Source organism: Oncorhynchus mykiss, chromosome 6 (genome assembly GCF_013265735.2).
Source record: "Oncorhynchus mykiss isolate Arlee chromosome 6, USDA_OmykA_1.1, whole genome shotgun sequence".
NCBI classification, from domain to species: domain Eukaryota; kingdom Metazoa; phylum Chordata; class Actinopteri; order Salmoniformes; family Salmonidae; genus Oncorhynchus; species Oncorhynchus mykiss.
This window is the reverse complement of record NC_048570.1, coordinates 6929503-7060922: the sequence shown is the minus strand read 5'-3', so window position 1 is coordinate 7060922 and position 131420 is coordinate 6929503. Positions and strand designations below refer to the sequence as shown.

At 42.7% G+C, this 131420-nt stretch overlaps 6 protein-coding genes and 1 long non-coding RNA gene across 8 annotated transcripts; 1 reads left to right on the top strand and 6 right to left on the bottom strand.

Annotated features, from left to right (window-relative positions):
• Positions 1-7210: 7210 nt before the first annotated feature.
• On the bottom strand, positions 7211-9493 carry LOC118964824 (trichohyalin-like). The gene is made up of 3 exons (XM_036979311.1): positions 8788-9493; positions 7658-8203; positions 7211-7504 (listed from the first exon to the last, which is right to left on the bottom strand). The coding sequence occupies exons 1-2, from the start codon at positions 9449-9451 to the stop codon at positions 7740-7742; spliced, it is 1128 nt and encodes a 375-aa protein (XP_036835206.1). The 5' UTR covers positions 9452-9493; the 3' UTR covers positions 7211-7504; positions 7658-7739.
• A 26146-nt stretch (positions 9494-35639) lies between these two features.
• LOC118964821 (golgin subfamily A member 6-like protein 6) lies at positions 35640-37923 on the bottom strand. The gene is made up of 3 exons (XM_036979307.1): positions 37218-37923; positions 36087-36633; positions 35640-35933 (listed from the first exon to the last, which is right to left on the bottom strand). Exons 1-3 carry the CDS (start codon positions 37879-37881, stop codon positions 35909-35911), a joined length of 1236 nt encoding a protein of 411 aa, XP_036835202.1. The 5' UTR covers positions 37882-37923; the 3' UTR covers positions 35640-35908.
• Positions 37924-64151: 26228 nt separating this feature from the next.
• LOC118964823 (golgin subfamily A member 6-like protein 6) lies at positions 64152-66435 on the bottom strand. The gene is made up of 3 exons (XM_036979310.1): positions 65730-66435; positions 64599-65145; positions 64152-64445 (listed from the first exon to the last, which is right to left on the bottom strand). The coding sequence occupies exons 1-3, from the start codon at positions 66391-66393 to the stop codon at positions 64421-64423; spliced, it is 1236 nt and encodes a 411-aa protein (XP_036835205.1). The 5' UTR covers positions 66394-66435; the 3' UTR covers positions 64152-64420.
• A 15410-nt stretch (positions 66436-81845) lies between these two features.
• Positions 81846-93378, top strand: LOC118964826. The gene is made up of 3 exons (XR_005051999.1): positions 81846-83252; positions 84651-84859; positions 93053-93378. It is a non-coding gene; the product is annotated as an uncharacterized LOC118964826 (long non-coding RNA).
• Positions 88345-95212, bottom strand: LOC110525083 (trichohyalin). 2 transcript variants are annotated; one of them, XM_036979304.1, is made up of 3 exons: positions 94163-95212; positions 93032-93578; positions 88345-88742 (listed from the first exon to the last, which is right to left on the bottom strand). In XM_036979304.1, the coding sequence occupies exons 1-3, from the start codon at positions 95169-95171 to the stop codon at positions 88541-88543; spliced, it is 1758 nt and encodes a 585-aa protein (XP_036835199.1). In that variant the 5' UTR covers positions 95172-95212; the 3' UTR covers positions 88345-88540. The 2 variants fall into 2 exon arrangements, with proteins under 2 accessions (XP_036835199.1, XP_036835200.1); XM_036979305.1 differs by lacking the exon at positions 88345-88742 and adding an exon at positions 92590-92878.
• Positions 95213-110673: 15461 nt separating this feature from the next.
• Positions 110674-112907, bottom strand: LOC118964794 (vicilin-like seed storage protein At2g18540). The gene is made up of 2 exons (XM_036979159.1): positions 111809-112907; positions 110674-111224 (listed from the first exon to the last, which is right to left on the bottom strand). Exons 1-2 carry the CDS (start codon positions 112815-112817, stop codon positions 110674-110676), a joined length of 1560 nt encoding a protein of 519 aa, XP_036835054.1. The 5' UTR covers positions 112818-112907.
• A 12444-nt stretch (positions 112908-125351) lies between these two features.
• Positions 125352-127309, bottom strand: LOC118964819 (trichohyalin-like). Its single transcript, XM_036979303.1, has 2 exons — positions 126596-127309; positions 125352-126011 (listed from the first exon to the last, which is right to left on the bottom strand). Exons 1-2 carry the CDS (start codon positions 127257-127259, stop codon positions 125461-125463), a joined length of 1215 nt encoding a protein of 404 aa, XP_036835198.1. The 5' UTR covers positions 127260-127309; the 3' UTR covers positions 125352-125460.
• Between the last annotated feature and the right edge of the window lie 4111 nt (positions 127310-131420).

The window sequence follows — 131420 nt, the reverse complement described above, 5'->3', positions numbered from 1 at the left end:
TATCACACTTAGAGTACTGTCCAGTTATATTGGTCAATCCCTGGTCCCATCACACTTAGAGTACTGTTCTGGTTCTATGGTCATCTGCAGCAAAGAAAGATTTAAAAAAAAGTTCAAATGGCTCAAAACAGGGCTGGTAGATTAGCTCTTCATTGCTCTAAACGGGCTGGTAGATCAGCTCTTCATTGCTCTAAACCAGGCTGGTATTTAGCTCTTCATTGCTCTAACCAGGGCTGGTAGATTAGCTCTTCATTGTTCTAACCAGGGCTGGTAGATTAGCTCTTCATTGCTCTAAACAGGGCTGGTAGATTAGCTCTTCATTGCTCTAACCAGGGCTGGTAGATTAGCTCTTCATTGCTCTAACCAGGGCTGGTAGATTAGCTCTTCATTGCTCTAACCAGGGCTGGTAGATTAGCTCTAAACAGGGCTGGTAGATTAGCTCTTCATTGCTCTAACCAGGGCTGGTAGATTCACTCTTCATTGCTCTAACCAGGGCTGGTAGATTAGCTCGTAATTGCTCTAACCAGGGCTGTTAGATTAGCTCTTCATTGCTCTAACCAGGGCTGGTAGATTAGCTCTAAACAGGGCTGGTAGATTAGCTCTTCATTGCTCTAACCAGGGCTGGTAGATTAGCTCTAAACAGGGCTGGTAGATTAGCTCTTCATTGCTCTAACCAGGGCTGGTAGATTAGCTCTAAACAGGGCTGGTAGATTAGCTCTTCATTGCTCTAACCAGGGCTGGTAGATTCACTCTTCATTGCTCTAACCAGGGCTGGTAGATTAGCTCGTAATTGCTCTAAACAGGGCTGTCAGATTAGCTCTTCATTGCTCTAAACAGGGCTGGTAGATTAGCTCTTCATTGCTCTAACCAGGGCTGGTAGATTCACTCTCCATTGCTCTAACCAGGCTGGTAGATTAGCTCTTCATTGCTCTAAACAGGGCTGGTAGATTAGCTCTTCATTGCTCTAAACAGGGCTGGTAGATTAGCTCTTCATTGCTCTAAACCGGGCTGGTAGATTAGCTCTTCATTGCTCTAAACAGGGCTGGTAGATTAGCTTTTCATTGCTCTAAACAGGGCTGGTAGATTAGCTCTTCATTGCTCTAAACAGGGCTGGTAGATTAGCTCTTTGCTCTAAACAGGGCTGGTAGATTAGCTCTTCATTGCTCTAAACAGGGCTGGTAGATTAGCTCTTCATTGCTCTAAACAGGGCTGGTAGATTAGCTCTTCATTGCTCTAAACAGGGCTGGTAGATTAGCTCTTCATTGCTCTAAACAGGGCTGGTAGATTAGCTCTTCATTGCTCTAAACAGGGCTGGTACATTAGCTCTCCATTGCTCTAACCAGGGCTGGTAGATTAGCTCTTCATTGCTCTAACCAGGGCTGGTAGATTCGCTCTTCATTGCTCTAACCAGGGCTGGTAGATTAGCTCGTCATTACCTCTAAACAGGGCTGGTAGATTAGCTCTTCATTGCTCTAACCAGGGCTGGTAGATTAGCTCTTCATTGCTCTAACCAGGGCTGGTAGATTAGCTCTTCATTGCTCTAAACAGGGCTGGTAGATTAGCTCTTCATTGTTCTAAACAGGGTTGGTAGATTAGCTCTTCATTGCAGGAACCAGGGCTGGTAGATTAGCTCTTCATTGCAGGAACCAGGGCTTGTAGATTAGCTCTTCATTGCTCTAACCAGGGCTGGTAGATTAGCTATTCATTACTCTAACCAGGGCTGGTAGATTAGCTCTTCATTGCTCTAACCAGGGCTGGTAGATTAGCTCTTCATTGCAGGAACCAGGGCTTGTAGATTAGCTCTTCATTGCTCTAACCAGGGCTGGTAGATTAGCTCTTCATTGCTCTAACCAGGGCTGGTAGATTAGCTCTTCATTGCTCTAACCAGGGCTGGTAGATTAGCTCTTCATTGCTCTAACCAGGGCTGGTAGATTAGTTCTTCATTGCTCTAACCAGGGCTGGTAGATTAGCTCTTCATTGCTCTAACCAGGGCTGGTAGATTAGCTCTTCATTGCTCTAAACAGGGCTGGTAGATTAGCTCTTCATTGTTCTAAACAGGGTTGGTAGATTAGCTCTTCATTGCAGGAACCAGGGCTGGTAGATTAGCTCTTCATTGCTCTAACCAGGGCTTGTAGATTAGCTCTTCATTGCTCTAACCAGGGCTGGTAGATTAGCTATTCATTACTCTAACCAGGGCTGGTAGATTAGCCCTTCATTGCTCTAACCAGGGCTGGTAGATTAGCTCTTCATTGCAGGAACCAGGGCTTGTAGATTAGCTCTTCATTGCTCTAACCAGGGCTGGTAGATTAGCTCTTCATTGCTCTAACCAGGGCTGGTAGATTAGCTCTTCATTGCTCTAACCAGGGCTGGTAGATTAGCTCTTCATTGCTCTGATCAGGGCTGGTAGATTAGCTCTTCATTGCTCCAACCGTATGAATATTATCCAAATGCATCAGAATCTCTCATGGCCTCACGTTGAAAACAAATTACTATCCAGTCTTCTGATTATTTAGAAATGTTATATATATTTTTCATTACGTATTTTTTTAGGCCAGTTAGTATATACTAGCAACACACATAACCACCAAACAGACAGGCAAATTCAGGGCAGCTAAAACAACCCAAGCCAAGGACAAATCGCCTTAAATCAACAGTTTTATAAAGAGCCATAGCTGAATGGAACTGTTTACCAATCCATATTTCTCAGGCAAAAAGTAAACACCCCTTCAAGATGAAAATAAAATAACATCTAATGCAATAGACCCTATGACTGGACAGGAAATAGAAAGCATCAACTGAATGTTACATGTGTTTCCTGTCAGGTGTTTTAATTGTCTGTACTGTCTACTTGTTGAATGTTTGAAGTCTTGATTTGTGAATGTTTGTAATGTCTTGTTAATTGGTGTTGGACCCCAGGAAGATCAGCTGGAGTTACGGCGTTACCTAATGGGGATCCTAATAAAAATGACAAAGGACATGTTATATTGCAGAGGAGTCAACTATACACATCTATTTTAGACCATAGACCTTGTTCCACCCTATAAAAGTATCTGAAGGAGAGCTGTGGCCTGGGTGACTAAGAAGTGGGGAGAGGAACCTCAAAAAGACAGAGAGAACATATCAGAGAGAGGCTGAGGAGGGCTATAAGATCATCAACAAAGGTAGGTCCTGTTTTCTCTCAGTTCATAACGTTTAATGACTCCAACCTAAGTGTATGTAAACTTGCGACTTCGACTGTATGTCCAGTCCTTTCTAGTGTGGCGGCAAATGAGTTGAACAGGAGAAGAGGATGAGGTTGGTGGTGGAGGAAGAGCAGTGGGGGTGGTGGGTAGAACAGCTGCAGTGACGTTGATTGGTTGATCTGGCTCATCACTTGTTGACTAAAAGAAAGAAAGATTTAGACATTTGTTGGACATTGCCATAGTTCAACAGCTGAAAAGCCTTCATTAACATACTCCCAGAGATAGAAAGACATCCAGTATTCACTGAATGAAGGAGCCTATTTACAATTTCATTCATCAATTAAATAAATGATACTATAGTACATTCAATGACGTTATTATAGTAGACTATAGGCTACTCCTGTATCTACCTTCTACAATACCGTCATCATTGAATGAAGCAGCATACCTATCCACATTTATAATGGTAGGTGTGGGGATGGTAGGTGTGATAGGTGTGGGGATAGTAGCGATGGTAGGTGTAATGGTAAGTGGAGTGTTGGTAGGTGTGGTTGATGGTAGGTGTGGTGATTGTAGGTGTGACGGTAGGTATGGTAGGTGTGATTATGGTAAGTGTAGTGATGGTAAGTGTAGTGATGATAAGTGTAGTGATGGTAGGTGTGGTTATGGTAGATGTGATGATGGTAGGTGTGGTTATGGTAGATGTGATGATGGTAGGTGTGGTGAAGTAATTATGGTATGGTTTTTGTGGTGATGGTAGGTGAGATAGGTGTGGTGATGGTAGGTGTATGGATGGTAGGTATGGTGGGTGTGGTGATGGTACGTGAGGTAGCTGTGGTTATGGTAGGTGTGGTGATAGTAGGTGTGATAGGTGTGGTGATGGTGGTTTGGTGAAGGTAGGCATGGTAGGTGTGTTAGGTTTTGTGATGTAGGTGTGAGAGACGTGGTGATGGTAGGTAAGTTTGGTAGGTTTGGTGATGATAGATATGGTAGGTATGGTGATTATAGGTGTGGTAGTTTGGTAGGTAGTTGTGGTAGGTAGGTTTGGTAGGTGTGGTGATGGTAGGTGTGGTAAGTTTGATGATAATAGATGTGATAGTTGTGGGTTGTAGGTGTGATAGTTGTGGTAGGTCGATGTGGTAGGTAGGTTTGGTAGTTGTGTTTGGTAGGTGTGGCAGTTTTGGTAGGTAGGTGTGTTAGTTGTGGTACATATATGTGGTGGTTGTGCTAGGTAGGTTTGGTGATGGTAGGTTTTGTAGTTGTGGTGATGATAGGTGTGGTAGTTGTGTTAGTTGTGGTAGGTTGGTGTGGTGGTTGTGGTGATTAGGGTTGGGTGGTATCCATATTTTCATATTGTCATACCATCCTTCTCTCATACCGGGGTTTAAAGTATTGCCAGCATAGCACATGAGGGGGTGCTAAAAACACAAGAAAAACCTATTGCACTCTATTTCCAGAATGCTAACAAATTAGCACAAACTGATAGCAAATTCACATAGACGCTGTTAGCTACATGCTAACAACTGAAAACGAACAAACTAATTGCAAAGCAGTGGAGGCTGCTGAGGGGAAGACAACTCATAATAATGTCTAGAATGAAGTCAATGGAGTGGTATCAAACACATGGAAACATCTTTGATGTGTTTGAACCCACTCCATTGACTCCATTCCAACCATTATTATGAGCCATCGTCTCCTCAGCAGCTTCCACTGTTGCAAAGAAAGGCAAATCCAGCTCCTACGAACAGTAGGTTAACTGCCGTGTTCAGGGGAGGAATGACAGATTTTTACCTTGTCAGCTCGGGGATTCTATCTAGCAACCTTTCGGTTACTGACCCAACACTCTAACCACTAGGATACCTGCAAATTATAGATAAAAAGTATTGGTGGTCATCAACCTTTCCAAATAAACACAAAAAGTTGGAAAATCGCAAATTCAACAATGAGTGGTTTGGAAGGAATCAGTGGCTAACTTCAAGCTTAACAAAGCAATCACTAGCCTGCTATTCAGCATGACTCCTGAGTGGTTGGAAGCTTCTCTATAAATGATGTAATATGCCTGGGAGTGTCACGTTCTGACCTTAGTTCCTTTATTATGTCTTTGTGTTAGTTTGGTCAGGGCGTGAGTTGGGGTGGGTAGTCTATGTTATTTTTTCTATGTAGTATTTATGTGTTTGGCCTGGTATGGTTCTCAATCAGAGACAGATGTCGTTTGTTGTCTCTGATTGAGAATCATACTTAGGTAGCCTGTTATTCCCATTTTAGAGGTGGGTGATTGTTTTCTGTCTCTGTGTCTTCACCAGACAGATCTGTTTTGTTTTCGTTCGTTGTCCTTGTTATTTTGTTTTTTGTGTTCAATGTTAATAAATGATCAACATGGACACGTATCACGCTGCATATTGGTCCGATCCTTCATACTCCTCGTCAGAGGAAGACGAATATCGTTACAGGGAGATATGTATACTGTATCTAAGAAAGTAATACTAAGTGTATGTTGTGTAGTAAGCTGTTAGTAGCCCATGTGCCTCACCCTAATAATGTTGTCCCTTTCCCCTCTCATAACTTAGCCTACTGCTCTGACTTGGTGGTGCACATGTAGACTATAGCCTGTTTAAGAGAAATGTAATCATTGAATATTGTACGAGCTTTCATTGTCTGCTTATATGCAGTTATGACTTGGTGTACAGGGAGAATACTGTAAGAATGGCCCATGTTCAAAATTCTGTCGCTGTACATTTCAAAAGTGCTGAACAAATGGTTATATTGACGACGTCCATCCTAGGTCTCTCATTGTCTTAATCTAAATTACAGATATCCTGTAGTCCACTCGTTGTCCCCTTGTGCCATAGTTTGTACTTCTCAATTGTCAGTAGAAACCACATTTGTTTAAGCAAGTCAGCCATATCAGCTATGTTTTTTAAAGGATTCTCTCCATGGTGCTGAAAAGATAGCTCTGCTATTGCGAAAGCTTTATGTCGACCCTAACAGTTTGTGGGCACCGTTTGTTAAATTTATAGTGCAATTAATGTATTGTTTAGTGTTGTGTTGTGTAGTGGCTTTGCTGGCATTCATCTAAAACATTTTGGGGAGTTTTCCCCACCAAGATGTACATGCTGCAATCACCACTGGGTGGGTGAATTATAACACACCAACCCTGTTACCTATAGATAGACAGTCTAGACATGTTTAAACTATTTACATGTGTTTGGTAAGCTTGCATTCCATTCCCCCTGTCACATGGGGATCTATGGTTGATTCTAGATGAAATAGTCAACTCTGTTACAGTCAACCCTGTCACTTTATTTGGCACTTAATAGACACTTACTATAGTATGTATTTGTTACTTTGAGATGGGAAAACATGTTTTATATTAAGTTGAACATGTGCTTTTTATGACAGAATGTTAGAAATAGGTGAAATATAAAGTTACACTCCCCAAAAGGTACTCAATTGGTGGAATGACCCGAGTACTGAACTGGAGGTGGGAGAGCTAACGATGCTTCTACTGTTGCTCTCTCCTCAGATTCTTAGAGAAGCTATTTCAATCTGATATTTCTCCTATGGTCTAAAATAGATGTGTATAGAGGACTCCTCTGTAATATAACATGTCACACATTGTATCAAACTGATGGAATGTTAGGTGTCTCATTGAAAGTCTAACATCTACCATGACTACTGGATGTTTCAATTCTAATAAATAACAAAACAATCCACACCGTAACAACAATATTGCTTTTTTAATAAATGCTTTTATTAAAGAGTAAAACTTTGCAAACAAAAATGACATCATCAAACATCACTGGCCTGACTTGAGAAGCTCTGCCCGGGGATGGAGCCAGCAACTTAGCTGCTACCGGTCCGGTCCAGGCTACCTGCAGACCTCCTCCCAGACCTCCTTTTCAGAACCTCCCCTTAACAGGAGAGGTGGTGGAAATGATCAGAGTTGCATTCAACTTGAATACAGATGAGAAACTCTGGTCTGTGGAGCCACTGGTCTGAGGGGAGGACTTCTGTTGAAACTATTTCCATTTTTGGGATATTTTCTAGGACTGTAGAGGTGGTAAGCAGAGATGAATTTAACTAGGATACAGATGAGAGTCTCTGTTCTTGGGAGGAGGGTCACTGACCTTCGATGGTTTGTTGCCTGATAAAGAGGATACTTGCTGGCTTGAGGAGACTATAATGTTTTGAGGAGGAAATGTGGCTCGATGACTTAAAGAGGAGGAGGAATTATTGGGCGACACTTTTAATTACCAACGTAACATTAGTGGAACTGTGGCTTCATCGAGTTCCAGCTCTAGGCAGACAGCACGTCAGGAAGGCTGTAAGACATCACAGAGACAGGTAAGTATCTATATATTTACATGTGTGTTGCATGTACACTAAACCCTCACATTTGGATAATGTCACTTTTTAAAGTGATGACATGTATATTAACAGTGTAAAACATGAATAGATGTTTAAACATTCTTTACCTCATCCTAATTTTCTTCCAGATGCTTGGCTTTTTCTTTGTCTTGGATATTCGCTCTGATGTTTCAGCCTCTTCTGGAGCTTCTAGCTGCTGGCTGTCTGGCCCCCCTGATGGTTCTCTGGCCCCTCCTGCTGGTTCTCTGAACTCCCCTCCTGGTTCTCTGCCCATGCCTGTTGCCTCCTTGGCCTTTCCTGGTGGCCATCAGCAGATCCAGTGGGCTCTTGGCTTACTTGTTGGCCATTGGCCCACCCGGGCAACTCCTGACCGTGGTTGTAATCGTGGCTGTGTTGGGTGGTTAGACACCGGGTGTTGATTTGAGCATCAGCCTCCAGATTCATCTGCTCCAGGTAGTTTTCCTTCATCCTCTCCCTCTCCTCCTTCAGTTGTTGATGAGTCTGTTTTTTAAGCAGGGACCGCTCTCTCCACTGCTTATTGAAATCCTCCATCTTCTTCCTTCTCTCCTCAGCCTTCAGCAGCTCCTTCCTCTTCTCCCTCTCTCTCTCTGCCCGGGTCATGGTGGATGTTAGCCTTGTGTGTCCAGGGATGGCTGGGAGGGGAGAAGAAGTAGAGTTCACATTCAACTTAGTGGATCTGGTATCAACTTAAATGTAATGGACACAGGGAATGAAGAATAGAAAACACAATTGGATCTCACTGATTATTTACTCTTTTCAGTTGAGCAAGGCATGGAATTTGTGAATTAAGTGCAATAATCCCCATCCCAAATTGACCTGGCCCTAAGTTGAACATGTGTCCAGAATGGCACCTATTCTTTGTATAGTGCCAGGGCTTATGTGATCGCTTAGGGCCCCATGGCCACTAGTAGCCCCCGGATCCCCCCAAAACACGTTTTTGTGTGTGTGTTTTTAGGAACTCTTTCTGGGTCTCTACTTAGTCTTGAGAGTTAGACTAGTAGATGACACAAGGTACCATTTAAAAACGTGGTTGTTATCAGCAGTATTTTTCTTGTTATGTCAGTCAGTCACTCAATGAGCCATGTCAGCTAACATATTCTTTGGACAGTAGTTTTATATTGAAACAATGATGCGACATGATGACTGGTGTGGAACTTATGTGTGTAGAGGAGACTAAAGAGGATGATGTCATAAGTAGAGGGAAAACAGGTCTTACCTATGTGGACGATCTTATGGCCCTCCTCAGCCTCTCTCTGATACGTTCTCTCTATCTTTCTGAGGTTCCTCTTCTCCCATTTTTTATTCACCCAGCCCACGGCTCTCCTTCGGATACTTTTATCGGGTGGGAGAATGTCCTCCTTGTCATCTTCTTTTTCCTCCTCCTCTAAGTCACCCCTCTTGTACTCAAGGATCTCCCTTCTTTCCTCTTCCACCATCTCCTCTCTTTTTTTTGCCTGTATTATTTTTTCTCTCTCTCTGATTAAAGATAAAAGGCATTTAATGGCTTTCTTTCTCTCCTCCTCTCTCTCTTCCTCTCTCTGCCTCTCCTCCTCTCTTAGTCTCAACATTTCTTTCTGTCTAGCAATTTCAATCTCTCGTTTTTTATCCTGCTCCTCTTGTTGTCTTGCCCTCTCCTGTTTTCTTTCCATCTCCAGCCGTCTTTCCTCCTTCTCCCTCCTGATTTGTTGTCCTCTTTCTATGTGTTCTCGCTCCCCCTTCAACACTTCTAACCTCCTCTCTTTACGCCTATTGAAGACTTCCCGTGCTTTTGCTTTAACATTAACTACTACATGTTTCTTCATGCTTACTTCCTTTCCTCTCTCTTCTCTTTCCCTGTACTCTTCCTCTGCTTCCTTAATCACTTCCTGCTTTTCTTCCATCTCTCTCTCCTGTTCTATCTCCAGTTCATTCTGTCCCTCAATTTCCCCCCCAAAAATTCTGCCCCTCCTTTCTGCTTCCTGCTTCCTCCCTTTCTCTCATAATCATCTTTTCTTTCTCCATCTCTTTCTGTTGCTGATCTTTTAATTCCATCTCTCTCTGATTGTCATTGTCTTTCTCCCTTTCTTTCTCCTTCTCCTTTTGTTTCTGTCTCTCCTCTTGTTGTTGTCGTCTGTGTATCTCTTCTATCTCTCTCTGTCTCTTGTTCTCCCTCTCTCTTCCCTCCTCCATGTCAATTTGCTTCTGTTTCCATATATTTTCTTCTTCTTGATCACTCTCAAACATGATCTTTCTCTCCTCTTGCTGTTGTCGTCTTTCTTTCTCTCCAATCTCTCTCTGTCTCTCTTTCTCTTCGATCGCTCTCTGTCTCTCTTCTTCTCTTTCTTCCTCTTCCATCTCTATTTGCTTCTGTTGACATCTTTCTTCTTCATTCTCTCTTTTGATCTCTCTCTGTCTCTCTTCTTCTCTTTCTTCCTCTTCCATCTCTATTTGCTTCTGTTTAAATAGTTGTTCTTCATTCTCTCTTTCAATCTCTTTCTGTCTCACTTCTCTTTCCATGTTTTTCTGTCTCTTCTCCATTCTCTTTCTTTTGATCTCTCTCTGTCTCTCTTTCTCCCTCTCTCGTTCTTCCTCTTCCATCTCTATTTGCTTCTGTTTACATCTTTCTTCTTCGTGCTCTCTTTCAATCTCTTTCTGTCTCTCTTCTTTTCTTTCGATATGTTTTTGTCTCTTTTCCATTATCTTTCTTTTGATCTCTCTCTGTCTCTTCTCCCTCTCTCGCTCTTCCTCTTCCATCTCTATTTGCTTCTGTTTACATCTTTCTTCTTCGTGCTCTCTTTCAATCTCTCTCTGTCTCTCTTCTTCTCTTTCTTTCTCTTCCATCTCTATTTTCTTCTGTTTACATCTTTCTTCTTCGTGCTCTCTTTCAATCTCTTTCTGTCTCTCTTCTTCTCTTTCGATATGTTTTTGTCTCTTTTCCATTATCTTTCTTTTGATCTCTCTCTGTCTCTCTTTCTCCCTCTCTCGTTCTTCCTCTTCCATCTCTATTTTCTTCTGTTTACATCTTTCTTCTTCATTCTCTCTTTCAATCTCTTTCTGTCTCTCTTCTTCTCTTTCGATATGTTTTTGTCTCTTTTCCATTATCTTTCTTTTGATCTGTCTCTGTCTCTCTTTCTCCCTCTCTCTTTCTTCCTCTTCCATCTCTATGTGCTTCTGTTTGCGTCTCTCCTCTTCTTCTTCTCTCTCCATCTCCTTCTTCTTCTCATCTTCTTCTTGTCTCTGTTTTGGTATTTTCTCCATTCTCTTTCTTTCTACCTCTTTCTGTTTGTTGTGCTCACCCTCCATCTTCTCCTCCATGTCCATTTGGTTCTGTTTCCATTTATATTTGTCTGTTTCCATATTTTCTAATTCTATCTGCTGTTCCTTGATTTTCTTGAAGACTTCCTCCAATTCAGACGTATTTTTGTCATTGATGAGGGCTGTCTCCATCTCCATCTCTCTCTCCACTCTATTTTTCATCTCCTCTTCACTTCGTCTCCAATCATTTTCTCTCTCTCTGTCTCTATCAAATGGTCTCTCTGGTTCAGTCTCGTCTTTCAATCTAATCTCTTCTTTCAGTCTCTCAACCTCTCTCTCTAAGTCTCTCTCTCTCTCTAACCTTTTCGTTGACCAGTTTGACTTTCTCATTCTCTGCAATACGCATGTCTCTTTCTCTTTCAAATATGATTTCCTTCTCAATCTCTTTCAATCTCTCAATCTCTCGTTCTAACGCTTTTATCGTTTCTTCTGCCTGTTCCACTTTCTTCTTCATTTCTTGTTTTTCCAATTCTGCTTTTCTCTCACTTTCCATCTCCCTTTCTCTCTCTCTCTCTTTCCCTCTCTCTTCCTGTTTCAATAGGTTTGTTGTTCCAGGCCAGTCTTGGTCGCTGCTCCTCCATGACTTTCTGCCATAGCCTCAATCTCTCAATCTCTTGCTTCATTTTAAAAGGTTAAATTAGTGATAATCTATTACCAAGACATACTTTCAAAGGATTTGCAGAGAATGATACACAGAAATACAACCTAGAGCTAGGTAATTGAATCAAACACTGGACAACATCAATAGCAGGGTCATGTTGATCAATTCATCTGGACAATTCATTGTCAATTAATGTATTGACATGGTTTGAAAAATTATGAGACATTTTATGGAATCAATTATGTCCACAATGTGTACAAATACAAACACACAACCTTCTTGCCCATTCAGTTAGGGGTTTGAGAAATTCCTGTTACAATTTGTGTGATGTTACAACAATGTTGCCTCTGATGTTTATGCTTGTAGAAATTACTCCTACAAATGATGCTTCACTAATGCAACTATTTACAACCTGCACAGATACAGTTATCAACAACAACAACAGTAATGACGTTAATAAGGAAGTGGATATTCAACCGGCAGAAGAAAGGCATAGGGGTTGAGATAAATGAAGGTTAGGTTCAGGACCTAGGGTTGGGTTAAGGTAAAGGTTAGGTATAGTTTCAGTGAGGTTAAGGTAAGGGTTAAGGAAAGGAATAAAAGTTAACATTGGGTTAGCGTACCGCTGTCTGCCACTATTCATTTTCAGCTGGGTAAATATACACTGCCTTTTAATAATAACAATGACATGTCTTACGTGGGCCAGTTGTAGGTCCACCATCAGTAGATCCAGCAGTTGTTTGAGTCTGTGGATCTCCTGCAGTTTTCTCTGGTACTCCATTGCTTCTGTGGCTCTCTCTGCTCCCTCTGTCTCTCTGCTTCTCTCTGTCTCTCTGCTTCTCTCTGTCTCTCTGCCTCCCTCTGTCTCTCTGCTTCTCTCTCTCTGCCTCCCTCTGTCTCTCTGCTTCTCTCTGTCTCTCTGCTTCTCTCTGTCTTTCTGCATCTCTCTGGCTCTCTGCCTCCCTCTGGCTCTCTGCCTCTCTCTGTCTCTCTGCTTCTCTCTGTCTCTCCGCCTCTCTCTCTCTCTCTGCATCTCTCTCTCTCTCTGCCTCTCTCTGGCTCTCTTCCTCCCTCTGACTCTCTGCCTCCCTCTGGCTCTCTGCCTCCCTCTGGCTCTCTGCCTCCCTCAGTCTCAGGATCTCAGCCTTCCACTCTTTCATGATACCCCTTTCTACTCTTCTTCTCCTCTTTTCGTCTTTTAAAAGGGCTCGGAGATGGTCTGTCTCAGACTCTAATTGTTCAATGATCTTGTCCTTCTCCGTTCCACCATTCCTCTTCTTCTTTTCCTCCTCCCAGAGGCACACTTGAAGTCTTCCCATCTCCTTCTTCTGATTTCGGATCGTTCGATCCTTCCCCCTCAACTCAAGCATGTGGGCTTCCTTCTCTGTACAGGTCTTCTTCTCTTCTCTCGGGAAGTGAACCTCCATCTCTGCCTGCTTGTAGCTGGGAGCAAAGGAATGTCAACACATTATTTAGGAAGTGAACTCAGACAATTTACTACAATATTAAAATAATAATTTAACTTCTGCTCAATTAATAATACTTTAATACTTTAATAATAATCAATTAATACTTTAATAACACAAATCACACAACTGTGACTTACAGTACGTGAATGTGATGAGTTGACTGTCCATGATGGCCAGAGGTGGGTAATGTGTCACTCTGGTCCAGGACGTTACGTACAGCTTGCAGACACTGAGCCTTCCTTCAGCAAGCCGCACATAATGCCCTGTACCAGAGCTAGGTTATGTGATGAATGACTTACAGACTGTTCCACATGATAGGAGGGGGTAAGAAGACAGTCCCAGTAGGAGACGGAGATCGTCCAGAAGAAGAAGAGGTGTCCATCTCGTCAGAGACTTCAGGAAAGGTCTACACGTTTTATTTCTGGAAAATAAAGAGATGCCTTCGTTCAGCAACAATGTGTGTTTCTATGTTTCTGTCACTAGATGGTGCCATTGTACACAACATTTACTCACCAGGTCAGTGAATTCAGAAACAGTCTTCAGAGTTGAGTCCTCAAGCTCTAGCCTACAACCCATCATGCATCAGCACAACTAATATAATAATATCTCATCACAGTACACCTGGATTGTGTTCACAAAGTGTTTCAGGGTAGGAGTGCTGATCTAGGATCAGGTTGCCTCCTGTCCATCAAAACGTATTCAGTTTAATTTAAAAGACCAAACTGATTATTGATCAGCACTCCTTCTATGAGACTTTGTGAATATGAGCCTATGTGAAAGAACCTTTCTGGCATATGCTGGCTAGACAGTACACAGACAATTCAGATAGTCCGACAGACAGACAGAAGAGTAGATACAGATGGAGTGATTGATAGCAACAGAAATAACGAAGCGGATGGTTAATGTATTGTAAACTTTTGTAAATATTTGACTCACCTCAAATCACACGTGTCAAACCTCAGTTTTAGTGTTGAACCGAATAATATCCTCGGCATTAACTTTCTCTGGTCTGGAGCTGTATTGTTGCGTCATTTGGAACGCTTGAGCGTCATAATCCGTTCACCGCGCCTGCTTGATTGACAGCTAGGGGTTCTCCTGCGCATCAGTGTCCAAAAGTCGATAATGTTTAGCTACTCATAATTGATCAAGTCATTAATAACTATTTTCACTTGACTTTTATTTCGTGTATTTTTGCCAAAGGTTATTTGGAATTCTATGTTGTGTGATTTGTCTTTGTATGGGCCTAAAGTTCAATGAAATACAAACAGCAACCATAGCCTACAAACATTTCCCACACAAATACAAATGTGGGTGTTTAGTGAGAATACAAAATAATAACATTACAGCCATAACTGTACAAACAAACATACAATCACAACTCTCTCCCCACTATTTATTGTTTCTGCAGTGAGGATTCACCCCCTTTAGATAATGATGTTGTAATTTATCTACAGAAAAACGTTGTTCTGATCTCAACAAGCAGTAGTAGCAGTTTGCAAATCATAGAGACAGAGGAATGGCTCTTTCACCGATGCAATTCGGTTCCCGAGGTTCAACAAAAAGAACCGTTCAAAAAGAGCCGTTCGTTCGTGAACGACACATCACCACACTGTAGTTCTCCACCATTTCGTATCGTGAGCTGGAGGAGCGTTCGTCCAACTTCTCATCCAAATAAATGGCAGAGGCGCATCATCCATCCGCTGAACTCCCAAGGGACTGGGAGGATAGTTCACGATGCAACAAGCGTTTGGGGAGGACATTCATTGTAACGCAATGACTGTTTTTAAATTATTGAGGGACTCTTGCTCCAGGGGAAATCTCAGCAGCGATGTCTCTGCTGTGCGTCAGAGGTGGGATCTTTTCCTTCTTCACTATGCTTATTATACTGTACATATCGGTCACATTAATGACATTGCACTCAGGAAAGTTGTCTGTAGGCTATTGGGGAGATGCGCATAGCCCGTTGAGTTGTCACGTTCCAGTCCAAACATGACCTGGGATGTGAGAAGGGAGCTATTCTATAACACATGTAGATGACATGTTGTCTTTATATGTAGATTATATTTTGGTTTTATATTTCATATTTGATTGATGATTAGGCCTATGACTTTTGATTCCACTTTGGCAACCTTGCACCATATTGTCCTCTCTTGCTATATCTTAAACTTTATGCCCTTGTGCAGATCTTCTCTCTAAACAATATTCATTATAGTTTGAATGAGTTGAGTAAACTTCACTGTTGTTAGCTTCTCAGTCTGTACTGTACTGTCCCTGGAAGACTCTCCACATAGTTCACCTAGATCCAGTCCACTTTGTACCACTGGTCAACTAATCATCCAAACCTCTGATTAGTGAATCAGGTGTGCTGGTGGTGGAATACATGATATGAACTGGTTAGGGGACAGGTTTGAGAAGGGAAAGACTAAATGGACTTTTCTGACCAACATCCCATTGACAGCCCATCTGGCCAAAACTTAAAAAGGACTCTAACCTTAACCCTAACATTAACCAAACCCTTAAGCCTTAAAGGTAGTCTCATCAGTCATCAGACTGTAGTTTCTCCCTGTATGTCCAGTAAACCTCCTCTCATCATGGGTGTGATTCAGACTGTAGTTTCTCCCTGTGTGTCCAGTAAACCTCCTCTCATCATGGGTGTGATTCAGACTGTAGTTTCTCCCTGTGTGTCCAGTAAACCTCCTCTCATCATGGGTGTGATTCAGACTGTAGTTTCTCCCTGTGTGTCCAGTAAACCTCCTCTCATCATGGGTGGGATTCAGGCTGAAGCTGGAGAGGCCAGTAGCAACCACCCTGACCACTTTATTACTAGTTGGGGCTGGATAGTATCTCTAGAGTTACAGTAAGGCATTTCCATGTAAAATGAATGTCTATTAGGTATTGGTTGTGAAATTGTTAGATATTACTTGTTAGATATTGCTGTACTTTCAGAACTAGAAGCACAAGCATTTCGCTACAGTCGCAATAACATTTGCTAACCATGTGTTGTGAAGAGTAAAATTTGATTTGATTTGAGCACCAACGCATCGTTCATAGGAGCATGTGTAATTGGGTGTCAAATGAAATCTAAGAGTGTATATTTTTGGTAAATGTAATTCTAGATACATTTTTCAACCAGTGAAGGCTTTGATTTCTGGGTCAACAGATGGAAAAGGGATCTTAGAAAACATCACCAGAAAAAGTCTAAAAAGGTCCAATATCCAATATCAGAACTACATAAAAACAGAATCATGTTGACATAAAGACCCCTGACTACTAATATCAACACTTACATTTGGTTTTGGAGAAATCATTAACCTTCTTTAAGTTTCAGAAATATTACCTTGTGCCTTGTAATTCCGTTACCAAAAACCCACATAACTTCAAGATATTTTCACATTTGTCATTGTGAGGAGGGGGATAATGAAAGTTCACAGAAGTAATGGTGGGGCTAACAATTAGTTCTAGTGATTTTTCTGATGTATATTTTTTGGGTGAATTATTAAGTGATTAAAATTCGTAATTCCGTTACCAAAATGCTAGTGGAATTACCAAGAAATCTGTAACCGAATTACTGCAACTGAATTGGCTGATATGGGAAATCATAATAGTCACAAACCACAATTGGGTCACCTGGTACGGTCCTCCTTTCCACTGGCATATTGTTCAGCTCATAACAGTTTTCTTTCTCTTCTCTGGTGGTCAAATCAAGAGTGTTAAAACATTCTGTCTGGACAATCTCTCTCTGCATGCTGAGAGTGTTTGGTGCATGCTGGGAATTGTATGAGTGAGTGTTGTGTAGAGTTACATATCCTGCTTTTTCTTTTACATTTATTTTTCTTGGTGGTGTCTTTTTTCTCTTCCTATGCATCATTGAGGTTATCAGTATTTTTATTTAGTTGTTGTGGTAGAATTAAGTACATTGTTTTTCGTGTTGAAATTGGCTTTGGCGGGGGTGGCGACCCACATGGGGATGCCGTCCCTGTCACTTCAGCACGGCTTCAGGTGTGTTACTGAAGCTACTGTCACTGTGGAGGAGATTCTGGTCGCCGTAGGAGAGAAGTTGTGGGATATGTAGAATGGTTGTTGCTTATGATCGTATGGTTGAGCATGGCGTACTTCTTAAAGAAGAGAGTCTTGTAGATCGTATGGTTGAGCATGGCGTACTTCTTAAAGAAGAGTGTCTTGTAGATCGTATGGTTGAGCATGGCATACTTCTTAAAGAAGAGTGTTTGTAGATCGTATGGTTGAGCATGGCGTACTTCTTAAAGAAGAGAGTCTTGTAGATCGTATGGTTGAGCATGGCGTACTTCTTAAAGAAGAGTGTCTTGTAGATCGTATGGTTGAGCATGGCGTACTTCTTAAAGAAGAGTGTCTTGTAGATCGTATGGTTGAGCATGGCATACTTCTTAAAGAAGAGTGTTGTAGATCGTATGGTTGAGCATGGTGTACTTCTTAAAGAAGAGAGTCTTGTAGATCGTATGGTTGAGCATGGCGTACTTCTTAACCTTTCTGGTCTCCCCATCCCGGATCCGGGATCGTGAATACAGACTCAAGCTCATTACCATAACGCAACGTTAACTATTCATGAAAATCGCAAATGAAATGAAATAAATATGCTAGCTCTCAAGCTTAGCCTTTTGTTAACAACACTGTCATCTCAGATTTTCAAAATATGCTTCTCAACCATTGCAAAACAAGCATTTGTGTAACAGTATTGATGCCTAACGTAGCATTTAGCATTAGCATTCAGCTGGCAACATTTACACAAAAAAACAGAAAAGCATTCAAATAAAATCATTTACCTTTGAAGAACTTCAGATGTTTTCAATGAGGAGACTCTCAGATAGCAAATGTTCAGTTTTTCCTGAAAGATTATTTGTTTAGGACAAATCGCTCCGTTTTCTGCGTCACGTTTAGCTATGAAAAAACCCCTGTATCCAGGATTGTGTAAATCTATCAGCAAGCTCATTAGCATAACACAACGTTAACTATTCATGAAAATCGCAAATGAAATGAAATAAATATGCCATCTCTCAAGCTTAGCCTTTTGTAAACAACACTGTCATCTCAGATTTTCAAAATATGCTTCTCAACCATAGGAAAACAATCATTTGTGTAAAGCTAGTAGCTAGCTAGCGTTAGCATTTAGCGTTAGCATTTAGCGTTAGCATTTAGCGTTAGCATTAGCGTTAGCATCCAGCACGCAACATTTCAACAAAAACATAAAAGCCTTCAAATAAAATCATTTACCTTTGAAGAACTTCTGATGTTTTCAATGAGGATACTCTCAGTTAGATAGCAGATGCTCAGTTTTTCCAAAAAGATTCTTTGTGTATTAGAAATAGCTCCGTTTTATACATCACATTTGGCTACCAAAAAAAATCAGAAAATTCAGTCCTCAAAACGCGAACTTTTTTCCAAATTAACTCCATAATATCGACTGAAAACATGGCAAACGTTGTTTAGAATCAATCATCAAGGTGTTTTTCACATATCTCTTCATTGATACATCGTTCTTGGACACATGGTTTCTCCCCTATATCAAATGGAAAGGTACGAGCAGCTGGCAATTGCGCACCGAATTCCACGCAGGACACCAGGCGGACACTTGGAAAATGTAGTCTCTTATGGTCAATCTTCCAATGATATGCCTACAAATACGTCACAATGCTGCTAAGACCTTGGGCGAACGACAGAAAGTGTAGGCTCATTCCTTGCGCAATCACAGCCATATAAGGAGACAATGGAAAACAGAGCTTCAGAAATTCTGCTAATTCCTGGTTGATGCATCATCTTGGTTTCGCCTGTAGAATGAGTTCTGGGGCACTTACAGACAAAATCTTTGCAGATTCTGAAACTGAAAGAATATGCATAGTCGAGCATCTTTTCGTGACAAAATATCGCGCTTAAAACGGGAACGTTTTTTATCCAAAAATGAAATAGCGCCCCTAGAGATCTAACAGGTTAAAGAAGAGTGTCTTGTAGATCGTATGGTTGAGCATGGTGTACTTCTTAAAGAAGAGAGTCTTGTAGATCGTATGGTTGAGCATGGTGTACTTCTTAAAGAAGAGAGTCTTGTAGATCGTATGGTTGAGCATGGCGTACTTCTTAAAGGAATGTTTATTCAAGTTACGCCGCTTTTCTCTCCGTCAACAAGGGTAACGATTTCGAATGTACCGCCGTTTATACCCAATGAGCTGTTGGAGCGCGAGTTATTGCGGTTTGGGAAGTTCTCAAGTTCAATTAAGATTGTCCAGTTGGGTTTCAATCACCCGGCATTGAAACAGGTTAGGTCGTTTCAAACACCCGGAGTTGAAACAGGTTAGGTCGTTTCATCACCCGGCGTTGAAACAGGTTAGGTCGTTTCATCACCCGGCGTTGAAACAGGTTAGGTCATTTCATCACCCGGCGTTGAAACAGGTTAGGTCGTTTCATCACCCGGCGTTGAAACAGGTTAGGTCGTTTCAAACACCCGGCGTTGAAACAGGTTAGGTCGTTTCAAACACCCGGCGTTGAAACAGGTTAGGTCGTTTCAAACACCTGGCGTTGAAACAGGTTAGGTCGTTTCATCACCCGGCGTTGAAACAGGTTAGGTCGTTTCAAACACCCGGCGTTGAAACAGGTTAGGTCGTTTCAAACACCCGGAGTTAAAACAGGTTAGGTCGTTTCAAACACCCGGCGTTGAAACAGGTTAGGTCGTTTCAAACACCCGGCGTTGAAACAGGTTAGGTCGTTTCATCACCCGGCGTTGAAACAGGTTAGGTCGTTTCAAACACCCGGTGTTGAAACAGGTTAGGTCGTTTCATCACCCGGCGTTGAAACAGGTTAGGTCGTTTCAAACACCCGGAGTTGAAACAGGTTAGGTCGTTTCAAACACCCGGCGTTGAAACAGGTTAGGTCGTTTCAAACACCCGGCGTTGAAACAGGTTAGGTCGTTTCATCACCCGGCGTTGAAACAGGTTAGGTCGTTTCAAACACCTGGCGTTGAAACAGGTTAGGTCGTTTCATCACCCGGCGTTGAAACAGGTTAGGTCGTTTCAAACACCCGGCGTTGAAACAGGTTAGGTCGTTTCAAACACCCGGAGTTAAAACAGGTTAGGTCGTTTCAAACACCCGGCGTTGAAACAGGTTAGGTCGTTTCAAACACCCGGCGTTGAAACAGGTTAGGTCGTTTCATCACCCGGCGTTGAAACAGGTTAGGTCGTTTCAAACACCCGGCGTTGAAACAGGTTAGGTCGTTTCATCACCCGGCGTTGAAACAGGTTAGGTCGTTTCAAACACCCGGAGTTGAAACAGGTTAGGTCGTTTCAAACACCCGGAGTTGAAACAGGTTAGGTTGTTTCAAACACCCGGAGTTGAAACAGGTTAGGTCGTTTCGGCGACAGGTGTTTATGTTTTTGGACTCACCGGAGCAGACTTTGGAGTTATCGTTTAAGTCAAGTATGACAATAGACTGTATATGGCTTATGCTAGTACGGGTAGTCAACTGTGTTTTGAGTGTGGTGATGTTGGCCATAAGCGACATGCTTGCCCGAAAAGGGAGAAGGCAGAGGGAGGGGCGCAGGTGGTCCTCGTAAGGACTGGGCCCACTGATGTAGGGAGAGATGGGCCGACAGCGGTAGAACAGCCACAAGCACCTGTTGCTGAGGAACAAGTTGTCCGTGTTGAGGGCACGGAGTTGCAACTTGTACCAGAGGAGAATGTTATGCAGCAGAAAAATATTGTTGTAGAAGGTAAGGATGGATCTGAACAGCCATTTCCTCAGACTGGTGAGGAGGTGCCCAGTACGAGTGCTGGGGTACAGGAGGGGGTTCATGTGGAGCTAATCTCCCAGGTAGTGTAGGAGATGCCTGGTACGAGTGATGGGGTTCAGGTGGGGCTAGTCTCCCAGGTAGTGGAGGAGAAGCCTGGTACAGGTGATGGGGTTCAGGTGGGGCTAGTCTCCCAGGTAGTGGAGGAGATGCCTGGTACGAGTGATGGGGTTCAGGAGGGGGTTCATGTGGAGCTAATCTCCCAGGTAGTGTAGGAGATGCCTGGTACGAGTGATGGGGTTCAGGTGGGGCTAGTCTCCCAGGTAGTGAAGAAGATGCCTGGTACGAGTGATGGGGTGCAAGTGGGGGGTGTTGAGAGGGATGTGGTAGAAGGGATTCAGGGGTCTGTGGCCTCAGTTGAGGAGGATCAGGAGAAGGATATGGATATCTTCCACAAGGACTATGCAACAGCCCAGCTACATTCATGAGGATGATGTTGAGCATTTTCTGGGATCAAAATTATTCTAGCCTTCTATACTACCTGGACGATGTGCTGATTTTTGCCCCGACTGAAAAACTTGGATTGCAACACTTGGAGTCAGTTTATGAGCGTCTCAAGGCCCATCATCTGAAATTGTCTCCAATGAAATGCCATTTCATGAAGAGGTCAGTGCGGTTCTTGGGCATGTCATCAGTGAAGGAGGTGTGGCCACAGACCCAGAAAAAGTGAAGGCTGTTGCAGGGATGACAGAGAAGGCTCTCATGGAGGATAAAACGGACTTGCCCTCCCAGGGCAAGATTATGTCCTTTCTTGGAATGATAGGCTATTACCAGCATTTCATTGAGGGGTGCTCCACCATCGCTAAGCCGCTGCATGGGCTGACAACTGGGACGAAGGCACCACGCCATGGGAAAAGCAAGAGGAAAAGAGGAATACATAGGAAACTCACAGCAGCAGACTGGACTGGTGAGTGCAAACAGGCCTTTAGTCAGTTGAAACAAGCTCTCCTCAATCAGGTCACGCTAGCCCACCCTGATTTTAGTAGAACTTTCTTGCTGTCTGTAGACGCATCTAGTAATGGATTAGGTGCTGTCCTCTCCCAGGTGCCAGAGGATGGGTCTGCAGCCAGACCCGTAGCATTTGCTAGCAAATCATTTACTTATGCACAGTCAAAGTATCCTACCCATAGGTTAGAGTTTTTTGCTTTACGCTGAGCCATCTGTGAAAAGTTTAGTCATTGGCTAAGGGGCAAGCCTTTTACTGTATGGACAGACAACAACCCATTAACGTACATCCTGTCCTAGCCCAAATTGGATGCCTGTGAACAGAGATGGGTTGCTAAACTCGCTCCATTCGAGTTTGACATCAAGTACATCCCCGGTCCCAAAAATGTAATTGCTGATGCACTCAGTAGACAGCCATTTGTGCAGCCGAGCGCTCTCCACCGCATCACAAGGGTTCCATACAAGGCCTTGCTGGAAGAAGGTGCAGGAGTACTTGCTGAGAAGGTGCAAGATGTGTTCCGCTGGTCGAACCACCCATTCGACCTCGAAAGCTGCTCACCGTCAATTGAGGCAGATGTCTGTGAAATTGTCATGGACTGCCAAACTACCTCCTATCCTTCTCCCGGTTCTCTGTCAAAGGAAGCGGTGTCAGCAGTCCTGAGGTCGCAAGAGGAGGCTGGTCTACAGAACTGTGCTCTGCTACTGCCTCAGCTCCCTCAGTCACTGGTGCCATCTGAGATGTCAGATGTGAGAGTGCTATCCCGTGATGACCTGATATCAAAGCAGCGCCAGGATGACGCTCACGCCAGAGTTGTCTTCTACGTGGACACTGGCCGTAGACCTTCTAGGAGGGAATGTGGCCATGAACCACTTGAGGCTCTGCGGATTCTGAAGACCTGGGAGAAGCTCACTCTGAAAATGGGTGTACTATATCACGTTACCAAACGTTTTCTGTCAAAGAAGAAGACGTACCAGTATGTAGTACCCACCTCAATGAGGGCGACAGTTTTGAAGGGTGTCCACAATGAAGCCGGTCATCAGGGGCAACAGCGGACGTTGTACTTGACGAGACAGAGGTTCTTCTGGCATGGTCTGGAGTCGGATGTGAGAGAGTATGTCAAGACCTGCAAGTGGTGTGTGTTCAGTAAGGCCCCCGAGCCAGAGGCCAGAGCTCCACTGGAGAACATCATCACGACTGATCCCCTCGAGTTGGTGTGTGTGGACTTCTGATCTGCGGAAGACTCCAACAACAAGTCCTTGGATGTTCTGGTCGTCACTGATCATATTACTAAGATGGCCCATGCCTTCTTGTGTCCGAACCAATCAGCTAAAGCGGTGGCCCTTCAGCTGTGGAACAACATCTTCTGTGTGTATGGTTTACCTCGTCATATCCACTCTGACCAAGGGGAAAACTTTGAAAGTAAATTGATTGCTGAGTTGTTGAGTGCTGCAGGAGTCCAGAAGTCCACACACCTCCCTACCAGCCGATGGGAAATGGGGGAGTCGAAAGGTTCAGTAGAACGCTGGGGAACATGATCAGGGCTTTACCTACGAGAGCGAAGCACAGGTGGCCCCAGAAGCTGAAGTCGTTGACCTTCGCCTACAACTGTACAGTCCATGAAACCATGGGCCACGCCCCTTTCCAGTTGATGTTTGGGAGAACCCCACGTCTGCCTGTGGACATGATGTTTGGTACTGTGCTGCAAGACTCAGAGGTTGTAGACTATGACGAGTACATCAAGTCCCTGACGAGAGACCTGAGGGAGGCCATGGAGACGGTACAGGTGTCGACAACCAAACAGCTGAAGAGGCATGCAGGCCTCTACAACAGGGAGATCAGAGGAGCTCCAGTGGAGGTTGGTGATCGGGCGCGGCTGGCGAATAAAGGTGAACGTGGAAAGAGGAATCTGGCGGATCGTTGGGAGAACAACCTCTATATTGTTACGGAGAAGAATAGTGACATCCACAGAACATCCATCAGAACTCACCACAGGGGGCCACTGGTGGCACAAGCATGTCAAAGCTAACCTTTGGAGAAGAAATGTCCGAACCCTCTGAAGAAGAAAGGCATTCTGAAGATGCCTCTGGTAGCACAAGCTCCAGCAACAGTCACAGAACCCTTGACCTTGACTATCCACCGACTGTGGACAGTGACCCACCAGTGGGGGTTGTAGGTGAACAGGTTAAACGTAATGATAACTCTGTTAGGTCTGTCAGGTCAGGGGCTGGTCGGGTTAGGAAACACCCAGTAAGACTCATGGAGACTATGCAGACACAGAGGGTTTTTCATACAGAATTCATTAGAATACCTTTCTGGGATGTGCTTTGGTATATGATTGCTGTATATAAGTGGGTTAGCTAGCATGCACCGATGTAATGGTCACATAAGCCCACTGCTAACACAGTTGTTTTCATGCTACAGATTTTACCATTGACAGCCATCAACATCATTAGGCCCTTCACAACTAACCTGCTGTTTCCTATTGAACAACAGATAATAATGCTCAACTGGGACCACTGGCTGGGGTGATTTATTAGGACAAAACACAACGCAAGGAGAGAACGATTAACATCTGTTACACTAACAACAGTGTAGTTAACTCAACTCATTCAAACTATCATGACTATTGTTTAGAGAGAAGATCATAGAAGATCAGGCATAAAGTTTAAGATATAGCAAGAGAGGACAATATGGTGCAAGGTAGCCAAAGTGGAATCAAAAGTCATAGGCCTAATCATCAATCAAATATGAAATATAAAACCAAAATATAATCTACATATAAATGTAGTAGAGTTGAAAAGGTTATTCCATCAAACTTCTAATGATTAGAATAGTACACAAGGCAGAACAGAACAGCCAGGTTGGGGGTCAGTGGCCCAAGCCCGCGAACAGGAATATTCCAAGTTCAGACAGAAGGGGGGGAGTCAGATCGTTATGATCGCCAGGAAATTTACTTTTGGTGTCTATTTTTAATTGTTGCGCTACTGGTGCTGCCTGTTGATGTTAGGTAGGGAACTACAGTAGCTGAATGATGTTAACATCATCTTAAATGTATTTTATTTCATCTGAGTGCTTGCGTCACATACTAACACCCTGGTACAACCCGTAGCTCCCGTTCTCCTCAGTCTGAGTAAAACACTGAGAGAAAGGTATGTGTTGCAGATTACTCCTTTGTAGAAGTCCATAACGTGAAATAAATAAAACATCCCGATGTTAATGCTGTAGATATTGTTATAAGGGAGTGTGAGACTATTGAAACATGTAACTTTCAGAGTTTTATTGTTATTAAGATAGTTTACAGAGTGCTAAAAGTGCTGCTGTTGCTAGCTAGCATGCCTTTCTGTGATGCAGACGGTTAGCTGCCCACTGGTGCTGGCTTTGCATTATGGGAGATGTAGTTTTGTCCGGTCTGAATGGGATAGAGGCGATTTCACGTTGTAACTTGTTTGTGTTGCAGTGTTTTTGTACATGAGTTGTTGTATTTTGGTACTGTCAACACTGAAAGCACCTAGCAATGTATTGGGGATGTGAGACAGGATATGTGTTTTACCTTTCTTCATGCTCGAAAGGGGTATAATGAAAGAGTGGAAGGCTGAGTCAGAGAGCCAGAGGGAGGCAGAGTGCCACAGAGGGAGGCAGAGTGCCACAGAGGGAGGCAGAGTGCCACAGAGGGAGTCAGAGTGCCACAGAGGGAGTCAGAGTGCCACAGAGGGAGTCAGAGTGCCACAGAGGGAGTCAGAGTGCCAGAGAGGGAGTCAGAGTGCCAGAGAGAAGCAGAGCGAGCCACAGAAGCAATGGAGCACCAGAGAAAACTGCAGGAGATCCACAGACTCAAACAACTGCTGGATCTACTGATGGTGGACCTACAACTGGCCCACATAAGACATGTCATTGTTATTATTAAAAGGCAGTGTATATTTACCCAGCTGAAAATGAATAGTGGCAGACAGCGGTACGCTAACCCAATGTTAACTTTTATTCCTTTCCTTAACCCTTACCTTAACCTCACTGAAACTATACCTAACCTTTACCTTAACCCAACTCTAGGTCCTGAACCTAACCTTCATTTATCTCAACCCCTATGCCTTTCTTCTGCCGGTTGAATATCCACTTCCTTATTAACGTCATTACTGTTGTTGTTGTTGTTGTTGATAACTGTATCTGTGCAGGTTGTAAATAGTTGCATTAGTGAAGCATCATCTGTAGGAGTAATTTCTACAAGCATAAACATCAGAGGCAACATTGTTGTAACATCACACAAATTGTAACAGGAATTTCTCAAACCCCTAACTGAATGGGCAAGAAGGTTGTGTGTTTGTATTTGTACACATTGTGGACATAATTGATTCCGTAAAATGTCTCATATTTGCATTGGGAATTTCATTTAGCTTCAATCAGAGAGAGAGAGAAGATAATAGAGGCAACGAAAAGAGAGGAGATGGCAGAAGAGGAAAGAAGGGAGATCCTTGAGAAGAGGGGTGAGTTAGAGAACACTGAAGAGGAGGAGGAGAAGGACGATGACAAGGAGGACATCCTCCCACCTGATAAAAGTATCTGAAGGAGAGCCGTGGGCTGGGTAAATAAGAAGTGGGAGAAGAGGAACCTCAGAAAGATAGAGAACCTGTCAGAGAGAAGCTGAGGAGGGCTATAAGATCGTCCACATAGGTAAGACCTGTTTTCCCTCTGCTTATGACATCATCCTCTGTAGTCTCCTCTACACACATACGTTCCACACCAGTCATCATGTTGCATCATTGTTTCAATATAAAACTACTGTCCAAAATGGTCAAGCTGATCTGGTATCAACTTAAATGTAATGTACACAGGGAATTTAGAATGGAAAACTGGATCTCAATGACCCTGGTCTAAAGTAGTGCATCATAGCCTTTTGAGGCCCTAAGAAACATTTTGTTCAGGTTTTTGACTACATTTCCTCCCAAACTAATTTACTTCAATTCTACACATTTTCCCATGGGGTGGAGAGAAGAATTAGCAGTTTTTAACCTAATTTCCTTCAATTCTACACATTTTGCCATGGGGTGGAGAGAAAATGTTGGCAGTTTGAATCTAACACCGAAACGCGTCCGCATGCGCCATCGTGCGCATATTGATTTTGTCCACCCACACCAAACGCAATCACGACACGCAGGTCGAAAACTATTAAACATTTTTGGCAAATTAGCTAGCTAACTTGCAGTTGCTAGCTAATTTGTCCAGGGATATAAACGTAGAGTTGTTATTTTACCTGAAATGGTCCTCTTCTCTGAAAATGAATCCCTATGTAATGGTCAACTGAATCGTTTCTTCTTTGGACTTTATATGGCGATTGGCGTCTAACTTTCATAATAAGGTGTATTACCACAACCGACCGACTTCAGTTCATCTTTCAATCACCCACGTGGGTATAACCAATGAGGAGATGGGAGAGGCAGGACTTGCATCGCGTTCGCCGTCACAAATAGAAGCAACTTCTATTTTCGTGCTTGGAAACGCACATGCGAACAGTGTGGATGCAATGACTGAATAACATGTATGTGTACATTTATTTTGCAATGCTCGCGCACGCATTGTGTCCGGTTTGGGTAGCGTGTCATTTTACACATTTTGCCATGACGCTAAGATGCTATCTGAATGAGAGTGACTAACAAGATCAATGGAAGCCCATTGCAGGTCAAGGCCCCTGGGCACGTGCCCTGCGTGCCTTGTGTGCCTAGTCTGTAATTCCACCCCAAAAGTTTTTTTGGGGGGGGGTCAGGGGGCCCCAAGTTGCCATGAAGCCCTAAGCTATCGCATATGCCTAGGGCCGGCCCTGACACTATACAAAGAATAGGTGCCATTTGGGACTCATGTTAAACTTTGGGTCAGATCAATTCTGGAAGGGGCTTATTGCACTTTATTGACAAATTCCATGCCTTGCTCAACTGTAAAAGAAGGGGGGGGGGAGTAAAGAATCATTGAGATCCAACTGGGTTCTCTATTCCTAATTCCCTGTGTCCATTACATTTAAGTTGACACCAGATCCACTAAGTTGAATGTGAACTCTACTTTTTCTCCTCTCCCAGTCATCCCTGGACCCATAAGGCTAACCATGACCCAGGCAGAGAGAGAGAGGAAGGAGCTCCTGAAGACTGAGGAGAGAAGGAATAAGATGGAGGATTGCAGTGGAGAGAGCAGTCCCTGCTTAATAAACGGACTCATCAGAAACTTAAAGAGGAGAGGGAGAGGATGAAGGAACAGTACCTAAATAAACAAGCAAGAGATTTAAGATGGGGTAAAGAATGTATTTATGTTTTACACTGTTATATATATGTTATATAGCATTCCTGCTGTCTGTTGAGAGCTGGAACTCGACCAAGCCACAGTACCACTGAGGACCACTTCTCTACTCAATCTTTACTAATGATTTACCTTCAGTAATGAACAAAGCAAGAGTGGTCATGTATGCTGATGATTCTGCAATGTATAGTGCAGCATCAGAATGTAATGAGCTAACAAATGTACTGAGCAGTGTCCGGTTATATGGTCAATCCCTGGTCCTATCACACTTAGAGTACTGTCCGGTTATATGGTCAATCCCTGGTCCTATCACACTTAGAGTACTGTCCAGTTATATGGTCAATCCCTGGTCCTATCACACTTAGAGTACTGTCCAGTTATATGGTCAATCCCTGGTCCTATCACACTTAGAGTACTGTCCAGTTATATGGTCAATCCCTGGTCCTATCACACTTAGAGTACTGTCCAGTTATATGGTCAATCCCTGGTCCCATCACACTTAGAGTACTGTCTGGTTCTATGGTCATCTGCAGCAAAGAAAGATGTAAAAAAAAAGTTCAAAATGGCTCAAAACAGGGCTGGTAGATTAGCTCTTCATTGCTCTAAACAGGGCTGGTAGATCAGCTCTTCATTGCTCTAACCAGGGCTGGTAGATTAGCTCTTCATTGCTCTAACCAGGGCTGGTAGATTAGCTCTTCATTGTTCTAACCAGGGCTGGTAGATTAGCTCTTCATTGCTCTAAACAGGGCTGGTAGATTAGCTCTTCATTGCTCTAACCAGGGCTGGTAGATTAGCTCTTCATTGCTCTAACCAGGGCTGGTAGATTAGCTCTTCATTGCTCTAACCAGGGCTGGTAGATTAGCTCTAAACAGGGCTGGTAGATTAGCTCTTCATTGCTCTAACCAGGGCTGGTAGATTCACTCTTCATTGCTCTAACCAGGGCTGGTAGATTAGCTCGTAATTGCTCTAACCAGGGCTGTTAGATTAGCTCTTCATTGCTCTAACCAGGGCTGGTAGATTAGCTCTAAACAGGGCTGGTAGATTAGCTCTTCATTGCTCTAACCAGGGCTGGTAGATTAGCTCTAAACAGGGCTGGTAGATTAGCTCTTCATTGCTCTAACCAGGGCTGGTAGATTAGCTCTAAACAGGGCTGGTAGATTAGCTCTTCATTGCTCTAACCAGGGCTGGTAGATTCACTCTTCATTGCTCTAACCAGGGCTGGTAGATTAGCTCGTAATTGCTCTAAACAGGGCTGTCAGATTAGCTCTTCATTGCTCTAAACAGGGCTGGTAGATTAGCTCTTCATTGCTCTAACCAGGGCTGGTAGATTCACTCTCCATTGCTCTAACCAGGGCTGGTAGATTAGCTCTTCATTGCTCTAAACAGGGCTGGTAGATTAGCTCTTCATTGCTCTAAACAGGGCTGGTAGATTAGCTCTTCATTGCTCTAAACCGGGCTGGTAGATTAGCTCTTCATTGCTCTAAACAGGGCTGGTAGATTAGCTTTTCATTGCTCTAAACAGGGCTGGTAGATTAGCTCTTCATTGCTCTAAACAGGGCTGGTAGATTAGCTCTTTGCTCTAAACAGGGCTGGTAGATTAGCTCTTCATTGCTCTAAACAGGGCTGGTAGATTAGCTCTTCATTGCTCTAAACAGGGCTGGTAGATTAGCTCTTCATTGCTCTAAACAGGGCTGGTAGATTAGCTCTTCATTGCTCTAAACAGGGCTGGTAGATTAGCTCTTCATTGCTCTAAACAGGGCTGGTACATTAGCTCTCCATTGCTCTAACCAGGGCTGGTAGATTAGCTCTTCATTGCTCTAACCAGGGCTGGTAGATTCGCTCTTCATTGCTCTAACCAGGGCTGGTAGATTAGCTCGTCATTACCTCTAAACAGGGCTGGTAGATTAGCTCTTCATTGCTCTAACCAGGGCTGGTAGATTAGCTCTTCATTGCTCTAACCAGGGCTGGTAGATTAGCTCTTCATTGCTCTAAACAGGGCTGGTAGATTAGCTCTTCATTGTTCTAAACAGGGTTGGTAGATTAGCTCTTCATTGCAGGAACCAGGGCTGGTAGATTAGCTCTTCATTGCAGGAACCAGGGCTTGTAGATTAGCTCTTCATTGCTCTAACCAGGGCTGGTAGATTAGCTATTCATTACTCTAACCAGGGCTGGTAGATTAGCTCTTCATTGCTCTAACCAGGGCTGGTAGATTAGCTCTTCATTGCAGGAACCAGGGCTTGTAGATTAGCTCTTCATTGCTCTAACCAGGGCTGGTAGATTAGCTCTTCATTGCTCTAACCAGGGCTGGTAGATTAGCTCTTCATTGCTCTAACCAGGGCTGGTAGATTAGCTCTTCATTGCTCTAACCAGGGCTGGTAGATTAGTTCTTCATTGCTCTAACCAGGGCTGGTAGATTAGCTCTTCATTGCTCTAACCAGGGCTGGTAGATTAGCTCTTCATTGCTCTAAACAGGGCTGGTAGATTAGCTCTTCATTGTTCTAAACAGGGTTGGTAGATTAGCTCTTCATTGCAGGAACCAGGGCTGGTAGATTAGCTCTTCATTGCTCTAACCAGGGCTTGTAGATTAGCTCTTCATTGCTCTAACCAGGGCTGGTAGATTAGCTATTCATTACTCTAACCAGGGCTGGTAGATTAGCCCTTCATTGCTCTAACCAGGGCTGGTAGATTAGCTCTTCATTGCAGGAACCAGGGCTTGTAGATTAGCTCTTCATTGCTCTAACCAGGGCTGGTAGATTAGCTCTTCATTGCTCTAACCAGGGCTGGTAGATTAGCTCTTCATTGCTCTAACCAGGGCTGGTAGATTAGCTCTTCATTGCTCTGATCAGGGCTGGTAGATTAGCTCTTCATTGCTCCAACCGTATGAATATTATCCAAATGCATCAGAATCTCTCATGGCCTCACGTTGAAAACAAATTACTATCCAGTCTTCTGATTATTTTAGAAATGTTATATATATTTTTCATTACGTATTTTTTTAGGCCAGTTAGTATATACTAGCAACACACATAACCACCAAACCAGACAGGCAAATTCAGGGCAGCTAAAACAACCCAAGCCAAGGACAAATCGCCTTAAATCAACAGTTTTATAAAGAGCCATAGCTGAATGGAACTGTTTACCAATCCATATTTCTCAGGCAAAAAGTAAACACCCCTTCAAGATGAAAATAAAATAACATCTAATGCAATAGACCCTATGACTGGACAGGAAATAGAAAGCATCAACTGAATGTTACATGTGTTTCCTGTCAGGTGTTTTAATTGTCTGTACTGTCTACTTGTTGAATGTTTGAAGTCTTGATTTGTGAATGTTTGTAATGTCTTGTTAATTGGTGTTGGACCCCAGGAAGATCAGCTGGAGTTACGGCGTTACCTAATGGGGATCCTAATAAAAATGACAAAGGACATGTTATATTGCAGAGGAGTCAACTATACACATCTATTTTAGACCATAGACCTTGTTCCACCCTATAAAAGTATCTGAAGGAGAGCTGTGGCCTGGGTGACTAAGAAGTGGGAGAAGAGGAACCTCAAAAAGACAGAGAGAACATATCAGAGAGAGGCTGAGGAGGGCTATAAGATCATCAACAAAGGTAGGTCCTGTTTTCTCTCAGTTCATAACGTTTAATGACTCCAACCTAAGTGTATGTAAACTTGCGACTTCGACTGTATGTCCAGTCCTTTCTAGTGTGGCGGCAAATGAGTTGAACAGGAGAAGAGGATGAGGTTGGTGGTGGAGGAAGAGCAGTGGGGGTGGTGGGTAGAACAGCTGCAGTGACGTTGATTGGTTGATCTGGCTCATCACTTGTTGACTAAAAGAAAGAAAGATTTAGACATTTGTTGGACATTGCCATAGTTCAACAGCTGAAAAGCCTTCATTAACATACTCCCAGAGATAGAAAGACATCCAGTATTCACTGAATGAAGGAGCCTATTTACAATTTCATTCATCAATTAAATAAATGATACTATAGTACATTCAATGACGTTATTATAGTAGACTATAGGCTACTCCTGTATCTACCTTCTACAATACCGTCATCATTGAATGAAGCAGCATACCTATCCACATTTATAATGGTAGGTGTGGGGATGGTAGGTGTGATAGGTGTGGGGATAGTAGCGATGGTAGGTGTAATGGTAAGTGGAGTGTTGGTAGGTGTGGTTGATGGTAGGTGTGGTGATTGTAGGTGTGACGGTAGGTATGGTAGGTGTGATTATGGTAAGTGTAGTGATGGTAAGTGTAGTGATGATAAGTGTAGTGATGGTAGGTGTGGTTATGGTAGATGTGATGATGGTAGGTGTGGTTATGGTAGATGTGATGATGGTAGGTGTGGTGAAGTAATTATGGTATGGTTTTTGTGGTGATGGTAGGTGAGATAGGTGTGGTGATGGTAGGTGTATGGATGGTAGGTATGGTGGGTGTGGTGATGGTACGTGAGGTAGCTGTGGTTATGGTAGGTGTGGTGATAGTAGGTGTGATAGGTGTGGTGATGGATGGTTTGGTGAAGGTAGGCATGGTAGGTGTGTTAGGTTTTGTGATGTAGGTGTGAGAGACGTGGTGATGGTAGGTAAGTTTGGTAGGTTTGGTGATGATAGATATGGTAGGTATGGTGATTATAGGTGTGGTAGTTTGGGTAGGTAGTTGTGGTAGGTAGGTTTGGTAGGTGTGGTGATGGTAGGTGTGGTAAGTTTGATGATAATAGATGTGATAGTTGTGGTATAGGTGGATTGTAGGTGTGATAGTTGTGGTAGGTCGATGTGGTAGGTAGGTTTGGTAGTTGTGTTTGGTAGGTGTGGCAGTTTTGGTAGGTAGGTGTGTTAGTTGTGGTACATATATGTGGTGGTTGTGCTAGGTAGGTTTGGTGATGGTAGGTTTTGTAGTTGTGGTGATGATAGGTGTGGTAGTTGTGTTAGTTGTGGTAGGTTGGTGTGGTGGTTGTGGTGATTAGGGTTGGGTGGTATCCATATTTTCATATTGTCATACCATCCTTCTCTCATACCGGGGTTTAAAGTATTGCCAGCATAGCACATGAGGGGGTGCTAAAAACACAAGAAAAACCTATTGCACTCTATTTCCAGAATGCTAACAAATTAGCACAAACTGATAGCAAATTCACATAGACGCTGTTAGCTACATGCTAACAACTGAAAACGAACAAACTAATTGCAAAGCAGTGGAGGCTGCTGAGGGGAAGACAACTCATAATAATGTCTAGAATGAAGTCAATGGAGTGGTATCAAACACATGGAAACATCTTTGATGTGTTTGAACCCACTCCATTGACTCCATTCCAACCATTATTATGAGCCATCGTCTCCTCAGCAGCTTCCACTGTTGCAAAGAAAGGCAAATCCAGCTCCTACGAACAGTAGGTTAACTGCCGTGTTCAGGGGAGGAATGACAGATTTTTACCTTGTCAGCTCGGGGATTCTATCTAGCAACCTTTCGGTTACTGACCCAACACTCTAACCACTAGGATACCTGCAAATTATAGATAAAAAGTATTGGTGGTCATCAACCTTTCCAAATAAACACAAAAAGTTGGAAAATCGCAAATTCAACAATGAGTGGTTTGGAAGGAATCAGTGGCTAACTTCAAGCTTAACAAAGCAATCACTAGCCTGCTATTCAGCATGACTCCTGAGTGGTTGGAAGCTTCTCTATAAATGATGTAATATGCCTGGGAGTGTCACGTTCTGACCTTAGTTCCTTTATTATGTCTTTGTGTTAGTTTGGTCAGGGCGTGAGTTGGGGTGGGTAGTCTATGTTATTTTTTCTATGTAGTATTTATGTGTTTGGCCTGGTATGGTTCTCAATCAGAGACAGATGTCGTTTGTTGTCTCTGATTGAGAATCATACTTAGGTAGCCTGTTATTCCCATTTTAGAGGTGGGTGATTGTTTTCTGTCTCTGTGTCTTCACCAGACAGATCTGTTTTGTTTTCGTTCGTTGTCCTTGTTATTTTGTTTTTTGTGTTCAATGTTAATAAATGATCAACATGGACACGTATCACGCTGCATATTGGTCCGATCCTTCATACTCCTCGTCAGAGGAAGACGAATATCGTTACAGGGAGATATGTATACTGTATCTAAGAAAGTAATACTAAGTGTATGTTGTGTAGTAAGCTGTTAGTAGCCCATGTGCCTCACCCTAATAATGTTGTCCCTTTCCCCTCTCATAACTTAGCCTACTGCTCTGACTTGGTGGTGCACATGTAGACTATAGCCTGTTTAAGAGAAATGTAATCATTGAATATTGTACGAGCTTTCATTGTCTGCTTATATGCAGTTATGACTTGGTGTACAGGGAGAATACTGTAAGAATGGCCCATGTTCAAAATTCTGTCGCTGTACATTTCAAAAGTGCTGAACAAATGGTTATATTGACGACGTCCATCCTAGGTCTCTCATTGTCTTAATCTAAATTACAGATATCCTGTAGTCCACTCGTTGTCCCCTTGTGCCATAGTTTGTACTTCTCAATTGTCAGTAGAAACCACATTTGTTTAAGCAAGTCAGCCATATCAGCTATGTTTTTTAAAGGATTCTCTCCATGGTGCTGAAAAGATAGCTCTGCTATTGCGAAAGCTTTATGTCGACCCTAACAGTTTGTGGGCACCGTTTGTTAAATTTATAGTGCAATTAATGTATTGTTTAGTGTTGTGTTGTGTAGTGGCTTTGCTGGCATTCATCTAAAACATTTTGGGGGAGTTTTCCCCACCAAGATGTACATGCTGCAATCACCACTGGGTGGGTGAATTATAACACACCAACCCTGTTACCTATAGATAGACAGTCTAGACATGTTTAAACTATTTACATGTGTTTGGTAAGCTTGCATTCCATTCCCCCTGTCACATGGGGATCTATGGTTGATTCTAGATGAAATAGTCAACTCTGTTACAGTCAACCCTGTCACTTTATTTGGCACTTAATAGACACTTACTATAGTATGTATTTGTTACTTTGAGATGGGAAAACATGTTTTATATTAAGTTGAACATGTGCTTTTTATGACAGAATGTTAGAAATAGGTGAAATATAAAGTTACACTCCCCAAAAGGTACTCAATTGGTGGAATGACCCGAGTACTGAACTGGAGGTGGGAGAGCTAACGATGCTTCTACTGTTGCTCTCTCCTCAGATTCTTAGAGAAGCTATTTCAATCTGATATTTCTCCTATGGTCTAAAATAGATGTGTATAGAGGACTCCTCTGTAATATAACATGTCACACATTGTATCAAACTGATGGAATGTTAGGTGTCTCATTGAAAGTCTAACATCTACCATGACTACTGGATGTTTCAATTCTAATAAATAACAAAACAATCCACACCGTAACAACAATATTGCTTTTTTAATAAATGCTTTTATTAAAGAGTAAAACTTTGCAAACAAAAATGACATCATCAAACATCACTGGCCTGACTTGAGAAGCTCTGCCCGGGGATGGAGCCAGCAACTTAGCTGCTACCGGTCCGGTCCAGGCTACCTGCAGACCTCCTCCCAGACCTCCTTTTCAGAACCTCCCCTTAACAGGAGAGGTGGTGGAAATGATCAGAGTTGCATTCAACTTGAATACAGATGAGAAACTCTGGTCTGTGGAGCCACTGGTCTGAGGGGAGGACTTCTGTTGAAACTATTTCCATTTTTGGGATATTTTCTAGGACTGTAGAGGTGGTAAGCAGAGATGAATTTAACTAGGATACAGATGAGAGTCTCTGTTCTTGGGAGGAGGGTCACTGACCTTCGATGGTTTGTTGCCTGATAAAGAGGATACTTGCTGGCTTGAGGAGACTATAATGTTTTGAGGAGGAAATGTGGCTCGATGACTTAAAGAGGAGGAGGAATTATTGGGCGACACTTTTAATTACCAACGTAACATTAGTGGAACTGTGGCTTCATCGAGTTCCAGCTCTAGGCAGACAGCACGTCAGGAAGGCTGTAAGACATCACAGAGACAGGTAAGTATCTATATATTTACATGTGTGTTGCATGTACACTAAACCCTCACATTTGGATAATGTCACTTTTTAAAGTGATGACATGTATATTAACAGTGTAAAACATGAATAGATGTTTAAACATTCTTTACCTCATCCTAATTTTCTTCCAGATGCTTGGCTTTTTCTTTGTCTTGGATATTCGCTCTGATGTTTCAGCCTCTTCTGGAGCTTCTAGCTGCTGGCTGTCTGGCCCCCCCTGATGGTTCTCTGGCCCCTCCTGCTGGTTCTCTGAACTCCCCTCCTGGTTCTCTGCCCATGCCTGTTGCCTCCTTGGCCTTTCCTGGTGGCCATCAGCAGATCCAGTGGGCTCTTGGCTTACTTGTTGGCCATTGGCCCACCCGGGCAACTCCTGACCGTGGTTGTAATCGTGGCTGTGTTGGGTGGTTAGACACCGGGTGTTGATTTGAGCATCAGCCTCCAGATTCATCTGCTCCAGGTAGTTTTCCTTCATCCTCTCCCTCTCCTCCTTCAGTTGTTGATGAGTCTGTTTTTTAAGCAGGGACCGCTCTCTCCACTGCTTATTGAAATCCTCCATCTTCTTCCTTCTCTCCTCAGCCTTCAGCAGCTCCTTCCTCTTCTCCCTCTCTCTCTCTGCCCGGGTCATGGTGGATGTTAGCCTTGTGTGTCCAGGGATGGCTGGGAGGGGAGAAGAAGTAGAGTTCACATTCAACTTAGTGGATCTGGTATCAACTTAAATGTAATGGACACAGGGAATGAAGAATAGAAAACACAATTGGATCTCACTGATTATTTACTCTTTTCAGTTGAGCAAGGCATGGAATTTGTGAATTAAGTGCAATAATCCCCATCCCAAATTGACCTGGCCCTAAGTTGAACATGTGTCCAGAATGGCACCTATTCTTTGTATAGTGCCAGGGCTTATGTGATCGCTTAGGGCCCCATGGCCACTAGTAGCCCCCGGATCCCCCCAAAACACGTTTTTGTGTGTGTGTTTTTAGGAACTCTTTCTGGGTCTCTACTTAGTCTTGAGAGTTAGACTAGTAGATGACACAAGGTACCATTTAAAAACGTGGTTGTTATCAGCAGTATTTTTCTTGTTATGTCAGTCAGTCACTCAATGAGCCATGTCAGCTAACATATTCTTTGGACAGTAGTTTTATATTGAAACAATGATGCGACATGATGACTGGTGTGGAACTTATGTGTGTAGAGGAGACTAAAGAGGATGATGTCATAAGTAGAGGGAAAACAGGTCTTACCTATGTGGACGATCTTATGGCCCTCCTCAGCCTCTCTCTGATACGTTCTCTCTATCTTTCTGAGGTTCCTCTTCTCCCATTTTTTATTCACCCAGCCCACGGCTCTCCTTCGGATACTTTTATCGGGTGGGAGAATGTCCTCCTTGTCATCTTCTTTTTCCTCCTCCTCTAAGTCACCCCTCTTGTACTCAAGGATCTCCCTTCTTTCCTCTTCCACCATCTCCTCTCTTTTTTTTGCCTGTATTATTTTTTCTCTCTCTCTGATTAAAGATAAAAGGCATTTAATGGCTTTCTTTCTCTCCTCCTCTCTCTCTTCCTCTCTCTGCCTCTCCTCCTCTCTTAGTCTCAACATTTCTTTCTGTCTAGCAATTTCAATCTCTCGTTTTTTATCCTGCTCCTCTTGTTGTCTTGCCCTCTCCTGTTTTCTTTCCATCTCCAGCCGTCTTTCCTCCTTCTCCCTCCTGATTTGTTGTCCTCTTTCTATGTGTTCTCGCTCCCCCTTCAACACTTCTAACCTCCTCTCTTTACGCCTATTGAAGACTTCCCGTGCTTTTGCTTTAACATTAACTACTACATGTTTCTTCATGCTTACTTCCTTTCCTCTCTCTTCTCTTTCCCTGTACTCTTCCTCTGCTTCCTTAATCACTTCCTGCTTTTCTTCCATCTCTCTCTCCTGTTCTATCTCCAGTTCATTCTGTCCCTCAATTTCCCCCCCAAAAAATTCTGCCCCTCCTTTCTGCTTCCTGCTTCCTCCCTTTCTCTCATAATCATCTTTTCTTTCTCCATCTCTTTCTGTTGCTGATCTTTTAATTCCATCTCTCTCTGATTGTCATTGTCTTTCTCCCTTTCTTTCTCCTTCTCCTTTTGTTTCTGTCTCTCCTCTTGTTGTTGTCGTCTGTGTATCTCTTCTATCTCTCTCTGTCTCTTGTTCTCCCTCTCTCTTCCCTCCTCCATGTCAATTTGCTTCTGTTTCCATATATTTTCTTCTTCTTGATCACTCTCAAACATGATCTTTCTCTCCTCTTGCTGTTGTCGTCTTTCTTTCTCTCCAATCTCTCTCTGTCTCTCTTTCTCTTCGATCGCTCTCTGTCTCTCTTCTTCTCTTTCTTCCTCTTCCATCTCTATTTGCTTCTGTTGACATCTTTCTTCTTCATTCTCTCTTTTGATCTCTCTCTGTCTCTCTTCTTCTCTTTCTTCCTCTTCCATCTCTATTTGCTTCTGTTTAAATAGTTGTTCTTCATTCTCTCTTTCAATCTCTTTCTGTCTCACTTCTCTTTCCATGTTTTTCTGTCTCTTCTCCATTCTCTTTCTTTTGATCTCTCTCTGTCTCTCTTTCTCCCTCTCTCGTTCTTCCTCTTCCATCTCTATTTGCTTCTGTTTACATCTTTCTTCTTCGTGCTCTCTTTCAATCTCTTTCTGTCTCTCTTCTTTTCTTTCGATATGTTTTTGTCTCTTTTCCATTATCTTTCTTTTGATCTCTCTCTGTCTCTTCTCCCTCTCTCGCTCTTCCTCTTCCATCTCTATTTGCTTCTGTTTACATCTTTCTTCTTCGTGCTCTCTTTCAATCTCTCTCTGTCTCTCTTCTTCTCTTTCTTTCTCTTCCATCTCTATTTTCTTCTGTTTACATCTTTCTTCTTCGTGCTCTCTTTCAATCTCTTTCTGTCTCTCTTCTTCTCTTTCGATATGTTTTTGTCTCTTTTCCATTATCTTTCTTTTGATCTCTCTCTGTCTCTCTTTCTCCCTCTCTCGTTCTTCCTCTTCCATCTCTATTTTCTTCTGTTTACATCTTTCTTCTTCATTCTCTCTTTCAATCTCTTTCTGTCTCTCTTCTTCTCTTTCGATATGTTTTTGTCTCTTTTCCATTATCTTTCTTTTGATCTGTCTCTGTCTCTCTTTCTCCCTCTCTCTTTCTTCCTCTTCCATCTCTATGTGCTTCTGTTTGCGTCTCTCCTCTTCTTCTTCTCTCTCCATCTCCTTCTTCTTCTCATCTTCTTCTTGTCTCTGTTTTGGTATTTTCTCCATTCTCTTTCTTTCTACCTCTTTCTGTTTGTTGTGCTCACCCTCCATCTTCTCCTCCATGTCCATTTGGTTCTGTTTCCATTTATATTTGTCTGTTTCCATATTTTCTAATTCTATCTGCTGTTCCTTGATTTTCTTGAAGACTTCCTCCAATTCAGACGTATTTTTGTCATTGATGAGGGCTGTCTCCATCTCCATCTCTCTCTCCACTCTATTTTTCATCTCCTCTTCACTTCGTCTCCAATCATTTTCTCTCTCTCTGTCTCTATCAAATGGTCTCTCTGGTTCAGTCTCGTCTTTCAATCTAATCTCTTCTTTCAGTCTCTCAACCTCTCTCTCTAACTCTTTTACCTTTTCGTTGACCAGTTTGACTTTCTCATTCTCTGCAATACGCATGTCTCTTTCTCTTTCAAATATGATTTCCTTCTCAATCTCTTTCAATCTCTCAATCTCTCGTTCTAACGCTTTTATCGTTTCTTCTGCCTGTTCCACTTTCTTCTTCATTTCTTGTTTTTCCAATTCTGCTTTTCTCTCACTTTCCATCTCCCTTTCTCTCTCTTTTTCCCTCTCTCTTTCCCTCTCTCTTCCTGTTTCAATAGGTTTGTTGTTCCAGGCCAGTCTTGGTCGCTGCTCCTCCATGACTTTCTGCCATAGCCTCAATCTCTCAATCTCTTGCTTCATTTTAAAAGGTTAAATTAGTGATAATCTATTACCAAGACATACTTTCAAAGGATTTGCAGAGAATGATACACAGAAATACAACCTAGAGCTAGGTAATTGAATCAAACACTGGACAACATCAATAGCAGGGTCATGTTGATCAATTCATCTGGACAATTCATTGTCAATTAATGTATTGACATGGTTTGAAAAAATTATGAGACATTTTATGGAATCAATTATGTCCACAATGTGTACAAATACAAACACACAACCTTCTTGCCCATTCAGTTAGGGGTTTGAGAAATTCCTGTTACAATTTGTGTGATGTTACAACAATGTTGCCTCTGATGTTTATGCTTGTAGAAATTACTCCTACAAATGATGCTTCACTAATGCAACTATTTACAACCTGCACAGATACAGTTATCAACAACAACAACAGTAATGACGTTAATAAGGAAGTGGATATTCAACCGGCAGAAGAAAGGCATAGGGGTTGAGATAAATGAAGGTTAGGTTCAGGACCTAGGGTTGGGTTAAGGTAAAGGTTAGGTATAGTTTCAGTGAGGTTAAGGTAAGGGTTAAGGAAAGGAATAAAAGTTAACATTGGGTTAGCGTACCGCTGTCTGCCACTATTCATTTTCAGCTGGGTAAATATACACTGCCTTTTAATAATAACAATGACATGTCTTACGTGGGCCAGTTGTAGGTCCACCATCAGTAGATCCAGCAGTTGTTTGAGTCTGTGGATCTCCTGCAGTTTTCTCTGGTACTCCATTGCTTCTGTGGCTCTCTCTGCTTCCCTCTGTCTCTCTGCTTCTCTCTGTCTCTCTGCTTCTCTCTGTCTCTCTGCCTCCCTCTGTCTCTCTGCTTCCCTCTCTCTCTCTGCCTCCCTCTGTCTCTCTGCTTCTCTCTGTCTCTCTGCTTCTCTCTGTCTTTCTGCATCTCTCTGGCTCTCTGCCTCCCTCTGGCTCTCTGCCTCTCTCTGTCTCTCTGCTTCTCTCTGTCTCTCCGCCTCTCTCTCTCTCTCTGCATCTCTCTCTCTCTCTGCCTCTCTCTGGCTCTCTTCCTCCCTCTGACTCTCTGCCTCCCTCTGGCTCTCTGCCTCCCTCTGGCTCTCTGCCTCCCTCAGTCTCAGGATCTCAGCCTTCCACTCTTTCATGATACCCCTTTCTACTCTTCTTCTCCTCTTTTCGTCTTTTAAAAGGGCTCGGAGATGGTCTGTCTCAGACTCTAATTGTTCAATGATCTTGTCCTTCTCCGTTCCACCATTCCTCTTCTTCTTTTCCTCCTCCCAGAGGCACACTTGAAGTCTTCCCATCTCCTTCTTCTGATTTCGGATCGTTCGATCCTTCCCCCTCAACTCAAGCATGTGGGCTTCCTTCTCTGTACAGGTCTTCTTCTCTTCTCTCGGGAAGTGAACCTCCATCTCTGCCTGCTTGTAGCTGGGAGCAAAGGAATGTCAACACATTATTTAGGAAGTGAACTCAGACAATTTACTACAATATTAAAATAATAATTTAACTTCTGCTCAATTAATAATACTTTAATACTTTAATAATAATCAATTAATACTTTAATAACACAAATCACACAACTGTGACTTACAGTACGTGAATGTGATGAGTTGACTGTCCATGATGGCCAGAGGTGGGTAATGTGTCACTCTGGTCCAGGACGTTACGTACAGCTTGCAGACACTGAGCCTTCCTTCAGCAAGCCGCACATAATGCCCTGTACCAGAGCTAGGTTATGTGATGAATGACTTACAGACTGTTCCACATGATAGGAGGGGGTAAGAAGACAGTCCCAGTAGGAGACGGAGATCGTCCAGAAGAAGAAGAGGTGTCCATCTCGTCAGAGACTTCAGGAAAGGTCTACACGTTTTATTTCTGGAAAATAAAGAGATGCCTTCGTTCAGCAACAATGTGTGTTTCTATGTTTCTGTCACTAGATGGTGCCATTGTACACAACATTTACTCACCAGGTCAGTGAATTCAGAAACAGTCTTCAGAGTTGAGTCCTCAAGCTCTAGCCTACAACCCATCATGCATCAGCACAACTAATATAATAATATCTCATCACAGTACACCTGGATTGTGTTCACAAAGTGTTTCAGGGTAGGAGTGCTGATCTAGGATCAGGTTGCCTCCTGTCCATCAAAACGTATTCAGTTTAATTTAAAAGACCAAACTGATTATTGATCAGCACTCCTTCTATGAGACTTTGTGAATATGAGCCTATGTGAAAGAACCTTTCTGGCATATGCTGGCTAGACAGTACACAGACAATTCAGATAGTCCGACAGACAGACAGAAGAGTAGATACAGATGGAGTGATTGATAGCAACAGAAATAACGAAGCGGATGGTTAATGTATTGTAAACTTTTGTAAATATTTGACTCACCTCAAATCACACGTGTCAAACCTCAGTTTTAGTGTTGAACCGAATAATATCCTCGGCATTAACTTTCTCTGGTCTGGAGCTGTATTGTTGCGTCATTTGGAACGCTTGAGCGTCATAATCCGTTCACCGCGCCTGCTTGATTGACAGCTAGGGGTTCTCCTGCGCATCAGTGTCCAAAAGTCGATAATGTTTAGCTACTCATAATTGATCAAGTCATTAATAACTATTTTCACTTGACTTTTATTTCGTGTATTTTTGCCAAAGGTTATTTGGAATTCTATGTTGTGTGATTTGTCTTTGTATGGGCCTAAAGTTCAATGAAATACAAACAGCAACCATAGCCTACAAACATTTCCCACACAAATACAAATGTGGGTGTTTAGTGAGAATACAAAATAATAACATTACAGCCATAACTGTACAAACAAACATACAATCACAACTCTCTCCCCACTATTTATTGTTTCTGCAGTGAGGATTCACCCCCTTTAGATAATGATGTTGTAATTTATCTACAGAAAAACGTTGTTCTGATCTCAACAAGCAGTAGTAGCAGTTTGCAAATCATAGAGACAGAGGAATGGCTCTTTCACCGATGCAATTCGGTTCCCGAGGTTCAACAAAAAGAACCGTTCAAAAAGAGCCGTTCGTTCGTGAACGACACATCACCACACTGTAGTTCTCCACCATTTCGTATCGTGAGCTGGAGGAGCGTTCGTCCAACTTCTCATCCAAATAAATGGCAGAGGCGCATCATCCATCCGCTGAACTCCCAAGGGACTGGGAGGATAGTTCACGATGCAACAAGCGTTTGGGGAGGACATTCATTGTAACGCAATGACTGTTTTTAAATTATTGAGGGACTCTTGCTCCAGGGGAAATCTCAGCAGCGATGTCTCTGCTGTGCGTCAGAGGTGGGATCTTTTCCTTCTTCACTATGCTTATTATACTGTACATATCGGTCACATTAATGACATTGCACTCAGGAAAGTTGTCTGTAGGCTATTGGGGAGATGCGCATAGCCCGTTGAGTTGTCACGTTCCAGTCCAAACATGACCTGGGATGTGAGAAGGGAGCTATTCTATAACACATGTAGATGACATGTTGTCTTTATATGTAGATTATATTTTGGTTTTATATTTCATATTTGATTGATGATTAGGCCTATGACTTTTGATTCCACTTTGGCAACCTTGCACCATATTGTCCTCTCTTGCTATATCTTAAACTTTATGCCCTTGTGCAGATCTTCTCTCTAAACAATATTCATTATAGTTTGAATGAGTTGAGTAAACTTCACTGTTGTTAGCTTCTCAGTCTGTACTGTACTGTCCCTGGAAGACTCTCCACATAGTTCACCTAGATCCAGTCCACTTTGTACCACTGGTCAACTAATCATCCAAACCTCTGATTAGTGAATCAGGTGTGCTGGTGGTGGAATACATGATATGAACTGGTTAGGGGACAGGTTTGAGAAGGGAAAGACTAAATGGACTTTTCTGACCAACATCCCATTGACAGCCCATCTGGCCAAAACTTAAAAAGGACTCTAACCTTAACCCTAACATTAACCAAACCCTTAAGCCTTAAAGGTAGTCTCATCAGTCATCAGACTGTAGTTTCTCCCTGTATGTCCAGTAAACCTCCTCTCATCATGGGTGTGATTCAGACTGTAGTTTCTCCCTGTGTGTCCAGTAAACCTCCTCTCATCATGGGTGTGATTCAGACTGTAGTTTCTCCCTGTGTGTCCAGTAAACCTCCTCTCATCATGGGTGTGATTCAGACTGTAGTTTCTCCCTGTGTGTCCAGTAAACCTCCTCTCATCATGGGTGGGATTCAGGCTGAAGCTGGAGAGGCCAGTAGCAACCACCCTGACCACTTTATTACTAGTTGGGGCTGGATAGTATCTCTAGAGTTACAGTAAGGCATTTCCATGTAAAATGAATGTCTATTAGGTATTGGTTGTGAAATTGTTAGATATTACTTGTTAGATATTGCTGTACTTTCAGAACTAGAAGCACAAGCATTTCGCTACAGTCGCAATAACATTTGCTAACCATGTGTTGTGAAGAGTAAAATTTGATTTGATTTGAGCACCAACGCATCGTTCATAGGAGCATGTGTAATTGGGTGTCAAATGAAATCTAAGAGTGTATATTTTTGGTAAATGTAATTCTAGATACATTTTTCAACCAGTGAAGGCTTTGATTTCTGGGTCAACAGATGGAAAAGGGATCTTAGAAAACATCACCAGAAAAAGTCTAAAAAGGTCCAATATCCAATATCAGAACTACATAAAAACAGAATCATGTTGACATAAAGACCCCTGACTACTAATATCAACACTTACATTTGGTTTTGGAGAAATCATTAACCTTCTTTAAGTTTCAGAAATATTACCTTGTGCCTTGTAATTCCGTTACCAAAAACCCACATAACTTCAAGATATTTTCACATTTGTCATTGTGAGGAGGGGGATAATGAAAGTTCACAGAAGTAATGGTGGGGCTAACAATTAGTTCTAGTGATTTTTCTGATGTATATTTTTTGGGTGAATTATTAAGTGATTAAAATTCGTAATTCCGTTACCAAAATGCTAGTGGAATTACCAAGAAATCTGTAACCGAATTACTGCAACTGAATTGGCTGATATGGGAAATCATAATAGTCACAAACCACAATTGGGTCACCTGGTACGGTCCTCCTTTCCACTGGCATATTGTTCAGCTCATAACAGTTTTCTTTCTTTTCTCTGGTGGTCAAATCAAGAGTGTTAAAACATTCTGTCTGGACAATCTCTCTCTGCATGCTGAGAGTGTTTGGTGCATGCTGGGAATTGTATGAGTGAGTGTTGTGTAGAGTTACATATCCTGCTTTTTCTTTTACATTTATTTTTCTTGGTGGTGTCTTTTTTCTCTTCCTATGCATCATTGAGGTTATCAGTATTTTTATTTAGTTGTTGTGGTAGAATTAAGTACATTGTTTTTCGTGTTGAAATTGGCTTTGGCGGGGGTGGCGACCCACATGGGGATGCCGTCCCTGTCACTTCAGCACGGCTTCAGGTGTGTTACTGAAGCTACTGTCACTGTGGAGGAGATTCTGGTCGCCGTAGGAGAGAAGGTGGGATATGAGAATGTTGCTTATGCGTCACGGATGAATAAACGGGTGGTGGTTTTGCTTAAAGAAGAGAGTCTTGTAGATCGTATGGTTGAGCATGGTGTACTTCTTAAAGAAGAGCGTCTTGTTGATCGTATGGTTGAGCATGGCGTACTTCTTAAAGAAGAGAGTCTTGTAGATCGTATGGTTGAGCATGGCGTACTTCTTAAAGAAGAGTGTCTTGTAGATCGTATGGTTGAGCATGGCATACTTCTTAAAGAAGAGTGTTTGTAGATCGTATGGTTGAGCATGGCGTACTTCTTAAAGAAGAGAGTCTTGTAGATCGTATGGTTGAGCATGGCGTACTTCTTAAAGAAGAGTGTCTTGTAGATCGTATGGTTGAGCATGGCGTACTTCTTAAAGAAGAGTGTCTTGTAGATCGTATGGTTGAGCATGGCATACTTCTTAAAGAAGAGTGTTTGTAGATCGTATGGTTGAGCATGGTGTACTTCTTAAAGAAGAGAGTCTTGTAGATCGTATGGTTGAGCATGGCGTACTTCTTAACCTTTCTGGTCTCCCCATCCCGGATCCGGGATCGTGAATACAGACTCAAGCTCATTACCATAACGCAACGTTAACTATTCATGAAAATCGCAAATGAAATGAAATAAATATGCTAGCTCTCAAGCTTAGCCTTTTGTTAACAACACTGTCATCTCAGATTTTCAAAATATGCTTCTCAACCATTGCAAAACAAGCATTTGTGTAACAGTATTGATGCCTAACGTAGCATTTAGCATTAGCATTCAGCTGGCAACATTTACACAAAAAAACAGAAAAGCATTCAAATAAAATCATTTACCTTTGAAGAACTTCAGATGTTTTCAATGAGGAGACTCTCAGATAGCAAATGTTCAGTTTTTCCTGAAAGATTATTTGTTTAGGACAAATCGCTCCGTTTTCTGCGTCACGTTTAGCTATGAAAAAACCCCTGTATCCAGGATTGTGTAAATCTATCAGCAAGCTCATTAGCATAACACAACGTTAACTATTCATGAAAATCGCAAATGAAATGAAATAAATATGCCATCTCTCAAGCTTAGCCTTTTGTAAACAACACTGTCATCTCAGATTTTCAAAATATGCTTCTCAACCATAGGAAAACAATCATTTGTGTAAAAGTAGCTAGCTAGCGTTAGCATTTAGCGTTAGCATTTAGCGTTAGCATTTAGCGTTAGCATTTAGCGTTAGCATTAGCGTTAGCATCCAGCACGCAACATTTCAACAAAAACATAAAAGCCTTCAAATAAAATCATTTACCTTTGAAGAACTTCTGATGTTTTCAATGAGGATACTCTCAGTTAGATAGCAGATGCTCAGTTTTTCCAAAAAGATTCTTTGTGTATTAGAAATAGCTCCGTTTTATACATCACATTTGGCTACCAAAAAAAATCAGAAAATTCAGTCCTCAAAACGCGAACTTTTTTCCAAATTAACTCCATAATATCGACTGAAAACATGGCAAACGTTGTTTAGAATCAATCATCAAGGTGTTTTTCACATATCTCTTCATTGATACATCGTTCTTGGACACATGGTTTCTCCCCTATATCAAATGGAAAGGTACGAGCAGCTGGCAATTGCGCACCGAATTCCACGCAGGACACCAGGCGGACACTTGGAAAATGTAGTCTCTTATGGTCAATCTTCCAATGATATGCCTACAAATACGTCACAATGCTGCTAAGACCTTGGGCGAACGACAGAAAGTGTAGGCTCATTCCTTGCGCAATCACAGCCATATAAGGAGACAATGGAAAACAGAGCTTCAGAAATTCTGCTAATTCCTGGTTGATGCATCATCTTGGTTTCGCCTGTAGAATGAGTTCTGGGGCACTTACAGACAAAATCTTTGCAGATTCTGAAACTGAAAGAATATGCATAGTCGAGCATCTTTTCGTGACAAAATATCGCGCTTAAAACGGGAACGTTTTTTATCCAAAAATGAAATAGCGCCCCTAGAGATCTAACAGGTTAAAGAAGAGTGTCTTGTAGATCGTATGGTTGAGCATGGTGTACTTCTTAAAGAAGAGAGTCTTGTAGATCGTATGGTTGAGCATGGTGTACTTCTTAAAGAAGAGAGTCTTGTAGATCGTATGGTTGAGCATGGCGTACTTCTTAAAGGAATGTTTATTCAAGTTACGCCGCTTTTCTCTCCGTCAACAAGGGTAACGATTTCGAATGTACCGCCGTTTATACCCAATGAGCTGTTGGAGCGCGAGTTATTGCGGTTTGGGAAGTTCTCAAGTTCAATTAAGATTGTCCAGTTGGGTTTCAATCACCCGGCATTGAAACAGGTTAGGTCGTTTCAAACACCCGGAGTTGAAACAGGTTAGGTCGTTTCATCACCCGGCGTTGAAACAGGTTAGGTCGTTTCATCACCCGGCGTTGAAACAGGTTAGGTCATTTCATCACCCGGCGTTGAAACAGGTTAGGTCGTTTCATCACCCGGCGTTGAAACAGGTTAGGTCGTTTCAAACACCCGGCGTTGAAACAGGTTAGGTCGTTTCAAACACCCGGCGTTGAAACAGGTTAGGTCGTTTCAAACACCTGGCGTTGAAACAGGTTAGGTCGTTTCATCACCCGGCGTTGAAACAGGTTAGGTCGTTTCAAACACCCGGCGTTGAAACAGGTTAGGTCGTTTCAAACACCCGGAGTTAAAACAGGTTAGGTCGTTTCAAACACCCGGCGTTGAAACAGGTTAGGTCGTTTCAAACACCCGGCGTTGAAACAGGTTAGGTCGTTTCATCACCCGGCGTTGAAACAGGTTAGGTCGTTTCAAACACCCGGTGTTGAAACAGGTTAGGTCGTTTCATCACCCGGCGTTGAAACAGGTTAGGTCGTTTCAAACACCCGGAGTTGAAACAGGTTAGGTCGTTTCAAACACCCGGCGTTGAAACAGGTTAGGTCGTTTCAAACACCCGGCGTTGAAACAGGTTAGGTCGTTTCATCACCCGGCGTTGAAACAGGTTAGGTCGTTTCAAACACCTGGCGTTGAAACAGGTTAGGTCGTTTCATCACCCGGCGTTGAAACAGGTTAGGTCGTTTCAAACACCCGGCGTTGAAACAGGTTAGGTCGTTTCAAACACCCGGAGTTAAAACAGGTTAGGTCGTTTCAAACACCCGGCGTTGAAACAGGTTAGGTCGTTTCAAACACCCGGCGTTGAAACAGGTTAGGTCGTTTCATCACCCGGCGTTGAAACAGGTTAGGTCGTTTCAAACACCCGGCGTTGAAACAGGTTAGGTCGTTTCATCACCCGGCGTTGAAACAGGTTAGGTCGTTTCAAACACCCGGAGTTGAAACAGGTTAGGTCGTTTCAAACACCCGGAGTTGAAACAGGTTAGGTTGTTTCAAACACCCGGAGTTGAAACAGGTTAGGTCGTTTCGGCGACAGGTGTTTATGTTTTTGGACTCACCGGAGCAGACTTTGGAGTTATCGTTTAAGTCAAGTATGACAATAGACTGTATATGGCTTATGCTAGTACGGGTAGTCAACTGTGTTTTGAGTGTGGTGATGTTGGCCATAAGCGACATGCTTGCCCGAAAAGGGAGAAGGCAGAGGGAGGGGCGCAGGTGGTCCTCGTAAGGACTGGGCCCACTGATGTAGGGAGAGATGGGCCGACAGCGGTAGAACAGCCACAAGCACCTGTTGCTGAGGAACAAGTTGTCCGTGTTGAGGGCACGGAGTTGCAACTTGTACCAGAGGAGAATGTTATGCAGCAGAAAAATATTGTTGTAGAAGGTAAGGATGGATCTGAACAGCCATTTCCTCAGACTGGTGAGGAGGTGCCCAGTACGAGTGCTGGGGTACAGGAGGGGGTTCATGTGGAGCTAATCTCCCAGGTAGTGTAGGAGATGCCTGGTACGAGTGATGGGGTTCAGGTGGGGCTAGTCTCCCAGGTAGTGGAGGAGAAGCCTGGTACAGGTGATGGGGTTCAGGTGGGGCTAGTCTCCCAGGTAGTGGAGGAGATGCCTGGTACGAGTGATGGGGTTCAGGAGGGGGTTCATGTGGAGCTAATCTCCCAGGTAGTGTAGGAGATGCCTGGTACGAGTGATGGGGTTCAGGTGGGGCTAGTCTCCCAGGTAGTGAAGAAGATGCCTGGTACGAGTGATGGGGTGCAAGTGGGGGGTGTTGAGAGGGATGTGGTAGAAGGGATTCAGGGGTCTGTGGCCTCAGTTGAGGAGGATCAGGAGAAGGATATGGATATCTTCCACAAGGACTATGCAACAGCCCAGCTACATTCATGAGGATGATGTTGAGCATTTTCTGGGATCAAAATTATTCTAGCCTTCTATACTACCTGGACGATGTGCTGATTTTTGCCCCGACTGAAAAACTTGGATTGCAACACTTGGAGTCAGTTTATGAGCGTCTCAAGGCCCATCATCTGAAATTGTCTCCAATGAAATGCCATTTCATGAAGAGGTCAGTGCGGTTCTTGGGGCATGTCATCAGTGAAGGAGGTGTGGCCACAGACCCAGAAAAAGTGAAGGCTGTTGCAGGGATGACAGAGAAGGCTCTCATGGAGGATAAAACGGACTTGCCCTCCCAGGGCAAGATTATGTCCTTTCTTGGAATGATAGGCTATTACCAGCATTTCATTGAGGGGTGCTCCACCATCGCTAAGCCGCTGCATGGGCTGACAACTGGGACGAAGGCACCACGCCATGGGAAAAGCAAGAGGAAAAGAGGAATACATAGGAAACTCACAGCAGCAGACTGGACTGGTGAGTGCAAACAGGCCTTTAGTCAGTTGAAACAAGCTCTCCTCAATCAGGTCACGCTAGCCCACCCTGATTTTAGTAGAACTTTCTTGCTGTCTGTAGACGCATCTAGTAATGGATTAGGTGCTGTCCTCTCCCAGGTGCCAGAGGATGGGTCTGCAGCCAGACCCGTAGCATTTGCTAGCAAATCATTTACTTATGCACAGTCAAAGTATCCTACCCATAGGTTAGAGTTTTTTGCTTTACGCTGAGCCATCTGTGAAAAGTTTAGTCATTGGCTAAGGGGCAAGCCTTTTACTGTATGGACAGACAACAACCCATTAACGTACATCCTGTCCTAGCCCAAATTGGATGCCTGTGAACAGAGATGGGTTGCTAAACTCGCTCCATTCGAGTTTGACATCAAGTACATCCCCGGTCCCAAAAATGTAATTGCTGATGCACTCAGTAGACAGCCATTTGTGCAGCCGAGCGCTCTCCACCGCATCACAAGGGTTCCATACAAGGCCTTGCTGGAAGAAGGTGCAGGAGTACTTGCTGAGAAGGTGCAAGATGTGTTCCGCTGGTCGAACCACCCATTCGACCTCGAAAGCTGCTCACCGTCAATTGAGGCAGATGTCTGTGAAATTGTCATGGACTGCCAAACTACCTCCTATCCTTCTCCCGGTTCTCTGTCAAAGGAAGCGGTGTCAGCAGTCCTGAGGTCGCAAGAGGAGGCTGGTCTACAGAACTGTGCTCTGCTACTGCCTCAGCTCCCTCAGTCACTGGTGCCATCTGAGATGTCAGATGTGAGAGTGCTATCCCGTGATGACCTGATATCAAAGCAGCGCCAGGATGACGCTCACGCCAGAGTTGTCTTCTACGTGGACACTGGCCGTAGACCTTCTAGGAGGGAATGTGGCCATGAACCACTTGAGGCTCTGCGGATTCTGAAGACCTGGGAGAAGCTCACTCTGAAAATGGGTGTACTATATCACGTTACCAAACGTTTTCTGTCAAAGAAGAAGACGTACCAGTATGTAGTACCCACCTCAATGAGGGCGACAGTTTTGAAGGGTGTCCACAATGAAGCCGGTCATCAGGGGCAACAGCGGACGTTGTACTTGACGAGACAGAGGTTCTTCTGGCATGGTCTGGAGTCGGATGTGAGAGAGTATGTCAAGACCTGCAAGTGGTGTGTGTTCAGTAAGGCCCCCGAGCCAGAGGCCAGAGCTCCACTGGAGAACATCATCACGACTGATCCCCTCGAGTTGGTGTGTGTGGACTTCTGATCTGCGGAAGACTCCAACAACAAGTCCTTGGATGTTCTGGTCGTCACTGATCATATTACTAAGATGGCCCATGCCTTCTTGTGTCCGAACCAATCAGCTAAAGCGGTGGCCCTTCAGCTGTGGAACAACATCTTCTGTGTGTATGGTTTACCTCGTCATATCCACTCTGACCAAGGGGAAAACTTTGAAAGTAAATTGATTGCTGAGTTGTTGAGTGCTGCAGGAGTCCAGAAGTCCACACACCTCCCTACCAGCCGATGGGAAATGGGGGAGTCGAAAGGTTCAGTAGAACGCTGGGGAACATGATCAGGGCTTTACCTACGAGAGCGAAGCACAGGTGGCCCCAGAAGCTGAAGTCGTTGACCTTCGCCTACAACTGTACAGTCCATGAAACCATGGGCCACGCCCCTTTCCAGTTGATGTTTGGGAGAACCCCACGTCTGCCTGTGGACATGATGTTTGGTACTGTGCTGCAAGACTCAGAGGTTGTAGACTATGACGAGTACATCAAGTCCCTGACGAGAGACCTGAGGGAGGCCATGGAGACGGTACAGGTGTCGACAACCAAACAGCTGAAGAGGCATGCAGGCCTCTACAACAGGGAGATCAGAGGAGCTCCAGTGGAGGTTGGTGATCGGGCGCGGCTGGCGAATAAAGGTGAACGTGGAAAGAGGAATCTGGCGGATCGTTGGGAGAACAACCTCTATATTGTTACGGAGAAGAATAGTGACATCCACAGAACATCCATCAGAACTCACCACAGGGGGCCACTGGTGGCACAAGCATGTCAAAGCTAACCTTTGGAGAAGAAATGTCCGAACCCTCTGAAGAAGAAAGGCATTCTGAAGATGCCTCTGGTAGCACAAGCTCCAGCAACAGTCACAGAACCCTTGACCTTGACTATCCACCGACTGTGGACAGTGACCCACCAGTGGGGGTTGTAGGTGAACAGGTTAAACGTAATGATAACTCTGTTAGGTCTGTCAGGTCAGGGGCTGGTCGGGTTAGGAAACACCCAGTAAGACTCATGGAGACTATGCAGACACAGAGGGTTTTTCATACAGAATTCATTAGAATACCTTTCTGGGATGTGCTTTGGTATATGATTGCTGTATATAAGTGGGTTAGCTAGCATGCACCGATGTAATGGTCACATAAGCCCACTGCTAACACAGTTGTTTTCATGCTACAGATTTTACCATTGACAGCCATCAACATCATTAGGCCCTTCACAACTAACCTGCTGTTTCCTATTGAACAACAGATAATAATGCTCAACTGGGACCACTGGCTGGGGTGATTTATTAGGACAAAACACAACGCAAGGAGAGAACGATTAACATCTGTTACACTAACAACAGTGTAGTTAACTCAACTCATTCAAACTATCATGACTATTGTTTAGAGAGAAGATCATAGAAGATCAGGCATAAAGTTTAAGATATAGCAAGAGAGGACAATATGGTGCAAGGTAGCCAAAGTGGAATCAAAAGTCATAGGCCTAATCATCAATCAAATTGAAATATAAAACCAAAATATAATCTACATATAAATGTAGTAGAGTTGAAAAGGTTATTCCATCAAACTTCTAATGATTAGAATAGTACACAAGGCAGAAACAGAACAGCCAGGGTTGGGGTCAAGTGGCCCAAGCCCGCGAACAGGAATATTCCAAGTTCAGACAGAAGGGGGGGAGTCAGATCGTTATGATCGCCAGGAAATTTTACTTTTGGTGTCTATTTTTAATTGTTGCGCTACTGGTGCTGCCTGTTGATGTTAGGTAGGGAACTACAGTAGCTGAATGATGTTAACATCATCTTAAATGTATTTTATTTCATCTGAGTGCTTGCGTCACATACTAACACCCTGGTACAACCCGTAGCTCCCGTTCTCCTCAGTCTGAGTAAAACACTGAGAGAAAGGTATGTGTTTGCAGATTACTCCTTTGTAGAAGTCCATAACGTGAAATAAATAAAACATCCCGATGTTAATGCTGTAGATATTGTTATAAGGGAGTGTGAGACTATTGAAACATGTAACTTTCAGAGTTTATTGTTATTAAGATAGTTTACAGAGTGCTAAAAGTGCTGCTGTTGCTAGCTAGCATGCCTTTCTGTGATGCAGACGGTTAGCTGCCCACTGGTGCTGGCTTTGCATTATGGGCAGATGTAGTTTTGGTCCGGTCTGAATGGGATAGAGGCGATTTCACGTTGTAACTTGTTTGTGTTGCAGTGTTTTTGTACATGAGTTGTTGTATTTTGGTACTGTCAACACTGAAAGCACCTAGCAATGTATTGGGGATGTGAGACAGGATATGTGTTTTACCTTTCTTCATGCTCGAAAGGGGTATAATGAAAGAGTGGAAGGCTGAGTCAGAGAGCCAGAGGGAGGCAGAGTGCCACAGAGGAGGCAGAGTGCCACAGAGGGAGGCAGAGTGCCACAGAGGGAGCAGAGTGCCACAGAGGAGTCAGAGTGCCACAGAGGGAGTCAGAGTGCCCACAGAGGGAGTCAGAGTGCCAGAGAGGGAGTCAGAGTGCCAGAGAGAAGCAGAGCGAGCCACAGAAGCAATGGAGCACCAGAGAAAACTGCAGGAGATCCACAGACTCAAACAACTGCTGGATCTACTGATGGTGGACCTACAACTGGCCCACATAAGACATGTCATTGTTATATTAAAAGGCAGTGTATATTTACCCAGCTGAAAAATGAATAGTGGCAGACAGCGGTACGCTAACCCAATGTTAACTTTTATTCCTTTCCTTAACCCTTACCTTAACCTCACTGAAAACTATACCTAACATTTACCTTAACCCAACTCTAGGTCCTGAAACCTAACCTTCATTTATCTCAACCCCTATGCCTTTCTTCTGCCGGTTGAATATCCACTTCCTTATTAACGTCATTACTGTTGTTGTTGTTGTTGTTGATAACTGTATCTGTGCAGGTTGTAAATAGTTGCATTAGTGAAGCATCATCTGTAGGAGTAATTTCTACAAGCATAAACATCAGAGGCAACATTTGTTGTAACATCACACAAATTGTAACAGGAATTCTCAAACCCCTAACTGAATGGGCAGAAGGTTGTGTGTTTGTATTTGTACACATTGTGGACATAATTGATTCCGTAAAATGTCTCATATTTGCATTGGAATTTCATTTAGCTTCAATCAGAGAGAGAGAGAAGATATAGAGGCAACGAAAAGAGAGGAGATGGCAGAAGAGGAAAGAAGGGAGATCCTTGAGAAGAGGGGTGAGTTAGAGAACACTGAAGAGGAGGAGGAGAAGGACGATGACAAGGAGGACATCCTCCCACCTGATAAAAGTATCTGAAGGAGAGCCGTGGGCTGGGTAAATAAGAAGTGGGAGAAGAGGAACCTCAGAAAGATAGAGAACCTGTCAGAGAGAAGCTGAGGGAGGGCTATAAGATCGTCCACATAGGTAAGACCTGTTTTCCCTCTGCTTATGACATCATCCTCTGTAGTCTCCTCTACACACATACGTTCCACACCAGTCATCATGTTGCATCATTGTTTCAATATAAACTACTGTCCAAAATGGTCAAGCTGATCTGGTATCAACTTAAATGTAATGTACACCAGGGAATTTAGAATGGAAAAACTGGATCTCAATGACCCTGGCTAAAGTAGTGCATCATAGCCTTTTGAGGCCCATAAGAAACATTTTGTTCAGGTTTTTGACTACATTTCCTCCCAAACTAATTTACTTTCAATTCTACACATTTTTCCCATGGGGTGGAGAGAAGATTAGCAGTTTTTAACCTAATTTCCTTCAATTCTACACATTTTGCCATGGGGTGGAGAGAAAATGTTGGCAGTTTGAATCTAACACCGAAACGCGTCCGCATGCGCCATCGTGCGCATATTGATTTTGTCCACCCACACCAAACGCAATCACGACACGCAGGTCGAAAACTATTAAACATTTTTGGGCAAATTAGCTAGCTAACTTGCAGTTGCTAGCTAATTTGTCCAGGGATATAAACGTAGAGTTGTTATTTTACCTGAAATGGTCCTCATCTTCTCTGAAAATGAATCCCTATGTAATGGGTCAACTGAATCGTTTCTTCTTTGGACTTATATGGCGATTGGCGTCTAACTTTCATAATAAGGTGTATTACCACAACCGACCGACTTCAGTTCATCTTTCAATCACCCACGTGGGTATAACCAATGAGGAGATGGGAGAGGCAGGACTTTGCATCGCGTTCGCCGTCACAATAGAAGCAACTTCTATTTTCGTGCTTGGAAACGCACATGCGAACAGTGTGGGATGCAATGACTGAATAACATGTATGTGTACATTTATTTTGCAATGCTCGCGCACGCATTGTGTCCGGTTTGGGTAGCGTGTCATTTTACACATTTTGCCATGACGCTAAGATGGCTATCTGAATGAGAGTGACTAACAAGATCAATGGAAGCCCATTGCAGGTCAAGGCCCTGGGCACGTGCCCTGCGTGCCTTGTGTGCCTAGTCTGTAATTCCACCCCAAAAGTTTTTTGGGGGGGGGTCAGGGGGCCCCAAGTTGCCATGAAGCCCTAAGCTATCGCATATGCCTAGGGCCGGCCCTGACACTATACAAAGAATAGGTGCCTTTGGGACTCATGTTAAACTTTGGGTCAGATCAATTCTGGAAGGGGCTTATTGCACTTTATTGACAAATTCCATGCCTTGCTCAACTGTAAAAGAAGGGGGGGGGGGGAGTAAAGAATCATTGAGATCCAACTGGGTTCTCTATTCCTAATTCACTGTGTCCATTACATTTAAGTTGACACCAGATCCACTAAGTTTGAATGTGAACTCTACTTTTCTCCTCTCCCAGTCATCCCTGGACCCATAAGGCTAACCATGACCCAGGCAGAGAGAGAGAGGAAGGAGCTCCTGAAGACTGAGGAGAGAAGGAATAAGATGGAGGATTGCAGTGGAGAGAGCAGTCCCTGCTTAATAAACGGACTCATCAGAAACTTAAAGAGGAGAGGGAGAGGATGAAGGAACAGTACCTAAATAAACAAGCAAGAGATTTAAGATGGGGTAAAGAATGTATTTATGTTTACACTGTTATATATATGTTATATAGCATTCCTGCTGTCTGTTGAGAGCTGGAACTCGACCAAGCCACAGTACCACTGAGGACCACTTCTCTACTCAATCTTTACTAATGATTTACCTTCAGTAATGAACAAAGCAAGAGTGGTCATGTATGCTGATGATTCTGCAATGTATAGTGCAGCATCAGAATGTAATGAGCTAACAAATGTACTGAGCAGTGTCCGGTTATATGGTCAATCCCTGGTCCTATCACACTTAGAGTACTGTCCAGTTATATGGTCAATCCCTGGTCCTATCACACTTAGAGTACTGTCCAGTTATATGGTCAATCCCTGGTCCTATCACACTTAGAGTACTGTCCAGTTATATGGTCAATCCCTGGTCCTATCACACTTAGAGTACTGTCCAGTTATATGGTCAATCCCTGGTCCCATCACACTTAGAGTACTGTCTGGTTCTATGGTCATCTGCAGCAAAGAAAGATGTAAAAAAAAAGTTCAAAATGGCTCAAAAACAGGGCTGGTGATTAGCTCTTCCTTGCTCTAACAGGCTGTAGATCAGCTCTTCAATTGCTCTAACCATGGCTGGTTAGATTAGCTCTTCATTGCTCTAACCAGGGCTGGTAGATTAGCTCTTCATTGTTCTAACCAGGGCTGGTAGATTAGCTCTTCATTGCTCTAAACAGGGCTGGTAGATTAGCTCTTAATTGCTCTAACCAGGGCTGTAGATTAGCTCTCATTGCTCTAACCAGGGCTGGTAGATTAGCTCTTCATTGCTCTAACCAGGGCTGGTAGATTAGCTCTAAACAGGGCTGGTAGATTAGCTCTTCAGTGCTCTAACCAGGGCTGGTAGATTCACTCTTCATTGCTCTAACCAGGGCTGGTAGATTAGCTCGTAATTGCTCTAAACCAGGGCTGTTAGATAGCTCTTCATTGCTCTAACCAGGGCGGTAGATTAGCTCTAAACAGGGCTGGTAGATTAGCTCTTCATTGCTCTAACCAGGGGCGGTAGATTAGCTCTAACCAGGGCGGGAGATTAGCTCTTCAGTGCTCTAACCAGGGCTGGTAGATTAGATCTCTAAACAGGGCTGGTAGATTAGCTCTTCATTGCTCTAACCAGGGCTGGTAGATTCACTCTTCATTGCTCTAACCGAGCTGGGTAGATTAGCTCGTAATTGCTTAAAACAGGGCTGTCAGATTAGTCTCTTCATTGCTCTAAACAGGGCTGGTAGATTAGCTCTTCATTGCTCTAACCAGGGCTGGTAGATTCACTCTCCATTGCTCTAACCAGGCTGGTAGTTAGCTCTTCATTGCTCTAACAGGGCTGGTAGATTAGCTCTTCATTGCTCTAAACAGGGCTGTAGATTAGCTCTTCATTGCTCTAAACCGGGCTGGTAGATTAGCTCTTCATTGCTCTAAACAGGGCTGGTAGATTAGCTTTTCATTGCTCTAAACAGGGCTGGTAGATTAGCTCTTCATTGCTCTAAACAGGGCTGGTAGATTAGCTCTTTGCTCTAAACAGGGCTGGTAGATTAGCTCTTCATTGCTCTAAACAGGGCTGGTAGATTAGCTCTTCATTGCTCTAAACAGGGCTGGTAGATTAGCTCTTCATTGCTCTAAACAGGGCTGGTAGATTAGCTCTTCATTGCTCTAAACAGGGCTGGTAGATTAGCTCTTCATTGCTCTAAACAGGGCTGGTACATTAGCTCTCCATTGCTCTAACCAGGGCTGGTAGATTAGCTCTTCATTGCTCTAACCAGGGCTGGTAGATTCGCTCTTCATTGCTCTAACCAGGGCTGGTAGATTAGCTCGTCATTACCTCTAAACAGGGCTGGTAGATTAGCTCTTCATTGCTCTAACCAGGGCTGGTAGATTAGCTCTTCATTGCTCTAACCAGGGCTGGTAGATTAGCTCTTCATTGCTCTAAACAGGGCTGGTAGATTAGCTCTTCATTGTTCTAAACAGGGTTGGTAGATTAGCTCTTCATTGCAGGAACCAGGGCTGGTAGATTAGCTCTTCATTGCAGGAACCAGGGCTTGTAGATTAGCTCTTCATTGCTCTAACCAGGGCTGGTAGATTAGCTATTCATTACTCTAACCAGGGCTGGTAGATTAGCTCTTCATTGCTCTAACCAGGGCTGGTAGATTAGCTCTTCATTGCAGGAACCAGGGCTTGTAGATTAGCTCTTCATTTGCTCTAACCAGGCTGGTAGATTAGCTCTTCATTGCTCTAACCAGGGCTGGTGAGATTAAGCTCTTCATTGCTCTACCAGGGGCTGGTAGATTAGCTCTTCATTGCTCTAACCAGGGCTTGGTAGATGAGTTCTTCATTGCTCTAACCAGGGCTGGTAGATTAGCTCTTCATTGCTCTAACCAGGGCTGGTAGATTAGCTCTTCATTGCTCTAAACAGGGCTGGTAGATTAGCTCTTCATTGTCTAAACAGGGTTGGTAGATTAGCTCTTCATTGCAGGGAACCAGGGCTGGTAGATTAGCTCTTCATTGCTCTAACCAGGGCTTGTAGATTAGCTCTTCATTGCTCTAACCAGGGCTGGTAGATTAGCTATTCATTACTCTAACCAGGGCTGGTAGATTAGCCCTTCATTTGCTCTAACCCAGGGCTGGTAGATTAGCTCTTCATTGCAGGAACCAGGGCTTGTAGATTAGCTCTTCATTGCTCTAACCAGGGCTGGTAGATTAGCTCTTCATTGCTCTAACCAGAGGCTGGTAGATTTAGCTCTTCATTGCTCTAACCAGGGCTGGTAGATTAGCTCTTCATTGCTCTGATCAGGGCTGGTAGATTAGCTCTTCATTGCTCCAACCGTATGAATATTATCCAAATGCATCAGAATCTCTCATGGCCTCACGTTTGAAAACAATTACTATCCCAGTCTTCTGATTATTTTAGAAATGTTATATATATTTTTCATTACCGTATTTTTTTAGGCCAGTTAGTATATACTAGCAACACACATAACCACCAAACCAGACAGGCAAATTCAGGGCAGCTAAAACAACCCAAGCCAAGGACAAATCGCCTTAAATCAACAGTTTTATAAAGAGCCATAGCTGAATGGAACTGTTTACCAAGCCATATTTCTCAGGCAAAAAGTAAACACCCCTTCAAGAAGAAAATAAAATAACATCTAATGCAATAGACCCTATGACTGGACAGGAAATAGAAAGCATCAACTGAATGTTACATGTGTTTCCTGTCAGGTGTTTTTAATTGTCTGTACTGTCTACTTGTTGAATGTTTGAAGTCTTGATTTGTGAATGTTTGTAATGTCTTGTTAATTGGTGTTGGACCCCAGGAAGATCAGCTGGAGTTACGGCGTTACCTAATGGGGATCCTAATAAAAATGACAAAGGACATGTTATATTGCAGAGGAGTCAACTATACACATCTATTTTAGACCATAGACCTTGTTCCACCCTATAAAAGTATCTGAGGAGAGCTGTGAGCCTGGGTGACTAAGAAGTGGGAGAAGAGGAACCTCAAAAGACAGAGAGAACATATCAGAGAGAGGCTGAGGAGGGCTATAAGATCATCAACAAAGGTAGGTCCTGTTTTCTCTCAGTTCATAACGTTTAATGACTCCAACCTAAGTGTATGTAAACTTGCGACTTCGACTGTATGTCCAGTCCTTTCTAGTGTGGCGGCAAATGAGTTGAACAGGAGAAGAGGATGAGGTTGGTGGTGGAGGAAGAGCAGTGGGGGTGGTGGGTAGAACAGCTGCAGTGACGTTGATTGGTTGATCTGGCTCATCACTTGTTGACCTAAAAGAAAGAAAGATTTAGACATTTGTTGGACATTGCCATAGTTCAACAGCTGAAAAGCCTTCATTAACATACTCCCAGAGATAGAAAGACATCCAGTATTCACTGAATGAAGGAGCCTATTTACAATTTCATTCATCAATTAAATAATGATACTATAGTACATCAATGACGTTATTATAGTAGACTATAGGCTACTCCTGTATCTACCTTCTACAATACCGTCATCATTGAATGAAGCAGCATACCTATCCACATTATAATGGTAGGTGTGGGGATGGTAGTGTGATAGGTGTGGGGATAGTAGCGATGGTAGGTGTAATTGGTAAGTGAGTGTTGGTAGGTGTGGTTGATGGTAGGTGGTGGTGATTGTAGGTGTGACGGTAGGTATGGTAGTGTGATTATGGTAAGTGTAGTGATGGTAAGTGTAGTGATGATAAGTGTAGTGATGGTAGGTGTGGTTATGGTAGATGTGATGATGGTAGGTGTGGTTATGGTAGATGTGATGATGGTAGTGTGGTGAAGTAATTATGGTATGGTTTTTGTGGTGATGGTAGGTGAGATAGGTGTGGTGATGGTAGGTGTATGGATGGTAGGTATGGTGGGTGTGGTGATGGTACGTGAGGTAGCTGTGGTTATGGTAGGTGTGGTGATAGTACGGTGTGATAGGTGTGGTGATGGATGGTTTGGTGAAGGTAGGCATGGTAGGTGTGTTAGGTTTTGTGATGTAGGTGTGAGAGACGTGGTGATGGTAGGTAAGTTTGGTAGGTTTGGTGATGATAGATATGGTAGGTATGGTGATTATAGGTGTGGTAGTTTGGGTAGGTAGTTGTGGTAGGTAGGTTTGGTAGGTGTGGTGATGGTAGGTGTGGTAAGTTTGATGATAATAGATGTGATAGTTGTGGTATAGGTGGATTGTAGGTGTGATAGTTGTGGTAGGTCGATGTGGTAGGTAGGTTTGGTAGTTGTGTTTGGTAGGTGTGGCAGTTTTGGTAGGTAGGTGTGTTAGTTGTGGTACATATATGTGGTGGTTGTGCTAGGTAGGTTGGTGATGGTAGGTTTTGTAGTTGTGGTGATGATAGGTGTGGTAGTTGTGTTAGTTGTGGTAGGTTGGTGTGGTGGTTGTGGTGATTAGGGTTGGGTGGTATCCATATTTTCATATTGTCATACCAATCCTTCTCTCATACCGGGGTTTAAAGTATTGCCAGCATAGCACATGAGGGGGTGCTAAAAACACAAGAAAAACCCTATTGCACTCTATTTCCAGAATGCTAACAAATTAGCACAAACTGATAGCAAATTCACATAGACGCTGTTAGCTACATGCTAACAACTGAAAACGAACAAACTAATTGCAAAGCAGTGGAGGCTGCTGAGGGGAAGACAACTCATAATAATGTCTAGAATGAAGTCAATGGAGTGGTATCAAACACATGGAAACATCTTTGATGTGTTTGAACCCACTCCATTGACTCCATTCCAACCATTATTATGAGCCATCGTCTCCTCAGCAGCTTCCACTGTTGCAAAGAAAGGCAAATCCAGCTCCTACGAACAGTAGGTTAACTGCCGTGTTCAGGGGAGGAATGGACAGATTTTTACCTTGTCAGCTCGGGGATTCTATCTAGCAACCTTTCGGTTACTGACCCAACACTCTAACCACTAGGATACCTGCAAATTATAGATAAAAAGTATTGGTGGTCATCAACCTTTCCAAATAAACACAAAAAGTTGGAAAATCGCAAATTCAACCAATGAGTGGTTTGGAAGGAATCAGTGGCTAACTTCAAGCTTAACAAAGCAATCACTAGCCTGCTATTCAGCATGACTCCTGAGTGGTTGGAAGCTTCTCTATAAATGATGTAATATGCCTGGGAGTGTCACGTTCTGACCTTAGTTCCTTTATTATGTCTTTGTGTTAGTTTGGTCAGGGCGTGAGTTGGGGTGGGTAGTCTATGTTATTTTTTTCTATGTAGTATTTATGTGTTTGGCCTGGTATGGTTCTCAATCAGAGACAGATGTCGTTTGTTGTCTCTGATTGAGAATCATACTTAGGTAGCCTGTTATTCCCATTTTAGAGGTGGGTGATTGTTTTCTGTCTCTGTGTCTTCACCAGACAGGATCTGTTTTGTTTTCGTTCGTTGTCCTTGTTATTTTGTTTTTTGTGTTCAATGTTAATAAATGATCAACATGGGACACGTATCACGCTGCATATTGGTCCGATCCTTCATACTCCTCGTCAGAGGAAGACGAATATCGTTACAGGGAGATATGTATACTGTATCTAAGAAAGTAATACTAAGTGTATGTTGTGTAGTAAGCTGTTAGTAGCCCATGTGCCTCACCCTAATAATGTTGTCCCTTTCCCCTCTCATAACTTAGCCTACTGCTCTGACTTGGTGGTGCACATGTAGACTATAGCCTGTTTAAGAGAAATGTAATCATTGAATATTGTACGAGCTTTCATTGTCTGCTTATATGCAGTTATGACTTGGTGTACAGGGAGAATACTGTAAGAATGGCCCATGTTCAAAATTCTGTCGCTGTACATTTCAAAAGTGCTGAACAAATGGTTATATTGACGACGTCCATCCTAGGTCTCTCATTGTCTTAATCTAAATTACAGATATCCTGTAGTCCACTCGTTGTCCCCTTGTGCCATAGTTTGTACTTCTCAATTGTCAGTAGAAACCACATTTGTTTAAGCAAGTCAGCCATATCAGCTATGTTTTTTAAAGGATTCTCTCCATGGTGCTGAAAAGATAGCTCTGCTATTGCGAAGCTTTATGTCGACCCTAACAGTTTGTGGGCAACCGTTTGTTTAAATTTATAGTGCAATTAATGTATTGTTTAGTGTTGTGTTGTGTAGTGGCTTTGCTGGCATTCATCTAAAACATTTTGGGGGAGTTTTCCCCACCAAGATGTACATGCTGCAATCACCACTGGGTGGGTGAATTATAACACACCAACCCTGTTACCTATAGATAGACAGTCTAGACATGTTTAAACTATTTACATGTGTTTGGTAAGCTTGCATTCCATTCCCCCTGTCACATGGGGATCTATGGTTGATTCTAGATGAAATAGTCAACTCTGTTACAGTCAACCCTGTCACTTTATTTGGCACTTAATAGACACTTACTATAGTATGTATTTGTTACTTTGAGATGGGAAAACATGTTTTATATTAAGTTGAACATGTGCTTTTTATGACGGAATGTTAGAAATAGGTGAAATATAAAGTTACACTCCCCAAAAGGTACTCAATTGGTGGAATGACCCGAGTACTGAACTGGAGGTGGGAGAGCTAACGATGCTTCTACTGTTGCTCTCTCCTCAGATTCTTAGAGAAGCTATTTCAATCTGATATTTCTCCTATGGTCTAAAATAGATGTGTATAGAGGACTCCTCTGTAATATAACATGTCACACATTGTATCAAACTGATGGAATGTTAGGTGTCTCATTGAAAGTCTAACATCTACCATGACTACTGGATGTTTCAATTCTAATAAATAACAAAACAATCCACACCGTAACAACAATATTGCTTTTTTAATAAATGCTTTTATTAAAGAGTAAAACTTTGCAAACAAAAATGACATCATCAAACATCACTGGCCTGACTTGAGCAGCTCTGCCCGGGGATGGAGCCAGCAACTTAGCTGCTACCGGTCCGGTCCAGGCTACCTGCAGACCTCCTCCCAGACCTCCTTTTCAGAACCTCCCCTTAACAGGAGAGGTGGTGGAAATGATCAGAGTTGCATTCAACTTTGAATACAGATGAGAAACTCTGGTCTGTGGAGCCACTGGTCTGAGGGGAGGACTTCTGTTGAAACTATTTCCATTTTTGGGATATTTTCTAGGACTGTAGAGGTGGTAAGCAGAGATGAATTTAACTAGGATACAGATGAGAGTCTCTGTTCTTGGGAGGAGGGTCACTGACCTTCGATGGTTTGTTGCCTGATAAAGAGGATACTTGCTGGCTTGAGGAGACTATAATGTTTTGAGGAGGAAATGTGGCTCGATGACTTAAAGAGGAGGAGGAATTATTGGGCGACACTTTTAATTACCAACGTAACATTAGTGGAACTGTGGCTTCATCGAGTTCCAGCTCTAGGCAGACAGCACGTCAGGAAGGCTGTAAGACATCACAGAGACAGGTAAGTATCTATATATTTACATGTGTGTTGCATGTACACTAAACCCTCACATTTGGATAATGTCACTTTTTAAAGTGATGACATGTATATTAACAGTGTAAAACATGAATAGATGTTTAAACATTCTTTACCTCATCCTAATTTTCTTCCAGATGCTTGGCTTTTTCTTTGTCTTGGATATTCGCTCTGATGTTTCAGCCTCTTCTGGAGCTTCTAGCTGCTGGCTGTCTGGCCCCCCCTGATGGTTCTCTGGCCCCTCCTGCTGGTTCTCTGAACTCCCCTCCTGGTTCTCTGCCCATGCCTGTTGCCTCCTTGGCCTTTCCTGGTGGCCATCAGCAGATCCAGTGGGCTCTTGGCTTACTTGTTGGCCATTGGCCCACCCGGGCAACTCCTGACCGTGGTTGTAATCGTGGCTGTGTTGGGTGGTTAGACACCGGGTGTTGATTTGAGCATCAGCCTCCAGATTCATCTGCTCCAGGTAGTTTTCCTTCATCCTCTCCCTCTCCTCCTTCAGTTGTTGATGAGTCTGTTTTTTAAGCAGGGACCGCTCTCTCCACTGCTTATTGAAATCCTCCATCTTCTTCCTTCTCTCCTCAGCCTTCAGCAGCTCCTTCCTCTTCTCCCTCTCTCTCTCTGCCCGGGTCATGGTGGATGTTAGCCTTGTGTGTCCAGGGATGGCTGGGAGGGGAGAAGAAGTAGAGTTCACATTCAACTTAGTGGATCTGGTATCAACTTAAATGTAATGGACACAGGGAATGAAGAATAGAAAACACAATTGGATCTCACTGATTATTTACTCTTTTCAGTTGAGCAAGGCATGGAATTTGTGAATTAAGTGCAATAATCCCCATCCCAAATTGACCTGGCCCTAAGTTGAACATGTGTCCAGAATGGCACCTATTCTTTGTATAGTGCCAGGGCTTATGTGATCGCTTAGGGCCCCATGGCCACTAGTAGCCCCCGGATCCCCCCAAAACACGTTTTTGTGTGTGTGTTTTTAGGAACTCTTTCTGGGTCTCTACTTAGTCTTGAGAGTTAGACTAGTAGATGACACAAGGTACCATTTAAAAACGTGGTTGTTATCAGCAGTATTTTTCTTGTTATGTCAGTCAGTCACTCAATGAGCCATGTCAGCTAACATATTCTTTGGACAGTAGTTTTATATTGAAACAATGATGCGACATGATGACTGGTGTGGAACTTATGTGTGTAGAGGAGACTAAAGAGGATAATGTCATAAGTAGAGGGAAAACAGGTCTTACCTATGTGGACGATCTTATGGCCCTCCTCAGCCTCTCTCTGATACGTTCTCTCTATCTTTCTGAGGTTCCTCTTCTCCCATTTTTTATTCACCCAGCCCACGGCTCTCCTTCGGATACTTTTATCGGGTGGGAGAATGTCCTCCTTGTCATCTTCTTTTTCCTCCTCCTCTAAGTCACCCCTCTTGTACTCAAGGATCTCCCTTCTTTCCTCTTCCACCATCTCCTCTCTTTTTTTTGCCTGTATTATTTTTTCTCTCTCTCTGATTAAAGATAAAAGGCATTTAATGGCTTTCTTTCTCTCCTCCTCTCTCTCTTCCTCTCTCTGCCTCTCCTCCTCTCTTAGTCTCAACATTTCTTTCTGTCTAGCAATTTCAATCTCTCGTTTTTTATCCTGCTCCTCTTGTTGTCTTGCCCTCTCCTGTTTTCTTTCCATCTCCAGCCGTCTTTCCTCCTTCTCCCTCCTGATTTGTTGTCCTCTTTCTATGTGTTCTCGCTCCCCCTTCAACACTTCTAACCTCCTCTCTTTACGCCTATTGAAGACTTCCCGTGCTTTTGCTTTAACATTAACTACTACATGTTTCTTCATGCTTACTTCCTTTCCTCTCTCTTCTCTTTCCCTGTACTCTTCCTCTGCTTCCTTAATCACTTCCTGCTTTTCTTCCATCTCTCTCTCCTGTTCTATCTCCAGTTCATTCTGTCCCTCAATTTCCCCCCCCAAAAAATTCTGCCCCTCCTTTCTGCTTCCTGCTTCCTCCCTTTCTCTCATAATCATCTTTTCTTTCTCCATCTCTTTCTGTTGCTGATCTTTTAATTCCATCTCTCTCTGATTGTCATTGTCTTTCTCCCTTTCTTTCTCCTTCTCCTTTTGTTTCTGTCTCTCCTCTTGTTGTTGTCGTCTGTGTATCTCTTCTATCTCTCTCTGTCTCTTGTTCTCCCTCTCTCTTCCCTCCTCCATGTCAATTTGCTTCTGTTTCCATATATTTTCTTCTTCTTGATCACTCTCAAACATGATCTTTCTCTCCTCTTGCTGTTGTCGTCTTTCTTTCTCTCCAATCTCTCTCTGTCTCTCTTTCTCTTCGATCGCTCTCTGTCTCTCTTCTTCTCTTTCTTCCTCTTCCATCTCTATTTGCTTCTGTTGACATCTTTCTTCTTCATTCTCTCTTTTGATCTCTCTCTGTCTCTCTTCTTCTCTTTCTTCCTCTTCCATCTCTATTTGCTTCTGTTTAAATAGTTGTTCTTCATTCTCTCTTTCAATCTCTTTCTGTCTCACTTCTCTTTCCATGTTTTTCTGTCTCTTCTCCATTCTCTTTCTTTTGATCTCTCTCTGTCTCTCTTTCTCCCTCTCTCGTTCTTCCTCTTCCATCTCTATTTGCTTCTGTTTACATCTTTCTTCTTCGTGCTCTCTTTCAATCTCTTTCTGTCTCTCTTCTTTTCTTTCGATATGTTTTTGTCTCTTTTCCATTATCTTTCTTTTGATCTCTCTCTGTCTCTTCTCCCTCTCTCGTTCTTCCTCTTCCATCTCTATTTGCTTCTGTTTACATCTTTCTTCTTCGTGCTCTCTTTCAATCTCTCTCTGTCTCTCTTCTTCTCTTTCTTTCTCTTCCATCTCTATTTTCTTCTGTTTACATCTTTCTTCTTCATTCTCTCTTTCAATCTCTTTCTGTCTCTCTTCTTCTCTTTCGATATGTTTTTGTCTCTTTTCCATTATCTTTCTTTTGATCTGTCTCTGTCTCTCTTTCTCCCTCTCTCTTTCTTCCTCTTCCATCTCTATGTGCTTCTGTTTGCGTCTCTCCTCTTCTTCTTCTCTCTCCATCTCCTTCTTCTTCTCATCTTCTTCTTGTCTCTGTTTTGGTATTTTCTCCATTCTCTTTCTTTCTACCTCTTTCTGTTTGTTGTGCTCACCCTCCATCTTCTCCTCCATGTCCATTTGGTTCTGTTTCCATTTATATTTGTCTGTTTCCATATTTTCTAATTCTATCTGCTGTTCCTTGATTTTCTTGAAGACTTCCTCCAATTCAGACGTATTTTTGTCATTGATGAGGGCTGTCTCCATCTCCATCTCTCTCTCCACTCTATTTTTCATCTCCTCTTCACTTCGTCTCCAATCATTTTCTCTCTCTCTGTCTCTATCAAATGGTCTCTCTGGTTCAGTCTCGTCTTTCAATCTAATCTCTTCTTTCAGTCTCTCAACCTCTCTCTCTCTAACTCTTTTACCTTTTCGTTGACCAGTTTGACTTTCTCATTCTCTGCAATACGCATGTCTCTTTCTCTTTCAAATATGATTTCCTTCTCAATCTCTTTCAATCTCTCAATCTCTCGTTCTAACGCTTTTATCGTTTCTTCTGCCTGTTCCACTTTCTTCTTCATTTCTTGTTTTTCCAATTCTGCTTTTCTCTCACTTTCCATTTCCCTTTCTCTCTCTTTTTCCCTCTCTCTTTCCCTCTCTCTTCCTGTTTCAATAGGTTTGTTGTTCCAGGCCAGTCTTGGTCGCTGCTCCTCCATGACTTTCTGCCATAGCCTCAATCTCTCAATCTCTTGCTTCATTTTAAAAGGTTAAATTAGTGATAATCTATTACCAAGACATACTTTCAAAGGATTTGCAGAGAATGATACACAGAAATACAACCTAGAGCTAGGTAATTGAATCAAACACTGGACAACATCAATAGCAGGGTCATGTTGATCAATTCATCTGGACAATTCATTGTCAATTAATGTATTGACATGGTTTGAAGAAATTATGAGACATTTTATGGAATCAATTATGTCCACAATGTGTACAAATACAAACACACAACCTTCTTGCCCATTCAGTTAGGGGTTTGAGAAATTCCTGTTACAATTTGTGTGATGTTACAACAATGTTGCCTCTGATGTTTATGCTTGTAGAAATTACTCCTACAAATGATGCTTCACTAATGCAACTATTTACAACCTGCACAGATACAGTTATCAACAACAACAACAGTAATGACGTTAATAAGGAAGTGGATATTCAACCGGCAGAAGAAAGGCATAGGGGTTGAGATAAATGAAGGTTAGGTTCAGGACCTAGGGTTGGGTTAAGGTAAAGGTTAGGTATAGTTTCAGTGAGGTTAAGGTAAGGGTTAAGGAAAGGAATAAAAGTTAACATTGGGTTAGCGTACCGCTGTCTGCCACTATTCATTTTCAGCTGGGTAAATATACACTGCCTTTTAATAATAACAATGACATGTCTTACGTGGGCCAGTTGTAGGTCCACCATCAGTAGATCCAGCAGTTGTTTGAGTCTGTGGATCTCCTGCAGTTTTCTCTGGTACTCCATTGCTTCTGTGGCTCTCTCTGCTTCCCTCTGTCTCTCTGCTTCTCTCTGTCTCTCTGCTTCTCTCTGTCTCTCTGCCTCCCTCTGTCTCTCTGCTTCCCTCTCTCTCTCTGCCTCCCTCTGTCTCTCTGCTTCTCTCTGTCTCTCTGCTTCTCTCTGTCTTTCTGCATCTCTCTGGCTCTCTGCCTCCCTCTGGCTCTCTGCCTCTCTCTGTCTCTCTGCTTCTCTCTGTCTCTCCGCCTCTCTCTCTCTCTCTGCATCTCTCTCTCTCTCTGCCTCTCTCTGGCTCTCTTCCTCCCTCTGGCTCTCTGCCTCCCTCTGGCTCTCTGCCTCCCTCTGGCTCTCTGCCTCCCTCAGTCTCAGGATCCCAGCCTTCCACTCTTTCATGATACCCCTTTCTACTCTTCTTCTCCTCTTTTCGTCTTTTAAAAGGGCTCGGAGATGGTCTGTCTCAGACTCTAATTGTTCAATGATCTTGTCCTTCTCTGTTCCACCATTCCTCTTCTTCTTTTCCTCCTCCCAGAGGCACACTTGAAGTCTTCCCATCTCCTTCTTCTGATTTCGGATCGTTCGATCCTTCCCCATCAACTCAAGCATGTGGGCTTCCTTCTCTGTACAGGTCTTCTTCTCTTCTCTCGGGAAGTAAACCTCCATCTCTGCCTGCTTGTAGCTGGGAGCAAAGGAATGTCAACACATTATTTAGGAAGTGAACTCAGACAATTTACTACAATATTAAAATAATAATTTAACTTCTGCTCAATTAATAATACTTTAATACTTTAATAATAATCAATTAATACTTTAATAACACAAATCACACAACTGTGACTTACAGTACGTGAATGTGATGAGTTGACTGTCCATGATGGCCAGAGGTGGGTAATGTGTCACTCTGGTCCAGGACGTTACGTACAGCTTGCAGACACTGAGCCTTCCTTCAGCAAGCCGCACATAATGCCCTGTACCAGAGCTAGGTTATGTGATGAATGACTTACAGACTGTTCCACATGATAGGAGGGGGTAAGAAGACAGTCCCAGTAGGAGACGGAGATCGTCCAGAAGAAGAAGAGGTGTCCATCTCGTCAGAGACTTCAGGAAAGGTCTACACGTTTTATTTCTGGAAAATAAAGAGATGCCTTCGTTCAGCAACAATGTGTGTTTCTATGTTTCTGTCACTAGATGGTGCCATTGTACACAACATTTACTCACCAGGTCAGTGAATTCAGAAACAGTCTTCAGAGTTGAGTCCTCAAGCTCTAGCCTACAACCCATCATGCATCAGCACAACTAATATAATAATATCTCATCACAGTACACCTGGATTGTGTTCACAAAGTGTTTCAGGGTAGGAGTGCTGATCTAGGATCAGGTTGCCTCCTGTCCATCAAAACGTATTCAGTTTAATTTAAAAGACCAAACTGATTATTGATCAGCACTCCTTCTATGAGACTTTGTGAATATGAGCCTATGTGAAAGAACCTTTCTGGCATATGCTGGCTAGACAGTACACAGACAATTCAGATAGTCCGACAGACAGACAGAAGAGTAGATACAGATGGAGTGATTGATAGCAACAGAAATAACGAAGCGGATGGTTAATGTATTGTAAACTTTTGTAAATATTTGACTCACCTCAAATCACACGTGTCAAACCTCAGTTTTAGTGTTGAACCGAATAATATCCTCGGCATTAACTTTCTCTGGTCTGGAGCTGTATTGTTGCGTCATTTGGAACGCTTGAGCGTCATAATCCGTTCACCGCGCCTGCTTGATTGACAGCTAGGGGTTCTCCTGCGCATCAGTGTCCAAAAGTCGATAATGTTTAGCTACTCATAATTGATCAAGTCATTAATAACTATTTTCACTTGACTTTTATTTCGTGTATTTTTGCCAAAGGTTATTTGGAATTCTATGTTGTGTGATTTGTCTTTGTATGGGCCTAAAGTTCAATGAAATACAAACAGCAACCATAGCCTACAAACATTTCCCACACAAATACAAATGTGGGTGTTTAGTGAGAATACAAAATAATAACATTACAGCCATAACTGTACAAACAAACATACAATCACAACTCTCTCCCCACTATTTATTGTTTCTGCAGTGAGGATTCACCCCCTTTAGATAATGATGTTGTAATTTATCTACAGAAAAACGTTGTTCTGATCTCAACAAGCAGTAGTAGCAGTTTGCAAATCATAGAGACAGAGGAATGGCTCTTTCACCGATGCAATTCGGTTCCCGAGGTTCAACAAAAAGAACCGTTCAAAAAGAGCCGTTCGTTCGTGAACGACACATCACCACACTGTAGTTCTCCACCATTTCGTATCGTGAGCTGGAGGAGCGTTCGTCCAACTTCTCATCCAAATAAATGGCAGAGGCGCATCATCCATCCGCTGAACTCCCAAGGGACTGGGAGGATAGTTCACGATGCAACAAGCGTTTGGGGAGGACATTCATTGTAACGCAATGACTGTTTTTAAATTATTGAGGGACTCTTGCTCCAGGGGAAATCTCAGCAGCGATGTCTCTGCTGTGCGTCAGAGGTGGGATCTTTTCCTTCTTCACTATGCTTATTATACTGTACATATCGGTCACATTAATGACATTGCACTCAGGAAAGTTGTCTGTAGGCTATTGGGGAGATGCGCATAGCCCGTTGAGTTGTCACGTTCCAGTCCAAACATGACCTGGGATGTGAGAAGGGAGCTATTCTATAACACATGTAGATGACATGTTGTCTTTATATGTAGATTATATTTTGGTTTTATATTTCATATTTGATTGATGATTAGGCCTATGACTTTTGATTCCACTTTGGCAACCTTGCACCATATTGTCCTCTCTTGCTATATCTTAAACTTTATGCCCTTGTGCAGATCTTCTCTCTAAACAATATTCATTATAGTTTGAATGAGTTGAGTAAACTTCACTGTTGTTAGCTTCTCAGTCTGTACTGTACTGTCCCTGGAAGACTCTCCACATAGTTCACCTAGATCCAGTCCACTTTGTACCACTGGTCAACTAATCATCCAAACCTCTGATTAGTGAATCAGGTGTGCTGGTGGTGGAATACATGATATGAACTGGTTAGGGGACAGGTTTGAGAAGGGAAAGACTAAATGGACTTTTCTGACCAACATCCCATTGACAGCCCATCTGGCCAAAACTTAAAAAGGACTCTAACCTTAACCCTAACATTAACCAAACCCTTAAGCCTTAAAGGTAGTCTCATCAGTCATCAGACTGTAGTTTCTCCCTGTATGTCCAGTAAATCTCCTCTCATCATGGGTGTGATTCAGACTGTAGTTTCTCCCTGTGTGTCCAGTAAACCTCCTCTCATCATGGGTGTGATTCAGACTGTAGTTTCTCCCTGTGTGTCCAGTAAACCTCCTCTCATCATGGGTGTGATTCAGACTGTAGTTTCTCCCTGTGTGTCCAGTAAACCTCCTCTCATCATGGGTGGGATTCAGGCTGAAGCTGGAGAGGCCAGTAGCAACCACCCTGACCACTTTATTACTAGTTGGGGCTGGATAGTATCTCTAGAGTTACAGTAAGGCATTTCCATGTAAAATGAATGTCTATTAGGTATTGGTTGTGAAATTGTTAGATATTACTTGTTAGATATTGCTGTACTTTCAGAACTAGAAGCACAAGCATTTCGCTACAGTCGCAATAACATTTGCTAACCATGTGTTGTGAAGAGTAAAATTTGATTTGATTTGAGCACCAACGCATCGTTCATAGGAGCATGTGTAATTGGGTGTCAAATGAAATCTAAGAGTGTATATTTTTGGTAAATGTAATTCTAGATACATTTTTCAACCAGTGAAGGCTTTGATTTCTGGGTCAACAGATGGAAAAGGGATCTTAGAAAACATCACCAGAAAAAGTCTAAAAAGGTCCAATATCCAATATCAGAACTACATAAAAACAGAATCATGTTGACATAAAGACCCCTGACTACTAATATCAACACTTACATTTGGTTTTGGAGAAATCATTAACCTTCTTTAAGTTTCAGAAATATTACCTTGTGCCTTGTAATTCCGTTACCAAAAACCCACATAACTTCAAGATATTTTCACATTTGTCATTGTGAGGAGGGGGATAATGAAAGTTCACAGAAGTAATGGTGGGGCTAACAATTAGTTCTAGTGATTTTTCTGATGTATATTTTTTGGGTGAATTATTAAGTGATTAAAATTCGTAATTCCGTTACCAAAATGCTAGTGGAATTACCAAGAAATCTGTAACCGAATTACTGCAACTGAATTGGCTGATATGGGAAATCATAATAGTCACAAACCACAATTGGGTCACCTGGTACGGTCCTCCTTTCCACTGGCATATTGTTCAGCTCATAACAGTTTTCTTTCTCTTCTCTGGTGGTCAAATCAAGAGTGTTAAAACATTCTGTCTGGACAATCTCTCTCTGCATGCTGAGAGTGTTTGGTGCATGCTGGGAATTGTATGAGTGAGTGTTGTGTAGAGTTACATATCCTGCTTTTTCTTTTACATTTATTTTTCTTGGTGGTGTCTTTTTTCTCTTCCTATGCATCATTGAGGTTATCAGTATTTTTATTTAGTTGTTGTGGTAGAATTAAGTACATTGTTTTTCGTGTTGAAATTGGCTTTGGCGGGGGTGGCGACCCACATGGGGATGCCGTCCCTGTCACTTCAGCACGGCTTCAGGTGTGTTACTGAAGCTACTGTCACTGTGGAGGAGATTCTGGTCGCCGTAGGAGAGAAGGTGGGATATGAGAATGTTGCTTATGCGTCACGGATGAATAAACGGGTGGTGGTTTTGCTTAAAGAAGAGAGTCTTGTAGATCGTATGGTTGAGCATGGTGTACTTCTTAAAGAAGAGCGTCTTGTTGATCGTATGGTTGAGCATGGCGTACTTCTTAAAGAAGAGAGTCTTGTAGATCGTATGGTTGAGCATGGCGTACTTCTTAAAGAAGAGTGTCTTGTAGATCGTATGGTTGAGCATGGCATACTTCTTAAAGAAGAGTGTTTGTAGATCGTATGGTTGAGCATGGCGTACTTCTTAAAGAAGAGAGTCTTGTAGATCGTATGGTTGAGCATGGCGTACTTCTTAAAGAAGAGTGTCTTGTAGATCGTATGGTTGAGCATGGCGTACTTCTTAAAGAAGAGTGTCTTGTAGATCGTATGGTTGAGCATGGCATACTTCTTAAAGAAGAGTGTTTGTAGATCGTATGGTTGAGCATGGTGTACTTCTTAAAGAAGAGAGTCTTGTAGATCGTATGGTTGAGCATGGCGTACTTCTTAACCTTTCTGGTCTCCCCATCCCGGATCCGGGATCGTGAATACAGACTCAAGCTCATTACCATAACGCAACGTTAACTATTCATGAAAATCGCAAATGAAATGAAATAAATATGCTAGCTCTCAAGCTTAGCCTTTTGTTAACAACACTGTCATCTCAGATTTTCAAAATATGCTTCTCAACCATTGCAAAACAAGCATTTGTGTAACAGTATTGATGCCTAACGTAGCATTTAGCATTAGCATTCAGCTGGCAACATTTACACAAAAAAACAGAAAAGCATTCAAATAAAATCATTTACCTTTGAAGAACTTCAGATGTTTTCAATGAGGAGACTCTCAGATAGCAAATGTTCAGTTTTTCCTGAAAGATTATTTGTTTAGGACAAATCGCTCCGTTTTCTGCGTCACGTTTAGCTATGAAAAAACCCCTGTATCCAGGATTGTGTAAATCTATCAGCAAGCTCATTAGCATAACACAACGTTAACTATTCATGAAAATCGCAAATGAAATGAAATAAATATGCCATCTCTCAAGCTTAGCCTTTTGTAAACAACACTGTCATCTCAGATTTTCAAAATATGCTTCTCAACCATAGGAAAACAATCATTTGTGTAAAAGTAGCTAGCTAGCGTTAGCATTTAGCGTTAGCATTTAGCGTTAGCATTTAGCGTTAGCATTTAGCGTTAGCATTAGCGTTAGCATCCAGCACGCAACATTTCAACAAAAACATAAAAGCCTTCAAATAAAATCATTTACCTTTGAAGAACTTCTGATGTTTTCAATGAGGATACTCTCAGTTAGATAGCAGATGCTCAGTTTTTCCAAAAAGATTCTTTGTGTATTAGAAATAGCTCCGTTTTATACATCACATTTGGCTACCAAAAAAAATCAGAAAATTCAGTCCTCAAAACGCGAACTTTTTTCCAAATTAACTCCATAATATCGACTGAAAACATGGCAAACGTTGTTTAGAATCAATCATCAAGGTGTTTTTCACATATCTCTTCATTGATACATCGTTCTTGGACACATGGTTTCTCCCCTATATCAAATGGAAAGGTACGAGCAGCTGGCAATTGCGCACCGAATTCCACGCAGGACACCAGGCGGACACTTGGAAAATGTAGTCTCTTATGGTCAATCTTCCAATGATATGCCTACAAATACGTCACAATGCTGCTAAGACCTTGGGCGAACGACAGAAAGTGTAGGCTCATTCCTTGCGCAATCACAGCCATATAAGGAGACAATGGAAAACAGAGCTTCAGAAATTCTGCTAATTCCTGGTTGATGCATCATCTTGGTTTCGCCTGTAGAATGAGTTCTGGGGCACTTACAGACAAAATCTTTGCAGATTCTGAAACTGAAAGAATATGCATAGTCGAGCATCTTTTCGTGACAAAATATCGCGCTTAAAACGGGAACGTTTTTTATCCAAAAATGAAATAGCGCCCCTAGAGATCTAACAGGTTAAAGAAGAGTGTCTTGTAGATCGTATGGTTGAGCATGGTGTACTTCTCAAAGAAGAGAGTCTTGTAGATCGTATGGTTGAGCATGGTGTACTTCTTAAAGAAGAGAGTCTTGTAGATCGTATGGTTGAGCATGGCGTACTTCTTAAAGGAATGTTTATTCAAGTTACGCCGCTTTTCTCTCCGTCAACAAGGGTAACGATTTCGAATGTACCGCCGTTTATACCCAATGAGCTGTTGGAGCGCGAGTTATTGCGGTTTGGGAAGTTCTCAAGTTCAATTAAGATTGTCCAGTTGGGTTTCAATCACCCGGCATTGAAACAGGTTAGGTCGTTTCAAACACCCGGAGTTGAAACAGGTTAGGTCGTTTCATCACCCGGCGTTGAAACAGGTTAGGTCGTTTCATCACCCGGCGTTGAAACAGGTTAGGTCATTTCATCACCCGGCGTTGAAACAGGTTAGGTCGTTTCATCACCCGGCGTTGAAACAGGTTAGGTCGTTTCAAACACCCGGCGTTGAAACAGGTTAGGTCGTTTCAAACACCCGGCGTTGAAACAGGTTAGGTCGTTTCAAACACCTGGCGTTGAAACAGGTTAGGTCGTTTCATCACCCGGCGTTGAAACAGGTTAGGTCGTTTCAAACACCCGGCGTTGAAACAGGTTAGGTCGTTTCAAACACCCGGAGTTAAAACAGGTTAGGTCGTTTCAAACACCCGGCGTTGAAACAGGTTAGGTCGTTTCAAACACCCGGCGTTGAAACAGGTTAGGTCGTTTCATCACCCGGCGTTGAAACAGGTTAGGTCGTTTCAAACACCCGGTGTTGAAACAGGTTAGGTCGTTTCATCACCCGGCGTTGAAACAGGTTAGGTCGTTTCAAACACCCGGAGTTGAAACAGGTTAGGTCGTTTCAAACACCCGGCGTTGAAACAGGTTAGGTCGTTTCAAACACCCGGCGTTGAAACAGGTTAGGTCGTTTCATCACCCGGCGTTGAAACAGGTTAGGTCGTTTCAAACACCTGGCGTTGAAACAGGTTAGGTCGTTTCATCACCCGGCGTTGAAACAGGTTAGGTCGTTTCAAACACCCGGCGTTGAAACAGGTTAGGTCGTTTCAAACACCCGGAGTTAAAACAGGTTAGGTCGTTTCAAACACCCGGCGTTGAAACAGGTTAGGTCGTTTCAAACACCCGGCGTTGAAACAGGTTAGGTCGTTTCATCACCCGGCGTTGAAACAGGTTAGGTCGTTTCAAACACCCGGCGTTGAAACAGGTTAGGTCGTTTCATCACCCGGCGTTGAAACAGGTTAGGTCGTTTCAAACACCCGGAGTTGAAACAGGTTAGGTCGTTTCAAACACCCGGAGTTGAAACAGGTTAGGTTGTTTCAAACACCCGGAGTTGAAACAGGTTAGGTCGTTTCGGCGACAGGTGTTTATGTTTTTGGACTCACCGGAGCAGACTTTGGAGTTATCGTTTAAGTCAAGTATGACAATAGACTGTATATGGCTTATGCTAGTACGGGTAGTCAACTGTGTTTTGAGTGTGGTGATGTTGGCCATAAGCGACATGCTTGCCCGGAAAGGGAGAAGGCAGAGGGAGGGGCGCAGGTGGTCCTCGTAAGGACTGGGCCCACTGATGTAGGGAGAGATGGGCCGACAGCGGTAGAACAGCCACAAGCACCTGTTGCTGAGGAACAAGTTGTCCGTGTTGAGGGCACGGAGTTGCAACTTGTACCAGAGGAGAATGTTATGCAGCAGAAAAATATTGTTGTAGAAGGTAAGGATGGATCTGAACAGCCATTTCCTCAGACTGGTGAGGAGGTGCCCAGTACGAGTGCTGGGGTACAGGAGGGGGTTCATGTGGAGCTAATCTCCCAGGTAGTGTAGGAGATGCCTGGTACGAGTGATGGGGTTCAGGTGGGGCTAGTCTCCCAGGTAGTGGAGGAGAAGCCTGGTACAGGTGATGGGGTTCAGGTGGGGCTAGTCTCCCAGGTAGTGGAGGAGATGCCTGGTACGAGTGATGGGGTTCAGGAGGGGGTTCATGTGGAGCTAATCTCCCAGGTAGTGTAGGAGATGCCTGGTACGAGTGATGGGGTTCAGGTGGGGCTAGTCTCCCAGGTAGTGAAGAAGATGCCTGGTACGAGTGATGGGGTGCAAGTGGGGGGTGTTGAGAGGGATGTGGTAGAAGGGATTCAGGGGTCTGTGGCCTCAGTTGAGGAGGATCAGGAGAAGGATATGGATATCTTCCACAAGGACTATGCAACAGCCCAGCTACATTCATGAGGATGATGTTGAGCATTTTCTGGGATCAAAATTATTCTAGCCTTCTATACTACCTGGACGATGTGCTGATTTTTGCCCCGACTGAAAAACTTGGATTGCAACACTTGGAGTCAGTTTATGAGCGTCTCAAGGCCCATCATCTGAAATTGTCTCCAATGAAATGCCATTTCATGAAGAGGTCAGTGCGGTTCTTGGGGCATGTCATCAGTGAAGGAGGTGTGGCCACAGACCCAGAAAAAGTGAAGGCTGTTGCAGGGATGACAGAGAAGGCTCTCATGGAGGATAAAACGGACTTGCCCTCCCAGGGCAAGATTATGTCCTTTCTTGGAATGATAGGCTATTACCAGCATTTCATTGAGGGGTGCTCCACCATCGCTAAGCCGCTGCATGGGCTGACAACTGGGACGAAGGCACCACGCCATGGGAAAAGCAAGAGGAAAAGAGGAATACATAGGAAACTCACAGCAGCAGACTGGACTGGTGAGTGCAAACAGGCCTTTAGTCAGTTGAAACAAGCTCTCCTCAATCAGGTCACGCTAGCCCACCCTGATTTTAGTAGAACTTTCTTGCTGTCTGTAGACGCATCTAGTAATGGATTAGGTGCTGTCCTCTCCCAGGTGCCAGAGGATGGGTCTGCAGCCAGACCCGTAGCATTTGCTAGCAAATCATTTACTTATGCACAGTCAAAGTATCCTACCCATAGGTTAGAGTTTTTTGCTTTACGCTGAGCCATCTGTGAAAAGTTTAGTCATTGGCTAAGGGGCAAGCCTTTTACTGTATGGACAGACAACAACCCATTAACGTACATCCTGTCCTAGCCCAAATTGGATGCCTGTGAACAGAGATGGGTTGCTAAACTCGCTCCATTCGAGTTTGACATCAAGTACATCCCCGGTCCCAAAAATGTAATTGCTGATGCACTCAGTAGACAGCCATTTGTGCAGCCGAGCGCTCTCCACCGCATCACAAGGGTTCCATACAAGGCCTTGCTGGAAGAAGGTGCAGGAGTACTTGCTGAGAAGGTGCAAGATGTGTTCCGCTGGTCGAACCACCCATTCGACCTCGAAAGCTGCTCACCGTCAATTGAGGCAGATGTCTGTGAAATTGTCATGGACTGCCAAACTACCTCCTATCCTTCTCCCGGTTCTCTGTCAAAGGAAGCGGTGTCAGCAGTCCTGAGGTCGCAAGAGGAGGCTGGTCTACAGAACTGTGCTCTGCTACTGCCTCAGCTCCCTCAGTCACTGGTGCCATCTGAGATGTCAGATGTGAGAGTGCTATCCCGTGATGACCTGATATCAAAGCAGCGCCAGGATGACGCTCACGCCAGAGTTGTCTTCTACGTGGACACTGGCCGTAGACCTTCTAGGAGGGAATGTGGCCATGAACCACTTGAGGCTCTGCGGATTCTGAAGACCTGGGAGAAGCTCACTCTGAAAATGGGTGTACTATATCACGTTACCAAACGTTTTCTGTCAAAGAAGAAGACGTACCAGTATGTAGTACCCACCTCAATGAGGGCGACAGTTTTGAAGGGTGTCCACAATGAAGCCGGTCATCAGGGGCAACAGCGGACGTTGTACTTGACGAGACAGAGGTTCTTCTGGCATGGTCTGGAGTCGGATGTGAGAGAGTATGTCAAGACCTGCAAGTGGTGTGTGTTCAGTAAGGCCCCCGAGCCAGAGGCCAGAGCTCCACTGGAGAACATCATCACGACTGATCCCCTCGAGTTGGTGTGTGTGGACTTCTGATCTGCGGAAGACTCCAACAACAAGTCCTTGGATGTTCTGGTCGTCACTGATCATATTACTAAGATGGCCCATGCCTTCTTGTGTCCGAACCAATCAGCTAAAGCGGTGGCCCTTCAGCTGTGGAACAACATCTTCTGTGTGTATGGTTTACCTCGTCATATCCACTCTGACCAAGGGGAAAACTTTGAAAGTAAATTGATTGCTGAGTTGTTGAGTGCTGCAGGAGTCCAGAAGTCCACACACCTCCCTACCAGCCGATGGGAAATGGGGGAGTCGAAAGGTTCAGTAGAACGCTGGGGAACATGATCAGGGCTTTACCTACGAGAGCGAAGCACAGGTGGCCCCAGAAGCTGAAGTCGTTGACCTTCGCCTACAACTGTACAGTCCATGAAACCATGGGCCACGCCCCTTTCCAGTTGATGTTTGGGAGAACCCCACGTCTGCCTGTGGACATGATGTTTGGTACTGTGCTGCAAGACTCAGAGGTTGTAGACTATGACGAGTACATCAAGTCCCTGACGAGAGACCTGAGGGAGGCCATGGAGACGGTACAGGTGTCGACAACCAAACAGCTGAAGAGGCATGCAGGCCTCTACAACAGGGAGATCAGAGGAGCTCCAGTGGAGGTTGGTGATCGGGCGCGGCTGGCGAATAAAGGTGAACGTGGAAAGAGGAATCTGGCGGATCGTTGGGAGAACAACCTCTATATTGTTACGGAGAAGAATAGTGACATCCACAGAACATCCATCAGAACTCACCACAGGGGGCCACTGGTGGCACAAGCATGTCAAAGCTAACCTTTGGAGAAGAAATGTCCGAACCCTCTGAAGAAGAAAGGCATTCTGAAGATGCCTCTGGTAGCACAAGCTCCAGCAACAGTCACAGAACCCTTGACCTTGACTATCCACCGACTGTGGACAGTGACCCACCAGTGGGGGTTGTAGGTGAACAGGTTAAACGTAATGATAACTCTGTTAGGTCTGTCAGGTCAGGGGCTGGTCGGGTTAGGAAACACCCAGTAAGACTCATGGAGACTATGCAGACACAGAGGGTTTTTCATACAGAATTCATTAGAATACCTTTCTGGGATGTGCTTTGGTATATGATTGCTGTATATAAGTGGGTTAGCTAGCATGCACCGATGTAATGGTCACATAAGCCCACTGCTAACACAGTTGTTTTCATGCTACAGATTTTACCATTGACAGCCATCAACATCATTAGGCCCTTCACAACTAACCTGCTGTTTCCTATTGAACAACAGATAATAATGCTCAACTGGGACCACTGGCTGGGGTGATTTATTAGGACAAAACACAACGCAAGGAGAGAACGATTAACATCTGTTACACTAACAACAGTGTAGTTAACTCAACTCATTCAAACTATCATGACTATTGTTTAGAGAGAAGATCATAGAAGATCAGGCATAAAGTTTAAGATATAGCAAGAGAGGACAATATGGTGCAAGGTAGCCAAAGTGGAATCAAAAGTCATAGGCCTAATCATCAATCAAATATGAAATATAAAACCAAAATATAATCTACATATAAATGTAGTAGAGTTGAAAAGGTTATTCCATCAAACTTCTAATGATTAGAATAGTACACAAGGCAGAACAGAACAGCCAGGTTGGGGGTCAGTGGCCCAAGCCCGCGAACAGGAATATTCCAAGTTCAGACAGAAGGGGGGGAGTCAGATCGTTATGATCGCCAGGAAATTTACTTTTGGTGTCTATTTTTAATTGTTGCGCTACTGGTGCTGCCTGTTGATGTTAGGTAGGGAACTACAGTAGCTGAATGATGTTAACATCATCTTAAATGTATTTTATTTCATCTGAGTGCTTGCGTCACATACTAACACCCTGGTACAACCCGTAGCTCCCGTTCTCCTCAGTCTGAGTAAAACACTGAGAGAAAGGTATGTGTTGCAGATTACTCCTTTGTAGAAGTCCATAACGTGAAATAAGTAAAACATCCCGATGTTAATGCTGTAGATATTGTTATAAGGGAGTGTGAGACTATTGAAACATGTAACTTTCAGAGTTTTATTGTTATTAAGATAGTTTACAGAGTGCTAAAAGTGCTGCTGTTGCTAGCTAGCATGCCTTTCTGTGATGCAGACGGTTAGCTGCCCACTGGTGCTGGCTTTGCATTATGGGAGATGTAGTTTTGTCCGGTCTGAATGGGATAGAGGCGATTTCACGTTGTAACTTGTTTGTGTTGCAGTGTTTTTGTACATGAGTTGTTGTATTTTGGTACTGTCAACACTGAAAGCACCTAGCAATGTATTGGGGATGTGAGACAGGATATGTGTTTTACCTTTCTTCATGCTCGAAAGGGGTATAATGAAAGAGTGGAAGGCTGAGTCAGAGAGCCAGAGGGAGGCAGAGTGCCACAGAGGGAGGCAGAGTGCCACAGAGGGAGGCAGAGTGCCACAGAGGGAGTCAGAGTGCCACAGAGGGAGTCAGAGTGCCACAGAGGGAGTCAGAGTGCCACAGAGGGAGTCAGAGTGCCAGAGAGGGAGTCAGAGTGCCAGAGAGAAGCAGAGCGAGCCACAGAAGCAATGGAGCACCAGAGAAAACTGCAGGAGATCCACAGACTCAAACAACTGCTGGATCTACTGATGGTGGACCTACAACTGGCCCACATAAGACATGTCATTGTTATTATTAAAAGGCAGTGTATATTTACCCAGCTGAAAATGAATAGTGGCAGACAGCGGTACGCTAACCCAATGTTAACTTTTATTCCTTTCCTTAACCCTTACCTTAACCTCACTGAAACTATACCTAACCTTTACCTTAACCCAACTCTAGGTCCTGAACCTAACCTTCATTTATCTCAACCCCTATGCCTTTCTTCTGCCGGTTGAATATCCACTTCCTTATTAACGTCATTACTGTTGTTGTTGTTGTTGTTGATAACTGTATCTGTGCAGGTTGTAAATAGTTGCATTAGTGAAGCATCATCTGTAGGAGTAATTTCTACAAGCATAAACATCAGAGGCAACATTGTTGTAACATCACACAAATTGTAACAGGAATTTCTCAAACCCCTAACTGAATGGGCAAGAAGGTTGTGTGTTTGTATTTGTACACATTGTGGACATAATTGATTCCGTAAAATGTCTCATATTTGCATTGGGAATTTCATTTAGCTTCAATCAGAGAGAGAGAGAAGATAATAGAGGCAACGAAAAGAGAGGAGATGGCAGAAGAGGAAAGAAGGGAGATCCTTGAGAAGAGGGGTGAGTTAGAGAACACTGAAGAGGAGGAGGAGAAGGACGATGACAAGGAGGACATCCTCCCACCTGATAAAAGTATCTGAAGGAGAGCCGTGGGCTGGGTAAATAAGAAGTGGGAGAAGAGGAACCTCAGAAAGATAGAGAACCTGTCAGAGAGAAGCTGAGGAGGGCTATAAGATCGTCCACATAGGTAAGACCTGTTTTCCCTCTGCTTATGACATCATCCTCTGTAGTCTCCTCTACACACATACGTTCCACACCAGTCATCATGTTGCATCATTGTTTCAATATAAAACTACTGTCCAAAATGGTCAAGCTGATCTGGTATCAACTTAAATGTAATGTACACAGGGAATTTAGAATGGAAAACTGGATCTCAATGACCCTGGTCTAAAGTAGTGCATCATAGCCTTTTGAGGCCCTAAGAAACATTTTGTTCAGGTTTTTGACTACATTTCCTCCCAAACTAATTTACTTCAATTCTACACATTTTCCCATGGGGTGGAGAGAAGAATTAGCAGTTTTTAACCTAATTTCCTTCAATTCTACACATTTTGCCATGGGGTGGAGAGAAAATGTTGGCAGTTTGAATCTAACACCGAAACGCGTCCGCATGCGCCATCGTGCGCATATTGATTTTGTCCACCCACACCAAACGCAATCACGACACGCAGGTCGAAAACTATTAAACATTTTTGGCAAATTAGCTAGCTAACTTGCAGTTGCTAGCTAATTTGTCCAGGGATATAAACGTAGAGTTGTTATTTTACCTGAAATGGTCCTCTTCTCTGAAAATGAATCCCTATGTAATGGTCAACTGAATCGTTTCTTCTTTGGACTTTATATGGCGATTGGCGTCTAACTTTCATAATAAGGTGTATTACCACAACCGACCGACTTCAGTTCATCTTTCAATCACCCACGTGGGTATAACCAATGAGGAGATGGGAGAGGCAGGACTTGCATCGCGTTCGCCGTCACAAATAGAAGCAACTTCTATTTTCGTGCTTGGAAACGCACATGCGAACAGTGTGGATGCAATGACTGAATAACATGTATGTGTACATTTATTTTGCAATGCTCGCGCACGCATTGTGTCCGGTTTGGGTAGCGTGTCATTTTACACATTTTGCCATGACGCTAAGATGCTATCTGAATGAGAGTGACTAACAAGATCAATGGAAGCCCATTGCAGGTCAAGGCCCCTGGGCACGTGCCCTGCGTGCCTTGTGTGCCTAGTCTGTAATTCCACCCCAAAAGTTTTTTTGGGGGGGGGTCAGGGGGCCCCAAGTTGCCATGAAGCCCTAAGCTATCGCATATGCCTAGGGCCGGCCCTGACACTATACAAAGAATAGGTGCCATTTGGGACTCATGTTAAACTTTGGGTCAGATCAATTCTGGAAGGGGCTTATTGCACTTTATTGACAAATTCCATGCCTTGCTCAACTGTAAAAGAAGGGGGGGGGGGAGTAAAGAATCATTGAGATCCAACTGGGTTCTCTATTCCTAATTCCCTGTGTCCATTACATTTAAGTTGACACCAGATCCACTAAGTTGAATGTGAACTCTACTTTTTCTCCTCTCCCAGTCATCCCTGGACCCATAAGGCTAACCATGACCCAGGCAGAGAGAGAGAGGAAGGAGCTCCTGAAGACTGAGGAGAGAAGGAATAAGATGGAGGATTGCAGTGGAGAGAGCAGTCCCTGCTTAATAAACGGACTCATCAGAAACTTAAAGAGGAGAGGGAGAGGATGAAGGAACAGTACCTAAATAAACAAGCAAGAGATTTAAGATGGGGTAAAGAATGTATTTATGTTTTACACTGTTATATATATGTTATATAGCATTCCTGCTGTCTGTTGAGAGCTGGAACTCGACCAAGCCACAGTACCACTGAGGACCACTTCTCTACTCAATCTTTACTAATGATTTACCTTCAGTAATGAACAAAGCAAGAGTGGTCATGTATGCTGATGATTCTGCAATGTATAGTGCAGCATCAGAATGTAATGAGCTAACAAATGTACTGAGCAGTGTCCGGTTATATGGTCAATCCCTGGTCCTATCACACTTAGAGTACTGTCCAGTTATATGGTCAATCCCTGGTCCTATCACACTTAGAGTACTGTCCGGTTATATGGTCAATCCCTGGTCCTATCACACTTAGAGTACTGTCCAGTTATATGGTCAATCCCTGGTCCTATCACACTTAGAGTACTGTCCAGTTATATGGTCAATCCCTGGTCCTATCACACTTAGAGTACTGTCCAGTTATATGGTCAATCCCTGGTCCTATCACACTTAGAGTACTGTCCAGTTATATGGTCAATCCCTGGTCCCATCACACTTAGAGTACTGTCTGGTTCTATGGTCATCTGCAGCAAAGAAAGATGTAAAAAAAAAGTTCAAAATGGCTCAAAACAGGGCTGGTAGATTAGCTCTTCATTGCTCTAAACAGGGCTGGTAGATCAGCTCTTCATTGCTCTAACCAGGGCTGGTAGATTAGCTCTTCATTGCTCTAACCAGGGCTGGTAGATTAGCTCTTCATTGTTCTAACCAGGGCTGGTAGATTAGCTCTTCATTGCTCTAAACAGGGCTGGTAGATTAGCTCTTCATTGCTCTAACCAGGGCTGGTAGATTAGCTCTTCATTGCTCTAACCAGGGCTGGTAGATTAGCTCTTCATTGCTCTAACCAGGGCTGGTAGATTAGCTCTAAACAGGGCTGGTAGATTAGCTCTTCATTGCTCTAACCAGGGCTGGTAGATTCACTCTTCATTGCTCTAACCAGGGCTGGTAGATTAGCTCGTAATTGCTCTAACCAGGGCTGTTAGATTAGCTCTTCATTGCTCTAACCAGGGCTGGTAGATTAGCTCTAAACAGGGCTGGTAGATTAGCTCTTCATTGCTCTAACCAGGGCTGGTAGATTAGCTCTAAACAGGGCTGGTAGATTAGCTCTTCATTGCTCTAACCAGGGCTGGTAGATTAGCTCTAAACAGGGCTGGTAGATTAGCTCTTCATTGCTCTAACCAGGGCTGGTAGATTCACTCTTCATTGCTCTAACCAGGGCTGGTAGATTAGCTCGTAATTGCTCTAAACAGGGCTGTCAGATTAGCTCTTCATTGCTCTAAACAGGGCTGGTAGATTAGCTCTTCATTGCTCTAACCAGGGCTGGTAGATTCACTCTCCATTGCTCTAACCAGGGCTGGTAGATTAGCTCTTCATTGCTCTAAACAGGGCTGGTAGATTAGCTCTTCATTGCTCTAAACAGGGCTGGTAGATTAGCTCTTCATTGCTCTAAACCGGGCTGGTAGATTAGCTCTTCATTGCTCTAAACAGGGCTGGTAGATTAGCTTTTCATTGCTCTAAACAGGGCTGGTAGATTAGCTCTTCATTGCTCTAAACAGGGCTGGTAGATTAGCTCTTTGCTCTAAACAGGGCTGGTAGATTAGCTCTTCATTGCTCTAAACAGGGCTGGTAGATTAGCTCTTCATTGCTCTAAACAGGGCTGGTAGATTAGCTCTTCATTGCTCTAAACAGGGCTGGTAGATTAGCTCTTCATTGCTCTAAACAGGGCTGGTAGATTAGCTCTTCATTGCTCTAAACAGGGCTGGTACATTAGCTCTCCATTGCTCTAACCAGGGCTGGTAGATTAGCTCTTCATTGCTCTAACCAGGGCTGGTAGATTCGCTCTTCATTGCTCTAACCAGGGCTGGTAGATTAGCTCGTCATTACCTCTAAACAGGGCTGGTAGATTAGCTCTTCATTGCTCTAACCAGGGCTGGTAGATTAGCTCTTCATTGCTCTAACCAGGGCTGGTAGATTAGCTCTTCATTGCTCTAAACAGGGCTGGTAGATTAGCTCTTCATTGTTCTAAACAGGGTTGGTAGATTAGCTCTTCATTGCAGGAACCAGGGCTGGTAGATTAGCTCTTCATTGCAGGAACCAGGGCTTGTAGATTAGCTCTTCATTGCTCTAACCAGGGCTGGTAGATTAGCTATTCATTACTCTAACCAGGGCTGGTAGATTAGCTCTTCATTGCTCTAACCAGGGCTGGTAGATTAGCTCTTCATTGCAGGAACCAGGGCTTGTAGATTAGCTCTTCATTGCTCTAACCAGGGCTGGTAGATTAGCTCTTCATTGCTCTAACCAGGGCTGGTAGATTAGCTCTTCATTGCTCTAACCAGGGCTGGTAGATTAGCTCTTCATTGCTCTAACCAGGGCTGGTAGATTAGTTCTTCATTGCTCTAACCAGGGCTGGTAGATTAGCTCTTCATTGCTCTAACCAGGGCTGGTAGATTAGCTCTTCATTGCTCTAAACAGGGCTGGTAGATTAGCTCTTCATTGTTCTAAACAGGGTTGGTAGATTAGCTCTTCATTGCAGGAACCAGGGCTGGTAGATTAGCTCTTCATTGCTCTAACCAGGGCTTGTAGATTAGCTCTTCATTGCTCTAACCAGGGCTGGTAGATTAGCTATTCATTACTCTAACCAGGGCTGGTAGATTAGCCCTTCATTGCTCTAACCAGGGCTGGTAGATTAGCTCTTCATTGCAGGAACCAGGGCTTGTAGATTAGCTCTTCATTGCTCTAACCAGGGCTGGTAGATTAGCTCTTCATTGCTCTAACCAGGGCTGGTAGATTAGCTCTTCATTGCTCTAACCAGGGCTGGTAGATTAGCTCTTCATTGCTCTGATCAGGGCTGGTAGATTAGCTCTTCATTGCTCCAACCGTATGAATATTATCCAAATGCATCAGAATCTCTCATGGCCTCACGTTGAAAACAAATTACTATCCAGTCTTCTGATTATTTTAGAAATGTTATATATATTTTTCATTACGTATTTTTTTAGGCCAGTTAGTATATACTAGCAACACACATAACCACCAAACCAGACAGGCAAATTCAGGGCAGCTAAAACAACCCAAGCCAAGGACAAATCGCCTTAAATCAACAGTTTTATAAAGAGCCATAGCTGAATGGAACTGTTTACCAATCCATATTTCTCAGGCAAAAAGTAAACACCCCTTCAAGATGAAAATAAAATAACATCTAATGCAATAGACCCTATGACTGGACAGGAAATAGAAAGCATCAACTGAATGTTACATGTGTTTCCTGTCAGGTGTTTTAATTGTCTGTACTGTCTACTTGTTGAATGTTTGAAGTCTTGATTTGTGAATGTTTGTAATGTCTTGTTAATTGGTGTTGGACCCCAGGAAGATCAGCTGGAGTTACGGCGTTACCTAATGGGGATCCTAATAAAAATGACAAAGGACATGTTATATTGCAGAGGAGTCAACTATACACATCTATTTTAGACCATAGACCTTGTTCCACCCTATAAAAGTATCTGAAGGAGAGCTGTGGCCTGGGTGACTAAGAAGTGGGAGAAGAGGAACCTCAAAAAGACAGAGAGAACATATCAGAGAGAGGCTGAGGAGGGCTATAAGATCATCAACAAAGGTAGGTCCTGTTTTCTCTCAGTTCATAACGTTTAATGACTCCAACCTAAGTGTATGTAAACTTGCGACTTCGACTGTATGTCCAGTCCTTTCTAGTGTGGCGGCAAATGAGTTGAACAGGAGAAGAGGATGAGGTTGGTGGTGGAGGAAGAGCAGTGGGGGTGGTGGGTAGAACAGCTGCAGTGACGTTGATTGGTTGATCTGGCTCATCACTTGTTGACTAAAAGAAAGAAAGATTTAGACATTTGTTGGACATTGCCATAGTTCAACAGCTGAAAAGCCTTCATTAACATACTCCCAGAGATAGAAAGACATCCAGTATTCACTGAATGAAGGAGCCTATTTACAATTTCATTCATCAATTAAATAAATGATACTATAGTACATTCAATGACGTTATTATAGTAGACTATAGGCTACTCCTGTATCTACCTTCTACAATACCGTCATCATTGAATGAAGCAGCATACCTATCCACATTTATAATGGTAGGTGTGGGGATGGTAGGTGTGATAGGTGTGGGGATAGTAGCGATGGTAGGTGTAATGGTAAGTGGAGTGTTGGTAGGTGTGGTTGATGGTAGGTGTGGTGATTGTAGGTGTGACGGTAGGTATGGTAGGTGTGATTATGGTAAGTGTAGTGATGGTAAGTGTAGTGATGATAAGTGTAGTGATGGTAGGTGTGGTTATGGTAGATGTGATGATGGTAGGTGTGGTTATGGTAGATGTGATGATGGTAGGTGTGGTGAAGTAATTATGGTATGGTTTTTGTGGTGATGGTAGGTGAGATAGGTGTGGTGATGGTAGGTGTATGGATGGTAGGTATGGTGGGTGTGGTGATGGTACGTGAGGTAGCTGTGGTTATGGTAGGTGTGGTGATAGTAGGTGTGATAGGTGTGGTGATGGATGGTTTGGTGAAGGTAGGCATGGTAGGTGTGTTAGGTTTTGTGATGTAGGTGTGAGAGACGTGGTGATGGTAGGTAAGTTTGGTAGGTTTGGTGATGATAGATATGGTAGGTATGGTGATTATAGGTGTGGTAGTTTGGGTAGGTAGTTGTGGTAGGTAGGTTTGGTAGGTGTGGTGATGGTAGGTGTGGTAAGTTTGATGATAATAGATGTGATAGTTGTGGTATAGGTGGATTGTAGGTGTGATAGTTGTGGTAGGTCGATGTGGTAGGTAGGTTTGGTAGTTGTGTTTGGTAGGTGTGGCAGTTTTGGTAGGTAGGTGTGTTAGTTGTGGTACATATATGTGGTGGTTGTGCTAGGTAGGTTTGGTGATGGTAGGTTTTGTAGTTGTGGTGATGATAGGTGTGGTAGTTGTGTTAGTTGTGGTAGGTTGGTGTGGTGGTTGTGGTGATTAGGGTTGGGTGGTATCCATATTTTCATATTGTCATACCATCCTTCTCTCATACCGGGGTTTAAAGTATTGCCAGCATAGCACATGAGGGGGTGCTAAAAACACAAGAAAAACCTATTGCACTCTATTTCCAGAATGCTAACAAATTAGCACAAACTGATAGCAAATTCACATAGACGCTGTTAGCTACATGCTAACAACTGAAAACGAACAAACTAATTGCAAAGCAGTGGAGGCTGCTGAGGGGAAGACAACTCATAATAATGTCTAGAATGAAGTCAATGGAGTGGTATCAAACACATGGAAACATCTTTGATGTGTTTGAACCCACTCCATTGACTCCATTCCAACCATTATTATGAGCCATCGTCTCCTCAGCAGCTTCCACTGTTGCAAAGAAAGGCAAATCCAGCTCCTACGAACAGTAGGTTAACTGCCGTGTTCAGGGGAGGAATGACAGATTTTTACCTTGTCAGCTCGGGGATTCTATCTAGCAACCTTTCGGTTACTGACCCAACACTCTAACCACTAGGATACCTGCAAATTATAGATAAAAAGTATTGGTGGTCATCAACCTTTCCAAATAAACACAAAAAGTTGGAAAATCGCAAATTCAACAATGAGTGGTTTGGAAGGAATCAGTGGCTAACTTCAAGCTTAACAAAGCAATCACTAGCCTGCTATTCAGCATGACTCCTGAGTGGTTGGAAGCTTCTCTATAAATGATGTAATATGCCTGGGAGTGTCACGTTCTGACCTTAGTTCCTTTATTATGTCTTTGTGTTAGTTTGGTCAGGGCGTGAGTTGGGGTGGGTAGTCTATGTTATTTTTTCTATGTAGTATTTATGTGTTTGGCCTGGTATGGTTCTCAATCAGAGACAGATGTCGTTTGTTGTCTCTGATTGAGAATCATACTTAGGTAGCCTGTTATTCCCATTTTAGAGGTGGGTGATTGTTTTCTGTCTCTGTGTCTTCACCAGACAGATCTGTTTTGTTTTCGTTCGTTGTCCTTGTTATTTTGTTTTTTGTGTTCAATGTTAATAAATGATCAACATGGACACGTATCACGCTGCATATTGGTCCGATCCTTCATACTCCTCGTCAGAGGAAGACGAATATCGTTACAGGGAGATATGTATACTGTAGATAAGAAAGTAATACTAAGTGTATGTTGTGTAGTAAGCTGTTAGTAGCCCATGTGCCTCACCCTAATAATGTTGTCCCTTTCCCCTCTCATAACTTAGCCTACTGCTCTGACTTGGTGGTGCACATGTAGACTATAGCCTGTTTAAGAGAAATGTAATCATTGAATATTGTACGAGCTTTCATTGTCTGCTTATATGCAGTTATGACTTGGTGTACAGGGAGAATACTGTAAGAATGGCCCATGTTCAAAATTCTGTCGCTGTACATTTCAAAAGTGCTGAACAAATGGTTATATTGACGACGTCCATCCTAGGTCTCTCATTGTCTTAATCTAAATTACAGATATCCTGTAGTCCACTCGTTGTCCCCTTGTGCCATAGTTTGTACTTCTCAATTGTCAGTAGAAACCACATTTGTTTAAGCAAGTCAGCCATATCAGCTATGTTTTTTAAAGGATTCTCTCCATGGTGCTGAAAAGATAGCTCTGCTATTGCGAAAGCTTTATGTCGACCCTAACAGTTTGTGGGCACCGTTTGTTAAATTTATAGTGCAATTAATGTATTGTTTAGTGTTGTGTTGTGTAGTGGCTTTGCTGGCATTCATCTAAAACATTTTGGGGGAGTTTTCCCCACCAAGATGTACATGCTGCAATCACCACTGGGTGGGTGAATTATAACACACCAACCCTGTTACCTATAGATAGACAGTCTAGACATGTTTAAACTATTTACATGTGTTTGGTAAGCTTGCATTCCATTCCCCCTGTCACATGGGGATCTATGGTTGATTCTAGATGAAATAGTCAACTCTGTTACAGTCAACCCTGTCACTTTATTTGGCACTTAATAGACACTTACTATAGTATGTATTTGTTACTTTGAGATGGGAAAACATGTTTTATATTAAGTTGAACATGTGCTTTTTATGACAGAATGTTAGAAATAGGTGAAATATAAAGTTACACTCCCCAAAAGGTACTCAATTGGTGGAATGACCCGAGTACTGAACTGGAGGTGGGAGAGCTAACGATGCTTCTACTGTTGCTCTCTCCTCAGATTCTTAGAGAAGCTATTTCAATCTGATATTTCTCCTATGGTCTAAAATAGATGTGTATAGAGGACTCCTCTGTAATATAACATGTCACACATTGTATCAAACTGATGGAATGTTAGGTGTCTCATTGAAAGTCTAACATCTACCATGACTACTGGATGTTTCAATTCTAATAAATAACAAAACAATCCACACCGTAACAACAATATTGCTTTTTTAATAAATGCTTTTATTAAAGAGTAAAACTTTGCAAACAAAAATGACATCATCAAACATCACTGGCCTGACTTGAGCAGCTCTGCCCGGGGATGGAGCCAGCAACTTAGCTGCTACCGGTCCGGTCCAGGCTACCTGCAGACCTCCTCCCAGACCTCCTTTTCAGAACCTCCCCTTAACAGGAGAGGTGGTGGAAATGATCAGAGTTGCATTCAACTTGAATACAGATGAGAAACTCTGGTCTGTGGAGCCACTGGTCTGAGGGGAGGACTTCTGTTGAAACTATTTCCATTTTGGGGATATTTTCTAGGACTGTAGAGGTGGTAAGCAGAGATGAATTTAACTAGGATACAGATGAGAGTCTCTGTTCTTGGGAGGAGGGTCACTGACCTTCGATGGTTTGTTGCCTGATAAAGAGGATACTTGCTGGCTTGAGGAGACTATAATGTTTTGAGGAGGAAATGTGGCTCGATGACTTAAAGAGGAGGAGGAATTATTGGGCGACACTTTTAATTACCAACGTAACATTAGTGGAACTGTGGCTTCATCGAGTTCCAGCTCTAGGCAGACAGCACGTCAGGAAGGCTGTAAGACATCACAGAGACAGGTAAGTATCTATATATTTACATGTGTGTTGCATGTACACTAAACCCTCACATTTGGATAATGTCACTTTTTAAAGTGATGACATGTATATTAACAGTGTAAAACATGAATAGATGTTTAAACATTCTTTACCTCATCCTAATTTTCTTCCAGATGCTTGGCTTTTTCTTTGTCTTGGATATTCGCTCTGATGTTTCAGCCTCTTCTGGAGCTTCTAGCTGCTGGCTGTCTGGCCCCCCCTGATGGTTCTCTGGCCCCTCCTGCTGGTTCTCTGAACTCCCCTCCTGGTTCTCTGCCCATGCCTGTTGCCTCCTTGGCCTTTCCTGGTGGCCATCAGCAGATCCAGTGGGCTCTTGGCTTACTTGTTGGCCATTGGCCCACCCGGGCAACTCCTGACCGTGGTTGTAATCGTGGCTGTGTTGGGTGGTTAGACACCGGGTGTTGATTTGAGCATCAGCCTCCAGATTCATCTGCTCCAGGTAGTTTTCCTTCATCCTCTCCCTCTCCTCCTTCAGTTGTTGATGAGTCTGTTTTTTAAGCAGGGACCGCTCTCTCCACTGCTTATTGAAATCCTCCATCTTCTTCCTTCTCTCCTCAGCCTTCAGCAGCTCCTTCCTCTTCTCCCTCTCTCTCTCTGCCCGGGTCATGGTGGATGTTAGCCTTGTGTGTCCAGGGATGGCTGGGAGGGGAGAAGAAGTAGAGTTCACATTCAACTTAGTGGATCTGGTATCAACTTAAATGTAATGGACACAGGGAATGAAGAATAGAAAACACAATTGGATCTCACTGATTATTTACTCTTTTCAGTTGAGCAAGGCATGGAATTTGTGAATTAAGTGCAATAATCCCCATCCCAAATTGACCTGGCCCTAAGTTGAACATGTGTCCAGAATGGCACCTATTCTTTGTATAGTGCCAGGGCTTATGTGATCGCTTAGGGCCCCATGGCCACTAGTAGCCCCCGGATCCCCCCAAAACACGTTTTTGTGTGTGTGTTTTTAGGAACTCTTTCTGGGTCTCTACTTAGTCTTGAGAGTTAGACTAGTAGATGACACAAGGTACCATTTAAAAACGTGGTTGTTATCAGCAGTATTTTTCTTGTTATGTCAGTCAGTCACTCAATGAGCCATGTCAGCTAACATATTCTTTGGACAGTAGTTTTATATTGAAACAATGATGCGACATGATGACTGGTGTGGAACTTATGTGTGTAGAGGAGACTAAAGAGGATGATGTCATAAGTAGAGGGAAAACAGGTCTTACCTATGTGGACGATCTTATGGCCCTCCTCAGCCTCTCTCTGATACGTTCTCTCTATCTTTCTGAGGTTCCTCTTCTCCCATTTTTTATTCACCCAGCCCACGGCTCTCCTTCGGATACTTTTATCGGGTGGGAGAATGTCCTCCTTGTCATCTTCTTTTTCCTCCTCCTCTAAGTCACCCCTCTTGTACTCAAGGATCTCCCTTCTTTCCTCTTCCACCATCTCCTCTCTTTTTTTTGCCTGTATTATTTTTTCTCTCTCTCTGATTAAAGATAAAAGGCATTTAATGGCTTTCTTTCTCTCCTCCTCTCTCTCTTCCTCTCTCTGCCTCTCCTCCTCTCTTAGTCTCAACATTTCTTTCTGTCTAGCAATTTCAATCTCTCGTTTTTTATCCTGCTCCTCTTGTTGTCTTGCCCTCTCCTGTTTTCTTTCCATCTCCAGCCGTCTTTCCTCCTTCTCCCTCCTGATTTGTTGTCCTCTTTCTATGTGTTCTCGCTCCCCCTTCAACACTTCTAACCTCCTCTCTTTACGCCTATTGAAGACTTCCCGTGCTTTTGCTTTAACATTAACTACTACATGTTTCTTCATGCTTACTTCCTTTCCTCTCTCTTCTCTTTCCCTGTACTCTTCCTCTGCTTCCTTAATCACTTCCTGCTTTTCTTCCATCTCTCTCTCCTGTTCTATCTCCAGTTCATTCTGTCCCTCAATTTCCCCCAAAATATTTTTCTGCCCTTCCTTTCTTCTTCCTGCTTCCTCCCTTTCTCTCATAATCATCTTTTCTTTCTCCATCTCTTTCTGTTGCTGATCTTTTAATTCCATCTCTCTCTGATTGTCATTGTCTTTCTCCCTTTCTTTCTCCTTCTCCTTTTGTTTCTGTCTCTCCTCTTGTTGTTGTCGTCTGTGTATCTCTTCTATCTCTCTCTGTCTCTTGTTCTCCCTCTCTCTTCCCTCCTCCATGTCAATTTGCTTCTGTTTCCATATATTTTCTTCTTCTTGATCACTCTCAAACATGATCTTTCTCTCCTCTTGCTGTTGTCGTCTTTCTTTCTCTCCAATCTCTCTCTGTCTCTCTTTCTCTTCGATCGCTCTCTGTCTCTCTTCTTCTCTTTCTTCCTCTTCCATCTCTATTTGCTTCTGTTGACATCTTTCTTCTTCATTCTCTCTTTTGATCTCTCTCTGTCTCTCTTCTTCTCTTTCTTCCTCTTCCATCTCTATTTGCTTCTGTTTAAATAGTTGTTCTTCATTCTCTCTTTCAATCTCTTTCTGTCTCACTTCTCTTTCCATGTTTTTCTGTCTCTTCTCCATTCTCTTTCTTTTGATCTCTCTCTGTCTCTCTTTCTCCCTCTCTCGTTCTTCCTCTTCCATCTCTATTTGCTTCTGTTTACATCTTTCTTCTTCGTGCTCTCTTTCAATCTCTCTCTGTCTCTCTTCTTCTCTTTCTTTCTCTTCCATCTCTATTTTCTTCTGTTTACATCTTTCTTCTTCGTGCTCTCTTTCAATCTCTTTCTGTCTCTCTTCTTCTCTTTCGATATGTTTTTGTCTCTTTTCCATTATCTTTCTTTTGATCTCTCTCTGTCTCTCTTTCTCCCTCTCTCGTTCTTCCTCTTCCATCTCTATTTTCTTCTGTTTACATCTTTCTTCTTCATTCTCTCTTTCAATCTCTCTCTGTCTCTCTTCTTCTCTTTCCATAATTTTCTGTCTCTTCTCCATTCTCTTTCTTTTGATCTGTCTCTGTCTCTCTTTCTCCCTCTCTCTTTCTTCCTCTTCCATCTCTATGTGCTTCTGTTTGCGTCTCTCCTCTTCTTCTTCTCTCTCCATCTCCTTCTTCTTCTCATCTTCTTCTTGTCTCTGTTTTGGTATTTTCTCCATTCTCTTTCTTTCTACCTCTTTCTGTTTGTTGTGCTCACCCTCCATCTTCTCCTCCATGTCCATTTGGTTCTGTTTCCATTTATATTTGTCTGTTTCCATATTTTCTAATTTTATCTGCTGTTCCTTGATTTTCTTGAAGACTTCCTCCAATTCAGACGTATTTTTGTCATTGATGAGGGCTGTCTCCATCTCCATCTCTCTCTCCACTCTATTTTTCATCTCCTCTTCACTTCGTCTCCAATCATTTTCTCTCTCTCTGTCTCTATCAAATGGTCTCTCTGGTTCAGTCTCGTCTTTCAATCTAATCTCTTCTTTCAGTCTCTCAACCTCTCTCTCTAACTCTTTTACCTTTTCGTTGACCAGTTTGACTTTCTCATTCTCTGCAATACGCATGTCTCTTTCTCTTTCAAATATGATTTCCTTCTCAATCTCTTTCAATCTCTCAATCTCTCGTTCTAACGCTTTTATCGTTTCTTCTGCCTGTTCCACTTTCTTCTTCATTTCTTGTTTTTCCAATTCTGCTTTTCTCTCACTTTCCATCTCCCTTTCTCTCTCTTTTTCCCTCTCTCTTTCCCTCTCTCTTCCTGTTTCAATAGGTTTGTTGTTCCAGGCCAGTCTTGGTCGCTGCTCCTCCATGACTTTCTGCCATAGCCTCAATCTCTCAATCTCTTGCTTCATTTTAAAAGGTTAAATTAGTGATAATCTATTACCAAGACATACTTTCAAAGGATTTGCAGAGAATGATACACAGAAATACAACCTAGAGCTAGGTAATTGAATCAAACACTGGACAACATCAATAGCAGGGTCATGTTGATCAATTCATCTGGACAATTCATTGTCAATTAATGTATTGACATGGTTTGAAAAAATTATGAGACATTTTATGGAATCAATTATGTCCACAATGTGTACAAATACAAACACACAACCTTCTTGCCCATTCAGTTAGGGGTTTGAGAAATTCCTGTTACAATTTGTGTGATGTTACAACAATGTTGCCTCTGATGTTTATGCTTGTAGAAATTACTCCTACAAATGATGCTTCACTAATGCAACTATTTACAACCTGCACAGATACAGTTATCAACAACAACAACAGTAATGACGTTAATAAGGAAGTGGATATTCAACCGGCAGAAGAAAGGCATAGGGGTTGAGATAAATGAAGGTTAGGTTCAGGACCTAGGGTTGGGTTAAGGTAAAGGTTAGGTATAGTTTCAGTGAGGTTAAGGTAAGGGTTAAGGAAAGGAATAAAAGTTAACATTGGGTTAGCGTACCGCTGTCTGCCACTATTCATTTTCAGCTGGGTAAATATACACTGCCTTTTAATAATAACAATGACATGTCTTACGTGGGCCAGTTGTAGGTCCACCATCAGTAGATCCAGCAGTTGTTTGAGTCTGTGGATCTCCTGCAGTTTTCTCTGGTACTCCATTGCTTCTGTGGCTCTCTCTGCTTCCCTCTGTCTCTCTGCTTCTCTCTGTCTCTCTGCTTCTCTCTGTCTCTCTGCCTCCCTCTGTCTCTCTGCTTCCCTCTCTCTCTCTGCCTCCCTCTGTCTCTCTGCTTCTCTCTGTCTCTCTGCTTCTCTCTGTCTTTCTGCATCTCTCTGGCTCTCTGCCTCCCTCTGGCTCTCTGCCTCTCTCTGTCTCTCTGCTTCTCTCTGTCTCTCCGCCTCTCTCTCTCTCTCTGCATCTCTCTCTCTCTCTGCCTCTCTCTGGCTCTCTTCCTCCCTCTGGCTCTCTGCCTCCCTCTGGCTCTCTGCCTCCCTCTGGCTCTCTGCCTCCCTCAGTCTCAGGATCTCAGCCTTCCACTCTTTCATGATACCCCTTTCTACTCTTCTTCTCCTCCTTTCATCTTTTAAAAGGGCTCTGAGGTGGTCTGTCTCAGACTCTAATTGTTCAATGATCTTGTCCTTCTCTGTTCCACCATTCCTCTTCTTCTTTTCCTCCTCCCAGAGGCACACTTGAAGTCTTCCCATCTCCTTCTTCTGATTTCGGATCGTTCGATCCTTCCCCCTCAACTCAAGCATGTGGGCTTCCTTCTCTGTACAGGTCTTCTTCTCTTCTCTCGGGAAGTAAACCTCCATCTCTGCCTGCTTGTAGCTGGGAGCAAAGGAATGTCAACACATTATTTAGGAAGTGAACTCAGACAATTTACTACAATATTAAAATAATAATTTAACTTCTGCTCAATTAATAATACTTTAATACTTTAATAATAATCAATTAATACTTTAATAACACAAATCACACAACTGTGACTTACAGTATGTGAATGTGATGAGTTGACTGTCCATGATGGCCAGAGGTGGGTAATGTGTCACTCTGGTCCAGGGCGTTACCTACAGCTTGCAGACACTGAGCCTTCCTTCAGCAAGCCGCACATAATGCCCTGTACCAGAGCTAGGTTATGTGATGAATGACTTACAGACTGTTCCACATGATAGGAGGGGGTAAGAAGACAGTCCCAGTAGGAGACGGAGATCGTCCAGAAGAAGAAGAGCTGTCCATCTCCTCAGAGACTGCAGGAAAGGTCTACACGTTTTATTTCTGGAAAATAAAGAGATGCCTTCGTTCAGCAACAATGTGTGTTTCTATGTTTCTGTCACTAGATGATGCCATTGTACACAACATTTACTCACCAGGTCAGTGAATTCAGAAACAGTCTTCAGAGTTGAGTCCTCAAGCTCTAGCCTACAACCCATCATGCATCAGCACAACTAATATAATAATACCTCATCACAACTTCATAATCACAGTACACCTGGATTGTGTTCACAAAGTGTTTCAGGGTAGGAGTGCTGATCTAGGATCAGGTCGCCTCCTGTCCATCAAAACGTATTCAGTTTAATTTAAAAGACCAAACTGATTATTGATCAGCACTCCTTCTATGAGACTTTGTGAATATGAGCCTTTGTGAAAGAACCTTTCTGGCATATGCTGGCTAGACAGTACACAGACAATTCAGATAGTTGACAGACAGAAAGAAGAGTAGATACAGATGGAGTGATTGATAGCAACAGAAATAACGAAGCGGATGGTTAATGTATTGTAAACTTTTGTAAATATTTGACTCACCTCAAATCACACGTGTCAAACCTCAGTTTTAGTGTTGAACCGAATAATATCCTCGGCATTAACTTTCTCTGGTCTGGAGCTGTATTGTTGCGTCATTTGGAACGCTTGAGCGTCATAATCCGTTCACCGCGCCTGCTTGATTGACAGCTAGGGGTTCTCCTGCGCATCAGTGTCCAAAAGTCGATAATGTTTAGCTACTCATAATTGATCAAGTCATTAATAACTATTTTCACTTGACTTTTATTTCGTGTATTTTTGCCTAAGGTTATTTGGAATTCTATGTTGTGTGATTTGTCTTTGTATGGGCCTAAAGTTCATTGAAATACAAACAGCAACCATAGCCTACAAACATTTCCCACACAAATACAAATGTGGGTGTTTAGTGAGAACACAAAATAATAACATTACAGCCATAACTGTACAAACAAACATACAATCACAACTCTCTCCCCACTATTTATTATTTCTGCAGTGAGGATTCACCCCCTTTAGATAATGATGTTGTAATTTATCTACAGAAAAACGTTGTTCTGATCTCAACAAGCAGTAGTAGCAGTTTGCAAATCATAGAGCCAGATGAATGGCTCTTTCACCGATGCAATTCGGTTCCCGAGGTTCAACAAAAAGATCCGTTCAAAAAGAGCCGTTCGTTCGTGAACGACACATCACCACACTGTAGTTCTCCACCATTTCGTATCGTGAGCTGGAGGAGCGTTCGTCCAACTTCTCATCCAAGTAAATGGCAGCGGCGCATCATCCATCCGATGAACTCCCAAGGGACTGGGAGGATAGTTCACGATGCAACAAGCGTTTGGGGAGGACATTCATTGAAACGCAATGCCTGTTTTTAAATTCTTGAGGGACTCTTGCTCCAGGGGAAATCTCAGCAGCGATGTCTCTGCTGTGCGTCAGAGGTGGGATCTTTTCCTTCTTCACTCTGCTTATTATACTGTACATATCGGTCACAATAATGACATTGCACTCAGGAAAGTTGTCTGTAGGCTATTGGGGAGATGCGCATAGCCCGTTGAGTTGTCACGTTCCAGTCCAAACATGACCTGGGATGTGAGAAGGGAGCTATTCTATAACACATGTAGATGACATGTTGTCTTTATATGTAGATTATATTTTGGTTTTATATTTCATATTTGATTGATGATTAGGCCTATAACTTTTGATTCCACTTTGGCTACCTTGCACCATATTGTCCTCTCTTGTTATATCTTAAACTTTATGCCCTTGTGCAGATCTTCTCTCTAAACAATAGTCATGATAGTTTGAATGAGTTGAGTAAACTACACTGTTGTTAGCTTCTCAGTCTGTACTGTACTGTCCCTGGAAGACTCTCCACATAGTTCACCTAGATCCAGTCCACTTTGTTCCACTGGTCAACTAATCATCCAAACCTCTGATTAGTGAATCAGGTGTGCTGGTGGTGGAATACATGACATGAACTGGTTAGGGGGAGGACAGGTTTGAGAAGGGAAAGACGAAATTGACTTTTCTGACCAACATCCCTTTGACAGCCTGTCTGGCCAAAACTGAAAACGGACTCTAACCTAAACACTAACAATAACCAAACCCTTAAGCCTTAAAGGTAGTCTCATCAGTCATCAGACTGTAGTTTCTCCCTGTGTGTCCAGTAAACCTCCTCTCATCATGGGTGGGATTCAGACTGTAGTTTCTCCCTGTGTGTCCAGTAAACCTCCTCTCATCATGGGTGTGATTCAGACTGTAGTTTCTCCCTGTGTGTCCAGTAAACCTCCTCTCATCATGGGTGGGATTCAGCCTGAAGCTGGAGAGGCCAGTAGTAACCTGCCCGACCACTTTATTACTAGTTGGGGATGGATAGTATCTCTAGAGGTACAGTAGGGCATTTCCATGTGAAATAATTGTCTATTAGGTATTTGTGAAATTGTTAGATATTACTTGTTAGATAATACTGCACTGTCGGAACTAGAAGCACAAGCATTTCGCTACAGTCGCAATAACATTTGCTAACCATGTGTTGTGACGAGTAAAATTTGATTTGATTTGAGCACCAACGCATCGTTCATAGGAGCATGTGTAATTGGGTGTGAAATGAAATCTAAGAGTGTATATTTTTGGTAAATGTAATTCTAGATACATGTTTCAACCAGTGAAGGCTTTGATTTCTGGGTAAACAGATGGAAAAGGGATCTTAGAAAACATCACCAGAAAAAGTCTTAAAAGGTCCAATATCAGAACTACATAAAAACAGAATCATGTTGACATAAAGACCCCTGACTACTATTATCAACACTTACATTTGGGTTTGGAGAAATCGTTTTGGTAATATTGTCTTGTGCCTTGTGCCTTACAGAATTCCGTTACCAAAACCCCACATAACTTCAAGATATTTTCACATTTGTCTTTGTGAGGAGGGGGGATAATGAAAGTTCACAGAAGTAACCAGTAATGGTGGAGCTAACAATTAGTTCTAGTGATTTTTCTGATGTGTATTTTGTTTGTGAATTATTAAGTGATTACAACTCGTAATTCCGTTGCCAAATTGGTCGCTGCATCAAAACCAAGGATCCATTACAACTCTATTGTTGCATTACATCTCCACATTTCATATTCCAGTATCAAAAAAATATAAGGTCTGAGGTTAAAAAACTATCACCACACATCTACACATTCACATGATATATAACTCACTGTACTATCAGTGTCAATTTGGAAAAAGCTATACATTACTGAAGGCCTGTGCTAAACGGTGCTACAACCATTATATTATAAACCACTAACATGTAAGCTGACGTTGACTGAAATCAACTAGCCTAGAGCTAGCTAGTGCTTAGCCACGCTAAATATGGTTAGCATCAAGCTAGAGAACTGTTAAATGCTATTTTTGTAGAAATATTAACACATTTTATCGTGACATCACATATTTACAAATATTACCTGAACTAAACTGAGTCTTTGTTGATAGAAAATAAAACAAATAGGATCTAAAATATTGTTGAAAAAAAGTACAGAAAGTTCAGACGCCATCTTGTTCCCTTCTCTTACATGTAAACCATTAGCAACCTAGCCAACCTCCATTACTTACAATGGAGAAAATACCAACCAGTTTATCACTCTGTTAAAACTCCCTTCAATTGCCTTCAAACGTGACCAAACTCATGGACTATGTAGTTAACCATGTTACCTCAATATGCTGATAGTCATATTGCACTTTTGCACATTACGTAACTTTATTAATAGGGTAAAATGATGAGATGGAGAAACGTTATTAGTTTTCAGTAGTAGGCATTCTCCAAGATTGAAGAAGAAACTTCTAAGACCTCACGATCTCACTAACGCTCCCCATTGACATCACAGCTCCCCCTAGCAGCAGTAATCATATACATTACTTTAAATGAAAATACCTGGGAGGCCTAGAAAATGATACAAGGGATGGATCCATCAGATAACAAATGAAGTAAAACATAAAGAATATGACCATACATATTTGTATGTGGCACATATACACATGGCATATGCTTGGGTGCCACCTTGACATCTCTGATCTGCTGCCTCAGTGGTGGAAAAAGTACTCAATAGTCATACTTGAGTAAAAGTCTAAAAGTACTCAATAGTCATACTTGAGTAAAAGTAAAGATACCTTAATAGAAAATGACAAGTAAAAGTGAGAGTCACCCAGTGAAATACTACTTGTGTAAAAGTCTTAAAGTATTTGGTTTTAAATGTACTTAAGTATCAAAAGTAAATGTACAAGTGTAAACCATTTCAAATTCCTTATATTAAGCAAACCAGATGGTACAATTTTATAATTTTTTTTAAATGTATTTGCTGATAGCCAGGGGAACACTCCAACACTCAGATATAATTTACAAACAAAGCTTATATGTTTAGTGAGTCCTCCAGATCAGAGGCAGTAGGGGTGACCAGGGATGTTCTCTGTTTAGTGAGTCCACCAGATCAGAGGCAGTAGGGGTGACCAGGGATGTTCTCTGTTTAGTGAGTCCTCCAGATCAGAGGCAGTAGGGATGACCAGGGATGTTCTCTGTTTAGTGAGTCCTCCAGATCAGAGGCAGTAGGGGTGACTAGGGATGTTCTCTTGATAATTGTGTAAATTGGACCATTTTCCTGTCAAAATGTAACAAGTACTTTTTGATGTCAGGGAAAATGTGTGGAGTAAAAAGTACATTATTTTCTTTAGGAATGTAGTGAAGTAAAAGTAAAAGTTGGCAACAATATGAATAGTAAAATACAGTACAGATACAAAAACGACTTAAGAAGTACTTTAAAGTAGTTGTACTTAAGTACTTTACACCACTGGCTATCTTCAATAAATGAATGCTAGAACATTGGTAGCCAGGATTAGCTGTTTGTATCTAGTCTCTTAATAATTGCATAACGGTGCAAGTTAGACACATGTTGTCTTTTGTTTGCATGTGAGCATGTCTTTTTCTGTCGGTCCTGTCAATGTTGAGTGATCACACATGCCTCAGCACACATAGGAGGTTACTTTGCCTGCTTGTAAATGTGGGCTAAAAGTGGGGATGTTTCATATGATTTCAGATCATCTTAACTCCCCACCACCAATGAACCATTTATTTTATTACAGAAAACCACTGAACCACCACTGCAATATAGACCTACACTAAGAACAAGGTGCTTTCTACAACCTAAAAGGATTATTCCTCTGTCCCCATAGGAGAACCCTTTTTGGTTCCAGGTAGAACCCCTTCTGTGCCGAGGTAGAACACTTTTGGGCTCCATTCCACGGAGTGTTCTACCTGGAACCAAAAAGGATTTTCCTTCGGTGACAGCCAAGAACCCTGTTGGAACCCCTTTTTAGAAGAGTGTCCTCAACAAGTTCAACCTGTTAAGTTTACACCATTTCATTCTGTCCTCAAACTGCTGATTGGTATTCAAGATAACATGCAACATAGCACCACCACCGTTGAAGGTTTTCATCAACCTCTTAAATAGCAGTGTTCCAAGATCCTCCACCAGGGGTGACTGTAGTATCCTCAAACGGACAGAAAGGAGACACAAGAAGGCCCCCACACTCATTTTAGATCCCAAGGGGACTTTATTTTCATACTGGATGCTCTCACCCTCATCACTATCTCCTTTGTCATCTTCCATTCATGGCATTTCAACAGTAAAACAGAGGGGCACATCACACTCATGTCTTTTTTTGGAACTCAAACCACACACACACACACACACACACACACAATTATAGCATCTTGTTTACATTTCTCACATTGTAGGCGTCCAGCTGAGGCCCTGGATGGACCATATTGCAATGAGATGGGCACAGGGGTATGTTCAGTTGATGACGGGAGTTTACATACACCTTAGCCAAATACATTTAAACAGAGTTTTTCACAATTCCTGACATTTAATCCAAGTAAAGATTCCCTGTCTTAGGTCAGTTAGGATCACCACTTTCTTTTAAGAGTGTGAATTGTCAGAATAATAGGACAGAGAATTATTTATTTCAGCTTTTATTTCTTTCATTACATTACATTACTAGTAGGTCAGAAGTTTAAATACACTCAATTTGTATTTGGTAGCATTCCCTTTAAATTGTTTAACTTGTGTCAAACGTTTCGGGTAGCCTTCCACAAGCTTCCCACAATAAATTCGGTGAATTTTAGAAAAAAAATTGTTTCATCAGACCAGAGGACATTGCTCCAAAAAGTACGATCTTTGTCTACATGTGCAGTTGCAAACCGTTGTCTGGCTTTTCTATGGTGGTTTTGGAGCAGTGGCTTCTTCCTTGCTGAGGGCCTTTCAGGTTATGTCGATATTGGACTCGTTTTACTGTGGATAAAGATATTGTTGTACCTGTTTCCTCCAGCTACGTCACAAGGTCCTCTGCTGTTGTTCTGGGATTGATTTGCACTTTTTGCACCAAAGTACGTTCATCTCTAGGAGACAGAACACGTCTCCTTCCTGAGCGGTATGACAGCTGCGTGGTCCCATGGTGTTTATACTTGTGTACTATTGTTTGTACAGATGAATGTGGTACCTTCAGGCGTTTAGAACTTGCTCCCAAGGATGAACCAGATTTGTGGGGGTCTACAATTTTTTTCCTGAGGTCTTGGCTGATTTCATTTGATTTTCCCATGACGTCAAGCAAAGAGGCACTGAGTTTTAAGGTAGGCCTTGAAATACATCCACAGGTACTGTTAGAGTTGCGTCAATTCGAATCTGGTATCAGGATAAATATGACATTGAGTCACCGATTGTATACTATGTATTTTTTATTAGCTAAGCAATAAGTGGTAAATGCAATTTTCGTATATACGGGCTCTCTGTCCCACCTCGCAGGGCAAACAGAGAACTGACTTGTTCCTGACAAAGATATTATAATATACTCTTGACAGAAGTAGTTCCTGCTTCCGAGCGGCCTGTCAGAGTAGAGACTGGGCGTGGTTTAAACTCACCCAGCCTATCGTTGATTGTTGGCGCAAAGACTGGGCGTGGTTTAAACTCACCCAGCCTATCGTTGATTGTATGCGCAAGAGCTGGTCCCAGCCTCCTTGGCGCTTCAGCGGTCAGTCGTTGTAGTTGTGTAGAATATCTATGCGCTCACACACTCAATACAGTTATCTCACACCTGGCTCCTGTTATCTAACAAAAGACTGTTTGTTCTCCCAACACTACGTTCTGAATGTGCCCCCACAACTCATTGCACAGTTCCTGTCTTCATGTTATCCTGTATTTTTCCATCACGAGAAAGGCCTTAACAATGTCTCAAGTCAGCTATGTTGCATAACACATATACCCACACAAGCCAACAGCAAATAGTATTCCATCACATATGATATGGTAAGGGCTATAGTGTGTAACACAGAACCTCACAGTACACATCCAATTGCCTCAAATGATGTCAATTAGCCTATCAGAAGCTTCTAAAGCCATGACATCATTTTCTGGAATTTTCCAAGCTGTTTAAATGCAATATTCAACTTAGTTTATGTAAACTTCTGGCCCACTGAAATTGTGATACAGTTAATCATAAGTGAAATAATCTGTCTGAACATTTTTTGGGGAACAAAGTAGATGTCCTAGATGTCGAGTTGTGGAGTGGTTAAAAAATGAGTTTTAATGACTCCAACCTAAGTGTATTTAGACTTCTGACTTCAACTGTATGTACAGTCCTTTCTAGTGTGGCGGCAAATTAGTTGAACAGGAGAAGAGGATGAGGTTGGTGGTGGAGGAAGAGCAGTGGGGGTGGTGGGTAGAACAGCTGCAGTGACGTTGATTGGTTGCTCTGGCTCATCACTTGTTGACTAAAATAAAGAAAGATTTAGACATTTGTTGGACATTGCCATAGTTCAACAGCTGAAAAGCCTTCATTAACATACTCCCAGAGATAGAAAGACATCCAGTATTCAATGAATGAAGGAGGTGTGGTGGTGGTAGGGATGGTAGGTGTGATAGGTGTGGGGATGGTAGCGATGGTAGGTGTAATGGTAAGTGGAGTGGTTGTAGGTGTGGTGATGGTAGGTGTGGTGATTGTAGGTGTGGTGACGGTAGGTATGGTAGGTGTGATTATGGTAGATGTGATGATGGTAGGTGTGGTGATGGTAGGTGAGGTGATGGTAAGTGTAGTGATGGTAGGTGTGGTGATTGTAGGTGTGGTGACGGTAGATGTTGTGAAGGTAGGTATGGTAGGTGTGGTTATGGTAGATGTGATGATGGTAGGTGTGGTGAAGTAATTATGGTATGGTTTTTGTGGTGAGATAGGTGTGGTGATGGTAGGTGTATGGATGGTAGGTATGGTGGGTGTGGTGATGGTAAGTGTATTTATGTTAGGTGTGATAGTTTTGGTAGGTAGGTAGGTAGGTAGGTTTGGTGATGGTACGTGAGGTAGCTGTGGTTATGGTGGGTGTGGTGATGGTAGGTGTGGTGATGATAGGTGTGGTGATGGATGGTTTGGTGAAGGTAGGTATGGTAGGTGTGTTAGGTTTTGTGATGTAGGTGTGAGAGAAGTGGTGATGGTAGGTAAGTTTGGTAGGTTTGGTGATGATAGATATGGTAGGTATGGTGATTATAGGTGTGGTAGTTTGGGTAGGTAGTTGTGGTAGGTGTGGTAGGTAGGTTTGGTGATGGTAAGTTTGATGATAAAAGATGTGATAGTTGTAGGTGGATTGTAGGTGTGTTAATGTTAGGTGTGATAGTTGTGGTAGGCCGATGTGGTAGTTGTGGTAGGTAGGTTTGGTAGTTGTGTTTGGTAGGTGTGGCAGTTTTGGTAGTTGTGGTACATATGTGTGGTGGTTGTGTTAGGTAGGTTTGGTGATGGTAGGTTTTGTAGTTGTGGTGATGATAGGTGTGGCAGTTGTGTTAGTTTTGGTAGGTTGGTGTGGTGGTTGTGGTGATTAGGGTTGGAAGGTATCCAGATTTTCATATTGTCATACCATCCTTCTCTCATACCGGGATTTACAGTATTACCGGCATAGCACATGAGGGGGTGCTAAAAACACAAGAAAAACCTATTGCCCTCTATTTCCAGAATGCTAACAAATTAGCACTAACTGATAGCAAATTCCCAAAGACGCTGTTAGCTAAATGCTAACAACTGAAAACGAACAAACTAATTGCAAAGCAGTGGAGGCTGCTGAGGGAAGACAGCTCATAATAATGTCTGGAATGAAGTCAACTGAGTGGTATCAAACACATGGAAACATCTTTAATGTGGTTGATCCCACTCCATTGACTCCATTCCAACTATTATTATGAGCCGTTGTCTCCTCAGCAGCTTCCACTGTTGCAAAGAAAGGCAAATCCAGCTCATAAAGTGATGTAAGGGATAATCAACGAGGGACTATGAGTTCTATGGTAAATAATGAACACTGTGGAACTGACCTTCCATGGACTTGCATTATTTTCCAGAGAACCAAAAAGCCCTGAGTTGATTATCCCTTTTATACCATGGCTATAATTTAACACATTTGCCGGTAGAAATGTGTTCAACATCCATTGAAGTAGCTAGCAAGTTTACTAGATAGCTACAGTAGTTGCCTTGGTAACAAACAGACATACTTGTTAGTTTAGAGAACCAAACCATCAGTCCTAGATTGCTATTATGAAAACCTAATTCAACAACACCAATAATGTTTTCAATTTGACTTCAATTGTAATGTCCAAAAGTCCAAACGTAATTACCGTGGATTGGAGGGAAGAGGTCTGTGAACCAGTATCAGTTTGTTGTATTCATAAACGTGGAAGCTACTGAAGTTTTAGGGAAGCATTTTTCAGGTAAAGTCCATTCAAATTAATTAAAAATACAAAAAGTTATTTATATTTATTAGTGGGATGAGGTTCCTGAACCAATGACAGTTGTTTGTATTCATTAAAGTAATATGGGGTGGAATCTATTGACGTTTTAAGAAAGTATCTTTAATGTAAAGTCAATTTAAGTTGGTAGAATATCACCAAAGTCAAGAAATACAAAAGTAATAGCTATTAATTGGAGGGATGACGTCCCTGAACCAATAACAGTTGGTTGTTTTCATGAAAGTCTAATGGGGTGGAAGATATTGATTTTGAGATTTGTATACTGTAGATAAGAAAGTAATACTAAGTGTATGTTGTGTAGTAAGCTGTTAGGAGCCCATGTGCCTCACCCTAATAATGTTGTCCCTTTCCCCTCTCATAACTTAGCCTACTGCTCTGACTTGATGGTGCACATGTAGACTATAGCCTGTTTTAGAGAAATGTAATCATCAAATATTGTAAGAGCTTTCATTGTCTGCTTATATGCAGTTATGACTTGGTGTACAGGGAGAATACTGTAAGAATGGCCCATGTTCAAAATTATGTCGCTGTACATTTCAAAAGTGCTGAACAAATGGTTATATTGACGACGTCCATCCTAGCTCTCTCATTGTCTTAATCTAAATTACAGATATCCTGTAGTCCACTCGTTGTCCCCTTGTGCCATAGTTTGTACATCTCAATTGTCAGTAGAAACCACATTTGTTTAAGCAAGTCAGCCATATCAGCTATGTTTTTTAAAAAGGATTCTCTCCATGGTGCTGAAAAGAAAGCTCTGCTGTTGGGACAGCTTTATGTCGACCCTAACAGTTTGTGGGCACCGTTTGTTAAAGTTATAGTGCAATTAATGTATTGTTTAGTGTTGTGTTGTGTAGTGGCTTTGCTGGCATTCATCTAAAACATTTTGGGGGAGTTTTCCCCACCAAGATGTACATGCTGCAATCACCACTGGGTGGGTGAATTATAACACACCAACCCTGTTACCTATAGATAGACAGTCTAGAAATGTTTAAACTATTTACATGTGTTTGGTAAGCTTGCATTCCATTCCCCCTGTCACATGGGGATCTATGGTCGATTCTAGATGAAATAGTCAACTCTGTTACAGTCAACCCTGTCACTTTATTTGGCACTTAATAGGCACTTACTATAGTATGTATTTGTTACTTTGAGATGGAAAAACATGTTTTGTATTAAGTTGAACATGTGCTCTTTATGACAGAATGTTAGAATTAGGTGAAATATAAAGTTACACCCCCCAAAAGGTGCTCAATTGGTGGAATGACCCGAGTACTGAACTGGAGGTGGGAGAGCTAACGATGCGTCTACTGTTGCTCTCTCCTCAGATTCTTAGAGAAGCTATTTCAATCTGATATTACTCCTATGGTCTAAAATAGATGTGTATAGAGGACTCCTCTGTAATATAACATGTCACACATTGTATCAAACTGATGGAATGTTAGGTGTCTCATTGAAAGTCTAACATCTACCATGACTACTGGATGTTTCAATTCTAATAAATAACAAAACAATCCACACCGTAACAACAACATTGCTTTTTTACTAAATGCTTTTATTAAAGAGTAAAACTTTGCTAACAAAAATGACATCATCAAACATCACTGGCCTGACTTGAGAAGCTCTGCCCGGGGATGGAGCCAGCAACTTAGCTGCTACCGGTCCGGTCCAGGCTACCTGCAGACCTCCTCCCAGACCTCCTTTTCAGAACCTCCCCTTAACAGGAGAGGTGGTGGAAATGATCAGAGTTGCATTCAACTTGAATAAAGATGAGAAACTCTGGTCTGTGGAGCCACTGGTCTGAGGGGAGGACTTCTGTTGAAACTATTTCCATTTTTGGGATATTTTCTAGGACTGTAGAGGTGGTAAGCAGAGATGAATTTAACTAGGATACAGATGAGAGTCTCTGTTCTTGGGAGGAGGGTCACTGACCTTCGATGGTTTGTTGCCTGATAAAGAGGATACTTGCTGGCTTGAGGAGACTATAATGTTTTGAGGAGGACATGTGGCTCGATGACTTAAAGAGGAGGAGGAATTATTGGGCGACACTTTTAATTACCAACGTAACCTCAGTGGAACTGTGGCTTCATCGAGTTCCAGCTCTAGGCAGACAGCACGTCAGGGAGGCTGTAAGACATCACAGAGACAGGTAAGTATCTATATATTTACATGTGTGTTGCATGTACACTAAACCCTCACATTTGGATAATGTCACTTTTTAAAGTGATGACATGTATATTAACAGTGTAAAACATGAATAGATATTTAAACATTCTTTACCTCATCCTAATTTTCTTCCAGATGCTTGGCTTTTTCTTTGTCTTGGATATTCGCTCTGATGTTTCAACCTCTTCTGGAGCTTCTAGCTTCTGGCTGTCTGGCCCCCCCTGATGGTTCTCTGGCCCCTCCTGCTGGTTCTCTGAACTCCCCTCCTGGTTCTCTGCCCATGCCTGTTGCCTCCTTGGCCTTTCCTGGTGGCCATCAGCAGATCCAGTGGGCTCTTGGCTTACTTGTTGGCCTGTGGCCCAGCAGGGCAACTCCTGACCGTGGTTGTAATCGTGGCTGTGTTGGGTGGTTAGACACCGGTTGTTGATTTGAGCATCAGCCTCCAGATTCATCTGCTCCAGGTAGTTTTCCTTCATCCTCTCCCTCTCCTCCTTCAGTTGTTGATGAGTCTGTTTTTTAAGCAGAGACCGCTCTCTCCACTGCTTATTGAAATCCTCCATCTTCTTCCTTCTCTCCTCAGCCTTCAGCAGCTCCTTCCTCTTCTCCCTCTCTCTCTCTGCCCGGGTCATGGTGGATGTTAGCCTTGTGTGTCCAGGGATGGCTGGGAGGGGAGAAGAAGTAGAGTTTACATTCAACTTAGTGGATCTGGTATCAACTTAAATGTAATGGACACAGGGAATGAAGAATAGAAAACACAATTGGATCTCAATTATTCTTTACTCTTTTCAGTTGAGCAAGGCATGGAATTTGTCAATAAAGTGCAATAATCCCCATCCCGAATTGACCTGGCCCTAAGTTGAACATGAGTCCAGAATGGCACCTATTCTTTGTATAGTGCCAGGGCATATGTGATCGCTTAGCGCCGCATGGCCACTAGTAGCCCCCGGATCCCCCCAAAACACGTTTTTGTGTGTGTGTTTTTAGGAACTCTTTCTGGGTCTCTACTTAGTCTTGAGAGTTAGACTAGTAGATGACACAAGGTACCATTTAAAAACGTGGTTGTTATCAGCAGTATTTTTCTTGTTATGTCAGTCAGTCACTCAATGAGCCATGTCAGCTAACATATTCTTTGGACAGTAGTTTTATATTGAAACAATGATGCAACATGATGACTGGTGTGGAACTTATGTGTGTAGAGGAGACTAAAGAGGATGATGTCATAAGTAGAGGGAAAACAGGTCTTACCTATGTGGACGATCTTATGGCCCTCCTCAGCCTCTCTCTGATACGTTCTCTCTATCTTTCTGAGGTTCCTCTTCTCCCATTTTTTATTCACCCAGCCCACGGTTCTCCTTCGGATACTTTTATCGGGTGGGAGAATGTCCTCCTTGTCATCTTCCTTCTCCTCCTCCTCTAAGTCACCCCTCTTGTACTCAAGGATCTCCCTTCTTTCCTCTTCCACCATCTCCTCTCTTTTTTTTGCCTGTATTATTTCTTCTCTCTCTCTGATTAAAGATAAAAGGCATTTAATGGCTTTCTTTCTCTCCTCCTCTCTCTCTTCCTCTCTCTGCCTCTCCTCCTCTCTTAGTCTCAACATTTCTTTCTGTCTAGCAATTTCAATCTCTCGTTTTTTATCCTGCTCCTCTTGTTGTCTTGCCCTCTCCTGTTTTCTTTCCATCTCCAGCCGTCTTTCCTCCTTCTCCCTCCTGATTTGTTGTCCTCTTTCTATGTGTTCTCGTTCCCCCTTCAACACTTCTAACCTCCTCTCTTTACGCCTATTGAAGACTTCCCGTGCTTTTGCTTTAACATTAACTACTACATGTTTCTTCATGCTTACTTCCTTTCCTCTCTCTTCTCTTTCCCTGTACTCTTCCTCTGCTTCCTTAATCACTTCCTGCTTTTCTTCCATCTCTCTCTCCTGTTCTATCTCCAGTTCATTCTGTCCCTCAATTTCCCCCAAAATATTTTTCTGCCCTTCCTTTCTTCTTCCTGCTTCCTCCCTTTCTCTCATAATCATCTTTTCTTTCTCCATCTCTTTCTGTTGCTGATCTTTTAATTCCATCTCTCTCCGATTGTCATTGTCTTTCTCCCTTTCTTTCTCCTTCTCCTTTTGTTTCTGTCTCTCCTCTTGTTGTTGTCGTCTGTGTATCTCTTCTATCTCTCTCTGTCTCTTGTTCTCCCTCTCTCTTCCCTCCTCCATGTCAATTTGCTTCTGTTTCCATATATTTTCTTCTTCTTGATCTCTCTCAAACATTATCTTTCTCTCCACTTGTTGTTGTCGTCTTTCTTTCTCTCCAATCTCTCTCTGTCTCTCTTTCTCTTCGATCGCTCTCTGTCTCTCTTCTTCTCTTTCTTCCTCTTCCATCTCTATTTGCTTCTGTTGACATCTTTCTTCATCATTCTCTCTTTTGATCTCTCTCTGTCTCTCTTCTTCTCTTTCTTCCTCTTCCATCTCTATTTGCTTCTGTTTAAATAGTTGTTCTTCATTCTCTCTTTCAATCTCTTTCTGTCTCTCTTCTTCTCTTTCTTTCTCTTCCATCTCTATTTTCTTCTGTTTACATCTTTCTTCTTCATTCTCTCTTTCAATCTCTTTCTGTCTCTCTTCTTCTCTTCCGATATGTTTTTGTCTCTTTTCCATGATCTTTCTTTTGATCTCTCTCTGTCTCTCTTTCTCCTTCTCTTGTACTTCCTCTTCCATCTCTTTTTGCTTCTGTTTACACATTTCTTCATCATTCTCTCTTTTGATCTCTCTCTGTCTCTCTTCTTCTCTTTCTTCCACTTCCATCTCTATTTGCTTCTGTTTAAATAGTTGTTCTTCATTCTCTCTTTCAATCTCTTTCTGTCTCACTTCTCTTTCCATGTTTTTCTGTCTCTTCTCCATTCTCTTTCTTTTGATCTCTCTCTGTCTCTCTTTCTCCCTCTCTCGTTCTTCCTCTTCCATCTCTATTTGCTTCTGTTTACATCTTTCTTCTTCGTGCTCTCTTTCAATCTCTTTCTGTCTCTCTTCTTTTCTTTCGATATGTTTTTGTCTCTTTTCCATTATCTTTCTTTTGATCTCTCTCTGTCTCTTCTCCCTCTCTCGTTCTTCCTCTTCCATCTCTATTTGCTTCTGTTTACATCTTTCTTCTTCGTGCTCTCTTTCAATCTCTCTCTGTCTCTCTTCTTCTCTTTCTTTCTCTTCCATCTCTATTTTCTTCTGTTTACATCTTTCTTCTTCGTGCTCTCTTTCAATCTCTTTCTGTCTCTCTTCTTCTCTTTCGATATGTTTTTGTCTCTTTTCCATTCTCTTCCTTTTGATCTCTCTCTGTCTCTCTTTCTCCCTCTCTCTTTCTTCCTCTTCCATCTCTATTTGCTTCTGTTTACATCTTTCTTCTTCAATCTCTCTTTCAATCTCTCTCTGTCTCTCTTCTTCTCTTTCCATAATTTTCTGTCTCTTCTCCATTCTCTTCCTTTTGATCTCTCTCTGTCTCTCTTTCTCCCTTTCTCGTTCTTCCTCTTCCATCTCTATTTGCTTCTGTTTACATCTTTCTTCTTCAATCTCTCTTTCAATCTCTCTCTGTCTCTCTTCTTCTCTTTCCATAATTTTCTGTCTCTTCTCCATTCTCTTCCTTTTGATCTGTCTCTGTCTCTCTTTCTCCCTCTCTCTTTCTTCCTCTTCCATCTCTATGTGCTTCTGTTTGCGTCTCTCCTCTTCTTCTTCTCTCTCCATCTCCTTCTTCTTCTCATCTTCTTCTTGTCTCTGTTTTGGTATTTTCTCCATTCTCTTTCTTTCTACCTCTTTCTGTTTGTTGTGCTCACCATCCATCTTCTCCTCCATGTCCATTTGGTTCTGTTTCCATTTATATTTGTCTGTTTCCATATTTTCTAATTCTATCTGCTGTTCCTTGATTTTCTTGAAGACTTCCTCCAATTCAGACGTCTTTTTGTCATTGATGAGGGCTGTCTCCATCTCCATCTCTCTCTCCACTCTATTTTTCAACTCCTCTTCACTTCGTCTCCAATCATTTTCTCTCTCTCTGTCTCTATCAAATGTTCTCTCTGGTTCAGTCTCGTCTTTCAATCTAATCTCTTCTTTCATTCTCACAACCTCTCTGTCTAACACTAGTACATTTTGGTTAACCTGTTTCACTCTCTCATTCTGTCTTCTAAACGCTTCTTTCGCTCTTTCAAATTTGATTTTGTATTGAATCTCTTTTGTTGTCATATCTTCTTTCAGTCTCTCAACCTCTCTCTCTAACTCTTTTACCTTTTCGTTAACCAGTTTGACTTTCTCATTCTCTGCAATACGCATGTCTCTTTCTCTTTCAAATATGATTTCCTTCTCAATCTCTTTCAATCTCTCAATCTCTCGTTCTAACGCTTTTATCGTTTCTTCTGCCTGTTCCACTTTCTTCTTCATTTCTTGTCTTTCCAATTCTGCTTTTCTCTTCCTTTCCATCTCCCTTTCTCTCTCTTTTTCTCTCTCTCTTTCCCTCTCTCTTCCTGTCTCAATAGGTTTGTTGTTCCAGGCCAGTCTTGGTCGCTGATCCTCCATGACTTTCTGCCATAGCCTCAATCTCTCAATCTCTTGCTTCATTTTAAAAGGTTAAATTAGTGATAATCTATTACCAAGACATACTTTCAAAAGATTTGCAGAGAACGATACACAGAAATATAACCTAGAGCTAGGTAATTGAATCAAACACTGGACAACATCAATAGCAGGGTCATTTTGATCAATTCATCTGGACAATTCATTGTCAATTAATGTATTATCATGGTTTGAAAAAATTATGAGACATTTTATGGAATCAATTATGTCCAAAATGTGTTCAAATACAAACACACAACCTTCTTGCTCATTCAGTTAGGGGTTTGAGAAATTCCTGTTACAATTTGTGTGATGTTACAACAATGTTGCCTCTGATGTTTATGCTTGTAGAAATTACTTCTACAAATGATGCTTCACTAATGCAACTGTTTACAACCTTCACAGATACAGTTATCAACAACAACAACAGTAATGACGTTAATAAGGAAGTGGATATTCAACCGGCAGAAGAAAGGCATAGGGGTTGAGATAAATGAAGGTTAGGTTCAGGACCTAGGGTTGGGTTAAGGTAAAGGTTAGGTATAGTTTCAGTGAGGTTAAGGTAAGGGTTAAGGAAAGGAATAAAAGTTAACATTGGGTTAGCGTACCGCTGTCTGCCACTATTCATTTTCAGCTGGGTAAATATACACTGCCTTTTAATAATAACAATGACATGTCTTACGTGGGCCAGTTGTAGGTCCACCATCAGTAGATCCAGCAGTTGTTTGAGTCTGTGGATCTCCTGCAGTTTTCTCTGGTGCTCCATTGCTTCTGTGGCTCTCTCTGCTTCCCTCTGTCTCGCTGCTTCCCTCTCTCTCTCTGCCTCCCTCTGTCTCTCTGCTTCTCTCTGTCTCTCTGCTTCTCTCTGTCTCTCTGCTTCTCTCTGTCTCTCTGTTTCTCTCTGTCTTTCTGCATCTCTCTGGCTCTCTGCCTCCCTCTGACTCTCTGCCTCCCTCTGGCTCTCTGCCTCCCTCTGGCTCTCTGCCTCCCTCAGTCTCAGGATCTCAGCCTTCCACTCTTCCATGATACCCCTTTCTACTCTTCTTCTCCTCCTTTCATCTTTTAAAAGGGCTCGGAGATGGTCTGTCTCAAACTGTAATTGTTCAATGATCTTGTCCTTCTCCGTTCCACCATTCCTCTTCTTCTTTTCCTCCTCCCAGAGGCACACTTGGAGTCTGTCCATCTCCTTCTTCTGATTTCGGATTGTTCGATTCTTCCCCCTCAACTCAAGCATGTGGGCTTCCTTCTCTGTATAGGTCTTCTTCTCTTCTCTCGGGAAGTGAACCTCCATCTCTGCCTGCTTGTAGCTGGGAGCAAAGGAATGTCAACACATTATTTAGGAAGTGAACTCAGACAATTTACTACAATATTAAAATAATAATTCAACTTCTGCTCAATTTAACTGTCTTTAATAACACAAATCACACAACTGTGACTTACAGTACGTGAATGTGATGAGTTGACTGTCCATGATGGCCAGAGGTGGGTAATGTGTCACTCTGGTCCAGGGCGTTACGTACAGCTTGCAGACACTGAGCCTTCCTTCAGCAAGCCGCACATAATGCCCTGGACCAGAGCTAGGTTATGTGATGAATGACTTACAGACTGTTCCACATGATAGGAGGGGGTAAGAAGACAGTCCCAGTAGGAGACGGAGATCGTCCAGAAGAAGAAGAGGTGTCCATCTCCTCAGAGACTGCAGGAAAGGTCTACAAGTTTTATTTCTGGAAAATAAAGAGATGCCTTCATTTAGCAACAATCTGTGTTTCTATGTTTCTGTCACTAGATGATGCCATTGTACACAACATTTACTCACCAGGTCAGTGAATTCAGAAACAGTCTTCAGAGTTGAGTCCTCAAGCTCTAGCCTACAACCCATCATGCATCAGCACAACTAATATAATAATACCTCATCACAACTTCATAATCACAGTACACCTGGATTGTGTTCACAAAGTGTTTCAGGGTAGGAGTGCTGATCTAGGATCAGGTCGACCTCCTGTCCATCAAAACGTATTCAGTTTAATTTAAAAGACCTAACTGATTATTGATCAGCACTCCTTCTATGAGACTTTGTGAATATGAGCCTATGTGAAAGAACCTTTCTGGCATATGCTGGCTAGACAGTACACAGACAATTCAGATAGTCCGACAGACAGACAGAAGAGTAGATACAGATGGAGTGATTGATAGCAACAGAAATAACGAAGCGGATGGTTAATGTATTGTAAACTTTTGTAAATATTTGACTCACCTCAAATCACACGTGTCAAACCTCAGTTTTAGTGTTGAACCGAATAATATCCTCGGCATTAACTTTCTCTGGTCTGGAGCTGTATTGTTGCGTCATTTGGAACGCTTGAGCGTCATAATCCGTTCACCGCGCCTGCTTGATTGACAGCTAGGGGTTCTCCTGCGCATCAGTGTCCAAAAGTCGATAATGTTTAGCTACTCATAATTGATAAAGTCATTTATAACTATTTTCACTTGACTTTTATTTCGTGTATTTTTGCCTAAGGTTATTTGGAATTATATGTTGTGTGATTTGTCTTTGTATGGGCCTAAAGTTCAATGAAATACAAACAGCAACCATAGCCTACAAACATTTCCCACACAAATACAAATGTGGGTGTTTAGTGAGAACACAAAATAATAACATTACAGCCATAACTGTACAAACAAACATACAATCACAACTCTCTCCCCACTATTTATTATTTCTGCAGTGAGGATTCACCCCCTTTAGATAATGGTGTTGTAATTTATCTACAGAAAAACGTTGTTCTGATCTCAACAAGCAGTAGTAGCAGTTTGCAAATCATAGAGCCAGATGAATGGCTCTTTCACCGATGCAATTCGGTTCCCGAGGTTCAACAAAAAGATCCGTTCAAAAAGAGCCGTTCGTTCGTGAACGACACATCATTACACTGTAGTTCTCCACCATTTCGTAACGTGAGCTGGAGGAGCGTTCGTCCAACTTCTCATCCAAGTAAATGGCAGCGGCGCATCATCCATCCGATGAACTCCCAAGGGACTGGGAGGATAGTTCACGATGCAACAAGCGTTTGGGGAGGACATTCATTGTAACGCAATGACTGTTTTTAAATTCTTGAGGGACTCTTGTTCCAGGGGAAATCTCAGCAGCGATGTCTCTGCTGTGCGTCAGAGGTGGGATCTTTTCCTTCTTCACTCTGCTTATTATTCTATACATATCGGTCACAATAATGACATTGCACTCAGGAAAGTTGTCTGTAGGCTATTGGGGAGATGCGCATAGCCCGTTGAGTTGTCACGTTCCAGTCCAAACATGACCTGGGATGTGAGAAGGGAGCTATTCTATAACACATGTAGATGACATGTTGTCTTTATATGTAGATTATATTTTGGTTTTATATTTCATATTTGATTGAAGATTAGGCCTATGACTTTTGATTCCACTTTGGGTACCTTGCACCATATTGTCCTCTCTTGCTATATCTTAAACTTTATGCCCTTGTGCAGATCTTCTCTCTAAACAATATTCATTATAGTTTGAATGAGTTGAGTAAACTACACTGTTGTTAGCTTCTCAGTCTGTACTGTACTGTCCCTGGAAGACTCTCCACATAGTTCACCTAGATCCAGTCCACTTTGTACCACTGGTCAACTAATCATCCAAACCTCTGATTAGTGAATCAGGTGTGCTGGTGGTGGAATACATGATATGAACTGGTTAGGGGACAGGTTTGAGAAGGGAAAGACTAAATGGACTTTTCTGACCAGCATCCCATTGACAGCCCATCTGGCCAAAACTTAAAAAGGACTCTAACCTTAACCCTAACATTAACCAAACCCTTAAGCCTTAAAGGTAGTCTCATCAGTCATCAGACTGTAGTTTCTCCCTGTATGTCCAGTAAACCTCCTCTCATCATGGGTGTGATTCAGACTGTAGTTTCTCCCTGTGTGTCCAGTAAACCTCCTCTCATCATGGGTGTGATTCAGACTGTAGTTTCTCCCTGTGTGTCCAGTAAACCTCCTCTCATCATGGGTGTGATTCAGACTGTAGTTTCTCCCTGTGTGTCCAGTAAACCTCCTCTCATGATGGGTGGGATTCAGGCTGAAGCTGGAGAGGCCAGTAGCAACCACCCTGACCACTTTATTACTAGTTGGGGCTGGATAGTATCTCTAGAGTTACAGTAAGGCATTTCCATGTAAAATGAATGTCTATTAGGTATTGGTTGTGAAATTGTTAGATATTACTTGTTAGATATTGCTGTACTTTCAGAACTAGAAGCACAAGCATTTCGCTACAGTCGCAATAACATTTGCTAACCATGTGTTGTGAAGAGTAAAATTTGATTTGATTTGAGCACCAACGCATCGTTCATAGGAGCATGTGTAATTGGGTGTCAAATGAAATCTAAGAGTGTATATTTTTGGTAAATGTAATTCTAGATACATTTTTCAACCAGTGAAGGCTTTGATTTCTGGGTCAACAGATGGAAAAGGGATCTTAGAAAACATCACCAGAAAAAGTCTAAAAAGGTCCAATATCCAATATCAGAACTACATAAAAACAGAATCATGTTGACATAAAGACCCCTGACTACTAATATCAACACTTACATTTGGTTTTGGAGAAATCATTAACCTTCTTTAAGTTTCAGAAATATTACCTTGTGCCTTGTAATTCCGTTACCAAAAACCCACATAACTTCAAGATATTTTCACATTTGTCATTGTGAGGAGGGGGATAATGAAAGTTCACAGAAGTAATGGTGGGGCTAACAATTAGTTCTAGTGATTTTTCTGATGTATATTTTTTGCGTGAATTATTAAGTGATTAAAACTCGTAATTCCGTTACCAAAATGCTAGTGGAATTACCAAGAAATCTGTAACCGAATTACTGCAACTGAATTGGCTGAAATGGGAAATCATAATAGTCACAAACCACAATTGGGTCACCTGGTACTGTCCTCCTTTCCACTGGCATATTGTTCAGCTCATAACAGTTTTCTTTCTCTTCTCTGGTGGTCAAATGAACAGTGTTAAAACATTCTGTCTGGACAATCTCTCTCTGCATGCTGAGAGTGTTTGGTGCATGCTGGGAATTGTATGAGTGAGTGTTGTGTAGAGTTACATATCCTGCTTTTTCTTTTACATGTATTTTTCTTGGTGGTGTCTTTTTTCTCTTCCTATGCATCATTGAGGTTATCAGTATTTTTATTTAGTTGTTGTGGTAGAATTAAGTACATTGTTTTTCGTGTTGAAATTGGCTTTGGCGGGGGTGGCGACCCACATGGGGATGCCGTCCCTGTCACTTCAGCACGGCTTCAGGTGTGTTACTGAAGCTACTGTCACTGTGGAGGAGATTCTGGTCGCCGTAGGAGAGAAGGTGGGATATGAGAATGTTGCTTATGCGTCACGGATGAATAAAGGGGTGGTGGTTTTGCTTAAAGAAGAGAGTCTTGTAGATCGTATGGTTGAGCATGGCGTACTTCTTAAAGAAGAGAGTCTTGTAGATCGTATGGTTGAGCATGGTGTACTTCTTAAAGAAGAGAGTCTTGTAGATCGTATGGTTGAGCATGGTGTACTTCTTAAAGAAGAGAGTCTTGTAGATCGTATGGTTGAGCATGGTGTACTTCTTAAAGAAGAGAGTCTTGTAGATCGTATGGTTGAGCATGGCGTACTTCTTAAAGAAGAGAGTCTTGTAGATCGTATGGTTGAGCATGGCGTACTTCTTAAAGGAATGTTTATTCAAGTTACGGCGCTTTTCTCTCCGTCATCAAGGGTAACGATTTCGAATGTACCGCCGTTTATACCCAATGAGCTGTTGGAGCATCCCTCAGAACTCACCACATTCTGAGGGTGCCACTGGTGGCACAAGCATGTCAGAGCTAACCTTTGGAGAAGAAATGTGCTTCTAGTTCTGACAATGCAGTAATAACCAACAAGTAATCTAACTAACAATTCCAAAACTACTGTCTTGTACACAGTGTAAGGGGATAAAGAATATGTACATAAGGATATATGAATGAGTGATGGTACAGAGCAGCATAGGCAAGATACAGTAGATGGTATCGAGTACAGTATATACATATGAGATGAGTATGTAAACAAAGTGGCATAGTTAAAGTGGCTAGTGATACATGTATTACATAAGGATACAGTCGATGATATAGTACAGTATATACGTATGCATATGAGATGAATAATGTAGGGTAAGTAACATTATATAAGGTAGCATTGTTTAAAGTGGCTAGTGATATATTTACATAATTTCCCATCAATTCCCATTATTAAAGTGGCTGGAGTTGAGTCAGTGTCAGTGTGTTGGCAGCAGCCACTCAATGTTAGTGGTGGCTGTTTAACAGTCTGATGGCCTTGAGATAGAAGCTGTTTTTCAGTCTCTCGGTCCCAGCTTTGATGCACCTGTACTGACCTCGCCTTCTGGATGATCGCGGGGTGAACAGGCAGTGGCTCGGGTGGTTGATGTCCTTGATGATCTTTATGGCCTTCCTGTGACATCGGGTGGTGTAGGTGTCCTGGAGGGCAGGTAGTTTGCCCCCGGTGATGCGTTGTGCAGACCTCACTACCCTCTGGAGAGCCTTACGGTTGAGGGCGGAGCAGTTGCCGTACCAGGCGGTGATACAGCCCGCCAGGATGCTCTCGATTGTGCATCTGTAGAAGTTTGTGAGTGCTTTTGGTGACAAGCCGAATTTCTTCAGCCTCCTGAGGTTGAAGAGGCGCTGCTGCGCCTTCTTCACAATGCTGTCTGTGTGAGTGGACCAATTCAGTTTGTCTGTGATGTGTATGCCGAGGAACTTAAAACTTGCTACCCTCTCCACTACTGTTCCATCGATGTGGATAGGGGGGTGTTCCCTCTGCTGTTTCCTGAAGTCCACAATCATCTCCTTAGTTTTGTTGACGTTGAGTGTGAGGTTATTTTCCTGACACCACACTCCGAGGGCCCTCACCTCCTCCCTGTAGGCCGTCTCGTCGTTGTTGGTAATCAAGCCTACCACTGTTGTGTCGTCCGCAAACTTGATGATTGAGTTGGAGGCGTGCGTGGCCACGCAGTCGTGGGTGAACAGGGAGTACAGGAGAGGGCTCAGAACGCACCCTTGTGGGGCCCCAGTGTTGAGGATCAGCGGGGAGGAGATGTTGTTGCCTACCCTCACCACCTGGGGGCGGCCCGTCAGGAAGTCCAGTACCCAGTTGCACAGGGCGGGGTCGAGACCCAGGGTCTCGAGCTTGATGACGAGCTTGGAGGGTACTATGGTGTTGAATGCCGAGCTGTAGTCAATGAACAGCATTCTCACATAGGTATTCCTCTTGTCCAGATGGGTTAGGGCAGTGTGCAGTGTGGTTGAGATTGCATCGTCTCTGGACCTATTTGGGCGGTAAGCAAAATGGAGTGGGTCTAGGGTGTCAGGTAGGGTGGAGGTGATATGGTCCTTGACTAGTCTCTCAAAGCACTTCATGATGACGGAAGTGAGTGCTACGGGGCGGTAGTCGTTTAGCTCAGTTACCTTAGCTTTCTTGGGAACAGGAACAATGGTGGCCCTCTTGAAGCATGTGGGAACAGCAGACTGGTATAGGGATTGATTGAATATGTCCGTAAACACACCGGCCAGCTGGTCTGCGCATGATCTGAGGGCGCGGCTGGGGATGCCGTCTGGGCCTGCAGCCTTGCGAGGGTTAACACGTTTAAATGTCTTACTCACCTCGGCTGCAGTGAAGGAGAGACCGCATGTTTTCGTTGCAGGCCGTGTCAGTGGCACTGTATTGTCCTCAAAGCGGGCAAAAAAGTTATTTAGTCTGCCTGGGAGCAGGACATCCTGGTCCGTGACTGGGCTGGATTTCTTCCTGTAGTCCGTGATTGACTGTAGACCCTGCCACATGCCTCTTGTGTCTGAGCCGTTGAATTGAGATTCTACTTTGTCTCTGTACTGACGCTTAGCTTGTTTGATAGCCTTGCGGAGGGAATAGCTGCACTGTTTGTATTCGGTCATGTTACCAGACACCTTGCCCTGATTAAAAGCAGTGGTTCGTGCTTTCAGTTTCACGCGAATGCTGCCATCAATCCACGGTTTCTGGTTAGGGAATGTTTTAATCGTTGCTATGGGAACGACATCTTCAATGCACGTTCTAATGAACTCGCACACCGAATCAGCGTATTCGTCAATGTTGTTGTCTGACGCAATACGAAACATGTCCCAGTCCACGTGATGGAAGCAGTCTTGGAGTGTGGAGTCAGCTTGGTCGGACCAGCGTTGGACAGACCTCAGCGTGGGAGCCTCTTGTTTTAGTTTCTGTCTGTAGGCAGGGATCAACAAAATTGAGTCGTGGTCAGCTTTTCCGAAAGGGGGGCGTGGCAGGGCCTTATATGCGTCGCGGAAGTTAGAGTAACAATGATCCAAGGTCTTTCCACCCCTGGTTGCGCAATCAATATGCTGATAACATTTTGGGAGTCTTGTACATGTAGACTATAGCCTGTTTTAGAGAAATGTAATCATCAAATATTGTAAGAGCTTTCATTGTCTGCTTATATGCAGTTATGACTTGGTGTACAGGGAGAATACTGTAAGAATGGCCCATGTTCAAAATTCTGTCGCTGTACATTTCAAAAGTGCTGAACAAATAGTTATATTGACGACGTCCATCCTAGGTCTCTCATTGTCTTAATCTAAATTACAGATATCCTGTAGTCCACTCGTTGTCCCCTTATGCCATAGTTTGTACATCTCAATTGTCAGTAGAAACCACATTTGTTTAAGCAAGTCAGCCATATCAGCTATGTTTTTTAAAAAGGATTCTCTCCATGGTGCTGAAAAGAAAGCTCTGCTGTTGGGACAGCTTTATGTCGACCCTAACAGTTTGTGGGCACCGTTTGTTAAATTTATAGTGCAATTAATGTATTGTTTAGTGTTGTGTTGTGTAGTGGCTTTGCTGGCATTCATCTAAAACATTTTGGGGGAGTTTTCCCCACCAAGATGTACATGCTGCAATCACCACTGGGTGGGTGAATTATAACACACCAACCCTGTTACCTATAGATAGACAGTCTAGAAATGTTTAAACTATTTACATGTGTTTGGTAAGCTTGCATTCCATTCCCCCTGTCACATGGGGATCTATGGTCGATTCTAGATGAAATAGTCAACTCTGTTACAGTCAACCCTGTCACTTTATTTGGCACTTAATAGGCACTTACTATAGTATGTATTTGTTACTTTGAGATGGAAAAACATGTTTTGTATTAAGTTGAACATGTGCTCTTTATGACAGAATGTTAGAATTAGGTGAAATATAAAGTTACACCCCCCAAAAGGTGCTCAATTGGTGGAATGACCCGAGTACTGAACTGGAGGTGGGAGAGCTAACGATGCGTCTACTGTTGCTCTCTCCTCAGATTCTTAGAGAAGCTATTTCAATCTGATATTACTCCTATGGTCTAAAATAGATGTGTATAGAGGACTCCTCTGTAATATAACATGTCACACATTGTATCAAACTGATGGAATGTTAGGTGTCTCATTGAAAGTCTAACATCTACCATGACTACTGGATGTTTCAATTCTAATAAATAACAAAACAATCCACACCGTAACAACAATATTGCTTTTTTACTAAATGCTTTTATTAAAGAGTAAAACTTTGCAAACAAAAATGACATCATCAAACATCACTGGCCTGACTTGAGCAGCTCTGCCCGGGGATGGAGCCAGCAACTTAGCTGCTACCGGTCCGGTCCAGGCTACCTGCAGACCTCCTCCCAGACCTCCTTTTCAGCACCTCCCCTTAACAGGAGAGGTGGTGGAAATGATCAGAGTTGCATTCAACTTGAATAAAGATGAGAAACTCTGGTCTGTGGAGCCACTGGTCTGAGGGGAGGACTTCTGTTGAAACCATTTCCATTTTTGGGATATTTTCTAGGACTGTAGAGGTGGTAAGCAGAGATGAATTTAACTAGGATACAGATGAGAGTCTCTGTTCTTGGGAGGAGGGTCACTGACCTTCGATGGTTTGTTGCCTGATAAAGAGGATACTTGCTGGCTTGAGGAGACTATAATGTTTTGAGGAGGAAATGTGGCTCGATGACTTAAAGAGGAGGACGAATTATTGGGCGACACTTTTAATTACCAACGTAACCTCAGTGGAACTGTGGCTTCATCGAGTTCCAGCTCTAGGCAGAATGCTGTAAGACATCACAGAGGATAAGTATCTATATATTTACATGTGTGTTGCATGTACACTAAACCCTCACATTTGGATAATGTCACTTTTTAAAGTGATGACATGTATATTAACAGTGTAAAACATGAATAGATGTTTAAACATTCTTTACCTCATCCTAATTTTCTTCCAGATGCTTGGCTTTTTCTTTGTCTTGGATATTCGCTCTGATGTTTCAACCTCTTCTGGAGCTTCTAGCTGCTGGCTGTCTGGCCCCCCCTGATGGTTCTCTGGCCCCTCCTGCTGGTTCTCTGAACTCCCCTCCTGGTTCTCTGCCCATGCCTGTTGCCTCCTTGGCCTTTCCTGGTGGCCATCAGCAGATCCAGTGGGCTCTTGGCTTACTTGTTGGCCTGTGGCCCAGCAGGGCAACTCCTGACCGTGGTTGTAATCGTGGCTGTGTTGGGTGGTTAGACACCGGGTGTTGATTTGAGCATCAGCCTCCAGATTAATCTGCTCCAGGTAGTTTTCCTTCATCCTCTCCCTCTCCTCCTTCAGTTGTTGATGAGTCTGTTTTTTAAGCAGGGACCGCTCTCTCCACTGCTTATTGAAATCCTCCATCTTCTTCCTTCTCTCCTCAGCCTTCAGCAGCTCCTTCCTCTTCTCCCTCTCTCTCTCTGCCCGGGTCATGGTGGATGTTAGCCTTGTGTGTCCAGGGATGGCTGGGAGGGGAGAAGAAGTAGAGTTTACATTCAACTTAGTGGATCTGGTATCAACTTAAATGTAATGGACACAGGGAATGAAGAATAGAAAACACAATTGGATCTCAATTATTCTTTACTCTTTTCAGTTGAGCAAGGCATGGAATTTGTCAATAAAGTGCAATAATCCCCATCCCGAATTGACCTGGCCCTAAGTTGAACATGAGTCCAGAATGGCACCTATTCTTTGTATAGTGCCAGGGCATATGTGATCGCTTAGCGCCGCATGGCCACTAGTAGCCCCCGGATCCCCCCAAAACACGTTTTTGTGTGTGTGTTTTTAGGAACTCTTTCTGGGTCTCTACTTAGTCTTGAGAGTTAGACTAGTAGATGACACAAGGTACCATTTAAAAACGTGGTTGTTATCAGCAGTATTTTTCTTGTTATGTCAGTCAGTCACTCAATGAGCCATGTCAGCTAACATATTCTTTGGACAGTAGTTTTATATTGAAACAATGATGCAACATGATGACTGGTGTGGAACTTATGTGTGTAGAGGAGACTAAAGAGGATGATGTCATAAGTAGAGGGAAAACAGGTCTTACCTATGTGGACGATCTTATGGCCCTCCTCAGCCTCTCTCTGATACGTTCTCTCTATCTTTCTGATGTTCCTCTTCTCCCACTTCTTATTCACCCAGCCCACAGCTCTCCTTCGGATACTTTTATCGGGTGAGAGAATGTCCTCCTTGTCATCTTCCTTCTCCTCCTCCTCTAAGTCACCCCTCTTGTACTCAAGGATCTCCCTTCTTTCCTCTTCCACCATCTCCTCTCTTTTTTTTGCCTGTATTATTTCTTCTCTCTCTCTGATTAAAGATAAATGGGATTTAATGGCTTTCTTTCTCTCCTCCTCTCTCTCTTCCTCTCTCTGCCTCTCCTCCTCTCTTAGTCTCAACATTTCTTTCTGTCTAGCAATTTCAATCTCTCGTTTTTTATCCTGCTCCTCTTGTTGTCTTGCCCTCTCCTGTTTTCTTTCCATCTCCAGCCGTCTTTCCTCCTTCTCCCTCCTGATTTGTTGTCCTCTTTCTATGTGTTCTCGTTCCCCCTTCAACACTTCTAACCTCCTCTCTTTACGCCTATTGAAGACTTCCCGTGCTTTTGCTTTAACATTAACTACTACATGTTTCTTCATGCTTACTTCCTTTCCTCTCTCTTCTCTTTCCCTGTACTCTTCCTCTGCTTCCTTAATCACTTCCTGCTTTTCTTCCATCTCTCTCTCCTGTTCTATCTCCAGTTCATTCTGTCCCTCAATTTCCCCCAAAATATTTGTCTGCCCTTCCTTTCTTCTTCCTGCTTCCTCCCTTTCTCTCATAATCATCTTTTCTTTCTCCATCTCTTTCTGTTGCTGATCTTTTAATTCCATCTCTCTCTGATTGTCATTGTCTTTCTCCCTTTCTTTCTCCTTCTCCATTTGTTTCTGTCTCTCCTCTTGTTGTTGTCGTCTGTGTATCTCTTCTATCTCTCTCTGTCTCTTGTTCTCCCTCTCTCTTCCCTCCTCCATGTCAATTTGCTTCTGTTTCCATATATTTTCTTCTTCTTGATCTCTCTCAAACATTATCTTTCTCTCCACTTGTTGTTGTCGTCTTTCTTTCTCTCCAATCTCTCTCTGTCTCTCTTTCTCTTCGATCGCTCTCTGTCTCTCTTCTTCTCTTTCTTCCTCTTCCATCTCTATTTGCTTCTGTTTAAATAGTTGTTCTTCATTCTCTCTTTCAATCTCTTTCTGTCTCTCTTCTTCTCTTTCTTTCTCTTCCATCTCTATTTTCTTCTGTTTACATCTTTCTTCTTCATTCTCTCTTTCAATCTCTTTCTGTCTCTCTTCTTCTCTTCCGATATGTTTTTGTCTCTTTTCCATTATCTTTCTTTTGATCTCTCTCTGTCTCTCTTTCTCCTTCTCTTGTACTTCCTCTTCCATCTCTTTTTGCTTCTGTTTACACATTTCTTCATCATTCTCTCTTTTGATCTCTTTCTGTCTCACTTCTCTTTCCATGTTTTTCTGTCTCTTCTCCATTCTCTTTCTTTTGATCTCTCTCTGTCTCTCTTTCTCCCTCTCTCGTTCTTCCTCTTCCATCTCTATTTGCTTCTGTTTACATCTTTCTTCTTCGTGCTCTCTTTCAATCTCTTTCTGTCTCTCTTCTTTTCTTTCGATATGTTTTTGTCTCTTTTCCATTATCTTTCTTTTGATCTCTCTCTGTCTCTTCTCCCTCTCTCGTTCTTCCTCTTCCATCTCTATTTGCTTCTGTTTACATCTTTCTTCTTCGTGCTCTCTTTCAATCTCTCTCTGTCTCTCTTCTTCTCTTTCTTTCTCTTCCATCTCTATTTTCTTCTGTTTACATCTTTCTTCTTCGTGCTCTCTTTCAATCTCTCTCTGTCTCTCTTCTTCTCTTTCTTTCTCTTCCATCTCTATTTTCTTCTGTTTACATCTTTCTTCTTCGTGCTCTCTTTCAATCTCTTTCTGTCTCTCTTCTTCTCTTTTGATCTCTTTCTGTCTCTTCTCCATTCTCTTTCTTTTGATCTCTCTCTGTCTCTCTTTCTCCCTCTCTCTTTCTTCCTCTTCCATCTCTATTTGCTTCTGTTTACATCTTTCTTCTTCGTGCTCTCTTTCAATCTCTTTCTGTCTCTCTTCTTCTCTTTCGATATGTTTTTGTCTCTTTTCCATTATCTTTCTTTTGATCTCTCTCTGTCTCTTCTCCCTCTCTCGTTCTTCCTCTTCCATCTCTATTTGCTTCTGTTTACATCTTTCTTCTTCGTGCTCTCTTTCAATCTCTCTCTGTCTCTCTTCTTCTCTTTCTTTCTCTTCCATCTCTATTTTCTTCTGTTTACATCTTTCTTCTTCGTGCTCTCTTTCAATCTCTTTCTGTCTCTCTTCTTCTCTTTCGATATGTTTTTGTCTCTTTTCCATGATCTTTCTTTCAATCTCTCTCTGTCTCTCTTCTTCTCTTTCTTTCTCTTCCATCTCTATTTTCTTCTGTTTACATCTTTCTTCTTCGTGCTCTCTTTCAATCTCTTTCTGTCTCTCTTCTTCTCTTTCGATATGTTTTTGTCTCTTTTCCATGATCTTTCTTTTGATCTGTCTCTGTCTCTCTTTCTCCCTCTCTCTTTCTTCCTCTTCCATCTCTATGTGCTTCTGTTTGCGTCTCTCCTCTTCTTCTTCTCTCTCCATCTCCTTCTTCTTCTCATCTTCTTCTTGTCTCTGTTTTGGTATTTTCTCCATTCTCTTTCTTTCTACCTCTTTCTGTTTGTTGTGCTCACCCTCCATCTTCTCCTCCATGTCCATTTGGTTCTGTTTCCATTTATATTTGTCTGTTTCCATATTTTCTAATTCTATCTGCTGTTCCTTGATTTTCTTGAAGACTTCCTCCAATTCAGACGTCTTTTTGTCATTGATGAGGGCTGTCTCCATCTCCATCTCTCTCTCCACTCTATTTTTCAACTCCTCTTCACTTCGTCTCCAATCATTTTCTCTCTCTCTGTCTCTATCAAATGTTCTCTCTGGTTCAGTCTCGTCTTTCAATCTAATCTCTTCTTTCATTCTCACAACCTCTCTGTCTAACACTAGTACATTTTGGTTAACCTGTTTCACTCTCTCATTCTGTCTTCTAAACGCTTCTTTCGCTCTTTCAAATTTGATTTTGTATTGAATCTCTTTTGTTGTCATATCTTCTTTCAGTCTCTCAACCTCTCTCTCTAACTCTTTTACCTTTTCGTTGACCAGTTTGACTTTCTCATTCTCTGCAATACGCATGTCTCTTTCTCTTTCAAATATGATTTCCTTCTCAATCTCTTTCAATCTCTCAATCTCTCGTTCTAACGCTTTTATCGTTTCTTCTGCCTGTTCCACTTTCTTCTTCATTTCTTGTCTTTCCAATTCTGCTTTTCTCTTCCTTTCCATCTCCCTTTCTCTCTCTTTTTCCCTCTCTCTTCCTGTCTCAATAGGTTTGTTGTTCCAGGCCAGTCTTGGTCGCTGATCCTCCATGACTTTCTGCCATAGCCTCAATCTCTCAATCTCTTGCTTCATTTTAAAAGGTAAAATTAGTGATAATCTATTATCAAGACATACTTTCAAAGGATTTGCAGAGAACGATACACAGAAATACAACCTAGAGCTAGGTAATTGCATCAAACACTGGACAACATCAATAGCAGGGTCATGTTGATCAATTCATCTGGACAATTCATTGTCAATAAATGTATTATCATGGTTTGAAAAAATTATGAGACATTTTATGGAATCAATTATGTCCAAATGTGTACAAATACAAACACACAACCTTCTTGCCCATTCAGTTAGGGGTTTGAGAAATTCCTGTTACAATTTGTGTGATGTTACAACAATGTTGCCTCTGATGTTTATGCTTGTAGAAATTACTCCTACAAATGATGCTTCACTAATGCAACTATTTACAACCTGCACAGATACAGTTATCAACAACAACAACAGTAATGACGTTAATAAGGAAATGGATATTCAACCGGCAGAAGAAAGGCATAGGGGTTGAGATAAATGAAGGTTAGGTTCAGGACCTAGGGTTGGGTTAAGGTAAAGGTTAGGTATAGTTTCAGTGAGGTTAAGGTAAGGGTTAAGGAAAGGAATAAAAGTTAACATTGGGTTAGCGTACCGCTGTCAGCCACTATTCATTTTCAGCTGGGTAAATATACACTGCCTTTTAATAATAACAATGACATGTCTTACGTGGGCCAGTTGTAGGTCCACCATCAGTAAATCCAGCAGTTGTTTTAGTCTGTGGATCTCCTGCAGTTTTCTCTGGTGCTCCATTGCTTCTGTGGCTCTTTCTGCTTCCCTCTGTCTCTCTGCTTCCCTCTGTCTCTCTGCTTCTCTCTGTCTCTCTGCCTCCCTCTGTCTCTCTGCTTCCTTCTGTCTCTCTGCCTCCCTCTGTCTCTCTGCTTCCCTCTGTCTCTCTGCTTCTCTCTGTCTCTCTGCTTCTCTCTGTCTCTCTGCTTCTCTCTGTCTTTCTGAATCTCTCTGGCTCTCTGCCTCCCTCTGGCTCTCTGACTCCCTCTGACTCTCTGCCTCCCTCTGGCTCTCTGCCTCCCTCAGTCTCAGGATCTCAGCCTTCCACTCTTTCATGATACCCCTTTCTACTCTTCTTCTCCTCCTTTCATCTTTTAAAAGGGCTCGGAGATGGTCTGTCTCAGACTGTAATTGTTCAATGATCTTGTCCTTCTCCGTTTCACCATTCCTCTTCTTCTTTTCCTCCTCCCAGAGGCACACTTGGAGTCTGCCCATCTCCTTCTTCTGATTTCGGATCGTTCGATCCTTCCCCATCAACTCAAGCATGTGGGCTTCCTTCTCTGTACAGGTCTTCTTCTCTTCTCTCGGGAAGTAAACCTCCATCTCTGCCTGCTGATAGCT

Bases quoted from the DNA above. Each gene is read 5' to 3' on its own strand.
- LOC118964823 (XM_036979310.1), bottom strand. From the start codon at position 66,393: ATGGAAGAAAAGCAGGAAGTGATTAAGGAAGCAGAGGAAGAGTACAGG. The intron at 65,146-65,729 runs GTAAGACCTGTT...CTCCCCTCCCAG, and splicing joins CCATAAGATCGTCCACATAG to CCATCCCTGGACACACAAGG. The intron at 64,446-64,598 runs GTAAAGAATGTT...GATGTCTTACAG, and splicing joins TGGAAGAAAATTAGGATGAG to CCTTCCTGACGTGCTGTCTG.
- LOC118964794 (XM_036979159.1), bottom strand. From the start codon at position 112,817: ATGTTTGAGAGAGATCAAGAAGAAGAAAATATATGGAAACAGAAGCAA. The intron at 111,225-111,808 runs GTAAGACCTGTT...CTCCCCTCCCAG, and splicing joins CCATAAGATCGTCCACATAG to CCATCCCTGGACACACAAGG.
- LOC118964821 (XM_036979307.1), bottom strand. From the start codon at position 37,881: ATGGAAGAAAAGCAGGAAGTGATTAAGGAAGCAGAGGAAGAGTACAGG. The intron at 36,634-37,217 runs GTAAGACCTGTT...CTCCCCTCCCAG, and splicing joins CCATAAGATCGTCCACATAG to CCATCCCTGGACACACAAGG. The intron at 35,934-36,086 runs GTAAAGAATGTT...GATGTCTTACAG, and splicing joins TGGAAGAAAATTAGGATGAG to CCTTCCTGACGTGCTGTCTG.
- LOC118964824 (XM_036979311.1), bottom strand. From the start codon at position 9,451: ATGGAAGAAAAGCAGGAAGTGATTAAGGAAGCAGAGGAAGAGTACAGG. The intron at 8,204-8,787 runs GTAAGACCTGTT...CTCCCCTCCCAG, and splicing joins CCATAAGATCGTCCACATAG to CCATCCCTGGACACACAAGG.
- LOC118964819 (XM_036979303.1), bottom strand. From the start codon at position 127,259: ATGGAAGAAAAGCAGGAAGTGATTAAGGAAGCAGAGGAAGAGTACAGG. The intron at 126,012-126,595 runs GTAAGACCTGTT...CTCCCCTCCCAG, and splicing joins CCATAAGATCGTCCACATAG to CCATCCCTGGACACACAAGG.
- LOC110525083 (XM_036979304.1), bottom strand. From the start codon at position 95,171: ATGTTTGAGAGTGATCAAGAAGAAGAAAATATATGGAAACAGAAGCAA. The intron at 93,579-94,162 runs GTAAGACCTGTT...CTCCCCTCCCAG, and splicing joins CCATAAGATCGTCCACATAG to CCATCCCTGGACACACAAGG. The intron at 88,743-93,031 runs GTAAAGAATGTT...TCTTTCTTTTAG, and splicing joins TGGAAGAAAATTAGGATGAG to TCAACAAGTGATGAGCCAGA.